This window comes from Equus caballus, chromosome 20 (genome assembly GCF_041296265.1).
Source record: "Equus caballus isolate H_3958 breed thoroughbred chromosome 20, TB-T2T, whole genome shotgun sequence".
NCBI lineage: Eukaryota > Metazoa > Chordata > Mammalia > Perissodactyla > Equidae > Equus > Equus caballus.
Window position 1 is genome coordinate 53,910,072 of NC_091703.1, and position 114,762 is coordinate 54,024,833.

Genomic DNA, 114,762 nt, shown 5'->3' on the forward strand with positions numbered 1-114,762 from the left:
GAACACCTGATTAAATGTGAATTTCAGAGAAATAATAAACAATTTTTTAGTATAAGTGTATCCCAAAGATTGCATGCTACCCATCCAGTGTAGGCATCCCCTGCCTCAGCAATTGCTGACAATTTTTTTCCTCCATACCCTGTAGTGGGTGGTATGGTGGGCCCCTAAAAAGATAGGTCCATGTCCAAAAACCTGCTACCTGTGAGTGTGAGCTTACTTGGAAAAAGGGTCTTTGCAGATGTAATTGAGTTCAGGAAGTGAGATGAGATCATTCTGGATTCTCCTCATGGGCCCTAAACCCAATAACACACATGTTTACAGCAGAGGAGAAAACACAACACACAGAGGGTGAGGTGAGGTGAAGATGGAGTCAGAGGTGGAAGTAATGTGTCCACGAGCCAAGGAAGCAAAGAACGCAGAAAGCCCCCAGAGCTGGAAAAGGCAGGAAGCCGTCTCCCTGAGGCATTTTGGAGGAAGCGAAACTCAGCTGACACCTTGACTTGGGGCTTCAGGCCTCCAAAAGTGTGAGAGAGTACATTTCCTTGTTTTAGCCACCCAGCTTGAAGTAATTTGATACAACCACCACAAGAAACTAATATTGACTCCCACAAACGGCTCCCACTTTTATGGGATTATTTTGAAACTAATCCTGGACAGCATATCACTCCATCTATCAACAGTTTACTGCGTTCATCTGTAAGAAGTAAGGACTCTTTTACTAAACAGAAGCAGACTATTAGCCTATCACGCTAACTTTTTATAATTCCTTCATTTCATTAAATATTCAGGATTCTAATTTCCCCCAACAACTCATGAAGGTTTCCTTACACTTGGTTTGATAGTATGGGGGAAGGTAAGAGTATATAACAAAGCATCAAATGCTATATTGTAATACACATATTTCATTTAAGTTGTCATGGGCCTCTTTGACTTCAAAGTATACATGTTCTAGAAACTGCAGTGACTGAAGAGCCTGTCACCATGTGAATGTGCTAAACTCTCAGCACCACAAGGGCCAGGAGAGTGGATATTGTGATTTTTATTAAACTCTTCAATCCTTGAACAGGACCTGACACACTAGCAACGAATGCACATTTGTTGAATGAATAAAAGAAAGATCTAACGCTTTATAAAGATGATGGTTTTATTGATGTGTAAGCCTCCTATATCTCTTACAATCATATGTTTGCTTCATGATTTTTATTTAGTGTGATTTCGGGTAGTTCTGATCTAGAAATAGTCTCCTTACTTTCAAAGAGAAATGTTAACTAAGACAGGTACTATGTCTACTGATGGAGTTTAATTTCCTTGGTTCTACACGACTTTTCTAAAATCTAGGAGCGATGTCCCCAAAACTTGAAGATTATTTTCCCTTGGTATCACTTCACCTGTCGCTTCCTCTCCATCCACTGCCCTGTCTCTGTTTAGTTACATCTCTTCTCTTCCCTGACACTCTACCACATTCTCCTGATGGGAAGCTGGTCTCATGTCTCCATATATGTGTTGCCAGAGTATTTTCTGATGTATTGCTTTCATCGTGTTCCTCCTGGAGCTAAAGCCCCCTTCTGGTGTTCTCAGGATCTGCTCCAATCTCTATTGTGGCTCTCAGAGGATTCCACATCCCAAGCTCCACGACCTTGAAATTCCATTGAATAGAATATTCTAGATTGCATCCTAGCAAATTGAAATTTTGCTGAAAGATTTTAACTTGGGTGAAACTAGTGCCACTCTATCTCACAGCGGATTTTTATAAAATGCCTTGAGAGTCAGGATGCTCCATTCACTAGGATTCAGGAAGGCTGACTGGGAGTGAAGGTCATTGTCCCAGGAATGCCCGGTTCTCTTCTTCTTTCTCCTCTAAACTCAGTGCACCCAAGATGCTGAACAACCAACTCACTTTTTCAAATGCAGAGAAAGAAAGATTTGTTGTGCTCTCTTTCATCAGGGTAATATTGGCATCTTTGTCATCAGGTGGGCATATGGGTAAAAGCAGGATCATTTCACTCAAATCTGCCACACCTTCTGTGTACATACCAATCTTGAAAGACAAAAATGACTGAAGTGTCAAATGTCTCCTGCCTTAGACTTTGTAGTTGAAAAATGTAAAAGAATGGAGCATCAGGAGGTGGCAAAGGAATTCACCTCCATTGGGAGCATTTTTATAGGCCAGTCATTCACTTATGACTTTTACCTAATTTTCACATTTCATTCTAGAACAAGCTCTCGAGGTAGATATATGCTAAAATTTTTGTTACATGCATGACCAAACATAAGGCAGAGAGCATGGGTGACCTGCCCGAGTCACAGACGTCAGAGACATTGATGGGATCACTGCAAGTAACCACTGAGACTCTAGCTAGGGTTTGCCAGCTCTGCTGGGTTTGTTCTGTGCACAAACTCAGTGTGGTTCACACGGCCAAACACCTGCCACTTAAGTCACCTCCACAGGGAGTCCCTGGCACAGCGTCTCAGCCACGTCCCTCTCCTTCTCATCCTGTTACAACACCCAGGCCCACATAGTGCCCAATGTTAGCAGCTCCTCCAATGATTTCCATAGAACATGGTTCACAGCCCTCTCCAGGCGCTGCCGCCCAACGCTGACCATGTTTGCATTTCTCAAGAACAAACCTAAAGTATCCCCTGAAATGCTGCAATTCTTCGCTCAGTTCCATCCAGAGCAAACTCCAAATGATTTGTTGTTTTGTTGTGTTTTTACTGTTCCAAACAAGGCTTCCTATAAGAGGTTTTTTTTTAAGATAAAAGATTTATTGACATATAATTCACATACCATAATGTTAACCTTTAAAGTGTACTATTCAGCAGTTGAATACATTCTCAAACCATCATCACTTTCCGATTTCAGAACATTTCTATCACCCTTAGAAGAAATCCTGTACCCTTGATGGTCACTCCCCATTTCCCCCTGACTCCGTCCCCAGACACGCACATAACTGCTTTCTGTTTATCTGGATTTGAATGTCTGCACATTTCTTACAATTGAAATCACACACCATGTGGCCTTTTGTGTTTGATTTCTTTCATTTAGTAAAATGTTTTCAAAGTTCATCCGTGTTGTAGCCTGCAGCAGTGCTTTATTCCTCTTTGTGTCTAAATAATATTCCATTGTATGAATAAACCACCCTTTGTTCATCCATTCATCACTTGGTGGACATTTGTACTGTTTCTACTTTTTGAATATTACAACAACACTGTTACGAACATCTGTGTACCTGTTTTAGTGTGGATGTGTTTTTGGTTCTCTTGATACCCTACCTAGTAGTGGAATTGCTGACTCACATGGTAATTCTACATTTAGCTTTTGAGTAACAGCCACAGTTCCTTACAGGGTTTTAATTTTAATCATGTGGCCCCACCACAGCAGAGAGGAGTCCCCCCAGATATGGTTGTATTGACATGACCTGGCTGCTTCAGCCCTGTATCAAATTTTTTGAAGTAACCCTAGCCATTTGGGCTCAACCTCTGCTAATCCATGTCAGGTGACCCATGCATATAACTGGGTCATAAGTTGGGTTCCAAGTCATCATTCTGGTAATTTCTGGAACTTGAGAATCACCCCTTTTGGTCCTTCCCTTAACCAGCCTTATCCTCTAGACCCTCAGACACTTCGTCCTTTGTCTCTGGCTGTGGCTGGTGTCCTGCTCCTAAAGGCCTGAGCACCTGGAGTCGTGACTCCACCGTCCTCCTGCCTTCCTAGTTCATCACGGTTTGCAGACCTCTGTCGCTGTGCCCGCACCATGGGCCTCAACCTCTTCTATAATCCCACTGGCTTGGGTCCACTGCAGGTTTCCTGTCCCTCATCCTCTGAGGTCTCTGCTGTACTGCACCTCAGTCTATACCACCCCCTGTATGTTTTGTGTTCGATTTCTCTTCATGGATATTTGAGGAAGAAGTTGGAAGAGGCTGCAGCAGGGCCACCACCTGTTTGCCATTTCAGTCGGGGCTTCTGAAAACAAGTCTATGGGGTTGCTGACATTAAGGCCAGGACTTAGTGAGATTTCTATGGAGGGTGTTTTGTATGCTCTTCAGATCCCACCATTGGGTAGTGCGTGCTGGGGGGCCCCGTTTTCCCAGCCACTGCTGCTGGCCCTCGCTCTTTTTCTCCCTCCTCACTGGATTACCAGGCATTCCAGGTAACGCAACACCATCTTGTTATCTGAGTCTATACTGCTGCTAGGACATCACCTTGTCAAACCTGTCAGAAAAAAGAATTCCAGGCAACTTCTAGGCCCGTTTCTCCTCTTTCACGCTAAGGCATGTTTGTATTTTGAGTTGAGATATCGTTGATTTATAACATGACATAAATTTCAGGTGTACATCATTATATTTCAATTTCTGTGTGGGTTACATCCTGTTCACCACCTAAAGACTGATTACCATCCGTCACCATACACATGTTGGAATCACCTCTTTCACCCTCCTCTCTCTCTCTTTCCCCTCTGGTAACCACCAACCCAGTCTCTGTCTCTACATGTTTGATTTTTGTTGTGTTTATCCTCTGTTTATGAATAAGATCATATGCTATTTGACTCTCTCCTCTGACTTATTTTGCCTAGCATAATACCCTCAAGGACCATTCATGTTGTTGCAAATGTCAAGAATAAATCTTTTTTAAGGCTGAGTAGTATTCCATTGGGTATATATATCACCTCTTATTCATTCCTTTGTCCGTTGATGGGCACATAGGTGCTTCCAAATCTTGGCTATGATGAATAAGGCCTCAATAAGCATAGGCGTGCATATATCTTTATGCATTTGTGTTTTTGTGTTTTTGGATAAATACCCAGAAGTGGAAAAGCTGGATCGTATGGTAGTTTTATTCTTAATTTTTTGAGAAATACTGTTTTCCATAGTGGATGCACTCCCACCAGCAGTACGTGAGAGTTGCCTTTTCTCCACAGCCTCTCCAACACTTGTTATTTCTTGTCTTGTTAATATAGCCATTCTGACAGGTGTAAGGTGATACCTCATTGTAGTTTTGATTTGCATTTCCCTAGTAATTAGTGATGTTGAACAACGTTTCATGAGCCCATTGGCCATCTGTACATCTTCTTTGGAGAAAGGTCTGTTCAATCTTTTACTCATTTTTTAATTGGGTTGTTAGTTTTTTTGTTGTTGAGATGTATGAGTTCTTCACGTATTTTGGATATTAAGCCCTTATCACATATATGGTTTGCAAATATCTTCTCCCAATTGTTAGGTTGTCTTTTCGTTTTGTTGATGGTTTCCTTTGCTGTGCAGAAGCTTTTTAGTTTGACGTAGTCGCATTTGTTTGTTTTTTCTGTTGTTGCCCTTGCCTAGTCAAACATGGGACTCGAAAATATGCTGCTAAGACCGATGTCAAAGAACCTAGCGCATAGGGTTTCTTCTAGAATTATTACAGTTTCAGATCTTACATTCAAGTCTTTGATCCATGTAAGTTAATTTTTCTGTGTGGTGTAGGATAATGGTTTTCTTTCACTCTTTTTGCCTGTGGTTGTCAAGTTCTAATGCTCATTTTGGGGTGTCCCTAATGGGAGAACTGTGGGATCCTGAGCTGATACAGCTAGGGCATGGTGCCAAAAGCAGGAGAAAGCAAAGAGAGGGAGCCCCAGGGCACCAGGGGTGGTCTGAGAGGAAATCCTCAGAGGGTTCAAGCCCTTCCTGGCCCTGAGACAGTTGCAAGAGCTGCTCCAGCAGCCCCATGCCCTACATTTGAGAAGCTGCTCCTACAGAGTTCAGGGGCCAAGGGTTCGCTGCTGGATTAGAAGAAAACTGACAAGTCATCCTCTTATCACAAAGAAACAAGTTAATATGTTCCTTTGCAAGGTTGGCAACTAAGAAATTAAACACAAAATTTCAGGACTTTTGCAGTCTCTCTGCCGGTCAGTGGGGCGTGGCTTTTTGATGAAACTTACTGTAAGGTTTTCATGAATTGGATGGAAGGACAGAGGCAGATGAGAAACCTCTGCAGCGAGCAGAGCAGGAGCTCATGTCAGTAGTGAGCAAGTGGAGCTCTGGAATACTTTCATATTAGGTCAAAGAGAAAACACAGAACACCTGAGTAAATGTGAATTTCAGAGAAATAATTAATAATTTTTTAGCATAAGTATATGCCAAACATTGTATGGAACAAATTTATGCTAAAAATTATTTATTGTTTCTCTAAAACTCACATTTCGCCAGGAATCCTGTATTTATCCGCTAAGTCTAGCAGCCCTATTTGTGCACTTTTGTGTCTCTGCCACACTCAGATCAGCCTTCTAGCCTGTGGGCCTTTGCACATGCTCTTTGCTCTGATTGGAGTCCTCTATCTTGAGCTACAACTCTATTTCCCCAATTATGTCATTTCTCACATTATTTTGATCCTATGTGTTTAATATCAGTTTCCCCACAGACTGTGAGCCCTACAAGTAGGGCCTTCATCTTGTTTTCAGTCAAGTCCCCAGGGTCTAGCACAGCCCCTGCACATATTAGGAGCACATTAAATAATATAATTTTTAAACTTATTGAATGGAAACTTTCTGGCAAATATAGAAGGAGAGAGAATAGTCTTACAAACTCCAATGTACCCATCTTCTGCTTCAGCAGTTGTCAATAATCTTTTTTCATCTGTTCCCTGCAGTGGGTTCTATGGTGGCCTCCAAGAAGATAGGTCCATGTCCCCATACCTGGAACCTGTGAATGTGACCTTATTTGGAAAAAGGGTCTTTGCAAATGTAATTGAGTTAAGGAAGTTGGGATGACATCATTCTGGATTCTCCTGGGGGGCCCTAAATCCAATAACCCATATCCTTATAACAGAAGACAAGAGCCAGACACAGAGGGTGAGGCGAGGTGAACATGGAGTCAGAGGTTGAAGTAATGTGTCCGTGAGTCGAGGAAGCAAAGAACACAGAAAGTCCCCAGAGCTGGGAGAGGCAGGAAGGTGCCTCCCCCGGAGCCTTTGGAGGAAGCGAAACCCAACCGACCCCTTCACTTGGGACTTTCAGCCTCCAAAAGTGTGAGAGGATGCTTCCCATAGTTTAAAGCCAGCCAGGTCGAAGTAATTTGATATAGCGATGAGGAGAAGCCAATATACCCTTCCATCTACTGCCCACAACCACGGGATTATTTTGAAACAAAGTCTAAACAGCATGTTCCTTTACCTATCAATAACTGAGTGTGTCAATCTCTACGAGGTAAGGACTCATTTTCTACACACGAGCACACTATTCTCCTATCACACTGAAGTTTTTAAAAAATTTCTTCATTTCATTAAGAGTTCAACACTGTCATTTGCCCCAAGGTCTCATGAAGCTCTCTTTACAGTTGATTGATTTGCATCTAGAACCTGGCAAGGCCCACACACTGCATTTGGTGACAGGAATAAACATATTTTGAACACGAGGGGAATGGGCACAGAAGTCAGGCAGGGGGGAGTGTGGGGGAATTGTGAGGAACTCCCAAAGCCCAGACTCGCACCCTTAGGTCACTGAGGTGGGCGTGGAGCTCTGCATGGTGCTCTCGCTGTTGGGGAGGGAGCCTGGGGACCCCGCAGAGCGCTGCCCAACACCAGGAGCTCACAGGACGATGGAAGAGGCAGTGACCTTCAGGTCTCTGAGAGGTTCATGAGCTTGGTGGGGGCCCAGAGGAGAGCCCAGCTCCCCCTGGGAAACTCCGAGGGCAGGAGCTGAGTGTGGCCAGGGCGAAGAAGCTGGCAGGGCAGGGCTGGCAGACAGGCCCAGGCAGGAAGGCAGGAGGCCCCGCCTTGCCAGGGAGTGTGATGGGGCTGGAGAGCTGTGGGAGCAGGAGGTGAGGATGCCACACTGCAGGCGATGGGAGTCACTGAAGGAGTTCAAGAAGGGGTGAGACTCAGATCTGCACTTTAGGAAACACTCTGGCTGTGAGCAGAGAACAGACTAGAGGGAGGTGAAGCCTCAGGCAGGAGCCCTGGGTCTGTCTGCTCCCTGCCCCACCCCCCACTGTGGGGACCCTCACACTCAGGCCAGGAGAACTCAGTGTGCCAAAGCCCACAGTTTCGGGGAGAGTCTTACTCATTGGCCCTGGGGATGGCTAAGCTGGAAATCACTTCTAACCCAGGCGCTAGGGCCCAGAACGATGACTTTAGACACATTCGTTTTTATATAATTCATGCAGACAGTCTGGGCCTTGGAAGCCCGGGTCTGAGGGACGTTCAGTGAACTGAGAGGGAGGCTCATGCCCGGGGCCCACAGAGCATTAAGCCGCAGAGCGATGACGTGCCAGGGCTCATGGACGGGACGGGACAGCAGTGTCCCCCAGAGCAGAGCTCGGGTCTGTTTTGTTCTTCATTCCTTCCCCTCAACCCAGAACATGAAAGAGTCCATAGTAGACATAACAGCTGCTCAAAAATGTAAGAAAAACATTTTTACAGTTAGAAGAAGAATGGCTCTCAAAGGAAAACAAAAATCTCTTCCGCCATTACCGACAAAGGTAGCTGTTTACTGTGAACACCTGAGAGTGTCAGATACGAAGTTCTGCACTTGACTCTCGGGTGGCTCTGTGACAGAGGTTGTATGACAAAGTCTGGAAAAGATCAAGGAGACCACATGATCTATGTTGTCCTTTTTTATTTCATTTTCATTCCAAAAAAGAGACAGGATAGAAAGAGATTAAAAATCTGATTTCATATTTGATCCTAAAGAAAAAGATATAACTAAATCTGTTCATAGTAACTGTTATATATCTACCATTAAAACTTGGGAATAATGTATTGGCCCCACAATAGTCAGGATCTATATTTAGATCAAGCACTTCATTGTTGGAAAACTGCTGAAGATCACTCCTGCATGTGCCGGGGGCCAGGCCTGCTTTATTTTAACTGGAAAATCTCCTTTACTTTTGCTAAACATTTCTCATCCATGGGAGGCTTCCTCGGGCTGCCAGGCTGCAGAAACTTCTTCACGGTGGGCAGGTTGCTGATTCTGGCTTTCAGGGCCTGCAATACACAAGAGCACAGCCTCAGAGTGGAGGCAAAGACCAAGCCCGTCATTAGCACAAGCCAGGGAATCTGAGACCCTCCTAGACGAGGACCACCTGAGTCTCCTCCATCGGCACCAGCAGGAGGCCGGGAACAGACATCCCATGAGACATGACGATAAGAGCAAGAAAATCCAGCTCAAGTGCATTTTCTTCCCTGTCTTCTTCCCTACACACTAATCCTGTGGATTCATGTCTCTTGGGCAACACAAGAAACAGTAATGTGTCTGCGCAACATCAGGACACATAAAGTCTCCAGTGAGGAAAGGCAAAGATACAGGAAAAGTGGGCAGGACCTGAAGACAGGAAATATAAAAGGTAAACCATGAGGCCAGTCAAAACCAATTTGCCCACCAAGGGAGAGAGAGAAATGAGGAGGGGGGCAGACTGTGCGGAGAGAAACACAATGCGTGAACGGAGGAGCAGGAGCCGAGGGGAGGACAACTGCTCACAGACTCAGGTGTGGAAGGAGAAGGACACTCCTGGGTAAAGGGAATCACAGAGCAAAGAGGACAGAATCCGTAATAGAACAGAGGCCTGGGAGAGAGGAGCTGATCCTGGGTGCCTCTCATTGTAAAAGACAAATCATCCTCTTGGGGCAGCATCCACTCAGATTGCTTTGACATAAGGAGATTCTTCTCATGCCTCAGACCAGGGCCTAGGAGCTAATTTTGGAGACGGGAGGGCAGCAAAGGCCTGGACAAGAATGGGGACCCAAGAGACCAAATATTAGATTCCAAGAGGAGAAGTGTGGGCCTTCCATCTTGAGGGCTGTGAAAGAGATCACCTTCAGCAGAGGGAAGTTGGCCAGAAGGCGGGGGTCAATCTCTTCGACGTAATAGATAAGTTCGACCAGGTGGATGTCAGCCCTGCTCAGCCTGTTGCCAACCAGGTAGTCTTGTCCGTGGCTCTTTAACACCTGGCGAATTGGAGGAATCGCATCATGAACACAGGCACAGGCAGGCTGGGCCCCCTGCTCCTCCCAGCTCTCTCCAGCCCGCTCTCCCTCCTCTGCTGCCTCACTGGGTGGATGTGGAGCTCCAGACCTTCTCCACCGGCCCTGAATCCCTGACACAGCGGGAGGAGTGGGCTCTGCTGTTCTTCCCTCACTCCGCAGTTGAAGCTCAGGTTACCATTTCTTTTTCCCCTTCCCAAGTCTCTGGGGCTCCCTACTTGCACCTTCCACCTGGGACAAGGGCTTAGCACTTCCATGCCCTGTTTCTTTCAGTCTCACAACCTATACTGTGCAGCCCTCAAACTTCAGGACATGGCTCTTCATGTGTCTTTCTCTCTTTCCACACTTTTCTTTCTCCTCCCTCCCTTGGACAAAGTCTCCACCTTCATGACATCCTTCCTCAGTCCTCAGCAGACTATTTCAGAGTCTACCTTTCTCCTCTCGTCTGCTCTCCTCATTTCCTGGTCTATCTCTCTGGGACCTGAAATAACCCCGGTTTACCTTGAACTCACCATCCCCTTACAACACTGGCTCTGACTCCTACCCGACCTGTGTCTGTCAACAACATTGGTGGAATATGTTCTAATTTGCCTGCTGAAGTGACTAGGTGTGACTGCACTGATGTCTGCATTTGCTTTAAAATGCAGCAAAAATTAAGGTACTTGCTTGGAGGAGAGAAGGATGGGGACAGATATGATTAAGCAAACATCATAATAAAAGGTTAATTTTTGAAAATAGATGATGGGCAATATGAGTTCATTGTACACGTATTTCAAGGTTTAGTAAACTTTGAGTTTTTCATAAAAAATATTGCAGAAAATATATGATGTTTATTAAAAATATTGCAGACATATGAAAATGACAGAGAAAGAACATGGCACCACCAAGTAAATATCATAACATTGTGGCAAATACCCTTTGACACTACGTATGCATATAGAAGTATGGATAAAAAATGAAGAATATAATGAAGCATCAAACGCCATGTTGTACTGTGCGTCTTTCATTTATTTCGTCACAGGGCTCTTTCATCTCAGAGGATAGATGTCTTCGAACTGCAGTGACTGAGGGGCTTGTCACCCTGTGAACGTGCTAAACTCTCAGCACCACAACGGCCAGGAGAGCGGATTTTCTGATTACTATTAAATTCCTGACTCCTTGATCAGAATCTGACACACCAGCACTGAATGCACATTTGTTGAACGAATGAAAGAATGATTTGATGCTTTATTTTTATGTAAGCCTCCTGTATCTCTTATGATCATTTTTTGGTTCCTAATTTTTATTTAGCATGATACCAGGTAGTTTTGATGTTGAAATGTTCTGCTTTACCTTCAAAGAGAAACATTAGGGAAGGGAGGTATGATGTGTCATGATGGAAATTTATTTCCTTAGTTTGCATGACTTTCCTCAAAAATCTGAGAGCCACGGTCCCCAAAATTGTCGATTATTTTCCCTTCACACCATTTCATCTGTCACTTCCTCTCCATCCCTCAGCCCCCATCTCTGCATAGATACATCTCATCCATTCATCCATTCCCTGAAACTCTACAACATTCTCCTGATGGACAGCTGGTCCCATGTCACCCTTCATAATTTGCCAGAATACTTTCTGATGTACTGTTTCATTGCGTTCCTCCTGGAGCACAAGCCCCTGTCTGGTGTTAGCAGGATCTGCTCCCGTCTCTAGGGGGCTCCCAGAGCCTTCCACAGCCCCAGCCTCATGACCACGAAATTCCAGTGAATACGAAATGCTAGATTGGGCCCTAGTAATGTAAAGTTTTGGTGAAAAATTATAACTTGGGTGAAAATGGCACAGTTCCTCCTCACAGTGGATTTTTATAAAATGCCTTGAGAGTCAAGATGCTCCACTAACTAGGATTCAGGAAAGCTGACTGGGAGTGAAGGTCCTTGTCCCAGGAATGGCCAGTTCTCTTTTCCTTTCTCCTCTAATCTCAGCGCCGCCGACACGCTAAATAGCTGACTCACTTTTTCAAATGCAGGGAAATACCGATTTGTTGTGCTCTCTTTGATCTGGGTAATCTTGGCACCTTTCTCATCAGGTGGGGTTATGGGCAAAAAGATGAACATTTCATTCAAATCTGCCATACCTTCTATGTACATATCAATCCTGAAAGATAAAAATGACCAAATTGTCAAATGCCTCCTGCCTTAGATTTTATAGTTGAAAAATGGAAAAGAATGGAGCATCAGGAGGTGGCAAAGGAATTCACCTCAATTGGCTGCATTTTTATAGGCCAGTCATTCACCTATGAGTTCTCCCTGATTTTCACATTTCATTCTACAACAACCTTGCGAGGTAGATATATGTCTAAAATTTTTGTTATATGCATGACCAAACATGAGGACCGAGAGCATCGGTGACCTGCCCCAAGTCACAAGCATGAGAGACATGAGTGGAATCACTGCAAGTAATCACTGAGACCCTAGCTAGGGTTTGCCAGCTCTGCTGGGTTTGCTCTGTGCACAAACTCAGTGTGATTCACACAGTCAAACACCTACCACCTAACTCACCTCCACAGGGAGTCCCTGGCACACCTGTCTCAGCCATGTCCTTCTCTGTCTCACTCTGTTACACTACCCAGACCCACTGAATGCCCAGTGTTTGCATCTTTCAATGATTTCCCATAGAACATGGTTCCACAGCCCTCTCCATGTACTGTTGTCCAACGCACACCATGTTTGCATTTCTCGAGACCAATCCTAAAGTATCCCCTGAAATTGTGTAATTGTTTAGACACTTCCCAACAGTGCATATGCCAGGTTTCTTGTGTGTGTTACAGACCAGGCTTCCTATAACAATGTTTTAAAAATAAAAGTTTTCTTGATCTATAATTCTGCTGCCACAATGTCATCTTTTTCAAGTGTACAATTTTGTGATTTTTTTAGTAAATTCACAGAACTTTGTACCATCAGCATGCTCTGATAACAAAATATTTTCATCCATTCAAAATGAACTTCTATGTGGGTCAGCATTCATTCTACATTCTTCCCTCCCTCTGGCCCCAGGCAACCACTCAACTACTTTCTGTTTCTATGGATAGGAATGTTCCAGACATTTTGTAATACGGAATTATACAATAAGTGCCATTCGTGTCTGGTTTTTATATGTAACCTAATGTTGTGAACCTAATGAACCTAAGTTCATCCGTGTTGCAGCCTGCATCAGAGCTTCATTCCTTCTCATGGACAGATAACATTCCACTGCATGGCTGTACCACACTCTGCTCATCCAGTCATCACTTTTATACCGTTCCCATTTTTTGAAGACTATAAACAACACTTATGAACAATTGCGTACAAGTTTTAGTGTTGATATAATTTCAGTTCTCTTGCGTACACGCCTCATAGTGGAATCGCTGAGTCATATGGTAACTCTATGTTTAACCTTTGAATAACTGCCCCAGTTCTGCACATGGTTTTAATTTTAATCATGTGGCGCCATCACAACAGAGAAGAGTCCCCCTGTTATGGTCTTATTGAAATAATCTGCTGCTTCAATCTTGTATCAAAGTGCTCGATGTAAACCTGGCATCTTGGGCTCAACATCTGCTAACCCTTGTCATATGGCCCATCCATATCCCTGGGTGAAAGTTAGGTTTGTGGTCATCATTCTGGTAAATTCTGGAAGATGAGCATCAGCTTCTTTGGGTCCTTCTCTTCCCCAGGCTAATCCTCTATACCTTCAGACACTTTGTCCCTCATCTCTAGCTGTGGGCTGGTGTCCAGCTCATAAAGGTCTGAACACCTGGAGACATGACTCCACCATTCTCTTGGCTTCCCAGGTCATCAGGTTTGCTCTGCCACTGTGCCCTCCCCGTGGGCCGCATCCTCTTCTATCATCCCACTGGCTTGAGTCCACTGTAGGTTTCCTGTCCCTCGTCCTCTAAGGTGTCAGCTGTACTGGACTTCACTCTACACCACCGAAGCCATGCTGCTGGTGGTCATGATCCCCCTGACATGGTCTTGGTCCCTCAGGGAAGAACTTGAATTATTCCTATTAATTGTGGATGAAACACAGGAAAAATACCGCACAGGGCTCTCTCCTTGGTGTCTCTCCCATAGAGGTTGTGTTTGGCGGCGATGTAGTTGAGAATGGCTCTGCACTGCACCAGCTTCATCCCATCGATTTCCACCATTGGCACCTGCTGGAACATCAAACTCCCATCTTTTGAAAGAAGAAAAGGAAAAGTAGAGAGCAATGTTTTGAGATTCACACTTTCAGGATGAAAAACTGTTTGTTGAAATGACTGAATAGATAAAAGGAAACAAAAAATTATTACCTGGGAGTATTGGAAGGAAACGGCATTTGTTTTTAGCTCCCTGTAATCCTTTTTCTTATCAATCTGCCTTTTACTTTTAACCTATTATTTCATTAATTTTTTTATTTCCCTTTGAGACACATGGTATTCTGTGTATTTTTCATGTTCGATTTCTCTTCATGGATATTTTAGGAAAAGATTGGAAGAGGCTGCTGCAGGACCACCAGTCATTTGCCATTTCAGTTGGGAAGTTCCCAAAAAAAGTCTATGGGGGACCCGGCAAGAGGCCAGGACTTAGTGAGATTTCTACGGAGGGCGTTTCCTATGCTCTTCAAATCCCACCAATGGATACTGTGTGCTGGGGAACCCTGTTTTCCCAGCCACTGCTGCCGGCCCTCGCTCTCTCTCTCCCTCCTCACGGGCTCACCTGGCATTCCAACTACATCAGCACCCTCTTGCTATATGAGCCTAGAAACTGTTGGGACATCACCTTGTCAAACCATCAGAAAGAAGAACTCCAGGCAACTGCTGGGCCTGTTTCTCCTCTTTCACTCTATTGCACATGCCTCACGGCCTTGCTGGGAGGTTGTGGGATCCTGAGCTGGTACAACTCAGTGGTGGTGCAGAAAAGCAGTAGAAAGCAAAGAGAGGGATCCACAGGCACCGGGGCTGGTCCTAGAGCAAATGCTCAGAGAGTGTAGCCTTCCTGGCCCTGAGGGAGTTACCAAAGCGGCTCACAAAACCCCACCGTGCACATTTGAACCACTTTTTTCCTTTCTGCTTATCTCCTGGTTCCCAGCACACACACAGGCAATGCCTGGGATTAAAACCTCAAGTTATAGCTTCTTCTAGATCCTCTCATCAGAGGAATTTACATACTTGGTCTTACCATTTCTTAGTTTTTCCAAGTCTTTTGAAGTTTCCATAAATTTCTCTTCGAACTGGAAAGGAGAAACAGTAAATGAGTTCTTGTTCTTTCATTCCATACCATTAAAGAAGTTTACACTTGAATGGCCCCTGTCTGGACATAATAAGCAAAAGGAAGATTTCTGACTTGGGAGGGCACACAGGGGCGTGTCTTCAGGGCGACTGGAAATTTAGATTAGAGCCATTGAGGAAAGAGCACTGGTGGCAGCAGGTAACAGCTCATTCTTGAGGTTGCAATTCACCTCCACCCTGTTTCCACCTCTGTGGATGATCCTGGTCATTGGGGAGGGGGATATCACGGAGGGAAGGGACTGGGAAGTGCCTCTACTTATGAGGTTTCAGTATCTCAGGAAAGCCTGTCCATCCAGGTGAGATCAGGACAGTACATTGTATGTCCCCAGCAAAGAGTACACCAAGGGACAATGGCTGTCTCAGATCCTGCCACCAGGAGCCTCTGCTGTCATTGACATCACTCCATCCCACGAGTCCCCACTTAATATAACATGAGTCCTGGTTGCTGCACAGCTTTAACTCTTTCAACTCAGAATTTCGTCCTCTGGAAAATACTGGACACATTTGACTAGAATTTCCAACTTAAGGAAGCAAAAAGAGTTCTCAAACTTTTTTTCTTTGTATCCATGAATCTTTGTTTCTGATATGCCTGCCTGGGTTTGAATATCATTTCTTACATGTAGTGACCTCCTGATGTTGCACACGTCACCGAATCTCCTCGTGTCCTCCTCTATATAATCAGTATAGTTATGGCACCTACGTTATAGGCTGGTGTGAAGATTAAATCTGTAAGGTATGCAAAGGCCTTTAAACAGTACCGTGTATACACTAAGTGCTCAATAAACATAAGTTGTCAGGGTTTTTATAGATGGTTTTGTTTCATCATACCATCCTTTCTTTTTAATTAACGCCACCAAACATTAGTGAACCTCTACTCCGTCCTTGACCTACATTCGGAACTTAGACCTTGTTGTAGATTCTCCTTCTCCTGAGGCAAGTCTCTCTGGTTCGAAGGGCTGCTGGCCGTAAGGCTGACCAGAGGCTCTGAGTGCTTGTGGGGTTTCAACACAAATATGAAAATCAGTAACTATATGATCATGCAGTTTACTTAATCGGCAGAATCGACCAAACCAAAAGTCAAAAGAGACCGATGTCAAGAAAATAGATCTCAGCATTGATGCGATTTGGTTCCAGTCTTGCGTCTGCCTCACGGTAGCTGTGTGATCGGGGCACAGGCACTTAGCATCTCCAGGCCTCAGTTTCCTCCTCTATCAAATGCAGGGAGAACATTTTCTTAAGCGGAACACGTTGTGTTAAAATACAGATTACAGGACCCATGCCACACACACCAAGTATAACTAGTAGTGCTGTTTCCAGTGGCTGCTATGGTTTAAAGGGTTCTTGATGGTGAAAAGCTTGGGAATATGAGGAATTCTAACTTGTCCAGTGGAAGCGTTTATTGTGGATCCACATGGCTCCACAGGGTCTGACTACAGAGATAGTGAGGTGGGGGCGCAGCAACTCCTAAAGCACCCAGTTCCAGACAAACATAAGGGATAGTGGCTGGTCATCAAGGGAGGGCGGCCGAGGTGGGATGGGGTTGGCTAGTGAGACGGTGTTTGTGAGGCTAACGGAGACGGATGGGATAGTGAAGACCAGCATTTGGGCACAGAGAACCCAGAAGCCCTGACCAAGAGCCTCTGGTAAGTCCTGCCCCACCCCCTCTTCAGTCAAGCTGATGCAGAAGAGGAAGCCTGGGATGCGCTCAGCATCTCCCCTACCTCACCCTCCTGTGGTGAACTCATCCTGCCCAGGGGCTCTCAGCACATCCCTGAACCCCAAGGCTGACCCTGGAGTACAGTGAAAATTGATTTATAGAGAGAAAACGACCTGGAAGGGCACTATTTGGATGTTTCATGTGCTCATTCTTCGTGAAATTGACAGGTCCAGGCTAAAGTCCCATGCATCTGTGAAGCCATCTAGAAAATGTAATCCCAAGGCTTTGGTAAACATGTCATTATCAGGCAGAAGGGAGGCCACTAGAAGTCCCTGTCACAGGACACCACCTCACCTGGAGCCCTCCTTTTCTGCTCCCACCTGAGGGACCAGATCTCCTGAGTCTGTCCATGACTCCTCCCCAGGAAAACCCTCCCTGAGTTGCTGCTGCCTCTATCTGGACTGAGAAGTGTGTTTCTCAGTGACACCTCTAGAGGGCAGCACTCAATAGAGTCCCAGGAAAATCTACCAGGTTTCCACAGGAACTATGGCATTTTGACACTGTCAATCCTTGGGTGTCCTCCTAGATGCTCCCTCCTCCTTTTAATCACCTCCTTACTTGTGTGCAACCTCAGTGGAACATAAGCTGTCTGAGGACATAGCCCCGTGTCTGTCTTGTTCATCCATGTATCCCCAGGACCTAGCACAGGACCTGGCACTTAAAGGCACTTGACAAATCACTGCTGAGTGAATGGTAAGTCTTTCACAGGCATTTTGGTAAAATTGCTCCTCCTCATATTTCTGGTTATGTCTTAACTTTAATTATATTTTATTCTAATCTGATATATTCTAACTTTTTACTATGTTAATTTCTATCATGCATATAAATAAACAGAAAAGTATATTGATCCTCCTTGCGCCCTTCACCCAGTAGTAATAATTTTCAACTTAAGCCAGTCTCCTGTCACCATATGCCCACTGCTCTCCCTCTCTTGTAATAATTTGAAGCAAATCCCTCATATCATATATTTCATCTTTAAATACTTCAATGTGTATCTTTAAAACATAAGAACTATTTTAAAAATAACCTCAGAACGATATCACAGCTAGAATTTAACAAAAATTCTTTAATATTATGTAACGCGCAATCACGTTCATGTTTCTAATTATTGCACAAATGGCATAAATGATATTTTACACTTTGTTTAAATCCAAATCCAAATAAGGCCACACATTGTGGTTAGTTCCTTAACTTTATTTTAATTGTTTATGCTCTTTGATGACAAGAAGTTTTAATAATGCATAAGGTCAAATATGTTCATCTCTTAATAGTGATTAATTTTTATCAATGCACAACTCTTGACAGGTCATTTAGTGAGAATAGTCTCCTAGCTCATGGGAGAAAGGACTTCGATAGTCACTTATAGATCCAACTTAAGACGACTGAACTCAGAACCAACCTCTACTCCAGCGGCAGCCAGGAGCCATAGGATCGAATCCATCCGGCCTCGTCCATCGTAGTAGTGCAGCTTGGGCTTCCCTGCCATGTTGCAGTCTCCTGGGTTCTTTAAACCTGAATGAATGAATGAATAAATGAATGAATGAAACCATAGAGGCAAAAATGCTCTTTATGATACACAGTTCAACAGCACCAACAATGTTGAAGAAGTGTCTGCCTCCTTCATGGCAGAGTTGAAAGAGTCCCTGGAATGTCTTACATGACCCGAATTCTCACCTTCAGCAGCTGAGCCCAGGAAATTGCACCAAACCACTCTGCAGTCTCCACTGGGTGAAGTCTGGCAGTCTTGGCAACGTAACAGATGAGAGTCTGTGGTAAGGAAGCATGCGTGGGTGTTGGGGAAGGAGGAAGGATTAAAGAACTAATATTTATTGAAAACTTCCTCCTAACAATCCTGACCGAGTGCTGACCCCTTTGGATACATTATATCTTTAATCACCTAGCAGCCCCGTGAAATAGTTGTCATTATCTCCATTTTTCAGCTAATGGAACCAAGGTTCAGTGGTTAAATGACACGCCCACAGTCACACTTCAGATACTTATGGATGTGAAAATCCAGCTAAGAACTAAAGGGAGGGCAGGGCTGGAACCCACACAGATGCAGGCCCTGGGAGCCTGTGAGGGCCTTGAACCAAACGGCTTCCCTGACAGCGAGGAGGCAGAGGGAGCAGAGTTAACACCACATTTGTTCCAGAGCTGGAATTAGGGCTCAGACTCGCTGAACTGTAGCTCAAAAGATCCTAATTCTTTCCACAGGAGGATGCTGTTTCCTTCCTTTTTCTTTTCTCTATTTTTTTTTTTTTTTTGCAATGTTAGATTCTACCTTTACTTGATGCATTATATAATCTAGAAAAATGATGTTACTGCATTAACTTTACAGTACATGGAATGTAACTAACATTTGTTTGATCTCTGTCATACAATGGGCAAGATCCAAAATTTACCTTCATTTATCCTACAAAAATCACCTGAGGTGCAGTCTTTATTATTCTCATGTTACAGTTTTGGGATATTCAGGTTTCTAGAGTAACTTGCACAATGTAGGTGGTGGATCCGATTCACACCCACTTCTTTGTGAAACCAGCAGAATAAGCTGTTCCCTTTATCTCTCCTCCTTTGAACCCTAAGTAAATTGGTATTCATTGATCAATGAAGGATACCCACACAACACAACAGGACTCCTGAGAGACCCACACAGCTATACATCTGAAGGCAGATGGACTACCCCTAGGGAGGTGATGGAGACAGGTGAGCACTCTCCTGACCCCCAGCAGCCCTGTGCACGCATGAGACTGCTTTCACAGCTGGAGCCCATAGTACCACTGCAGCCCTGAGTGTGAGAGTGAACCCCAGCATAACTATGGAAGCAGGTGACTGCAGCCCTGAGCCCCCATGTAATCACTTTCCTATTCAGAGGAAGAGGCCATTGTTCAGCTGCATTCCCAAGATGTGTCCCAGGCTCAGACAGACACACCTGCAAATGATCATGCCAGGCTCAGAATACACAGCTCCTGTCCTCCCTCGCTGTAGTCCTTGGGAGTCTCCCAGGCTTGGACAACATGAGGAGACCCACCTACCAAGCACAAGGATGGGTGCAACCTAGGAAGAGGCATCAGCTAATCTAGATCCCCAGATGAATGATTTCCCGGATACTGCAAACATCCATAATACAGCCGTGGTCCTGAATGTGGAAGCTCATCTTACTAGGACCATGGGAGAAGGCAGTAGCAGCCCTGAGCCCCTGCAGCTTCACTTTCCCATCCAGTGAGAGAGCCCAAAGTGCCAGTGTGGTCCCAAGGAGTGGTCCAGGCTCAGACCCAATGGGGAAGCCCTGCCCACCAGGCACAGTGGCTGGAGCCACCTTAAGAAGAGGCAGCGTGGATCTACACACCTGGTCAAATGACCTCCCAGCTGCCCCAAATGCCAATAGCACTGGGGCAGCCAAGAAGGCAGGAGCATGCCTCAGCGGGACTTTGGGAGCAGGCAATGGCAGACCAAAGCCCACGTATAATCACTTTCCCATCTGATGGGAGAGCCCACAGTGACGCTGCAGTCTCAAGAAGTGGCCCAGGCTCGGACAGACACAGTGGCCAGGGATCATGCTGGGCTCAGAATACACAGCTCCTGTCCTCACCCAGTGGCAGCAGGTGGAATCTGTGACCAGATACTACCACTATTCGAACGCACAAATAAACCCAATCAAATAGGATGAAGAGGTATCTCAATACTCCAGACCAGAAGGAAAAGCAAACACCAAGAAATCAACTCTGAAGGCACACAAACTTACAATATGAATGACACAGAATGCAAAATAGCTGTCATAAGAAAAACCCCCAAAGAGTTAGAACAAAACTCAGGAAGACAGTTCAATGAAATCAGGAATAAAATTAATGAACAGAGGGAATTCTTCACAAAAGAGATTGAAACTATAAGGAAAACCAATCAGAAATGTTGGAGATGAAAAACACAGTGAATGAGATCAAGAAAAATTGAGAGTCCTGAAACAATAGAGCTGAAATCATGAAGGAAGGCATTAGCAATTTAGAGGACAGAAATATAGAAATGCTGTACGTGGAGGAGGAGAAAGAACTAAGACCAAAAAGGAATGGAGAAATTCTGAGAAATATCTGACTCAATTGGAAAACACAACATAATGATTATAGGCATTCCAGAGGGAGAAAGGAGCAGAGAGCTTGTTCAAAGAAATAATAGCTGAGAACTTCCCAAACTGGGGAAGGAGCTGGAATTACAAGGAAAAGAAGCTCACAGAACTGCTAATTACGTCAATGTATAAAGACCTTCTCCAAGGCATATATTAGTAAAACTGGCAAAAGTCAATGACAAAGAAAAAATATTAAGGACAGCAAGGCAGAAGAAAATAACCTACAAGGGAACCCTTGTCAGGCTTTCAGGCTCTCAGCAAAAACCATGAAGGCTACGGGACAGTGGAATGATATATTCAAAACTCTGAAAGACAAAAAGCTTCAGCCAAGAATACACTATCCAGTGAAAATATCCTTCAGATATGATGGAGAAATAAAAACTTGCCCAGATAAACAAAACCTGAGGTAGTTCAGCACAACCCCCATTCCCTAGAAATGATCAAGAAGACCATCATACCTGAAAAAAAAGAGAAAGACTGACAAAGCCTTGAGAAGGAGATAAATAGGCAGAGAAAATCAGAAAATTGCAGCTCTCTATCAGAACAGGTTAGCAAACACTTAATTATAACATTCAAGATAAACAGAAGGAAAATATCAAGAATACCTATAAGTCACTTCATTTTAACCATAAACTCACAACACAAAGTGGAATAAGTTGTGACAACAATAACTGAGAAGGGGAAGAGGAAAGGGATGGAAATTGCTTAGACTAAGGAAATAAGAGGCTATCAGAAAACGACTATTTCATCTATAAAATCTTTTATACAAACCTCATGGGAACCACTAAAAGATAATCAGAACAGAGACACAAATGATAAGTAAAAAGAAAACTGAGAAAACCATCATCGAGAACCACCAAACTGAATTGGCAATCAGAAATACACAGGATAAGAAACAAGGAAAACAAGTGATAAAATGGCAGCATTATGCCCTCGTATATCAATAATCACTCTAAATATAAATGGAGTGAATTCTCCAATCAAAAGACACGCAGTGGCTGGATGGGTCAAAAAACAAGACCCAACAATATGCTGCCTCCAGGAAACACACCTCAGCTCTAAAGACAAATACAGGCTCAGAGTGAAAGGGTGAAGGATGATACTCCTATCTAATGGCAAACAGAAGAATGCAGGTTGCCATACTTATATCAGACAAAGTAGACTTCAAGAAAAAAAGGCAATGAGAGACAAAGAGGGACAGTATATAATGATAAAAGGGACACTCCACCAAAAGGACATGACACTTATAAATATATATGCATCTAACACGAGAGCCACTAAGTACATAAAGCAACTATTAAGAGACCTAAAAGGAGATATTAACAGCAACACAATAATAGTAGGGGACCTTAACACACCACTCACATCAAGGGATAGATCATACAGACAGAAAGCCAACAAGCAAACAGTGGAATTAAATGAAAAACTACACTAAATGGACTTAATAGACATATATATATAGAACACTCCATCCAAAAACAGCACAATACACATTCTACTCAAGTGCACCTGGAACATTCTCAAAGATTGACCATAAGTTGGGAAACAAGGCAAGCCTCAATAAATTTAAGAAGATTGAAATCATATCAAGCATCTTTTCTGACCGTAATGTTATGAAACTAGAAATCAACCACAAGAAAAAAGCTGGGAAAGTGACAAATAGAGAGAGATGAAACAGCGTGATACTGAACAACCAATGGATCATTGATGAAATTAAAGAGGAAATCAAAAAGCATCTGGAGAAAAATGAGAATGAAAATATACCATACCACCTCACGTGGGATGAAGCAAAAGCAGTCGTAAGAGGGAAATTCATAGCAATACAGGCCCACTTTAACAAACAAGAAAAATCTCAAATAAACAATCTTAATCTACACCTAACAGAACTAGAAAAAGAAGAACAAATAAAACCCAAAGTCAGCAGAAGGAGGGAAATAACACAAGTTGGAGCAGAAATAAGTGAACGGCAAACCAAAAAAAACAGTAGAAAGGATCAATGAAGCAAGGAGGTGCTTCTTTGAGAAGATAAACAAAACTGAAAAACCTTTAGCCAGACTCACTAAGAAAAAAAAGAAGGCTCAAATAAAATTAGAAAAGAAAGAGGAGAAGTTGCCATGGATACCATAGAAACATGAAGGATTATAAAAGAATACTATGAAAACCTATATGCCAACACACTGGACAATCTAGAAGAAATGGAGAAATTCTTAGACTCATACAACCTCTCAAAACTGAATCAAGAAGAAATAGAGAATCTGAATAGATGAATCACAATTAAAAAGACTGAAACAGTAATCAAAATCCTGCCCAAAAATAAAAGTCCAAGACCAGATGGCTTCTTGGGAGAATTCTACCAAACATTCAAAGAAGATTTAATATGCAGCCTTCTCAAACTATTCCAAACAAACTGAAGAAGATGGAACACTTACTAACACATTTTCCGAGGCCATCACCCTGATCCCAAAGCCAGACAAGGAAATCATAAAGAAAGAAAATTACAAGCCAATATCACTAATGAACATAGATGCAAAAATCCTCAACAAAATATTGGCTAACCAAGGCGCAGGATGTTGGTGTAGTGGTTAAGTTCACACACCCCATTTCAGGAGCCTGGGGGTTGCTGTTTCAGATCCCAGGCAGGGACCTACACAATGCTCATCAATGCAAGCTGTGGCAACAGCACATATACAACATAGAGGAAGACTGGCACAGTTGTTAGTTCAGCAACAATATTCCTCAAGCAAAAAGAGAAGATTGGCAATAGATGTTAGCTTAGGGCCAATCTTCCTCATCAAAAAAACAAATTTTTTGTCAAAACGAATACAGCATTACACTACAAGGATCATACACCATGATATAGGGAGATTTATACCAGGGATGCAAGGATGGTTCAACATCTGAAAATCAATCAATGTGATACACAACATTAACAAAATGAGGAACAAAAACCACATGATTGTCTCAATAGACACACAAAAGCATTTGACAACATCCAAAATCCATTTATGATAACAACTCTCAAAAAAGTGGGTAGAGAAGTGCCTCAACATAATAAAGGCCATATCTGACAAACCCACAGCCAACATCATACTCAATGGGGAAAAACTGGAAGACATACCTCTGAGAATGGGAACAGGACAAGGGTGCCCACTCTCACCACTCTTGCGCAACATAGTACTGGAGGTTTTGGCATGAACATTTAGGCAAGAACAAGAAGTAAAAGGTATCCAAATTGGCAATGACGAAGTGAAGCTCTTGCTGTTTGCAGATCACATCATTTTATATATAGAAAACCCTAAAGAATCCATCGGAAAATATTAGAAATAATCAATAACTACAGCAAAGTTGCAGAGTACAAAATAAACTTACAAAATTCAGTTGCATTTCAATACTCTAACAGCAAACTTAAAAGAAAGAGAACTCAAGATTAAAACCCCATTGACAATTGCAACAAAAGGAATAAAATATCTAGGAATAAATTTAACCAAGAAGGCAAAAGACCTATACAATGAAACCAATAAGACATTATTGAAAGAAATGGAAGATGACATAAAGAGATGGAAAGGTATTCCATGCACATGGATTGGAAGAATAAACTTAGTTAAAATGTCCATACTACCAAAAGCAATCTACAGATTCAAAGCAATCCCAGTCAGAATCCCAGTGACATTCTTCATGGAAATAGAACAAAGAATCCCAAAACTTACGTGGAACAAAAAAAAGACCCCGAATAGCCAAAGCGATCCTGAAAAAAAAGAACAAAGCTGGAAGCATCACAATCACTGACTTCACAATATACTACAAGGCTATAGTAATCAAAACAGCATGGTCCTGCTACAAAAACAGACACAGATCAATGGAACAGAATTGAAAGCCCAGAAATAAAACCACACATCTACAGACAGCTAATCTTCAACAAAGGAGCCATGAAAATACAATGGAGAAAGGAAAGTTTCTTCAATAAATAGTGAAAACTGGACAACCACATGCAAAAGAATGAAAGTAGACCATTATCTTACACCATATACAAAAATTTACCAAAAATGGATTAAAGACTTGAAGCGAAGACGTGAAACCTTAAAACTCCTAGAAGAAAATATAGGCAGTACGCTCTTTGACATCGGTCTTAGAAGGATCTTTTCAAATATTATGTCTACTTGGTCAAGGGAAACAAAAGAAAAAATAAACAAATGGGGCTTCATCAGACTAAAGAGTTTCTGCAAGGCAAAGGAAATCAGGCAAAAAAATGAAAGGCAACCCACCAAGTGGGAGAAAATATTTGCAAATCACAAATCCAACAAGGGGTTAATCTGCAAAATATATCAAGAACTCACACAACTCCACAGCAACAAAAAAACAACCCGATCAAAAAACAGGCAAAAGATATGAACAGACATTTTTCCCAAAGAAGATATACAGATGACCAACAGGCACATGAAAAGATGTTCAAGATCACTAATCATTAGGGAAATACAAATCAAAACCACAGTGAGATATCACCTTACACCTATTAGAATGGCTATAATTACCAAAAGAAAAACCAACCAGTGTTGGAGAGGATATGGAGAAGAGGGAACCCTCATACACTGCTGGTGGGAATGCAAACTGGTGCAGCCAACTATGGAAAACAGTTTGCAGATTTCTTAAAAAATTAAAAATAGAAATACCATAGGACCCAGCTATCCCACTGCTGGGCACTTATCCAAAGATCTTGAAATCAACAATCCAGAGGGACCTATGCACCCTTGTGTTCATTGCAGCATTATTTACAATAGCCAAGACGTGGAAGCAACCCAAGTGCCCATCGACTAAGGACTGGATAAAGAAGATGTGGTGTATATATATATATACAATGGAAGACTACTCAGCCACGAGACAAGACAAAATCGTCCCATTTGCAACAACATGGATGGACCCTGAAGGGATTATGTTAAGCGAAATAAGCCAGACAGAGAAAGACAAACACTATATGATTTCACTCATAGGTGGAAGACCAACAAAGAGAACAGATTAGTGCTTACCAGATGGGAAGGGGGTTGGGAGGTGGACACAAGGGGTGAAGGGGCACATTTCTATGGTGACTGACAAATAATAATGTACAACTGAAATTTCACAATGTTGTAAACTATTACAACATCAATAAAAAACCCAAAAAACACAGGATCTGTACCCAGATTGTCTGGATACAAATCCTGGCTCTACCATTTGCTGGCTGTGTGGAAAAAAAAGAAAAAACAACCTTTCCTGGTCAACAGAAAATGAGAACTAGAGAGATTCGATGAATTGCCAAAGGTCACACACGTATGTTCCCAGTTCGCACTCACTATCCAGCAAGTGTGTCTACCCTCGACAACAACCCAGGAAATAGCTTCTAATGTCCTATTTTAAAGATGAGGAAACTGGAGTTCACAGACACACAGCAGCTTCCCTGGGCTCAAACATTTGTACTGGGATTTCAGGCCACGTGATTTCAGGTTTCACTCCCTCGGGTGAGACTTAGGCTCTCTCTAGTCGTCTCTCTGAGACTCCTGTTTGGCTTTCCCATTCGGAATCCCCCACCAACTAATGGTTGAGGGGAGGGAGAGAGGGAAACATCCAATTCGTGAGTTCCTCTCTGTAGGCTGATTTTAGGGGTCTGATGAGAAGAAACATTGTTAAAAGTATGCCTTGCTTTATGTGACATCCTAAAACTTTACTGTGAGTAAATTGAGGACTAGCATAACTGCATTTAACCTTGATAAGGGAAAGGGCTTATGTTCCTCAAATGCATATGTGCATGATAATTCCAGGGGTAAACTAAAGGAGCAATGCTGGGGTGGTCCTGATTACAGCATTTCTTAGCAGAGAGAAGGGAGACTGGAGCCAAAGCCCAGCACCTTTCCTCATGAGGAACAGAGACCCCAGCATGTTGTTTCATCTCTGCACCACAATTTTCTCTTCATAAAACAGAGTTCTCTCTACTTTTGAGGGTTGTAGAGAAAGTTAAATGAGATAATGTACAGAAAAATTCATCATAGGGATCAGCAAATGCAACTTCCCTCTCGCTCTCAGGTCCTGGGAGATGAGTGAGTCTGAACACACCAGGGAGCATATGTGTCTGCTTTCTCTATCTGTCTGTCTATCTATGTACCTATCTCTTGACACATATAGTGCCAGTAGGAATAAGATTAGGCATAGAATATATATATATATATATATATATATATATATATATATATATATACACACACACACATATATACATATGCATATATGTGTAGAGTTTTTCTCAAATGTCATAAAAAGCCTGTTTGTATTTAGCTCGTGTGGAAAAACTGCTGATCTTCACAGATCACTTAACCTGGATTGCAAGAAGTTTTTGGCAAAGTTTCAGGGCTCTGGCATGTCATTAAACACAGCCTTGCGTAGCCCCAAATGTGGCAGATCCCTTGTCCTGCCCCTGGACACTGCACCCCACGTGCTTCTCTCCCCAGGCCCAACCCGCTGCCACTCACTCCCTGATCCAGGCACTCTAGACTCTGTCCTGTGCCTAGGCCCCCTGTGCATGGGTTCCAGCCATTGGAATGGGGGACCCACTGCTTGTCTCCCCAGCTGTTCTCAGCACTCGGGCGGGTCTCCCTGTCTACACTTGATGAAATGATCACGTCTCTCCAGTATCCTTTTGCTTACCTGGAAATGCACACATTCCACTGATCCTTGTCTAACACTTGTTTCTGGCTTACGTGTAGAAGTGTTTCCTTCTTTAAAGTTTCCTTCAAACTTCCTCAACCAACACTCCTTGACCAGTTTCCATAGCTAAGAAATGAGGGCTGGTCGGGACGAGATCCAAGGCTGATAAGGTCCCTGACTGAAAGGAGTTTAAGTCTTCTCAGAAAAACAGGTTTGTGGACAAGTGACAGAGCACAAAGGGCCCAGCAGGGACTTCACTTTGGGTGGTCCCAACTCAAGAATCACGAGTCTCACAGCCCAGCAAGTCAGAGCAAGGTGAGGAGGCTGCCAGGGGAGACAGCTGAGGGGCTGCTGCGTCTGCGCAGGGCGCTCCCTCCTCCCGGGCAGCATCCAGTCCCAGCTCCCTCCTCTCTCCCCACGGGGCTGCCTTCCTCCCCTGCACAGGAGGCCCAGCCTCATCCCTGTCACACTTGCTCTCCAGAGCATCTTGCCTGGTGCTTTTCCTCATCGCCATTGCTGTACCTTCTCCCATAGGTCCGAGAGCTTTCCCCGTGGGTTCTCTCATGTTCGGACTGCTCCAGGACTTTCACATCATCTCCCTGAGCCTCTCTGTCTCTCCTGTGTGAGAACTTTCTTTTTTTCCCCAAGATTAATACTTCGAGCATGGTTGACTCATGTTCTGACGTGAATGACTTGCCCCTTCTAACTAGGAGAATTCCTGTGCTTTTTAAGAACTCATTCTATGCCCTCTGATTACCTAGTTTTGCCATCGAGACCTCCTGAGTTAGAAAGTTTGAGAGGTCGTGTCATCCAGGGACTCTTAACTAGGGGTAATTTTGCCCCTCCCACCCCGGAGAATACTTGGCAATCTCTGGAGATGTTTTTGGTTGTCCAAGCCAGGAGGCGGGGTGCTACATCCGTTGGGTTGAGAGCAGAGATGCCTCTGATGTGGAGTGGGGCGATGCCTCGATGTGCACCTGAGTGCTTCTTATCCACCCTCAGTCCTTCTGCATTTTACCCAGCTCGTTTGTCACCTGCCATGTCATCCTAACTTACCCACTGACTGGATATTTAGTTGAAACTACCTTGTGGTGGATTGTGGTTAGCTCCTATAATGTGTCAGCTCCCCAGGATAAAGGTTTTTTGAAAAATACATTTTTGAACAGTAGAGTAATTCCTCTTTATTCATTTTCGCCTCTTATTCAACTCTCCGGCTTCCACCAGCACTTGGTGGAAGGAGATCCTCACATTGTGCTGTTTTTACAAGGACACAGTGAAATGAAAAGAAAAAGATAGAGTCCGGTGGTAATGAAATGATGATTTCTTTGAAACATGTGAACAAACCGTCACTGTAGATACCTTAAAGTTGTAAAGTTTGCAAATTTGAGGAAAATGTGTGTTAATACTATTCTCGAGTGCATTCCTTAAAACTAATTAAATGTACATTTCCGTAATAAATATTGTTTAATTAACAAGAAAAGGCAATGGACAGGACAGCTCCCCACAACAAAGCATTACCCAGCCCCCAATGTGAACCGTGCCAAGACTGAGATCATCTGTCCCCGCCATCATCATGGTTTGCCGTGAGTTGGTTGGACGCCAGAGAGAGAATGACGCTTGCCAGTCAGCTAATCCCAGCAGACTTAGCTATAATCTAGTTCTGCTGACATTCAGACTAAATTTGTTCCTGTTATAATCAATCTTAATTTTGAATTGTCACAGCATAGTTAGCATTACAACATCGCAGTTCACAACTGTCGTGTGTCGACTCCTTCTATGGAGAAAGGAACTTCAGCATAAACACCCACATTCTCTCTTGCACAGGTCATACTCTCAGATTGCCTAAAATGATATAATTCTTTTTTCTTCTCCTACTGTTTGTTTTTCTCATATCTGAATACTCATGCCTTAGTTTTCTAAAGTCTTCATTTTTACTTTTCTGTAAAGATGTATCCAACAGTAATTGAATAAATAACTCTTAAACTGACCCTAAGCACACCAAGAAGGCATGATGAGGGTCTAAAATTTTTCTGGTGCTGAGCCTACATTTTTGTGGTGCTTTAGATGCGAGGATGTGAGGTAAGGTATGAAGATTTATAAAGTCAGTACTTACCTTATTAAAGTCTGTCTCCCACTTGGCTCAGCAGCTCAGTGCCAGCCCCCCACAAGTTGACAAGCTGGTTTTATAATGGAATAACTCCTCCCACTGACACAGGGGGAGTTTGGTTAAGGAAAAGCCACTCCTACGGAGTTCAAGGATCAGGGGTTCCAAGCCAGATTAGAAAATTGACAAGTCATCCTCTTATCACAAAACAACCAGTTAATATATTCCCTTTCAAGGTTGGTCATTAAAGGATAAAACAAAAAATTTCAGGCTGTTCTGACTCTCTGCCAGTCAATGGAGTATGGCTTTTTGAAGAAACTTACTGTGAGGTTTTCATGAATTGGATACAAGGATGAAGACAGATGGAAAATCTCTGCATGGGCGTAGAAGGAGCAGATGTCAGCATGGAGCAGGCAGATCTGGGACACTTTTATATTGGTTCACAGAAAAAATACAGGACACCAAATTAAAGGTGAATTTCAGAGAAATAATAAACAATATTGTCGTGTAAGTGTGTCCTAAACATTGTACGCTAGCCATCCAGTGTGCCCACCCGCTGCCTCAGCACTGCCTAGAATTTTTTTCATCCAGATCCTGTGGGGGGCGGTATGGTGGCCACCTCAAAACACAGGTTCATATTTGGAGGAAGCACAGCCCACTGTCACCTTGACTTTGACGTCCAGTCTCCAAAAGTGTGATAGATTGTGTTCTGTTGCTTTAAGCCACCCAGTCTGTAGTAATTTGATACAGCGACCACGAGAAGCCAATATACTCCCACCTACTGCCCACAACCACGGGATTATTTTGAAGCAAATCCCAGACAGCATATCACGGCATCTATCAAAAACTTAGTATATTAATCTTTAAAGGGGAAGGACTCTTTCTCAAACATAATCCGACTATTCTACTGTCACACACAAGTTTCATAATTCCTTCATTTCATTAAGTGTTCAGCATTCTATTCCCCCACGTCTCATGAAGGTTTCCGTACACTGGGTTTGATAGGATCAGGCCCAAGGGAGGCCCACATAATGCATTTGGTGACAGGAATAAACGTATTTTTAAGACATGGGGGAATGGGCACAGATGTGAGGCAGGCACGAGTGTGGGGAAATTGTGAGGAACTCTCAAAGCCCAGATCGCGCCCTTAGGTCACCAAGGTGGGCATAGACATGCACATAGTGCTCTCACTGTTGGTGAGGAAGCCCTGGGGACCCTGCAGGGCCATGCCTGACAACAGGAGCTCACATGACCGTGGGGGAGGCAGTGGCCTTCAGGTCTCTTAGAGAGTTGCAGGGTGCAGCGGGAGCCTGCAGGAGAGCCCAGCTCCCAGTGAGAAGCTCCGAGGGCAGGAGCTGAGTGTGGCCAGGGGGAAGGAGCTGGCTGGGTAGGGCTGGCAGACATGCCCAGGCAGGAAGGGAGGAGGCCCCGACTCCCCCAGGAGTGTGATGCAGCTGGAGGGCAGTGGGAGGAGGAGGTGAGGAGACTGCCCTACGGGGCCTGGGAGTCACTGAAGGAGTTCAAGAAGGGGGTGAAACTCAGATCTGCACTTTAGGAAACGCTCTGGCTGTGAGCAGAGAACAGACTAGAGGGAGGTGAAGCCTCAGGCAGGAGCCCTGGGTCTGTCTGCTCCCTGCCCCACCCCCCACTGTGGGGACCCTCACACTCAGGCCAGGAGAACTCAGTGTGCCAAAGCCCACAGTTTCAGGGAGAGTCTTACTCATTGGCCCTGGGGGTGGCTAAGCTGGAAATCACTTCTAAACAAGGTGCTCGAGCCCAGAACGATGACTTTAGACACATTCATTTTTATGTAATTCATTGAGATAGTCTGGGCCTTGGAAGCCCAGGTCTGAGGGACGTTCAGTGAACTGAGAGGAAGGCTCATGCCTGGGGCCCACAGAGCATTAAGCCGCAGAGCGATGACGTGCGAGGGGCCATGGACGGGACGGGACGGCAGGGTCCCCCAGAGCAGACCTCGGGTCTGTTTTGTTCTTCATTCCTTCCCCTCAACCCAGAACATGAAAGAGTCCATAGTAGGCATAACAGCTGCTCAAAAATCCATGAAAAAACATTTTTATTATCAGAAGGAAAATGCCTCTCAAAAGCAAAGAAAATCTCTTCAGCCGCTAAGGACAAAGGTAGCTATTTACTGTGAACCACTGAGTGTGTCAGATATGAATTTCTGCACTTGACTCTTGGGTGGCTCTGTGACAAATGTTATATGATAAAGTCTGGAAAAGATCGAGGAGACCACATGATCTATACTTCCCTTTATTATTTCCTTTCTCATTCCAAGAGAGACAGGATAGAAGGAGATTGAAAATCTGATTTCATATTAGATCTTAATTACAAAGAATAAGTTGTAGTGAAATCTGCTCACAGGAGTCGTCTTAGATAATCACCACTATAACTGGGGCAGAGTTTATTAGTCCCACAACAGTCCCAGGATCTACATTTAGGTGAAGAACATCATTGCTGGAAAACTTCAGAAGATCGTTCCTGCCTGTGCTGGGGGCCAGGACTCCTTTATTTTAACTGGAAAATCTCCTTTACTTTTGCTAAACATTTCTCATCCATGGGAGGCTTCCTCGGGCTGCCAGGCTGCAGAAACTTCTTCACGGTGGGCAGGTTGCTGATTCTGGCTTTCAGGGCCTGCAATACACAAGAGCACAGCCTCAGAGTGGAGGCAAAGACCAAGCCCGTCATTAGCACAAGCCAGGGAATCTGAGACCCTCCTAGACGAGGACCACCTGAGTCTCCTCCATCGGCACCAGCAGGAGGCCGGGAACAGACATCCCATGAGACATGACGATAAGAGCAAGAAAATCCAGCTCAAGTGCATTTTCTTCCCTGTCTTCTTCCCTACACACTAATCCTGTGGATTCATGTCTCTTGGGCAACACAAGAAACAGTAATGTGTCTGCGCAACATCAGGACACATAAAGTCTCCAGTGAGGAAAGGCAAAGATACAGGAAAAGTGGGCAGGACCTGAAGACAGGAAATATAAAAGGTAAACCATGAGGCCAGTCAAAACCAATTTGCCCACCAAGGGAGAGAGAGAAATGAGGAGGGGGGCAGACTGTGCGGAGAGAAACACAATGCGTGAACGGAGGAGCAGGAGCCGAGGGGAGGACAACTGCTCACAGACTCAGGTGTGGAAGGAGAAGGACACTCCTGGGTAAAGGGAATCACAGAGCAAAGAGGACAGAATCCGTAATAGAACAGAGGCCTGGGAGAGAGGAGCTGATCCTGGGTGCCTCTCATTGTAAAAGACAAATCATCCTCTTGGGGCAGCATCCACTCAGATTGCTTTGACATAAGGAGATTCTTCTCATGCCTCAGACCAGGGCCTAGGAGCTAATTTTGGAGACGGGAGGGCAGCAAAGGCCTGGACAAGAATGGGGACCCAAGAGACCAAATATTAGATTCCAAGAGGAGAAGTGTGGGCCTTCCATCTTGAGGGCTGTGAAAGAGATCACCTTCAGCAGAGGGAAGTTGGCCAGAAGGCGGGGGTCAATCTCTTCGACGTAATAGATAAGTTCGACCAGGTGGATGTCAGCCCTGCTCAGCCTGTTGCCAACCAGGTAGTCTTGTCCGTGGCTCTTTAACACCTGGCGAATTGGAGGAATCGCATCATGAACACAGGCACAGGCAGGCTGGGCCCCCTGCTCCTCCCAGCTCTCTCCAGCCCGCTCTCCCTCCTCTGCTGCCTCACTGGGTGGATGTGGAGCTCCAGACCTTCTCCACCGGCCCTGAATCCCTGACACAGCGGGAGGAGTGGGCTCTGCTGTTCTTCCCTCACTCCGCAGTTGAAGCTCAGGTTACCATTTCTTTTTCCCCTTCCCAAGTCTCTGGGGCTCCCTACTTGCACCTTCCACCTGGGACAAGGGCTTAGCACTTCCATGCCCTGTTTCTTTCAGTCTCACAACCTATACTGTGCAGCCCTCAAACTTCAGGACATGGCTCTTCATGTGTCTTTCTCTCTTTCCACACTTTTCTTTCTCCTCCCTCCCTTGGACAAAGTCTCCACCTTCATGACATCCTTCCTCAGTCCTCAGCAGACTATTTCAGAGTCTACCTTTCTCCTCTCGTCTGCTCTCCTCATTTCCTGGTCTATCTCTCTGGGACCTGAAATAACCCCGGTTTACCTTGAACTCACCATCCCCTTACAACACTGGCTCTGACTCCTACCCGACCTGTGTCTGTCAACAACATTGGTGGAATATGTTCTAATTTGCCTGCTGAAGTGACTAGGTGTGACTGCACTGATGTCTGCATTTGCTTTAAAATGCAGCAAAAATTAAGGTACTTGCTTGGAGGAGAGAAGGATGGGGACAGATATGATTAAGCAAACATCATAATAAAAGGTTAATTTTTGAAAATAGATGATGGGCAATATGAGTTCATTGTACACGTATTTCAAGGTTTAGTAAACTTTGAGTTTTTCATAAAAAATATTGCAGAAAATATATGATGTTTATTAAAAATATTGCAGACATATGAAAATGACAGAGAAAGAACATGGCACCACCAAGTAAATATCATAACATTGTGGCAAATACCCTTTGACACTACGTATGCATATAGAAGTATGGATAAAAAATGAAGAATATAATGAAGCATCAAACGCCATGTTGTACTGTGCGTCTTTCATTTATTTCGTCACAGGGCTCTTTCATCTCAGAGGATAGATGTCTTCGAACTGCAGTGACTGAGGGGCTTGTCACCCTGTGAACGTGCTAAACTCTCAGCACCACAACGGCCAGGAGAGCGGATTTTCTGATTACTATTAAATTCCTGACTCCTTGATCAGAATCTGACACACCAGCACTGAATGCACATTTGTTGAACGAATGAAAGAATGATTTGATGCTTTATTTTTATGTAAGCCTCCTGTATCTCTTATGATCATTTTTTGGTTCCTAATTTTTATTTAGCATGATACCAGGTAGTTTTGATGTTGAAATGTTCTGCTTTACCTTCAAAGAGAAACATTAGGGAAGGGAGGTATGATGTGTCATGATGGAAATTTATTTCCTTAGTTTGCATGACTTTCCTCAAAAATCTGAGAGCCACGGTCCCCAAAATTGTCGATTATTTTCCCTTCACACCATTTCATCTGTCACTTCCTCTCCATCCCTCAGCCCCCATCTCTGCATAGATACATCTCATCCATTCATCCATTCCCTGAAACTCTACAACATTCTCCTGATGGACAGCTGGTCCCATGTCACCCTTCATAATTTGCCAGAATACTTTCTGATGTACTGTTTCATTGCGTTCCTCCTGGAGCACAAGCCCCTGTCTGGTGTTAGCAGGATCTGCTCCCGTCTCTAGGGGGCTCCCAGAGCCTTCCACAGCCCCAGCCTCATGACCACGAAATTCCAGTGAATACGAAATGCTAGATTGGGCCCTAGTAATGTAAAGTTTTGGTGAAAAATTATAACTTGGGTGAAAATGGCACAGTTCCTCCTCACAGTGGATTTTTATAAAATGCCTTGAGAGTCAAGATGCTCCACTAACTAGGATTCAGGAAAGCTGACTGGGAGTGAAGGTCCTTGTCCCAGGAATGGCCAGTTCTCTTTTCCTTTCTCCTCTAATCTCAGCGCCGCCGACACGCTAAATAGCTGACTCACTTTTTCAAATGCAGGGAAATACCGATTTGTTGTGCTCTCTTTGATCTGGGTAATCTTGGCACCTTTCTCATCAGGTGGGGTTATGGGCAAAAAGATGAACATTTCATTCAAATCTGCCATACCTTCTATGTACATATCAATCCTGAAAGATAAAAATGACCAAATTGTCAAATGCCTCCTGCCTTAGATTTTATAGTTGAAAAATGGAAAAGAATGGAGCATCAGGAGGTGGCAAAGGAATTCACCTCAATTGGCTGCATTTTTATAGGCCAGTCATTCACCTATGAGTTCTCCCTGATTTTCACATTTCATTCTACAACAACCTTGCGAGGTAGATATATGTCTAAAATTTTTGTTATATGCATGACCAAACATGAGGACCGAGAGCATCGGTGACCTGCCCCAAGTCACAAGCATGAGAGACATGAGTGGAATCACTGCAAGTAATCACTGAGACCCTAGCTAGGGTTTGCCAGCTCTGCTGGGTTTGCTCTGTGCACAAACTCAGTGTGATTCACACAGTCAAACACCTACCACCTAACTCACCTCCACAGGGAGTCCCTGGCACACCTGTCTCAGCCATGTCCTTCTCTGTCTCACTCTGTTACACTACCCAGACCCACTGAATGCCCAGTGTTTGCATCTTTCAATGATTTCCCATAGAACATGGTTCCACAGCCCTCTCCATGTACTGTTGTCCAACGCACACCATGTTTGCATTTCTCGAGACCAATCCTAAAGTATCCCCTGAAATTGTGTAATTGTTTAGACACTTCCCAACAGTGCATATGCCAGGTTTCTTGTGTGTGTTACAGACCAGGCTTCCTATAACAATGTTTTAAAAATAAAAGTTTTCTTGATCTATAATTCTGCTGCCACAATGTCATCTTTTTCAAGTGTACAATTTTGTGATTTTTTTAGTAAATTCACAGAACTTTGTACCATCAGCATGCTCTGATAACAAAATATTTTCATCCATTCAAAATGAACTTCTATGTGGGTCAGCATTCATTCTACATTCTTCCCTCCCTCTGGCCCCAGGCAACCACTCAACTACTTTCTGTTTCTATGGATAGGAATGTTCCAGACATTTTGTAATACGGAATTATACAATAAGTGCCATTCGTGTCTGGTTTTTATATGTAACCTAATGTTGTGAACCTAATGAACCTAAGTTCATCCGTGTTGCAGCCTGCATCAGAGCTTCATTCCTTCTCATGGACAGATAACATTCCACTGCATGGCTGTACCACACTCTGCTCATCCAGTCATCACTTTTATACCGTTCCCATTTTTTGAAGACTATAAACAACACTTATGAACAATTGCGTACAAGTTTTAGTGTTGATATAATTTCAGTTCTCTTGCGTACACGCCTCATAGTGGAATCGCTGAGTCATATGGTAACTCTATGTTTAACCTTTGAATAACTGCCCCAGTTCTGCACATGGTTTTAATTTTAATCATGTGGCGCCATCACAACAGAGAAGAGTCCCCCTGTTATGGTCTTATTGAAATAATCTGCTGCTTCAATCTTGTATCAAAGTGCTCGATGTAAACCTGGCATCTTGGGCTCAACATCTGCTAACCCTTGTCATATGGCCCATCCATATCCCTGGGTGAAAGTTAGGTTTGTGGTCATCATTCTGGTAAATTCTGGAAGATGAGCATCAGCTTCTTTGGGTCCTTCTCTTCCCCAGGCTAATCCTCTATACCTTCAGACACTTTGTCCCTCATCTCTAGCTGTGGGCTGGTGTCCAGCTCATAAAGGTCTGAACACCTGGAGACATGACTCCACCATTCTCTTGGCTTCCCAGGTCATCAGGTTTGCTCTGCCACTGTGCCCTCCCCGTGGGCCGCATCCTCTTCTATCATCCCACTGGCTTGAGTCCACTGTAGGTTTCCTGTCCCTCGTCCTCTAAGGTGTCAGCTGTACTGGACTTCACTCTACACCACCGAAGCCATGCTGCTGGTGGTCATGATCCCCCTGACATGGTCTTGGTCCCTCAGGGAAGAACTTGAATTATTCCTATTAATTGTGGATGAAACACAGGAAAAATACCGCACAGGGCTCTCTCCTTGGTGTCTCTCCCATAGAGGTTGTGTTTGGCGGCGATGTAGTTGAGAATGGCTCTGCACTGCACCAGCTTCATCCCATCGATTTCCACCATTGGCACCTGCTGGAACATCAAACTCCCATCTTTTGAAAGAAGAAAAGGAAAAGTAGAGAGCAATGTTTTGAGATTCACACTTTCAGGATGAAAAACTGTTTGTTGAAATGACTGAATAGATAAAAGGAAACAAAAAATTATTACCTGGGAGTATTGGAAGGAAACGGCATTTGTTTTTAGCTCCCTGTAATCCTTTTTCTTATCAATCTGCCTTTTACTTTTAACCTATTATTTCATTAATTTTTTTATTTCCCTTTGAGACACATGGTATTCTGTGTATTTTTCATGTTCGATTTCTCTTCATGGATATTTTAGGAAAAGATTGGAAGAGGCTGCTGCAGGACCACCAGTCATTTGCCATTTCAGTTGGGAAGTTCCCAAAAAAAGTCTATGGGGGACCCGGCAAGAGGCCAGGACTTAGTGAGATTTCTACGGAGGGCGTTTCCTATGCTCTTCAAATCCCACCAATGGATACTGTGTGCTGGGGAACCCTGTTTTCCCAGCCACTGCTGCCGGCCCTCGCTCTCTCTCTCCCTCCTCACGGGCTCACCTGGCATTCCAACTACATCAGCACCCTCTTGCTATATGAGCCTAGAAACTGTTGGGACATCACCTTGTCAAACCATCAGAAAGAAGAACTCCAGGCAACTGCTGGGCCTGTTTCTCCTCTTTCACTCTATTGCACATGCCTCACGGCCTTGCTGGGAGGTTGTGGGATCCTGAGCTGGTACAACTCAGTGGTGGTGCAGAAAAGCAGTAGAAAGCAAAGAGAGGGATCCACAGGCACCGGGGCTGGTCCTAGAGCAAATGCTCAGAGAGTGTAGCCTTCCTGGCCCTGAGGGAGTTACCAAAGCGGCTCACAAAACCCCACCGTGCACATTTGAACCACTTTTTTCCTTTCTGCTTATCTCCTGGTTCCCAGCACACACACAGGCAATGCCTGGGATTAAAACCTCAAGTTATAGCTTCTTCTAGATCCTCTCATCAGAGGAATTTACATACTTGGTCTTACCATTTCTTAGTTTTTCCAAGTCTTTTGAAGTTTCCATAAATTTCTCTTCGAACTGGAAAGGAGAAACAGTAAATGAGTTCTTGTTCTTTCATTCCATACCATTAAAGAAGTTTACACTTGAATGGCCCCTGTCTGGACATAATAAGCAAAAGGAAGATTTCTGACTTGGGAGGGCACACAGGGGCGTGTCTTCAGGGCGACTGGAAATTTAGATTAGAGCCATTGAGGAAAGAGCACTGGTGGCAGCAGGTAACAGCTCATTCTTGAGGTTGCAATTCACCTCCACCCTGTTTCCACCTCTGTGGATGATCCTGGTCATTGGGGAGGGGGATATCACGGAGGGAAGGGACTGGGAAGTGCCTCTACTTATGAGGTTTCAGTATCTCAGGAAAGCCTGTCCATCCAGGTGAGATCAGGACAGTACATTGTATGTCCCCAGCAAAGAGTACACCAAGGGACAATGGCTGTCTCAGATCCTGCCACCAGGAGCCTCTGCTGTCATTGACATCACTCCATCCCACGAGTCCCCACTTAATATAACATGAGTCCTGGTTGCTGCACAGCTTTAACTCTTTCAACTCAGAATTTCGTCCTCTGGAAAATACTGGACACATTTGACTAGAATTTCCAACTTAAGGAAGCAAAAAGAGTTCTCAAACTTTTTTTCTTTGTATCCATGAATCTTTGTTTCTGATATGCCTGCCTGGGTTTGAATATCATTTCTTACATGTAGTGACCTCCTGATGTTGCACACGTCACCGAATCTCCTCGTGTCCTCCTCTATATAATCAGTATAGTTATGGCACCTACGTTATAGGCTGGTGTGAAGATTAAATCTGTAAGGTATGCAAAGGCCTTTAAACAGTACCGTGTATACACTAAGTGCTCAATAAACATAAGTTGTCAGGGTTTTTATAGATGGTTTTGTTTCATCATACCATCCTTTCTTTTTAATTAACGCCACCAAACATTAGTGAACCTCTACTCCGTCCTTGACCTACATTCGGAACTTAGACCTTGTTGTAGATTCTCCTTCTCCTGAGGCAAGTCTCTCTGGTTCGAAGGGCTGCTGGCCGTAAGGCTGACCAGAGGCTCTGAGTGCTTGTGGGGTTTCAACACAAATATGAAAATCAGTAACTATATGATCATGCAGTTTACTTAATCGGCAGAATCGACCAAACCAAAAGTCAAAAGAGACCGATGTCAAGAAAATAGATCTCAGCATTGATGCGATTTGGTTCCAGTCTTGCGTCTGCCTCACGGTAGCTGTGTGATCGGGGCACAGGCACTTAGCATCTCCAGGCCTCAGTTTCCTCCTCTATCAAATGCAGGGAGAACATTTTCTTAAGCGGAACACGTTGTGTTAAAATACAGATTACAGGACCCATGCCACACACACCAAGTATAACTAGTAGTGCTGTTTCCAGTGGCTGCTATGGTTTAAAGGGTTCTTGATGGTGAAAAGCTTGGGAATATGAGGAATTCTAACTTGTCCAGTGGAAGCGTTTATTGTGGATCCACATGGCTCCACAGGGTCTGACTACAGAGATAGTGAGGTGGGGGCGCAGCAACTCCTAAAGCACCCAGTTCCAGACAAACATAAGGGATAGTGGCTGGTCATCAAGGGAGGGCGGCCGAGGTGGGATGGGGTTGGCTAGTGAGACGGTGTTTGTGAGGCTAACGGAGACGGATGGGATAGTGAAGACCAGCATTTGGGCACAGAGAACCCAGAAGCCCTGACCAAGAGCCTCTGGTAAGTCCTGCCCCACCCCCTCTTCAGTCAAGCTGATGCAGAAGAGGAAGCCTGGGATGCGCTCAGCATCTCCCCTACCTCACCCTCCTGTGGTGAACTCATCCTGCCCAGGGGCTCTCAGCACATCCCTGAACCCCAAGGCTGACCCTGGAGTACAGTGAAAATTGATTTATAGAGAGAAAACGACCTGGAAGGGCACTATTTGGATGTTTCATGTGCTCATTCTTCGTGAAATTGACAGGTCCAGGCTAAAGTCCCATGCATCTGTGAAGCCATCTAGAAAATGTAATCCCAAGGCTTTGGTAAACATGTCATTATCAGGCAGAAGGGAGGCCACTAGAAGTCCCTGTCACAGGACACCACCTCACCTGGAGCCCTCCTTTTCTGCTCCCACCTGAGGGACCAGATCTCCTGAGTCTGTCCATGACTCCTCCCCAGGAAAACCCTCCCTGAGTTGCTGCTGCCTCTATCTGGACTGAGAAGTGTGTTTCTCAGTGACACCTCTAGAGGGCAGCACTCAATAGAGTCCCAGGAAAATCTACCAGGTTTCCACAGGAACTATGGCATTTTGACACTGTCAATCCTTGGGTGTCCTCCTAGATGCTCCCTCCTCCTTTTAATCACCTCCTTACTTGTGTGCAACCTCAGTGGAACATAAGCTGTCTGAGGACATAGCCCCGTGTCTGTCTTGTTCATCCATGTATCCCCAGGACCTAGCACAGGACCTGGCACTTAAAGGCACTTGACAAATCACTGCTGAGTGAATGGTAAGTCTTTCACAGGCATTTTGGTAAAATTGCTCCTCCTCATATTTCTGGTTATGTCTTAACTTTAATTATATTTTATTCTAATCTGATATATTCTAACTTTTTACTATGTTAATTTCTATCATGCATATAAATAAACAGAAAAGTATATTGATCCTCCTTGCGCCCTTCACCCAGTAGTAATAATTTTCAACTTAAGCCAGTCTCCTGTCACCATATGCCCACTGCTCTCCCTCTCTTGTAATAATTTGAAGCAAATCCCTCATATCATATATTTCATCTTTAAATACTTCAATGTGTATCTTTAAAACATAAGAACTATTTTAAAAATAACCTCAGAACGATATCACAGCTAGAATTTAACAAAAATTCTTTAATATTATGTAACGCGCAATCACGTTCATGTTTCTAATTATTGCACAAATGGCATAAATGATATTTTACACTTTGTTTAAATCCAAATCCAAATAAGGCCACACATTGTGGTTAGTTCCTTAACTTTATTTTAATTGTTTATGCTCTTTGATGACAAGAAGTTTTAATAATGCATAAGGTCAAATATGTTCATCTCTTAATAGTGATTAATTTTTATCAATGCACAACTCTTGACAGGTCATTTAGTGAGAATAGTCTCCTAGCTCATGGGAGAAAGGACTTCGATAGTCACTTATAGATCCAACTTAAGACGACTGAACTCAGAACCAACCTCTACTCCAGCGGCAGCCAGGAGCCATAGGATCGAATCCATCCGGCCTCGTCCATCGTAGTAGTGCAGCTTGGGCTTCCCTGCCATGTTGCAGTCTCCTGGGTTCTTTAAACCTGAATGAATGAATGAATAAATGAATGAATGAAACCATAGAGGCAAAAATGCTCTTTATGATACACAGTTCAACAGCACCAACAATGTTGAAGAAGTGTCTGCCTCCTTCATGGCAGAGTTGAAAGAGTCCCTGGAATGTCTTACATGACCCGAATTCTCACCTTCAGCAGCTGAGCCCAGGAAATTGCACCAAACCACTCTGCAGTCTCCACTGGGTGAAGTCTGGCAGTCTTGGCAACGTAACAGATGAGAGTCTGTGGTAAGGAAGCATGCGTGGGTGTTGGGGAAGGAGGAAGGATTAAAGAACTAATATTTATTGAAAACTTCCTCCTAACAATCCTGACCGAGTGCTGACCCCTTTGGATACATTATATCTTTAATCACCTAGCAGCCCCGTGAAATAGTTGTCATTATCTCCATTTTTCAGCTAATGGAACCAAGGTTCAGTGGTTAAATGACACGCCCACAGTCACACTTCAGATACTTATGGATGTGAAAATCCAGCTAAGAACTAAAGGGAGGGCAGGGCTGGAACCCACACAGATGCAGGCCCTGGGAGCCTGTGAGGGCCTTGAACCAAACGGCTTCCCTGACAGCGAGGAGGCAGAGGGAGCAGAGTTAACACCACATTTGTTCCAGAGCTGGAATTAGGGCTCAGACTCGCTGAACTGTAGCTCAAAAGATCCTAATTCTTTCCACAGGAGGATGCTGTTTCCTTCCTTTTTCTTTTCTCTATTTTTTTTTTTTTTTTGCAATGTTAGATTCTACCTTTACTTGATGCATTATATAATCTAGAAAAATGATGTTACTGCATTAACTTTACAGTACATGGAATGTAACTAACATTTGTTTGATCTCTGTCATACAATGGGCAAGATCCAAAATTTACCTTCATTTATCCTACAAAAATCACCTGAGGTGCAGTCTTTATTATTCTCATGTTACAGTTTTGGGATATTCAGGTTTCTAGAGTAACTTGCACAATGTAGGTGGTGGATCCGATTCACACCCACTTCTTTGTGAAACCAGCAGAATAAGCTGTTCCCTTTATCTCTCCTCCTTTGAACCCTAAGTAAATTGGTATTCATTGATCAATGAAGGATACCCACACAACACAACAGGACTCCTGAGAGACCCACACAGCTATACATCTGAAGGCAGATGGACTACCCCTAGGGAGGTGATGGAGACAGGTGAGCACTCTCCTGACCCCCAGCAGCCCTGTGCACGCATGAGACTGCTTTCACAGCTGGAGCCCATAGTACCACTGCAGCCCTGAGTGTGAGAGTGAACCCCAGCATAACTATGGAAGCAGGTGACTGCAGCCCTGAGCCCCCATGTAATCACTTTCCTATTCAGAGGAAGAGGCCATTGTTCAGCTGCATTCCCAAGATGTGTCCCAGGCTCAGACAGACACACCTGCAAATGATCATGCCAGGCTCAGAATACACAGCTCCTGTCCTCCCTCGCTGTAGTCCTTGGGAGTCTCCCAGGCTTGGACAACATGAGGAGACCCACCTACCAAGCACAAGGATGGGTGCAACCTAGGAAGAGGCATCAGCTAATCTAGATCCCCAGATGAATGATTTCCCGGATACTGCAAACATCCATAATACAGCCGTGGTCCTGAATGTGGAAGCTCATCTTACTAGGACCATGGGAGAAGGCAGTAGCAGCCCTGAGCCCCTGCAGCTTCACTTTCCCATCCAGTGAGAGAGCCCAAAGTGCCAGTGTGGTCCCAAGGAGTGGTCCAGGCTCAGACCCAATGGGGAAGCCCTGCCCACCAGGCACAGTGGCTGGAGCCACCTTAAGAAGAGGCAGCGTGGATCTACACACCTGGTCAAATGACCTCCCAGCTGCCCCAAATGCCAATAGCACTGGGGCAGCCAAGAAGGCAGGAGCATGCCTCAGCGGGACTTTGGGAGCAGGCAATGGCAGACCAAAGCCCACGTATAATCACTTTCCCATCTGATGGGAGAGCCCACAGTGACGCTGCAGTCTCAAGAAGTGGCCCAGGCTCGGACAGACACAGTGGCCAGGGATCATGCTGGGCTCAGAATACACAGCTCCTGTCCTCACCCAGTGGCAGCAGGTGGAATCTGTGACCAGATACTACCACTATTCGAACGCACAAATAAACCCAATCAAATAGGATGAAGAGGTATCTCAATACTCCAGACCAGAAGGAAAAGCAAACACCAAGAAATCAACTCTGAAGGCACACAAACTTACAATATGAATGACACAGAATGCAAAATAGCTGTCATAAGAAAAACCCCCAAAGAGTTAGAACAAAACTCAGGAAGACAGTTCAATGAAATCAGGAATAAAATTAATGAACAGAGGGAATTCTTCACAAAAGAGATTGAAACTATAAGGAAAACCAATCAGAAATGTTGGAGATGAAAAACACAGTGAATGAGATCAAGAAAAATTGAGAGTCCTGAAACAATAGAGCTGAAATCATGAAGGAAGGCATTAGCAATTTAGAGGACAGAAATATAGAAATGCTGTACGTGGAGGAGGAGAAAGAACTAAGACCAAAAAGGAATGGAGAAATTCTGAGAAATATCTGACTCAATTGGAAAACACAACATAATGATTATAGGCATTCCAGAGGGAGAAAGGAGCAGAGAGCTTGTTCAAAGAAATAATAGCTGAGAACTTCCCAAACTGGGGAAGGAGCTGGAATTACAAGGAAAAGAAGCTCACAGAACTGCTAATTACGTCAATGTATAAAGACCTTCTCCAAGGCATATATTAGTAAAACTGGCAAAAGTCAATGACAAAGAAAAAATATTAAGGACAGCAAGGCAGAAGAAAATAACCTACAAGGGAACCCTTGTCAGGCTTTCAGGCTCTCAGCAAAAACCATGAAGGCTACGGGACAGTGGAATGATATATTCAAAACTCTGAAAGACAAAAAGCTTCAGCCAAGAATACACTATCCAGTGAAAATATCCTTCAGATATGATGGAGAAATAAAAACTTGCCCAGATAAACAAAACCTGAGGTAGTTCAGCACAACCCCCATTCCCTAGAAATGATCAAGAAGACCATCATACCTGAAAAAAAAGAGAAAGACTGACAAAGCCTTGAGAAGGAGATAAATAGGCAGAGAAAATCAGAAAATTGCAGCTCTCTATCAGAACAGGTTAGCAAACACTTAATTATAACATTCAAGATAAACAGAAGGAAAATATCAAGAATACCTATAAGTCACTTCATTTTAACCATAAACTCACAACACAAAGTGGAATAAGTTGTGACAACAATAACTGAGAAGGGGAAGAGGAAAGGGATGGAAATTGCTTAGACTAAGGAAATAAGAGGCTATCAGAAAACGACTATTTCATCTATAAAATCTTTTATACAAACCTCATGGGAACCACTAAAAGATAATCAGAACAGAGACACAAATGATAAGTAAAAAGAAAACTGAGAAAACCATCATCGAGAACCACCAAACTGAATTGGCAATCAGAAATACACAGGATAAGAAACAAGGAAAACAAGTGATAAAATGGCAGCATTATGCCCTCGTATATCAATAATCACTCTAAATATAAATGGAGTGAATTCTCCAATCAAAAGACACGCAGTGGCTGGATGGGTCAAAAAACAAGACCCAACAATATGCTGCCTCCAGGAAACACACCTCAGCTCTAAAGACAAATACAGGCTCAGAGTGAAAGGGTGAAGGATGATACTCCTATCTAATGGCAAACAGAAGAATGCAGGTTGCCATACTTATATCAGACAAAGTAGACTTCAAGAAAAAAAGGCAATGAGAGACAAAGAGGGACAGTATATAATGATAAAAGGGACACTCCACCAAAAGGACATGACACTTATAAATATATATGCATCTAACACGAGAGCCACTAAGTACATAAAGCAACTATTAAGAGACCTAAAAGGAGATATTAACAGCAACACAATAATAGTAGGGGACCTTAACACACCACTCACATCAAGGGATAGATCATACAGACAGAAAGCCAACAAGCAAACAGTGGAATTAAATGAAAAACTACACTAAATGGACTTAATAGACATATATATATAGAACACTCCATCCAAAAACAGCACAATACACATTCTACTCAAGTGCACCTGGAACATTCTCAAAGATTGACCATAAGTTGGGAAACAAGGCAAGCCTCAATAAATTTAAGAAGATTGAAATCATATCAAGCATCTTTTCTGACCGTAATGTTATGAAACTAGAAATCAACCACAAGAAAAAAGCTGGGAAAGTGACAAATAGAGAGAGATGAAACAGCGTGATACTGAACAACCAATGGATCATTGATGAAATTAAAGAGGAAATCAAAAAGCATCTGGAGAAAAATGAGAATGAAAATATACCATACCACCTCACGTGGGATGAAGCAAAAGCAGTCGTAAGAGGGAAATTCATAGCAATACAGGCCCACTTTAACAAACAAGAAAAATCTCAAATAAACAATCTTAATCTACACCTAACAGAACTAGAAAAAGAAGAACAAATAAAACCCAAAGTCAGCAGAAGGAGGGAAATAACACAAGTTGGAGCAGAAATAAGTGAACGGCAAACCAAAAAAAACAGTAGAAAGGATCAATGAAGCAAGGAGGTGCTTCTTTGAGAAGATAAACAAAACTGAAAAACCTTTAGCCAGACTCACTAAGAAAAAAAAGAAGGCTCAAATAAAATTAGAAAAGAAAGAGGAGAAGTTGCCATGGATACCATAGAAACATGAAGGATTATAAAAGAATACTATGAAAACCTATATGCCAACACACTGGACAATCTAGAAGAAATGGAGAAATTCTTAGACTCATACAACCTCTCAAAACTGAATCAAGAAGAAATAGAGAATCTGAATAGATGAATCACAATTAAAAAGACTGAAACAGTAATCAAAATCCTGCCCAAAAATAAAAGTCCAAGACCAGATGGCTTCTTGGGAGAATTCTACCAAACATTCAAAGAAGATTTAATATGCAGCCTTCTCAAACTATTCCAAACAAACTGAAGAAGATGGAACACTTACTAACACATTTTCCGAGGCCATCACCCTGATCCCAAAGCCAGACAAGGAAATCATAAAGAAAGAAAATTACAAGCCAATATCACTAATGAACATAGATGCAAAAATCCTCAACAAAATATTGGCTAACCAAGGCGCAGGATGTTGGTGTAGTGGTTAAGTTCACACACCCCATTTCAGGAGCCTGGGGGTTGCTGTTTCAGATCCCAGGCAGGGACCTACACAATGCTCATCAATGCAAGCTGTGGCAACAGCACATATACAACATAGAGGAAGACTGGCACAGTTGTTAGTTCAGCAACAATATTCCTCAAGCAAAAAGAGAAGATTGGCAATAGATGTTAGCTTAGGGCCAATCTTCCTCATCAAAAAAACAAATTTTTTGTCAAAACGAATACAGCATTACACTACAAGGATCATACACCATGATATAGGGAGATTTATACCAGGGATGCAAGGATGGTTCAACATCTGAAAATCAATCAATGTGATACACAACATTAACAAAATGAGGAACAAAAACCACATGATTGTCTCAATAGACACACAAAAGCATTTGACAACATCCAAAATCCATTTATGATAACAACTCTCAAAAAAGTGGGTAGAGAAGTGCCTCAACATAATAAAGGCCATATCTGACAAACCCACAGCCAACATCATACTCAATGGGGAAAAACTGGAAGACATACCTCTGAGAATGGGAACAGGACAAGGGTGCCCACTCTCACCACTCTTGCGCAACATAGTACTGGAGGTTTTGGCATGAACATTTAGGCAAGAACAAGAAGTAAAAGGTATCCAAATTGGCAATGACGAAGTGAAGCTCTTGCTGTTTGCAGATCACATCATTTTATATATAGAAAACCCTAAAGAATCCATCGGAAAATATTAGAAATAATCAATAACTACAGCAAAGTTGCAGAGTACAAAATAAACTTACAAAATTCAGTTGCATTTCAATACTCTAACAGCAAACTTAAAAGAAAGAGAACTCAAGATTAAAACCCCATTGACAATTGCAACAAAAGGAATAAAATATCTAGGAATAAATTTAACCAAGAAGGCAAAAGACCTATACAATGAAACCAATAAGACATTATTGAAAGAAATGGAAGATGACATAAAGAGATGGAAAGGTATTCCATGCACATGGATTGGAAGAATAAACTTAGTTAAAATGTCCATACTACCAAAAGCAATCTACAGATTCAAAGCAATCCCAGTCAGAATCCCAGTGACATTCTTCATGGAAATAGAACAAAGAATCCCAAAACTTACGTGGAACAAAAAAAAGACCCCGAATAGCCAAAGCGATCCTGAAAAAAAAGAACAAAGCTGGAAGCATCACAATCACTGACTTCACAATATACTACAAGGCTATAGTAATCAAAACAGCATGGTCCTGCTACAAAAACAGACACAGATCAATGGAACAGAATTGAAAGCCCAGAAATAAAACCACACATCTACAGACAGCTAATCTTCAACAAAGGAGCCATGAAAATACAATGGAGAAAGGAAAGTTTCTTCAATAAATAGTGAAAACTGGACAACCACATGCAAAAGAATGAAAGTAGACCATTATCTTACACCATATACAAAAATTTACCAAAAATGGATTAAAGACTTGAAGCGAAGACGTGAAACCTTAAAACTCCTAGAAGAAAATATAGGCAGTACGCTCTTTGACATCGGTCTTAGAAGGATCTTTTCAAATATTATGTCTACTTGGTCAAGGGAAACAAAAGAAAAAATAAACAAATGGGGCTTCATCAGACTAAAGAGTTTCTGCAAGGCAAAGGAAATCAGGCAAAAAAATGAAAGGCAACCCACCAAGTGGGAGAAAATATTTGCAAATCACAAATCCAACAAGGGGTTAATCTGCAAAATATATCAAGAACTCACACAACTCCACAGCAACAAAAAAACAACCCGATCAAAAAACAGGCAAAAGATATGAACAGACATTTTTCCCAAAGAAGATATACAGATGACCAACAGGCACATGAAAAGATGTTCAAGATCACTAATCATTAGGGAAATACAAATCAAAACCACAGTGAGATATCACCTTACACCTATTAGAATGGCTATAATTACCAAAAGAAAAACCAACCAGTGTTGGAGAGGATATGGAGAAGAGGGAACCCTCATACACTGCTGGTGGGAATGCAAACTGGTGCAGCCAACTATGGAAAACAGTTTGCAGATTTCTTAAAAAATTAAAAATAGAAATACCATAGGACCCAGCTATCCCACTGCTGGGCACTTATCCAAAGATCTTGAAATCAACAATCCAGAGGGACCTATGCACCCTTGTGTTCATTGCAGCATTATTTACAATAGCCAAGACGTGGAAGCAACCCAAGTGCCCATCGACTAAGGACTGGATAAAGAAGATGTGGTGTATATATATATATACAATGGAAGACTACTCAGCCACGAGACAAGACAAAATCGTCCCATTTGCAACAACATGGATGGACCCTGAAGGGATTATGTTAAGCGAAATAAGCCAGACAGAGAAAGACAAACACTATATGATTTCACTCATAGGTGGAAGACCAACAAAGAGAACAGATTAGTGCTTACCAGATGGGAAGGGGGTTGGGAGGTGGACACAAGGGGTGAAGGGGCACATTTCTATGGTGACTGACAAATAATAATGTACAACTGAAATTTCACAATGTTGTAAACTATTACAACATCAATAAAAAACCCAAAAAACACAGGATCTGTACCCAGATTGTCTGGATACAAATCCTGGCTCTACCATTTGCTGGCTGTGTGGAAAAAAAAGAAAAAACAACCTTTCCTGGTCAACAGAAAATGAGAACTAGAGAGATTCGATGAATTGCCAAAGGTCACACACGTATGTTCCCAGTTCGCACTCACTATCCAGCAAGTGTGTCTACCCTCGACAACAACCCAGGAAATAGCTTCTAATGTCCTATTTTAAAGATGAGGAAACTGGAGTTCACAGACACACAGCAGCTTCCCTGGGCTCAAACATTTGTACTGGGATTTCAGGCCACGTGATTTCAGGTTTCACTCCCTCGGGTGAGACTTAGGCTCTCTCTAGTCGTCTCTCTGAGACTCCTGTTTGGCTTTCCCATTCGGAATCCCCCACCAACTAATGGTTGAGGGGAGGGAGAGAGGGAAACATCCAATTCGTGAGTTCCTCTCTGTAGGCTGATTTTAGGGGTCTGATGAGAAGAAACATTGTTAAAAGTATGCCTTGCTTTATGTGACATCCTAAAACTTTACTGTGAGTAAATTGAGGACTAGCATAACTGCATTTAACCTTGATAAGGGAAAGGGCTTATGTTCCTCAAATGCATATGTGCATGATAATTCCAGGGGTAAACTAAAGGAGCAATGCTGGGGTGGTCCTGATTACAGCATTTCTTAGCAGAGAGAAGGGAGACTGGAGCCAAAGCCCAGCACCTTTCCTCATGAGGAACAGAGACCCCAGCATGTTGTTTCATCTCTGCACCACAATTTTCTCTTCATAAAACAGAGTTCTCTCTACTTTTGAGGGTTGTAGAGAAAGTTAAATGAGATAATGTACAGAAAAATTCATCATAGGGATCAGCAAATGCAACTTCCCTCTCGCTCTCAGGTCCTGGGAGATGAGTGAGTCTGAACACACCAGGGAGCATATGTGTCTGCTTTCTCTATCTGTCTGTCTATCTATGTACCTATCTCTTGACACATATAGTGCCAGTAGGAATAAGATTAGGCATAGAATATATATATATATATATATATATATATATATATATATATATATATATATACACACACACACATATATACATATGCATATATGTGTAGAGTTTTTCTCAAATGTCATAAAAAGCCTGTTTGTATTTAGCTCGTGTGGAAAAACTGCTGATCTTCACAGATCACTTAACCTGGATTGCAAGAAGTTTTTGGCAAAGTTTCAGGGCTCTGGCATGTCATTAAACACAGCCTTGCGTAGCCCCAAATGTGGCAGATCCCTTGTCCTGCCCCTGGACACTGCACCCCACGTGCTTCTCTCCCCAGGCCCAACCCGCTGCCACTCACTCCCTGATCCAGGCACTCTAGACTCTGTCCTGTGCCTAGGCCCCCTGTGCATGGGTTCCAGCCATTGGAATGGGGGACCCACTGCTTGTCTCCCCAGCTGTTCTCAGCACTCGGGCGGGTCTCCCTGTCTACACTTGATGAAATGATCACGTCTCTCCAGTATCCTTTTGCTTACCTGGAAATGCACACATTCCACTGATCCTTGTCTAACACTTGTTTCTGGCTTACGTGTAGAAGTGTTTCCTTCTTTAAAGTTTCCTTCAAACTTCCTCAACCAACACTCCTTGACCAGTTTCCATAGCTAAGAAATGAGGGCTGGTCGGGACGAGATCCAAGGCTGATAAGGTCCCTGACTGAAAGGAGTTTAAGTCTTCTCAGAAAAACAGGTTTGTGGACAAGTGACAGAGCACAAAGGGCCCAGCAGGGACTTCACTTTGGGTGGTCCCAACTCAAGAATCACGAGTCTCACAGCCCAGCAAGTCAGAGCAAGGTGAGGAGGCTGCCAGGGGAGACAGCTGAGGGGCTGCTGCGTCTGCGCAGGGCGCTCCCTCCTCCCGGGCAGCATCCAGTCCCAGCTCCCTCCTCTCTCCCCACGGGGCTGCCTTCCTCCCCTGCACAGGAGGCCCAGCCTCATCCCTGTCACACTTGCTCTCCAGAGCATCTTGCCTGGTGCTTTTCCTCATCGCCATTGCTGTACCTTCTCCCATAGGTCCGAGAGCTTTCCCCGTGGGTTCTCTCATGTTCGGACTGCTCCAGGACTTTCACATCATCTCCCTGAGCCTCTCTGTCTCTCCTGTGTGAGAACTTTCTTTTTTTCCCCAAGATTAATACTTCGAGCATGGTTGACTCATGTTCTGACGTGAATGACTTGCCCCTTCTAACTAGGAGAATTCCTGTGCTTTTTAAGAACTCATTCTATGCCCTCTGATTACCTAGTTTTGCCATCGAGACCTCCTGAGTTAGAAAGTTTGAGAGGTCGTGTCATCCAGGGACTCTTAACTAGGGGTAATTTTGCCCCTCCCACCCCGGAGAATACTTGGCAATCTCTGGAGATGTTTTTGGTTGTCCAAGCCAGGAGGCGGGGTGCTACATCCGTTGGGTTGAGAGCAGAGATGCCTCTGATGTGGAGTGGGGCGATGCCTCGATGTGCACCTGAGTGCTTCTTATCCACCCTCAGTCCTTCTGCATTTTACCCAGCTCGTTTGTCACCTGCCATGTCATCCTAACTTACCCACTGACTGGATATTTAGTTGAAACTACCTTGTGGTGGATTGTGGTTAGCTCCTATAATGTGTCAGCTCCCCAGGATAAAGGTTTTTTGAAAAATACATTTTTGAACAGTAGAGTAATTCCTCTTTATTCATTTTCGCCTCTTATTCAACTCTCCGGCTTCCACCAGCACTTGGTGGAAGGAGATCCTCACATTGTGCTGTTTTTACAAGGACACAGTGAAATGAAAAGAAAAAGATAGAGTCCGGTGGTAATGAAATGATGATTTCTTTGAAACATGTGAACAAACCGTCACTGTAGATACCTTAAAGTTGTAAAGTTTGCAAATTTGAGGAAAATGTGTGTTAATACTATTCTCGAGTGCATTCCTTAAAACTAATTAAATGTACATTTCCGTAATAAATATTGTTTAATTAACAAGAAAAGGCAATGGACAGGACAGCTCCCCACAACAAAGCATTACCCAGCCCCCAATGTGAACCGTGCCAAGACTGAGATCATCTGTCCCCGCCATCATCATGGTTTGCCGTGAGTTGGTTGGACGCCAGAGAGAGAATGACGCTTGCCAGTCAGCTAATCCCAGCAGACTTAGCTATAATCTAGTTCTGCTGACATTCAGACTAAATTTGTTCCTGTTATAATCAATCTTAATTTTGAATTGTCACAGCATAGTTAGCATTACAACATCGCAGTTCACAACTGTCGTGTGTCGACTCCTTCTATGGAGAAAGGAACTTCAGCATAAACACCCACATTCTCTCTTGCACAGGTCATACTCTCAGATTGCCTAAAATGATATAATTCTTTTTTCTTCTCCTACTGTTTGTTTTTCTCATATCTGAATACTCATGCCTTAGTTTTCTAAAGTCTTCATTTTTACTTTTCTGTAAAGATGTATCCAACAGTAATTGAATAAATAACTCTTAAACTGACCCTAAGCACACCAAGAAGGCATGATGAGGGTCTAAAATTTTTCTGGTGCTGAGCCTACATTTTTGTGGTGCTTTAGATGCGAGGATGTGAGGTAAGGTATGAAGATTTATAAAGTCAGTACTTACCTTATTAAAGTCTGTCTCCCACTTGGCTCAGCAGCTCAGTGCCAGCCCCCCACAAGTTGACAAGCTGGTTTTATAATGGAATAACTCCTCCCACTGACACAGGGGGAGTTTGGTTAAGGAAAAGCCACTCCTACGGAGTTCAAGGATCAGGGGTTCCAAGCCAGATTAGAAAATTGACAAGTCATCCTCTTATCACAAAACAACCAGTTAATATATTCCCTTTCAAGGTTGGTCATTAAAGGATAAAACAAAAAATTTCAGGCTGTTCTGACTCTCTGCCAGTCAATGGAGTATGGCTTTTTGAAGAAACTTACTGTGAGGTTTTCATGAATTGGATACAAGGATGAAGACAGATGGAAAATCTCTGCATGGGCGTAGAAGGAGCAGATGTCAGCATGGAGCAGGCAGATCTGGGACACTTTTATATTGGTTCACAGAAAAAATACAGGACACCAAATTAAAGGTGAATTTCAGAGAAATAATAAACAATATTGTCGTGTAAGTGTGTCCTAAACATTGTACGCTAGCCATCCAGTGTGCCCACCCGCTGCCTCAGCACTGCCTAGAATTTTTTTCATCCAGATCCTGTGGGGGGCGGTATGGTGGCCACCTCAAAACACAGGTTCATATTTGGAGGAAGCACAGCCCACTGTCACCTTGACTTTGACGTCCAGTCTCCAAAAGTGTGATAGATTGTGTTCTGTTGCTTTAAGCCACCCAGTCTGTAGTAATTTGATACAGCGACCACGAGAAGCCAATATACTCCCACCTACTGCCCACAACCACGGGATTATTTTGAAGCAAATCCCAGACAGCATATCACGGCATCTATCAAAAACTTAGTATATTAATCTTTAAAGGGGAAGGACTCTTTCTCAAACATAATCCGACTATTCTACTGTCACACACAAGTTTCATAATTCCTTCATTTCATTAAGTGTTCAGCATTCTATTCCCCCACGTCTCATGAAGGTTTCCGTACACTGGGTTTGATAGGATCAGGCCCAAGGGAGGCCCACATAATGCATTTGGTGACAGGAATAAACGTATTTTTAAGACATGGGGGAATGGGCACAGATGTGAGGCAGGCACGAGTGTGGGGAAATTGTGAGGAACTCTCAAAGCCCAGATCGCGCCCTTAGGTCACCAAGGTGGGCATAGACATGCACATAGTGCTCTCACTGTTGGTGAGGAAGCCCTGGGGACCCTGCAGGGCCATGCCTGACAACAGGAGCTCACATGACCGTGGGGGAGGCAGTGGCCTTCAGGTCTCTTAGAGAGTTGCAGGGTGCAGCGGGAGCCTGCAGGAGAGCCCAGCTCCCAGTGAGAAGCTCCGAGGGCAGGAGCTGAGTGTGGCCAGGGGGAAGGAGCTGGCTGGGTAGGGCTGGCAGACATGCCCAGGCAGGAAGGGAGGAGGCCCCGACTCCCCCAGGAGTGTGATGCAGCTGGAGGGCAGTGGGAGGAGGAGGTGAGGAGACTGCCCTACGGGGCCTGGGAGTCACTGAAGGAGTTCAAGAAGGGGGTGAAACTCAGATCTGCACTTTAGGAAACGCTCTGGCTGTGAGCAGAGAACAGACTAGAGGGAGGTGAAGCCTCAGGCAGGAGCCCTGGGTCTGTCTGCTCCCTGCCCCACCCCCCACTGTGGGGACCCTCACACTCAGGCCAGGAGAACTCAGTGTGCCAAAGCCCACAGTTTCAGGGAGAGTCTTACTCATTGGCCCTGGGGGTGGCTAAGCTGGAAATCACTTCTAAACAAGGTGCTCGAGCCCAGAACGATGACTTTAGACACATTCATTTTTATGTAATTCATTGAGATAGTCTGGGCCTTGGAAGCCCAGGTCTGAGGGACGTTCAGTGAACTGAGAGGAAGGCTCATGCCTGGGGCCCACAGAGCATTAAGCCGCAGAGCGATGACGTGCGAGGGGCCATGGACGGGACGGGACGGCAGGGTCCCCCAGAGCAGACCTCGGGTCTGTTTTGTTCTTCATTCCTTCCCCTCAACCCAGAACATGAAAGAGTCCATAGTAGGCATAACAGCTGCTCAAAAATCCATGAAAAAACATTTTTATTATCAGAAGGAAAATGCCTCTCAAAAGCAAAGAAAATCTCTTCAGCCGCTAAGGACAAAGGTAGCTATTTACTGTGAACCACTGAGTGTGTCAGATATGAATTTCTGCACTTGACTCTTGGGTGGCTCTGTGACAAATGTTATATGATAAAGTCTGGAAAAGATCGAGGAGACCACATGATCTATACTTCCCTTTATTATTTCCTTTCTCATTCCAAGAGAGACAGGATAGAAGGAGATTGAAAATCTGATTTCATATTAGATCTTAATTACAAAGAATAAGTTGTAGTGAAATCTGCTCACAGGAGTCGTCTTAGATAATCACCACTATAACTGGGGCAGAGTTTATTAGTCCCACAACAGTCCCAGGATCTACATTTAGGTGAAGAACATCATTGCTGGAAAACTTCAGAAGATCGTTCCTGCCTGTGCTGGGGGCCAGGACTCCTTTATTTTAACTGGAAAATCTCCTTCACTTTTGCTAAATTTTTCTCATCCATTGGAGGCTTCCTTGGGCTGCCAGGCTGCAGAAACTTCTTCACGGTGGGCAGGTTGCTGATTCTGGTTTTCAGGGCCTGCAATGCACAAGAGCACAGCCTCAGAGTGGAGGCAAAGACCAAGCCCGTCATTAGCACAAGCCAGGGAACCTGAGACCCTCCTAGACGAGGACCACCTGAGTCTCCTCCATCGGCACCAGCATGAGGCCGGGAACAGACATCCCATGAGACATGACGATAAGAGCAAGAAAATCCAGCTCAAGTGCATTTTCTTCCCTGTCTTCTTCCCTACACACTAATCCTGTGGATTCGTGTCTCTTGGGCAACACAAGAAACAGTAATGTGTCTGCGCAACATCAGCACACATAAAGTCTCCAGTGAGGAAAGGCAAAGATACAGGAAAAGTGGGCAGGACCTGAAGACAGGAAATATAAAAGGTAAACCATGAGGCCAGTCAAAACCAATTTGCCCACCAAGGGAGAGAGAGAAATGAGGAGGGGGGCAGACTGTGCGGAGAGAAACACAATGCGTGAACGGAGGAGCAGGAGCCGAGGGGAGGACAACTGCTCACAGACTCAGGTGTGGAAGGAGAAGGACATTCCTGGGTAAAGGGAATCACAGAGAAAAGAGGACAGAATCCGTAATAGAACAGAGGCCTGGGAGAGAGGAGCTGATCCTGGGTGCCTCTCATTGTAAAAGACAAATCATCCTCTTGGGGCAGCGTCCACTCAGATTGCTTTGACATAAGGAGATTCTTCTCATGCCTCAGACCAGGGCCTAGGAGCTAATTTTGGAGACGGGAGGGCAGCAAAGGCCTGGACAAGAATGGGGACCCAAGAGGCCAAATATTAGATTCCAAGAGGAGAAGTGTGGGCCTTCCATCTTGAGGGCTGTGAAAGAGATCACCTTCAGCAGAGGGAAGTTGGCCAGAAGGCTGGGGTCAAGCTCTTCAATAAGGTAGAGAAGTTCAACCAGATGAATGTCAGCTCTGCTCAGCCTGTTGCCAACCAGGTAGTCTTGTCCGTGGCTCTTTAACACCTGGCGAATTGGAGGAATAGCATCATGAACACAGGCAGAGGCAAGCTTGGCCCCTTGCTCCTCCCAGCTCTGTCCAGCCCGCTCTCCCTCCTCTGCTGCCTCACTGGGCAGGTGTGGAGCTCCAGACCTTCTCCACCGGCCCTGAATCCCTGACACAGAGGGAGGAGTGGGGCTCTGCTGTTCTTCCCTCACTCCTCAGCTGAAGGCCAGGTTCCCATTTTCTTTTCCCCTTCCCACATCTCTGGGGCTCCCTACTCACACCATTCACTGGGCCAAGGGCTTAGCACCTGCTGCAACATGTTTCTGTTGGCCCCACACCCTAAACTCTGCAGCCCTGAAACTTCAGGACATGGCTCTTCATCTGTGTCTCTCTCTGTCTCTCTCTCCACACTTTTCTTTCTCCTCTCTCCCTTGGGCAAAGACTCCATCTTCACAACAGCCTTCCTCAGTCCTCAACAGACTATTTCAGAGTCTGCCTTTCTCCTCTCGTCTGCTCTCCTCATGTTCTCATCTAACTCTCTGGCACCTGAAATAACCCTGGGTCACCTTGAACTCGCCATCACTTTACAACACTGGCTCTGACTCCTACCCGACCTGTGTCTGTCAACAACATTGGTGGAATATGTTCTAATTTGCCTGCTGAAGTGAATGGGGTGTGACTGCGCTGATGTCTGCACCTGCTTTCAAATGCAGCAAAAAATAGTGTGCTTGATTGGAGCAGAGAAGGATGGGGACGTATATGATTAAGCAAACATCATAATGAAAGATTAATTTTTGAATCTAGGTGATTGGTATCTGTCAATTGATAGTATAGGTCTTTCAACTTTTATGTAATTTGAATTATTCATAATAAAACATTGCAGAAAATATGTGATCTTTATTAAAAATATTGCAGACATATGGAAATCATAGAGAAAAAGAGAAAAATCATGGCTCCACCAACTGACGGCCATAACATTGTGGCAATTACCCCTTCAGACTATGTATGCATATAGAAGTATGGATAAAAAATGAAGAATATATTGGAGCATCAAACGCCATATTGTAATGTGCATCTTTCATTTATGTCATCACAGGGCTCTTTGATCTCAATGGACAGATGTCCTCAAACTGCAGTGACTGAGGAGCTTGCCGCCATGTGAACGTGCTAAACTCTCAGCACCACAAGGGCCAGGAGAGTGGATTTTCTGATTACTATTAAACTCTTCCCTCCATGAACAGGATCTGACACAGTAGCAATTGAATGCATATTTATTGAATGAATGAAAGAGTGATTTGATGCTTTATAATGATGAGTGTGTCAGTGTTAATCCTTTTATTTATATGTAAGCCTCCTGTATCTCTTACAACCATTTGTTGGTTCCTCACTTTTATTTAGCATGATTTCAGATAGTTTTGATCTTGAAATGCTCTGCTTTCCCTTCAAAGAGAAACATTAATTAAGCTGGGTACTACGTGTAATGATGGAAATTTATTTCCTCAGCTTGCATGGATTTCCTCAAACATCTAAGGAGATGCCCCCCAAATTATGGATAATTTTCCCTTAACATTACTTCATCTGTTGTTTCCTCTCTGTCCCACCACCCCATCTCTCTTTAGACACATCTCATCCATTCCCTGAAACTCTGCCACATTCTCCTGATGGGCAGCTCGTCTCAAGCTGCCCTTTATAAGTTGCCAGAATATTTTCTGATGTGTTGCATTCATCGTGTTCCTCCTGGAACATAACCCTCTGTATGATGTTCTGTGGGATCTTCTCCAGTCTCTAGTGTGGCTCCCAGAGCCTTCCACAGCCCAAGCTCCATGACCGTGAAATTCCAGGGAATAGAGATTTGTAGATTGGGTCCCAGTAAATTGAAGTATTGGTGAAAAATTATAACTTGGGTAAAACTGGCACAATTATTCCTCACAGTGGATTTTTGGAAAATGCCTTGAGAGTCAGGATGCTCCATTCACTAGTATTCAAAAAGGCTCACTGGGGGTGAGGGTCAATGCCCCAGGAATGCCCAGGCACTCCTTTTCTTACTCCTCTAATCTCAGTGCCCCCAAGATTCTGAACAGTGCACTCACTTTTTCAAACGCAGGCAAATAACGATTTGTTGTTTTGTCTTTGATCTCGGTAATCTTGGCAGCTTTTTCACTGGGTGGAGTTAAGATCAAATGAATGTACATTTCATTCAGATCTGCCACACCTTCTATGTACATGTCAATCCTGAAAGACAAAAATGACCAAAGTGTCAAATGTCTCCTGCCTTAGATTCTATAGCTGAAAAATGTAAAAGAATGGGGCATCATAGGTGGCAAATGAATTCACCTCCGTTGGGTGCTTTTTTATAGCCCAGTCACGGCTATGACTTTTACATAATTTTCACGTTTCATTCTAGAACAAGCTATCATGGTAGATATATGTCGAAAATTTTTGTTATACACATGACCAAATATAAAGTCTCAGATTATGGGTGACCTTCCCCGAGTCACAGGCATGAGAGACTTTGGTGGAATCACTGCAAGTGACCACTGAAACTCTAGCTAGGGTTTGCCAGCTCTGCTGGGTTTGTTCAGTGCACAACTCAGTGTGATTCACATAGCCAAAAACCTGCCACTTAACTCACCTCCAGAGAGAGTCCCTGTCACAACCATCTCAGTCATGTCTCTCTCCCTCTCATCCTCTTACACTACCCAGCCTCACTTATGCCCAATGTCAGCAGATCTTCCAATGACTTCCCATAGAACATGGTTCCACAGCCCTCTCCATGTACTGTTGTCCGACACTGGCCATGTTTGCATTTCTCAAGACCTCACCTAAAGTATCCCCTGAAATGATGTAATTCCTTATACACATCCCACCAGTCCATGTGCCTGGGTTTTTTTTGTTTTTTTTTTTTTGTTTTTTTTTTTTTTGCGTGTGTTCCAAACAGAGCTTCCTATAAGAGTTTGTAGAAATAAAAGATTTATTGACATATACTTCCACTACCATAACGTCATCCAATTCAAGTGTACAATTTTGTGATTTGTAGTAAACTCACAGAATTCTGTACCATCGCCACACTCTAATTCAGAATATTATCATCTCTCCCAAATGAACTCATGTGTGCCTTCACAGGCATTCTACATTCTGCCTTCCCTCCAGCCCCAGGCAACCAGTCAACTACTTTCTGTTTCTATGGATAAGAATGTTCCAGACATTTTGTGATGTGGAATTATACAATATGCACCATTTGTATCTGGCTTCTTTTGTGTAACCTAAAGTTGTCAAAGTCCATCCATGTTGCCGCCTTCATGAGAACTTCATTCCTTCCCATGGACAAATAATATTCCATTGCATGGCTGTACCACACTCTGTTCATCCATTCATCACTTGATGGACCATTTCAACTTTTTGAAAATAAGAGCAACATTGTTATGAACATTGGTGTACAAGTTTTAGTGTGGATGTATTTTTGATTCTCTTCAGTACATACCTAGTAGTGGAATTGCTGAGTCTTATATTTACTCTATGTTTAACTTTTGAATAACTGCCACACTTCCTTACAGGGTTTTAATTTTAATCACATGGTCCCATCACAACAGAGAGCAGTCTCCCTCTCCCCGATATGGTTGTATTGACATAACCTGGCTGCTTCAGCTCTGTGTCAAAATTCTTGATGTAACCCTAGCCATTTGGCCTCAACCTCTCCTAACCCTTGTCAGATGGTCAGTCCACATAACTGGGTCATAAGTTAGGTTCAAAGTCATCATTCTACTAATTTCTGGAACTTAGGAATTAGCTCCTTTGGGTCCTTCCCTAACCCAGCCTTATCCTCTAGACCCTCAGACACTTTGTCCCTTGTCTCTAGCTGTGGGCTGGTGTCCAGCTCCTAAAAGCCTGAACACCTGGAGTCATGACTCCACCATCCTCCTGGTTTCTTAGTTGATCAGAGTTTTCAGATCTCTCTCACTGTGCCCTCTCCGTGGGCCACATCCTCTTCTATAATCCCACTGGCTTGAGTCCACTGCAGGTTTCCTGTCCCTCATCCTCTGAGTACTGGACCTCAGTCTATACCACCTAGGCCACGCTGCTGGTGACCATGATCCCCCTGACACGGTCCTGCTCCCTCAGGGAAGGACCTAAATTGTTCCTATCAATTGTTGATGAAAGAGCAGGAAAAATACCGTACAGGGCTCTCTCCTTGATGTCTCTCCCATAGAGGTTGTATTTGGCGGCGATGTAGTTGAGAATGGCTCTGCACTGCACCAGCTTCATCCCATCAATTTCGACCATTGGCACCTGCTGGAACATCAAACTCCCATCTTTTGAAAGAAGAAAAGGAAAAGTAGAGTGAAATGTTCTATGGATCACACTTTCAGATGAAAACCTGTTTTTTGAAATGATGGAAGATATGAAAGGAAACAAAAAATTACTAGCCAGGAACATTGGAAGGAAATATCATTTGATTTTACCTCTCTATAATCTTTTTTCTTATCAATCTGCCTTTTACCTTTTAACTTGTTATTTCATTTATCTTTTATTTCTCCTTTGCTATATGGTAGGTCCCTGTATTTTTTGTGTTTGATTTCTCTTCATGGATATTTTAGGAAGAAGTTGGGAAGAAGCTGCTACAGGGCCAACAGCCATTTGCCATTTCAGTTGGGAAGTTGCCAAAATAAGTCTATGTTGCTGCTGGCATTAAGGCCAGTACTAAGAGAGATTTCTACGGAGGGTGTTTTGTATGCTCTTCAAATCCCACCATTGGATAGTGAATATAGGGGCACCCTGTTTTCCCAGCCACTGCTGCTGGCCTCACTCTTTCTCTCCCTCCTCACAGGGTCACCTGGCCTTCCAACTAATCTAACGCCATCTTGCTATCTGAGTCTGTAACACTGCTAGGACATCACCTTGTCAAACTCATCAGAAAGAAGAATTCCAGGCACCTACTGGGCCTGTTTCTCCTCTTTTACTCTAATACATGTGTTTAATGTCTTTGGTGATGGCGCTTTAGGATCCTGTGTTGACACAGCTCAGTCATGGTACAGAAAACCAGGAGAAAGCAAAGAGAGGGATCCACATGGCATGGGGGATGGTCCTAGAGCAAATGCTCGGAGTCGTAGCTGTTCCTCGTCCTGAGGGAGTTGCAAGCACTGCTCATGGAGCCCCTGCCCCCACCCCTCCTTCCATTTGAACCATTTCTCTCCCTCTCCTAGTCACCCAACTCCCAATGTACACACACATAGGCAATGCCTGGGGTTAAAACTTCAAATTATAACTTCTACTAGTTCCTCCCATCAGAGCAATTTAGATAGTGGTCTTACCGTTTCTTAGCTTTTCCAAGTCTTTCGAAGTTGCCAGAAATTCTTCTTCAAACTGGAAAGCAGAAACAGTAAATGAGTTCTTGTTCTTTCGTTCCATAGCATTACAGAAGTTTACACTTGAATGGCCCCTGTCTGGACATAATAAGCAAAAGGAAGATTTCTGACCTGGGAGGGCGACAGGGGAGTGTGATCAGGGTGACTGGAAATTTAGATTAGAGCCATCAAGGAAAGAGCACAGGTGGCAGGAGGTAATGGCTGGTTCTTGCAGTTTCAATTCAGTCCACCCTGTTTCCAACTCTGTGGACGATCCTGGTCATTGGGGAGGGAGATGTCACAGAGGGAAGGGACTGGGAAGTGCCTCTAGTTATGGGGTTTTAGTGTCTCAGGAAAGCCTGTCTCTCCAGGAGAGATCAGGATAGGACATTGTGTGTCCTCTAGCATAGGGTACACCACGGGGCATTGGCCATCTCAGATGCTGCCACCAGGAACCTCTGCTGTCATTGACATCACTCCATCGCACGAGGCCCCGCTTAGTAAGAAGTGAGTCCTGGTTGCTGCACAGCTTTAACTCTATAGGGTCAGAATTTCCTCTTCTGGAAAACTGGGACACACTAGGTTAAAATTCCTAATTGAAGAGAGGAAAAAGAGTTCCCAAACTAGTTTAAAAAAAAACTTTTAATGAGAAAACTTTGATTTCGGATATGACTGGCTGGATTTGAATGTCATTTCTTACATATAGTGAACTCCAGATGTTGATCATTTTACTGAATATTCTCGTGTCTCAGTATCCTCCTCTATAAAATGAGTATAGTTATGGTACCTACATTATAGTTGGTGTGAAGATTAAATCAGTAAGGTATGCAAAGGCCTTTAAACAGTACCATGTATACACCAGGTGCTCAATCAACACTAGTTGTCAGGATTTTTATAGATGGTTGTTATTTCATCATACCATGCTTTTTTTAAATTAACGCCATCTAACATTGCTGAACCTATACTCCATCCTTGACCTACATTCAGGACTTTGACCTTGGTGTAGATTCTCCTTCTCCTGAGGCAAGTCTCTCTGGTTGGACGGGCAGCCAGCAGCAAGGCCGTCAATCTGACCAGAAACTCTGAGGGCTTGTGGGATTTCAATCCAAACATGAAAATAAGTAACTATATAATCATGCAGTTTACTTAATCAGCAGAATCAATCAAACCAAAAGTCAAAAGAGCCCGATGTCAAGAAAATAGATCTCTGCGTTGATGGGGCTTGGTACCAATCCAAATTCATGCATTGATGGTTAAAAGCTTGGGAATCTGAGGAATTCTAACTTGTCCAGTGGAAGCATTTATTGTGGATCGACATGGCTAAACAGGGTTAGACCATACAGATATTGAGGTGGGGGTGCAGAGATTCCTAAAGCACCCAGTTCCAGACAAACTTAAGGGATGGTGGCTGGTCATCAAGGGAGGGCGGCCGAGGTGGGATGGGTTGGCTAGTGAGATGGTGTTTGTGAGGCTAAGGGAGATGGATGGGATGGTGAGGACCAGCCTTTGGGCACAGAGAACCCAGAAGAACTGACCAAGAGCCTTTGGTAAGTCATGCCCCAAGCCCTCCTCAGTCAAGCTGATGGAGAAGAGGAGCCTGGGATGTGCTCAGCATCTTCCCTACTTCACCCTCCTGTGCTGAACTCATCCTGCACAGGGGCTCTGAACACATCCCTGAACCCCACAGCTGAAGCTGGATACAGGGAAAACGGGTTATGGATTTATAGAGAGAAAATGACCTGGAAGGGCACTATTTGGATGTTTTGTGTACTTGTTCCTTCATGACATTGAGAGAGGAGCAGGCTAAAGTCCCATGCATCCGTGCAGCAATCGAGAAAGTGTAATCCCACGGCTTCAGTAAACATGTTGTTACGAGGCTGAAGGGAGCACAGTAGAAGTTCCTATCACAGGACGCCACCTCACATGAAACCTTTGTTTTCTGCTCCCACCTGGTGGATGAGATCCTCTGAGTCTGTCCATGATTCCTCCCCAGGAAAACCCTCCCAGAGATGCTGGTGCCCCTATCTGGACCGAAAAGTGTTCTTCTCGATGACACCTCTAGAGGCAAGCACTCAACAGAGTCCCAGGGAAACCTACCAGCTTTCCACCGGGACTATGGCATTTTGACACTGTCAATGCTTGGGTGTCCTCCTAGATGCTCCCCCCTCCTCCTCCTTTTAATCACCTCCTTACTAGTGTGCAACCTCACTAGAATGTAAGCTGCCTGAGGACAGCTCCCATATCTGTCCTGTCCATCCATGCATTCCCAGGACCTAGCAGAGGACCCGGCACTTAAGGTGCTCAACAAAATCACTGACGAGTGAGTGTATGACATCTTTCACTAGCAAGTTATTCTAATTCACTCTCCCCTATATTACCGGTCATATCTTAAATTTAATTATATTTTACTTTACTGTGAAATATTTTTATCCTTTCATTATGGAAATTTCTAGCAAGGATAAAAATGAACAAAAAAGCACAAAGGTCCTCCTTGTACCCTTCACCCAGCAGCAATAATTAACAACTCAAGCCAGACTCCTGTCACCATATGCCCACTACTCTCCCTCTTTTTTGGTAATTTGAAAAATCAGAAATATCATATATTCCATCTTTAAATAATTCAATATGTACCTCTACAACATAAAAATTATTTAAAAAATAACAACAGTACATTATCACACCTAAAACATTAACAACTCTTTAATATTATCTAGAATTCCATGATGTTCCTCTTTCTAAGTACTGAAAAAGTGTCCCAAATGACATTTTACAGTTTGTTTAAATCTGAATCCAAACAAGGCCCACACATGGTGGTTAGTTACTAAACTTTTAATTGTTTTTGTTCTTTGATGACAAGAAATTCTAATAATATATTAGGTCAAATCCATTCATCTCTTTTAATCACTGAATTTGTTTTAATGCACAACCTCTTGTCAGATCATTTAGAAAGAATAGTCTCCTAGCTCATGGGAGAAAGGACTTTGATAGTCAGTTTTAGATCGAGCTTAAGATGACTGAACTCAGAACTGACCTCAACTCCAGCGGCAGCCAGGAGCCACCGGATCGGCTCCATTCGGCCTCGTCCATTGAAGTAGTGAAGCTTGGGCTTCGCTGCCATGATGCTCTGGTTCTCTACACCAGAATCAATGAAGGAATGAATTAATGAAACAACAGAAACAAAACTGCACTTTAAGATCCGTGGTTAACAGCACCAACAATGCTGAAGAAGGGTCTGCCTCTTTCTTGGCAGAGTTGGAGAGTACCTGGAATGTCCCTTGGCTCAAATTCTCACAAGCAGCAGCCAGCCCCAGGAAACTGCACCAAACCACTCTGCAGTCTCCACTGGGTGAACTCTGGTGTCTTGGCAGCCTAACAGGTGAGAGTCTGGCGTAAGGATGCATGAGTGTGTGTCCAAGGTGGGGGCAGGATAAGAGAACTAATATTTATTGAAAACCTCCTCCTAACGATCCTGACCGAGTGCTGACCCCTTTGGCTGCATTATATCTTTAATCTCCTAAGAGAACCAGGAAATAATTGCTATTATCCCCATTTTTCAGTTAATGAGATCGAGACTCAAAGGTTCAACAACATGCCCACAGACACGCTCCAGGTAGTGACAGACATGGAAATCTACCCTGGACTAAAGGGAGGGCGGGGCTGGAACGCCCACGGATGCACGCCCTGGGAGCCTGTGAGGGCCTTGGAATAAGAGGACTCCCCTGACAGCGAGGAGGCTGAGGGAGCTGAGTTAACGCTACGTTTGTTCCAGAGCTGGAATTAGGGCTCAGACTCGCTTAGCTGTAGCTCCAAGGATCCTAATCCTTTCCACACACGCAGGATGCTGATTCCTTCCTTTTTTTTTTTTTTGGAATTCTACATTCTTCCTCTACTTGGTACATTTTGTAATCTAGAAAAAGGGATGTTACTGCATCAACCTTATAGTACATGGAGAGGAACTAACATTTGTTCAATGTCTGGCATACAATGGAGGCTCCAAAATTTATCTTCACTCCATCCTGCAAAAATCAGCTGAGGTGGAGTCTGTTATTATTCTCACTTTACAGCTGGGGAGACAAAGATTTCTGGAGTAACGTGCCCAATTAGGTGGTGTACCTGGGACTCAAACTCACTTCTATGTGAAACCAAAGTCTAGGACTCATCTTCTGTATTAGCGTTTTTCAAAATATGCATAACCATCCTTCAATGGATTGTGAAACCCACTAATTTTTAAAATGAAATAGAAGACAACATAAACTATCTCGTGCTAAATGGAGACAAAGTGAGCATCATTTCAGGAGTTTTAGCTTCAGTCATAAGTGTGTTGCATGCATGGATGTGTGCACACTCATTTGGCGATTCTGATGGTAAGAGAGAGACTGGTTGTGTCCAGTCAGCAAAAGCCCTTGTTCCATCCCAGGCTGCGTGGGTAGTCCACACAGTGGGGCCCAGAGACTGACACTCAGCGGCTACAACAGCAGACATGCCTGGTTCTCTCATGGGTCTGAGTAAAAGCACACAGGACCCGTTACAAGCAGGAGTCCCAAAGCCAGGACTTAGGGAGGCACACTTGCATTTTCTCTCCAAACGCAAGGCTCTGTTTAGAAAACATTAGGATTCTTCTCACAAAATTTTATTGTTGTGGAGTTTGGGACAAAAATACACTCTTTACCCAATTCATGTATCTCTGAAAAAGTGTGTGTGACTTCAATTTTAGATATCAAAATGTTTTCCATATCCACATCTTTATTGGGAGACTCAATAGTTTAACCTTTACAAAGTAAAAAATCCTTTGGAAACACTTAAAAGTTGTCTGTCTTGTAATTGGAGATATTGGAGCTTGCACTTTCCTATCGTGGCAAATGGAGGTGCTACAAGGAGCAGCATGAACAGGAGACTAAAGCTCACACTAGGGTGGGAAGTGTGTTTGCTGTGGCCTAAGGTTCACTGAGCCAAGTGACTCACACCATACACTCAGCTCTCTTTCCCTTTGACTGAGGATCACGTTACAAAGAGAAAGGAATTCTTATCATAGATAATATTTTATCATAACTTTCTTCCTTATAAGGAGCCTTCCTCACTTTCACTAGGAGGTCACCAAATGCCTCGTAGACTGGAGCAAAGGCTATCACAAAACCTTGCTTGGTCAGGTGACACTAGCAAAATGTCAGAGTGAGCTGTTCCCTTTTTCTCTGCCTCTTCAAACTTCAATTAAATGAACATTCATTGATCAATGGAGGATATCCACACCCCACAATGGGATCCCCGAGACCCGTGCAGCTATACATCTGATGGTGCATTGACTACCCCCTGGAGGTGGCAGAGATAGGTGAGTATTCTCCAGCCCCCCACCAGCCCTGTGCATGTATGTGGCTTCTCTCCTCGCTGGAGAACCCATAGTACTGCTGCAGCCCTTGGTGCAACTGCGGCAACAGGTGACAGCAGCTCTGACCCCCACATGATCAATTTCATGTCTCATGGGAGAGGCAAAAGTGCCACCATGGTCCCAGGGAGGGGCTCAGGCTCTGATCCTATGTGGAAGGCACACCCACCAATCATAAGTGCCAGTATGACCTAAGAAGAAGCAATGGCAGATCTGCATGCCAAGGTAAGTGATTTCCCAGCCTCTGTGAATGCCGATAGCATTGCTGTGGCCCTAAAGGTGGGAGCACACCACAGAGGGACTGTGGGAGCAGGTCGTGGCAGACCTCAGCCCATGCATGATCACTTTCCCATCAAGTGGGAGAGGCTACAGTGATGTTGCAGTCTAAAGAAGTGGCTCAGGTTCAGACAGGCACAGCTGCCAGGGGTCATGCTGGGCTCAGAATACACAGTTCCTGTCCCCTGCCCCCAGTGGTGCTGGGTGGAATATGCAAACAGATACTACCACTATTTGAAGGCACAAATACACCCCATCAAATAGTGTGAAGAGGTGTATTAATACTGCATACAAGAAGGAAAAAGACAAACACCCAGACGTCAATCCTGACAGCACACAAATTTACAATCTGACTGACAGAGAATTCAAAACAGCTATCTTAAAAAAACTCAAAGAGTTACAATAAAATTCAGAAAGTCAGTTCAATGAAATTAGAAATAAAATTAATAAGCAGAGGGAATTCTTCACAAAAATGATTGAAAGTATAAAGAAAAACCAAGCAGAAATGTTGGAGATGAAAAACACAATGAATGAGTTCAAGAAAAATTGAGAGTCCTTAAATGACACAGCTAGAATCATGGAGGATGGAATTAGCTATGTAGACGACAGAAATATACAAATGCTTCAGCTGGAGGATGAGAGGGAACTAAGACTCAAAACAAAAGAAGAAATTCTCCAAGAAATATTCTACTCATTGGGAAATGCAACATAAGGATTATAGGTATCCAAGAGTGAGAAAGGAACAGAGAGCTCATTCAAAGAAATAATAGCTGAGAACTTCCCAAACCTGGAAAAGGAACTGGAATTACAAGGAAAAGAAGCCAATAGAACTCAAATTACAACAATGTAAAAAGACATTCTCCAAGGCATGTATTAGTAAAACTGGCAAAAGTCAATGACAAAGAGAAAATATTAAGGACAGCAAGGCAGAAAAAAATAACCTACAAAGGAACCTGTATCAGGATTTCAGTGGATTTCTCCACAGAAACCTTAAAGGCTAGGTGAGAGTGGAATGATATATGCAAAATTCTCAACGACAAACAGCTTCAGCCAAGAATACACTATCCAGTGAAAATATCCTTCAGATATGGTGGAGAAATAAAACCTTACTCAGATAAACAAAACCTGAAGGAGTTCAGGACATCCCCCATCACCTAGAAATGATCAATAAGACCATCATACCTGAAAAAAAATGAAAGGTTGACAAAGCCTTGAGCAAGGAGATAAACAAGCAGAGAAAATCAGGAAATCACAGTTCTCTATCAGAACAGCTTGGCAAACACTTAATTATAACATTAAAGATAAAGAGAAGGAAAACATCAGGAATACCTATAATCACTTCATTTTAACCACAAATTCACAGCACAAAACGGAACAAGTTGTGACAACAATAACTGAGAAGGGGAAACAGAAAGCCATGGAAGCTGCTTTGGCTAAGGAAATAAGAGGCTATCAGAAAATGGACTATCTCATCTATGAAGTCTTTTATACAAACCTCATGGTAACCATTAAAAGAAAATCTGAAGAGAGACACAAATTACAAGAGAAAACTGAGAATAAAAAGCAAGAAATTGAACTGGGAGTCCTAAATACACAGAATAAGAAACAAGGGAAATACAGAACAACCAGAAAACAAGTGAAAAATGGCAGCATTAAGCCCTCATATATCAAGAATCACTCTAAATGTAAATGGAGTGAATTCTCCAATCAAATGACACACAGTAGCTGGATGGATTAAAAGAAGAGACCCAACAATATGCTGCCTGCAGGAAACACATCTCAGCTCTAAAGACAAACACTGGCTCAGAGTGAAGGGATGCAAGATGATACTCCAAGCTAAACGGAAACAAAAGAAAGCAGACGCTGCCATACTTTTATCAGAATAAGCAGACTTCAAGATAAAAATGCAATGAGGGTCACAGAGGGACCACATATAATGATAAAAGGGACACTCCACCAAGAGGACATAACTCTTATAAATATATATGCAGCTAAAATAGGAGCAACAAAGTACATAGTGCAACTATTAGGAGACATAAAGGGAGATATTAACAGCAACAAAATAATAGCAGGGGACATTAACACTCCACTTACATCAACAGAGAGATCATCTAGACAGAAAGTCAGCAAGGAAATAGTGGGATTAAACGAAAAATTTGACCCCATAGACTTAATAGATATATATAGAACACTTCATCCACAAACAGAAGAATACATATTCTTCTCAAATGCACATGGAACATTCTCAAGGTTAGACCATACATTGGGAAACAAGGAAAGGCACAATAAATTTAAGAAGATTGAAATCATATCGAGCATCTTTTCTCACCATAATGCTATGAAACTAGAAATCAACTATAAGAAAAAAGCTGGGAAAGTGACAAATACATGGAGATTAAACAACATGCTACTGAACAACCAATGAATCATTGAAGAAATTAAAGGGGAAATAAGAAAATATCTGAAGAAAATGACAATGAAAACACACCAAACCACTTCATATGGGCTGCAGCAAAAGCGATCCCAAGAGGGAAATTCATAGCAATACAGGCACACTTTAACAAAGACAAATTTCAAATAAGTAATCTTAAACCATACCTAACAGAACTAGAAAACAAGAACCAACAAAGGCCAAAGTCAGCAGAAGGAAGAAGATAGTAAAAATTAGAGCAGAAATACATGAAATAGAAACCAAAAACAAAAGTAGAAACGATCAATGAAACAAGGAGATGCTTCTTTGAGAAGATAAACAAAATTGAGAAACCCTTAGCAAGACTCACTAAGAAAAAAAGACAAGTCTCAAATAAATAAACTTTGAAATGAAAGAACAGGGGGCCAGCCCCGTGGCCAAGTGGTTAGGTTCGCGTGCTCCACTTCAGCAGCCCAGGATTTTGCCGATTCGGATGCTGGGCATGGACATGGCACTGCTCATCAAGCCATGCTGAGGTGGCGTCCCAATTGACTAGTAGGACGCACAACTCAAAATATACAACTATTTGCCAGGGGGCTTTGGGGAGAAAAAGGAAAAATAAAATCTTAAAAAAAAAAAAGAAACAAAACAAAAGAAATTACACTACATGCCACAGAAACACAACGGATTACAAAAGAATACTCTGAAAAGCTATACACCAACAAATTGGACAATCTAGAAGAAATGGATGACTTCTTAGATTCATAAAACCTCCCAAAAGGGAACCAAGAAGAATTAGAGAATCTGAATAGACCAATCACAAGTAAAGAGACCAACATGGTAAACAAAAACCTCCCAAAAAATAAAAGTCCAGGACCTGATGGCTTTTCTGGAAAATTCTAGCAATCATTCAAAGAAGATTTAATACCCAGCCTTCTCAAACTATTCCAAACAAAGTGAAGAAGATGGAACACTTACTAACACATTTTCCGAGGCCATCACCCTGACCCCAAAGCCAGACAAAGAAATCACAAAGAAGGAAAATTACAGGCCAATATTGCTGATGAACACAGATGCAAAAATCCTCAAAAGTATTCATAAAACAAGGGGCCAGCTGGTGAAGTAGCGGTTAAGTTCATGCACTCCACTTCAGGAGCTGAGGGTTGGCTGGTTTGGAAGCCAGGCACAGACCTACACACTGCTCATCAAGCTAAGCTCTCGTAGTGTGCCACATACAAAATAGAAGAAGACTGGCAGAGATGTTAGCTCAGTGACAATCATCCTCACCAAAAACATAAAAATTTGGCAAACTGAATACAGCATTACATTAAAAGGTAGACTATGATCTAATGGGATTTATATCAGGGATACAGAGATGATTCAATCTCTGTAAGTCAATCAATGTGATGCAGAATATTAGCAAAATGAGGAATAAGAATCACATGTTCATCTCAATAGATGCAGAGAAAGCATTCGACAAGATCCAACATCCATTTATGATAAAAACTCTCAATACAATGGTTCCAGGAGGAAAGTACCTCAAGATAATAAAGGCCACATATGACAAACCCACAGCCAATATCATACTCAGTGGGGAAAAACTGGAAGCCATCCCTCTGAGAACAGGAACAAGACAAGGGTGCCCACTCTCACCACTCATTCAGCATAGCACTGGAGGTTTTGGCCAGAGCAATTAGGCAAGAAAAAGAAATAAAAGGTATTCAAACCAGTAATGAAGAAGTGGAGCTCTCGCTGTTTGCAGACGACAGGATTTTACATAGAGAAAGTCCTAAAGAATCCTTAGGAAAACTATTATAAATAATTAACAACTATAGCAAAGTTGCAGGGTACAAAATCAACTTACAATAATCAGCTGCCTTTCTATACTCCAACAAAGAGGACTCAAGAATACAATCCCATTTATAATCACAACAAAAGGAATAAAATATCTAGGAATAAATTTAAACAAGGATATGTAAGACCTATACACCGAAAACTATAAAAAACTGTTGAAAGTAATCGATGATGACATAAAGAAATGGAAATATATTCCATGCACATGGATTGGAAAAATAAACTTAGTTAAAATGTCCATGCTACCTAAAGCAGTAAACAGATTAAATTCAATCCCAATCAGAATCCCAATGACACTCTTCATGGAAATAGAACAAAGAATCCTAAAACTTATATGAAACAACAGAAGACCCCAAATAGCTAGAGTAATCCTAAGAAAGAAGAACATAACCACAAGCATCAAAATCCCTGACTTCAAAATATACTACAGAGCTACAGTAATCAAAACAGCATGCTACTGGTACAAAAACACCCACAGATCAATGGAACAGAATTGAAAGCCCAGATATAAAAACACATCTACACACAGATAATCTTCAACAAAGGAGCCAAGATCACACAATGGAGAAAGGAAAGTTCCTTCAATAAATGTTGTTGGGAAAACTGGACAGCCACATGCAAAGGAATGAAAGTAGACCATTATCTTTCACCATACACAAAAATTAACTAATGGATTTAAGACTTGAAGGTAAGACACGGAACCATAAAACTCATAGAAGGAAATATATGCAGTACGCTCTTTGACACTGGCATTAGAAGGATCTTTTCAAGTACTTTTTCTACTCAGGTAAGGGAAACAAAAGAAAAAAGAAACAAATGGGACTACATTAGACCAAAAAGCTTCTGTAGGGCAAAGGAATCCAGGAAGAAATTGAAAAGACAACCCATCAATTGGGAGAAAATATTTGCAAATCGTATATCAAAAAGAGGCTAATCTTCAAAATACATAGAGAACACATACAACTCAACAACAACAAAACGAACAACCAAATCAAAAAGTGGGCAGAGGATATGAACAGACATTTTTCCAAAGAAGGTATACAGACGGCCAAGAGGCACATGACAATATGTTCAACATCACTAATTATTGGGAAATGCAAATCAAAACTATTATAAGATATCACCTTAAACCTGTTAGAATAGCTATAATCACCAAGACAAAAAATAACAAACGATGGAGTGGATGTGGAGAAATGGGAACCCTCATACACTGGTGGTGGGAATGCAAACTCGTGCAGCCACTGTGGAAAACAGTATGGAGATTTCTCAAAAAATTAAAAATAGAAATATCATAGGTCCCAGGTATGCCACTACTGGGTATTTAACCAAAGAACTTGAAATCAGCTATTCAAAGAGACTTACACACCCCAGTGTTGATCACCACATTATTCACAATAGCCAAGACTTGGAAGCAACACAGGTGCCCATCGACCGATGATTGTGTAAAGAATATGTGGTGTATATATATACAATGGAATACTACTCAGCCACGAGAAAAGACAAAATTGTCCCATTTGCAACAACATGGGGAGACCCTGAGGCTATTATGTTAAGCAAAATAAGCCAGACAGAGAAAAACAAACACCTATGATTTCAGTCATACATGGAAGACAAATAAGTAAATGGACAAAGAGAACACATTAGTGGTTACCAGATGGAAAGGGGGCTGGAGGGTGCCATAAGGGCTAAAGGGGTACATTTCTATGGTGACTGACAAATAATAATGTACAACGGAAATTTCACAGTGTTTAAACTATTATGACACCAATAGAAAACGAAAAAGTACAGGAACTGAATGCAGATTGTCTGGATTCGAATCCTGGCTCTCCAATTTGCTGGCTGCATGAAGAAAAACTTTCACTGGTCAACAGAAAATGAGGACTAGAGAGATTCGATGAATTACCAAAGGTCACACACGTATGTTCCTGATTCACACTCACTGTCCAGCAAGTGTGTCCACCCTCGACAACAACCCAGGAAATAGCTTCTAATGTCCTATTTTAAAGATGAGGAAACTGGAGTTCACAGACACACAGCAGCTTCCCTGGGCTCAAACATTCATCCTTGGATGTCAGGCCAAGTGATTTCAGGTTTCACTCCCCCGGGTGAGACTTAGGCTCTCTCTAGGCTTCTCTCTGAGACTCCTGTTTGGTTTTCCCATTTGGAATCCATCACCAACTAACAGTTGAGGGCAGGGAGAGAGGGAAACACGGAATTCGTGAGTTCCTCTCTGTCAGCTGATTTTAGGGGCCTGATAGGAAGAAACGTTGATGAAAGTGGGCCTTGCTTTACTTTGACATCCTAAAACTCTTCTGTGAGTACGCTGAGGACTAGAATAACTACATTTAACCTTAATATGGGAAAAGGCTCATGTTCCTCAAATGCATATGTCCATGATAATTCCAGGGGTAAACTAAAGGAGCCGTGCTGGGGGGGCGGGTCCTGATTACAGTGCTTCTTAGCAGAGAGAAGTGAGACTGGAGCCAAAGCCCAGCTACTTTCCTCACAAGGAACAGGGACCCTAGCAGGTTGTTTCATGTCTGCACCGCAATTTTCTCCTCATAAGATAGAGTTCTCCCTACTTTTGAGGGCTGTTGAAGAAATTAAATGAGATAATATATGGAAAAATTCATCACAGGGATCAGCAAATGCAACTTCCCTCCTGCTCCCAGGTCCTGGGAGATGAGTAAGTTGAACACACCAGGGAGCACACGTGTCTACTGTCTTCTGTCTGTCTGTGTCTCAGTCTGTCTAGTCCTCATTCTGTCTGCCTATCTATCTGTCCATCTATCCATCTATCTGTCTATCTATCTATCTATCTATCTATCTATCTATCTACCTATCTATCTGTCTATCTATGGCTAGACAGAGCTCCCGTGGGAATAAAATTACACATAGTGTACACATATATATACACACATATCTCCAGACTTCTTTTCAAATGTCATTTAAGGGCCCCTTGTATTTAGCTCGTGTGGAAAGATTGGCGATCTTCACGGATCACTTAACCTGGATTACAAGAAGTTTTCGGAGAAGGTTCTGGGCTCTGCCACGTCATTAACCACAGCCTTGCGTAACGCCAAATCCAGCAGATCCATGGTTCTGCCCCTGGACCCTGCACCCAACGTGCCTCTCTCCCCAGGCCCTCCCCACTGCCACTCGCTCCCTGGTCTGGGCACTCTGGACTCTGTCCTGTGCCCAAGTCCCCTGTGCATGGGTTCCAGCCATTGAAATGGTGGACCCACTGCTTGTCTCCCCAGCTGTTCTCAGCACTCGGGCGGGTCTCCCTGTCTATGCTTGATGAAATGATCATGTGTCTCCAGCGTCCTCCTGCTTACCTGGAAACGTGCACATTCCATGGACTTTCTCTGACACTAATTTCTGGTTTTCATGTAGACGTATTTCCTTATTTAAAAAATTTCCTTCAAACTTCCTCAACTAACACTGCTTGAGCAGTTTTGGGTGCTGAGAAACGAGGGTTGGTTGGGGACAAGATCCAGCCTGACCTGCTCCCTGACCTAAAGGTGTTTAAATCTAGTCAATAAAGCAGGTTTGTGGACAACTGACAGAGCACAAAGGGCCCAGCAGGGACTTCGCTCTGGGTGGTCCCAACCAACAGTCATGAGTCTCACAGCCAAGCAAGTCAGAGCAAGGTGAGGAGGCTGCCAGGGGACACAGCTGAGGGGCTGCTGCGTCTGTGCAGGGCGCTCCCGCCTCCTGGGCAGCATCCAGTCCCAGCTCCCTCCTCTCTCCCCAAGGGGCTGCCTTCCTCCCCTGCACAGGAGGCCCGCCTCATCCCTGTCACACTTGCTCTCCAGAGCATCTTGCCTGGTGCTTTTCCTTGTCGCCATTGCTGTACCTTCTCCCATAGGTCCTAGAGCTTTCCCCGAGAGTTCTCTCGTGTTCAGACTGCTCCGGGACTTTCACATCATCTCCCTGAACCTCTCTGTCTCTCCTGTGTGAGAACTTTCTTTTTTCTTCAAGATTAATACTTATAACAGAGCGTGGCTGACTCCTAGGTTCTGAGCTGAATGACCTGTCCCTTCTAGCTAGGAACATTCCTGTGCCTTTTAAGAACTCATTCTATGCCCTCTGATTACCTAGTTTTGCCATCGAGACTTCCATGCTGGGGAGTGTGAGAGGTCATGTCATCCAGGGACTCTTACCAGGGGGTGATTTTGCCCCTCCGGCCCCAGAGGACACTTGGCAATCTCTGGAGACATTTCTGGTTGTCAAAGCCAGGAGGGAGGGTGCTACATCCATGGGGTTGAGAGCAGAGGTGCCTCTGATGTGGAGTGGGGCGATGCCTCGATGTGCACCTGAATGCTTCTTATCCACCCTCAGTCCTTCTGCATGTTACCCAGCTCATTTGTCACCCACCATGGTATTCTAATAGACACACTGAGGGGATATTTAGTTGAAACTACCTTGTGGCAGACTGAAGTTGCTATTACATCTGTGTCACATTCCCAGGATAAACTTTTGTTGAAAAATACATTTTTGAACAATAGAGTCATTCTTCTCTATCTATTTGCTCCCCACATTCAACTCTGCAGCTGCCACCAGCACTAGGATGGAAGCTGATCTTCACAGTGTGTTTTTTAACAAGGACAGAGTAAAACAAAAAGAAAAAATGAGTTGAGTATTGATGGGACGATGATTTCTTATAAAATGTGTAAGCAAACCATCACTGTAGATATCCTAAATGTGTAAAGTTGGCAAATATGAGGAAAATGGACGTTAACATTATTCTCAAGTGCATTCCTTAAAACTAATTAAATGTAGATTTCTATAATAGACATTTTTTAACAAAACGAGAACAGACAATGGGCAGGACAGCTCCCAAAGACAAAGCATTACCCAGCCCACAATGTGAACAGTGCCAAGATTGAGGTCACCCATTCCAGCCATTTTCAGGGTTTGCCATGAGTTGGTTGGACACAAGAGAGAGAATGACACTTGCCTGTGAGCTAATCCCAGCAGAGACTGAACTAGAATCTAGTTCTGCTCACCTTCAGACCAGTTTATTCCCTAGCGTTACATTACAGCTCACAACTCTCGTGTGTCGACTCCTTCTGTAGAGAAAGTAACTTCAGCGTAAACACCCACACTCCCTCTCGCACAGGTCATATTCTCAGATGGCCTAAAATGGTATCATTCTTTTTCTCCTCCTATTATTTATTTTCTCATATCTGAATTCTCCTGCCCTAGTTTTCTAAATTTTTCATTTTTACATTTCTACAAAGATGACCCAACAGCAATTGAATAAATAACTCTTGAACTGACCCCTAAGCAATCCAAGAAGGCATGATGGGAGTCCAAAACAGATTTTTCTTGTGCTAAGGATACAGTTTAAAGTATTTTTGTGATGACCTAGATGTGAGGATGTGAGGCAGGGTATGAAGATTCATAAAATCAGCACTTACCTTCTTAAAGTCTGTCTCCCACTTGACTCAACAACTCAAGGCCAGCCCCTCAGGTGTTCACAAGGTGTTTTTATAATGGAATAACTCCTCCCTCTGGAACGGGTGGAGCCCAGTCAAGGAAAAGCCACTTCTACAGAGTTCAGGGTTAACAGTTCATGATAGATTAGAAGAAAACTGCCAAGTCATTCTCTCATCACAAACAATTGGTTAATATATTTCTTTTCAAAGTAAGAATCAAAAGATACACAAAATTTCAGCACATTTGCACTCTCTCTGCCTGTCAGTGGGGCATGGCTTTCTGAAGAAACTTACTGTGAGGTTTTCATGAATGGGATGGAAGGACAGAGGCAGATGAGAAACCTCTGCCATGAGCAGAGCAGGAGCTGATGTCAGGAAGGGGCAAGCAGAGTTCTGGAATGCTTTTATATTGGTTCACAGACAAAACAGAGAACACCTGATTAAATGTGAATTTCAGAGAAATAATTAATAATTTTTTAGTATAAGTGTATCCCAAAGATTGCATGCTACCCATCCAGTGTAGGCATCCCCTGCCTCAGCAATTGCTGACAATTTTTTTCCTCCATACCGTGTAGTGTGTGGTATGGTGGGCCCCTAAAAAGATGGGTCCATGTCCAAAAACCTGCAAACTGTGAGTGTGACCTTACTTGGAAAAAGGGTCTTTGCAGATGTAATTGAGTTCAGGAAGTGAGATGAGATCGTTCTGGATTCTCCTCATGGGCCCTAAACCCAATAACACATATGTTTATAACAGAGGAGAAAACACAACACACAGAGGATGAGGTGAGGTGAAGATGGAGTCAGAGGTGGAAGTAATGTGTCCACGAGCCAAGGAAGCAAAGAACGCAGAAAGCCCCCAGAGCTGGAAGAGGCAGGAAGGCGTCTCCCTGAGACCTTTTGGAGGAAGCGAAACCCAGCTGACACATTGACTTGGGACTTCAGGCCTCCAAAATTGTGAGAGAGTACATTCCCTTGTTTTAGCCGCCCTGCTGGAAGTAATTTGATGTAACCACCACAAGAAATTAATATCAACTCCCACCTACTGCTCCCATTGCTATGCGATTATTTTGAAACTAATCCTGGACAGCATATCACTCCATCTATCAACAGTTTACTGCGTTCATCTGTAAGAAGTAAGCACTCCTTTGCTAAACAGAAGCAGACTATTAGCCTATCACGCTAACTTTCCATAATTCCTTCATTTCATTAAATATTCCGGATTCTAATTTCCCCCAACAACTCATGAAGTTTCCTTACAGTTGGTTTGAGAGTATCAGGGAAAGTAAGAGTATATAATAAAGCATCAAATGCTATATTGTAATATGCATATTTCATTTAAGTTGTCATGGGCCTCTTTGACGTCAAAGTATACATGTTCTAGAAACTGCAGTGACTGAAGAGCCTGTCACCATGTGAATGTGCTAAACTCTCAGCACCACAAGAGCCAGGAGGGTGGATATTGTGATTTTTATTAAACTCTTCACTCCTTAAATAGGCGCTGACACACCAGCAATGAATGCACATTTGTTGAATGAATGAAAGAAAGATTTAACGCTTTATAAAGATAGTTTTATTTATGTGTAAGCCTCCTATATCTCTTACAATCATATTTTTGCTTCATGATTTTTATTTAGTGTGATTTCGGGTAGTTCTGATCTAGAAATAGTCTCCTTACTTGCAAAGAGAAATGATAACTAAGACAGGTACTATGTCTAATGATGGAGTTTAATTTCCTTAGTTTTGCAAGACTTTCCTAAAATCTAGGAGCGATGTCCCCAAAATTTGTAGATTATTTTCCCTTGGTATCTCTTCACCTGTGGCTTCCTCTCCATCCACTGCCCTGTCTCTGTTTAGATACATCTCTTCTCTTCCCTGACACTCTACCACATTCTCCTGATGGGAAGCTGGTCTCATGTCTCCCTACATGTGTTGCCAGAATATTTTCTAATGTATTGCTTTCATCGCGTTTCTCCTGGAGCTAAAGCCGCTGTCTGGTGTTCTCAGGATCTGCTCTAATCTCTAGTGTGGCTCCCAGAGCATTCCACAGCCCAAGCTCCACGACCTTGAAATTCCATTGAATAGAAAAGTCTGCACTACATCCTAATAAATTGAAATTTTGCTGAAAATTTTTAACTTGGGTCAAACTAGTGCAACTCTATCTCACAGTGGATTTTTATAAAATGCCTTGAGAGTCAGGATACTCCATTCACTAGGATTCAGGAAGGTTGGGAGTAAAGGTCATTGTCCCAGGAATACCCAGTTCTCTTCTTCTTTCTCCTCTAAACTCAGTGCACCCAAGATGCTGAACAACCAACTCACTTTTTCAAATACAAAGAAATAAAGATTTGTTGTGCTCTCTTTGGCCAGAGTAATCTTGGCATCTTTGTCATCAGGTGGGCATATGGGTAAAAGCAGGATCGTTTCACTCAAATCTGCCACACCTTCTATGTACACACCAATCTTGAAAGACAAAAATGACTGAAGTGTCAAATGCCACCTGCCTTAGATTTTATAGTTGAAAAATGTAAGAGAATGGAGCATCAGGAGGTGGCAAAGGAATTCACCTCCATTGGGAGCATTTTTATAGGCCAGTCATTCACCTATGAGTTTTCCCTGATTTTCACATTTCATTCTAAAACAAGCTCTCGAGGTAGATATATGTTAAAATTTTTGTTACATGCATGACCAAACATACAGACAGAGAGCATCGGTGACCTGCCCTGAGTCACAGACGTGAGAAACATTGATGGTATCACTGCAAGCAACCACTGAGACTCTAGCTAGGGTTTGCCAGCTCTGCTGGGTTTGTTCTGTGCACAAACTCAGTGTGGTTCACACAGCCAATGACCTGCCACCTAAGTCACCTCCACAGGGAGTCCCTGGCACAGCGTCTCAGCCACGTCCCTCTCCCTCTCAGTCTCTTAGACCACCCAGGCCCACATAGTGCCCAATGTTAGCAGCTCCTCCAATGATTTCCATAGAACATGGTTCACAGCCCTCTCCAGGTGCTGCTGCCCAATGCTGACCATGTTTGCATTTCTCAAGAACAAACCTAAAGTATCCCCTGAAATGCTGCAATTCTTCATTCAGTTCCAACCAGGGCATAAGCCAGGTGAAGTTTTTTATTATTCCAAACAGGGATTTCTATAAGATGCTTTTTAAAATAAAAGCTTTATTGACATGTAATTCACACAGCATACTGACAACCTTTAAAGTGTACTATTCTGCAGTTGAATACATTCTGAAACCATCATCACATCCTAATTTCAGAACATTTCTATCACCCCGAGAAGAAATCCAGTGCCCTTGACAGTCACTCCCCATTTCCCCCTGACTTCGTCCCCAGACACCCACGCAATTGCTTTCTGTTTATCTGGATTTGAAAGTGTACACATTTCTTACGATTGGAATCACACACCATGTGGCCTCCTGTGTTTGATTTCTTTCATTTAGTAAAATATTTTCAAAGTTCATCCATATTGTAGCATTTAGTCCCCTTCGTGGCTAAAGAGTACTCCATGGTATGCATATACCACCCTTTGTTCATCCATTCTTCACCTGATGGACGTTTGTACTGCTTCCACTTTTTGAAGGTTATGAAAAACACTGTTATGAACATTTGTGTACCAGTTTTAGCGTGGGTGTATTTTTGATTGTCTGGGTGTCTAACTGGTAGTGAAATTGCTGACTTGTATGGTAACTCTCTGTGTAACTTTTGAATAAGTGCCTCAGTTTCTTACACAATTTTAATTTTGATCATGTGGTCCCATCACAAGAGGGAGGAGATGCCCCAGATATTGTTGTATTGAATAAATCTGCTGCTTCAGTCCTCTATCAAAATGCTCAATGTAACCCTAGCATCGTGGGTTCCACCTCTGCTAACCCTCCTCGGGTGGCCTGTCCATATAATTGGGTGATACATTAGGTTCCTAGTATTCATTCTGGTAAATTCTGGAACTTGAGAATCAGCTTCTTTCGGTCCTTCCCTTCCCCAGCCTTATCGTCTAGACCCTCAGACACTTTGCCCCTCATCTCTGGCTGTGGGCTGGTGTCCAGCTCCTAAAGGTCTGAACACTTGGAGTCATGACTCCACCATCCTCCTGGCTTCTTAGTTCATCAGAGTTTGCAGACCTCTGTCATGGTGCCCTCTCCAGGGGCCGCATCCTCTTCTATAATCCCACTGGCTTGAGTCCACTGCCGGTTTCCTGTCCCTCATCCTCCGAGGTCTCTGCTGTACTGCACCTCAGTCTATACCACCGAGGCCACACTGCTGGTGGTCGTGATCCCCCTGACACAGTCTTGGTCCCTTAGTGAAGGACCTGAATTGTTCCTATTAATTGTTGATGAAAGAGCAGGAGAAATACCGTACGGGGCTCTCTCCTTGATGTCTTTCCCATAGAGGTTGTGTTTGGTGGCAATGTAGTTGAGAATGGCTCTGCTCTGCACCAGCTTCATCCCATCAATTTCGACCGTTGGCACTTGCTGGAACATCAAACTCCCATCTTTTGAAGGAAGAAAAGGAAAAGTAGAGGGAAATGTTTTATGGATCACATACTTTGAGGATGAAAAACTCTTTGTTGAAATGACTGGAGGTGTAACAACTAAAATTACTGTATAGCACTTTAACAGAAGAGCATTTATTTTTAGCTTCCTACAGTCTTTCTTTTTCTTATCAATCTCCCTTTTGATTTTTAATCCATTATTTCATTTTTGTTTTTATTTCTCATCCAGATGATGATTGATCCCTGTTTTTTTGTGTTCGATTTCTCTTCATGGATATTTTAGGAAGAAGTTGGGAGAAGCTGCAACAGGGCCACCAGCCGTTTGCCATTTCAGTTGGGAAGTTCCCAAAATAAGTGTCATGATGTTCAAGGCATTTAAGGCAGGTTTTCACAGAGATTTCTCCTGCTCTTTCATCAACAATTAATAGGAACAATTCAGGTCCTTCACTAAGGGACCAAGACTGTGTCAGGGGGATCACGACCACCAGCAGTGTAGCCTCGGTGGTATAGACTGAGGTCCCTTTCCTTGCTCTTCAAATCTGCAATACTGCTAGGACATCACCTTGTCAAACCCATCAGAGACAGCAATTCAAGGCAATGCTGGGCCTGTTTCTCCTCTTTCACTCTGTCGCATGTGTGTGACGTCCTTGCTGGGAGAACTGTGGGATCCTGAGCTGATACAGCTCAATCATGGTGCAGAAAAGCAGGAGAAAGCAAAGAAAGGGATCCACAGGGCACTGGGGATGGCCTTGTGGCAAAGCAAACTCAGAGAGGTTCAGCCTTTCCTGGGCCTGAGGGAGTTACCAAAGCTGCTCAGGGAGCCCCACCACTTACTTTGAACCACTTCTCTCCCTCTCCTTGGCCCCCAACTCCCAGCATACACACACATAGACATTGCCTGGGTTTAAAACCTCCAATTATAAATTCTACTAGATACTCTCATCAGAGGAATTTAGATACTTAGTTTTACCATTTTTTAACTTTTGAAAGTCTTCCAGAGTGTCTACAAATTTCTCTTCAAACTGGAAAACAGTAACAGTAAATGAGTTCTTCTTCTTTCATTCCAAGCATAGAATTCTTAAACTTGAATGGCCCCTGTCTGGCACATAATAAGCAGAAGGAAGATTTCTGAGCTTGGCAAGGTACACAGAGAAGAGTGATCAGGGCAATTTGGAAATTTAGGTTAGTGCCATCAATGAAAGCAAATAGGTTGCAGCAGATAGCAGCTCATTCTTGCAATTTCAGTTCACCTCCATCCTGTTTCCAGCTCAGTGGATGACTGAGTCATGATTTCAGAGGGGGGTGTCATGGAGGGAAGGAACTGGAAAGTTCATCTAGTTATGGAGTTTTAATATCTAAGTAAAGCCTATCTCTCAACATGAGATCAGGACAGGACATTGTGTGTCCTCCAGCATAGGGTACACCAGGGGGCAATGACAGCCTCAGGTGCTGCCACCTGGTGCCTCTGCTATCGTTTACATCATCCTATTCCATTTTATATATTCAAAGGGGTACTTTATGGTAAAAGTGTGGGAATTTGGGGTTTCTAACTTGTCCAGTGGAAGCGTTTATTGTGGATCCACATGGCTCCACAGGGTCAGACTATAGAGACAGTGAGGTGGGGGTGGAGCAACTCCTAAAGCACCCAGTTCCAGACAAACATAAGGAGTGGTGGCTGGTCATCAAGGGAGGGTGGCCAAGGTGGGATGGGGTTGGCTAGTGAGATAGTGTTTGTGAGGCGAATGGAGACGGATGGGATGGTGAGGACCAGCCTTTGGGCACAGAGAACGCAGAAGAACTGACCAAGAGCCTCTGGTAAGTCCTGCCCCACCCCATCTTCAGTCAAGCTGATGGAGAAGAGGAAGCCTGGGATGCACTCCACATCTCCCCTACTTCCCCCTCCTGTGCTGAACTCATCCTGCCCAGGGGCTCTGAACACATCCCTCAACCCCAAGTCTGACCCTGGACTACAATGAAAACGGGTTATTGATTTATAGAGAGAAAACTACCTGGAATAGCACTATTTCAATCTTTTGTGTACTTGTTTCTTCATGAAATTGAGAGAGGTCCAGGCTAAAGTCCCATGTATCTGTGAAGCAATCGAGAAAGTGTAATCCCATGGCTTCAGTAAACATGTTGTTATGAAGCTCAAGAGAATCCACTGGAAGCTCATGTCACAAGACATCACCTCACCTGGAACCCTCCTTTTTTGTTCCCATCTGAGGGACAAGATCTCCTGGGCTCATACATGACTCCCTCCCCAGGAAAACCCTCCAAGATTTGCTGGTGCCTCTGGTCTGGACAGAGTAGTGTGTTTCTCAGTGACACCTCCAGAGGCAGCACTCAACACAGTTCCAGGAAAACCTACCATCTTTCCACTGAGACTATGGCATTTTGACACTATAAATGCTTGCGTGTCCTCCTAGATGCTCCCCCCTCCTTTTAATAACCTCTTTACTTGTTTGCAACTTCACTAGAATATAAGCTGCCTGAGGACAGGGCCTGTGTCTATCTTGTTCATCTGGGTATCCCCAGGACCTAGTACAGGATACGGCACTTGAAGGTGCTCGACAAAATCATTGCTGAGTGAATGCATTGCATCTTTCACTGGCAGTGTCTTACAATCCCCTACTCCCCACATTTCTGGTTATGTCTTAACTTTAATTATATTTTAATATTATATATTTTTATGCTTTTATTAAGGAAATTTCTAGCATGTATAAAATAAATATAAAAGTACAAAGATCCTCCCTGTACCCTCACCCAGCTTCGATAACTATCAACTCAAGCCAGTCTCCTATCATCTGTATGCCCACTACTCTGCCCATCTCTTAAAAATTTGAAGCAGATTCCAGATATCATAGCATTTCATCCCTAAACCTGTCAATGTATATTCTCAAATATGACAATATTTAAAAATAACCACAGAGGAGATCTCGTCAAGAAAGTGGCATAAGCAGACTCTGAAGTCATCTCCTCCCATGAACACAACCAGGTTACAACTATTTTTGGAAAGCTTACCCTGGATAGAAAACTGAAAACTGGATAAAAAGAACTCCCACAACAAGGGACAGTCCTGGCTAAGGTGGAAGGGGCAGAAATTCATGCTGGAGAGAAAAAGTCACCTTCAGGAGCAGCGGAATTTCTCAGCTGGCCAGGCGGGAGTCACCCTAAGGTACGCAGGCCTCCCTGGAGAAGTGAAGTCCAGAGCGGGGCCCAATACTGTTATAAGCATCCTTCAGAGTCAGCACAACTGAGACAAGCGTCTTACTATCTGACTTTGTGGCTATTGACTGCAGTGGGGTATACCGCCAGAAAAGCTACTGGATGAAAGCCAAAAAGACTTGGGTCTTACAGGGCCCACGCACAAACTCACCCATCTCAGCAACCTAAAATCACCAGAGAGAAGGTTGACACTCCTTTGGTGAAAAGAGACTCACTTGGTGGGCTCTGGGGGCATCTTGGTGAGAAGAGGGACCTCTCTGGAGACTGAGACATTGGGGGGGGCCATTGTTCTGACCTGGTCCAGGTGTGCTGACACAGATCCCAGCAGACACCATTGAGCTTCTTCCCCTGGACTGTTAGCCCAGGGGGCTGCCACACCCACTAGAGCAGCAGATTTAATCCAGTTCAGCCAGGGCAGGCAGCCCACCACAGGGACCCACCCTGCCCAACAGCAAGCCCTCAGGCTACTTGTCAGCCAGCATTGACTGGGTGCCTTGATCATCTACAGGCAGGCGAGTGTGTCTGCCTCTGTGGGGCAGGGCCTGGGTGAGGACCAGGTGAACTGTGGGCAGCATTGGTGGAGAGGTGGGGACCTCTGCAGTGGGGCATCCGGGTATGCTCCAGGAAGCTGGGAAGTGTGCATGGCTCAGGACTGTATTGACGGTGTGTGTGGTCCTGTGGGGGGTGATGCTTATCAGTGGCAGAAGACCTATGCTTCACAAATAGCCATAAAAATGATCAGCTCCACCTTCTAAAGCCTGAAACAATTGAGTGCTCCCATGCCTAAGGCCATCCCTATTCAGCTGTACTCCTAAGAGAATTGACAACAGCCTTGTAGGCCTGAGGCCTATTGCAACTGTAAGCCCCTGAGCCTAGCAACCAGCTACACTGGGTACCTACCCAATTAACAGGAAAACTGCAACATGAGTGTGCTGTTAGACCTTGTAGCCAATGTTGCTGAGGCACCCCCCCAAACCAGATTTACAAACAAGCCAGGGAAGAAAAGACTAGACTCCCTGGATACTTGTCTTAAGAGCAACCCTGCCACAGTAGAAGGACACAAGTAGCCCACAAAGGGGTCACTCCTGGATCTTTTGGACTGGTGACAAGAGGGAAGCACACAGCTGGGCCTCAAAAAGCATCTCTTACATAAGGCCACTTCTCCAAGATCAGGAGACATAGCTGACTCACCTAATACATAGAAATAAGCACAGAGAAAGAGACATAATGAGGAGACAAAGGAATACATTCCAAGCAAGGGAACAGAACAAAACCCCAGAAAAAGAACTAAATGAAACAGAAATAAGTGACCTACCCAACAAAGCATTCAAACAAAATCTCAGAAGGATGCTCACAGAAATTAAGAGAAGATTGGATGAACACAGTGAGCTCATCAACAAAGAACTGGAAAACATAAAAAAATAACTAATCAGAAATGAAGAATACATTACTGGAAATGAAAAATTCACTACAGGGACTCAATAGCAGAGTAGAGGATACAGAAGAATGGATCAGCGAGCTAGATGAAAGTCTAGAGGAAATCATCCAAGCAGAACAAAAAAAGAAAAAAGAATTAGACAGAATGAGAGCAGTCTAAGGGAACTCTGGGACAATATCAAATGCACTAACATTGGTGTCTCAGAAGGAGAAGAGAGAGACAAGGGGGCAGAAAATTTATTTGAAGAAATAATAGATGAAAATTTTCCTAATCTAAGGAAGGAAACAGACATTCAGGTACAGGAAGCACGGAGAGCTCCTAACAAGATAAGCCCAAAGAGGCCCACACCAAGACACACTGTAATTAAAATGTCCAAAATTAAAGATAAGAGAGAATCCTAAAAGCAGCATGAGAAAGGCAACAAGTGACATACAAAGGAAAGCCCATAAGGCTATCAGTGGACCTCTCAGCCAAAACCCTACAGGCAAAAAGAGAATGGCATGACATATTTAAAGTGCTAAAAGGAAAAAAGCTACAACCAAGAATACTCTATCCATCAAGGTTGTCATTCAGAATGGAAGGAGAGATAAAGAGCTTCCCAGACAAGCAAAAATTAAAGGAGTTTATCACCAAGAAACTGGTTCTACAAGAAATGCTGAAAGGACTTATTTAAGTGGGAAAGTGATGACCACAAATAGGGATTAAAAAATTATCAAAAACAAATAACCCTCCCAAAAAAATCCAGGCAATAAAATCACTGGTAAAGGTAAAAATATAGTGAAAGTAGCAGATCAACCACCTGAGAAGATAACACAAAGGTTAAAAGACAAAAGTACTAAAATCACCTATTTCAATGATAAGAGGGTAATGGATAGACACACACAAAACAAGACATTAGATATGATTTCAAAAGCATAAAATGTGGGAGAAGGGGAGTGGAAAACTAGAGCTTTTAGAAAGAGGTCAAGCTAAAGAGTCTATCAACTCGATATAGACTGTTATATACATAGAATATTAAAAAGGATATTCATGGTAATCTCAAATCAGAAACCTATAATAAGCAAGCAAGAAAGTAAGACAAAAGAAATCAATCATATTACTAAAGATAGTCATTAAACCACAAGAGAAGAGAGCAACAGAAAGAGACAGGAACAGAGAGCAACTACTAAAACACCCAGAAAAAAAAGTAACAAAATGGCAATAAATACATATTTATCAATAGCTACTTTAAATGTCAATGGACTAAATGCTCCAATCAAATGCCATAGGGTGACCAATTGGATAAAAAAACAAGACCCATGTATATGCTGCATACAACAGACACACATCAGACCTAAAGACACTCACAAACTGAAAGTGAAAGGATGGAAAAAGATATTCCATGCAAGTGGCAAAGAAAAGAAAGTGGGGGTAGCAATACTTATATCAGATAAAATAGACTTTAAAACAAAAACTGTAACAAGACACAAAGACGGGCACTACATAAAGATAAAGGGAACAATCCAACAAGAAAATATAACTCTTGTAAATATCTATGCACCCAACATAGGAGCACCTAAATATATAAAGCAATTATTAACAGACATAAAAAGAGAAATAGACAGTAACACAATAATAGTAGAGGACTTTAACACTCCACTTACACCAATGGATAGATCATCCAAACAGAAGATCAATACAGAAACACTGGCCTTAAAGGACACATTAGACCAGATGGACTTAGTAGATATATACAGAACATTCCATCCAAAAACCACAGAATACACATTCTTTTCAAATGCCCATGGAACATTCTCCAGGATTGATCACATATTAGGCCACAAAACAAGTCTCAATAAATTTAAGAAGATCGAAATAATACCATGCATCTTTTCTGACCACAAAGGTATGAAACTACAAATCAACTACAGGAAGAAAAGCCACAAAAATGTGGAGATTAAACAAAATGCTACTGAACAATGATTGGGTCAATGAAGAAATCAAAGGAGAAATCAAAAAATTTCTGGAGACAAATGAAAATGAAAATACGACATGCCAAAATCTGTGGGATACAGGAAAAGTGGTTCTAAGAGGGAAGTTTATGGCAATTCAGGCCTACCTCAACAAAGAAGAAAAATCCCAAATACACAATCTAAAAGTTCTCCTAAAGGTACTGGAAAAAGAACAACAAACAAAGCCCAAAATCAGCAGAAGGAAGGAAATAAGAAAAACCAGAGCACAAATAAACGAAATGGAGACTAAAAAAACAATAGAAAAAGCTAATGAAACCAAGAGCTGGTTCTTTGAAAAGATAAACAAAATTGACAAACCCTTAGCTAGATTCACCAAGAAAAAAAGAGAGAAGGCTCAAATAAATAAAATCAGAAATGAAAGAGGAGAGATTACAATGGACACCTCAGAAATACAAAAGATAATAAGGGAATACTAAGAAAAGCTATATGCCAACAAATTGGATAATCTAGAAGAAATGGATAAATTCTTAGAAACAAACAACCTTCCAAAACTGGACGAAGAAGAAGCAGAAAATTTGGATAGACCGGTCACCAGTAAGGAGATTGAAACAGCAATCAAAAACCTCCCAAAAATAAAAGCCCAGGGGGGCTGGCCCCGTGGCCGAGTGGTTAAGTTCGCGCGCTCCGCTGCAGGCGGCCCAGTGTTTCGTTGGTTCGAATCCTGGGCGCGGACATGGCACTGCTTGTCAGACCACGCTGAGGCAGCGTCCCACATGCCACAACTAGAAGAACCCACAACGAAGAATACACAACTATGTACCTGGGGGCTTTGGGGAGAATAAGGAAAAAATAAAATCTTAAAAAAATAAATAAATAAATAAATAAAATAAAAGCCCAGGACTAGATGGCTTCCCTGGTGAATTCCACCAAACATTCAAAGAAGACTTAATATGTATCCTTCTCAAACTCTTCCAAAATATTGAAAAGGAGGGGAGGCTTCCTAACGCCTTCTATGAAGCCAGTATTATCCTGATACCAAAACCAGACAAGGATAACACAAGAAAAAGAAAATTACAGGCCAATATCACTGATGAACATCAATGCAAAAATCCTCAACAAAATACTAGCAAATTGAATACAACAATACTTTAAAAAGATCATGCATCATGATCAAGTGGGTTTCATTCCAGGGCTGCAGGGATGGTTCAATATCCACAAATCAATCTATGTGATACACCACATCAACAAAATGAAGAATAAAAATCACATGATCATCTCAATAGATGCAGAGAAAGCATTTGACAAGATACAGCATCCATTTATGATAAAAACTCTAAATAAAATGGGTATACAAGGAAAGTACCTCAACATAATAAAGGCCATATATGACAAACGCACAGAAAATATCATTCTCAATGGAGAAAAACTGAAAGCTATCCCTCTAAGAACAGGAACCAGACAAGGATGCCCACTGTCACCACTCTTATTTAACATAGTATTGGAAGTCCTAGCCAGAGCAATCAGGCAAGAAAAAGAAATAAAAGGGATCCATATTTGAAAAGAAGTGAAACTCTCACTCTTTGCAGACAACATGATTTTATATATAGAAAACCCTAAAGAATCCACTAAAAAACTTTCAGAAATAATAAATGAATACAGTCAAGTTGCAGGATACAAAATCAACATACAAAAATAGGTTGCTTTCCAAACCCTAACAAGGAAGTAGCAGAAAGAGAAATTAAGAATACAATCCCATTTACAATTGCAACAAAAAGAATAAAATACCTAGGAATAAACTTAACCAAAGAGCTGAAAGATCTGTACACTGAAAACTATAAAACGTTGTTGAAAGAAATCAAAGAAGACACAACAAAATGGAAAGATATTCCGTGCTCTTGGATTGGAAAATTAACATAGTTAAAATGTCCATACTTCCTAAAGCAAGCTACAGATTTATCACAATCCCTATCAAAGTTCCAACAACATTTTTCACAGAAACTGAACAAAGAATCTTAAAATTTATATGGAACAACAAAAGACCCCGAATAGCCAAAGGATTCAAAGAAAAGAACAAAGCTGGAGGTATCACACTCCCTGATTTCAAAATATTCTACAAAGCCATAGTAACCAAAACAGCATGGTACTGGCACAAAAATAGACACACAGATCAATGGAACAGAATCGAGAGCCCAGAAATATACCTACACATTTACAGACAGCTAATATTCAACAAGGGGGTCAAGAGCATATAATGGAGAAAGGAGAGTCTCTTCAATAAATGATGTTGGGAAAACTGGACAGCTACATACAAAAGAATTAAAGTAGACCATTATCTTACACCATGCACAAAAATCAACTCAAAATGAATTAAAGACTTAAATGTAAGACCCGAAACCATGAAACTTCTATTAGAAAACATAGGCAATACACTCTTTGACATCGGTCTGAGCAGCATATTTTCAAGTCCCATGTCTGACTGGGCAAGGGAAACAAAAGAAAAAATGAATGAATGGGACTACATCAGACTACAAAGCTTCTGCACAGCAAAGGAAACCATCAACAAAAGGAAAAGACAACCTAACAATTGGGAGAAGATATTTGCAAACAGTATATCAGATAAGGGGTTAATATCCAAAATATACAAAAAGCTCATACATCTCAACAACAAAAAAACAACAACCCAATTAAAAAATGGGCAAAAGATCTGAACAGAGATTTCTCCAAAGAAGATATATGGATGGCCAACAAGCTTATGAAAAGATGCTCAACATCATTAGCTATCAGGGAAATGCAAATCAAAATTACAATGAGGTGTCACCTCACTCCGATCAGAATGGCTATAATTAACAAGGCAGGAAACAAAAAGTGTTGGAGAGGATGTGGAGAGAAGGGAACACTTGTACACTGCTGGTGGGAGTGCAAACTGGTGCAGCCACTATGGAAAGGAGTATGGAGTATCCTTAGAAAATTAAGAATAGATCTACCATATGATCCAGCTATTCCACTGCTGGGTATTTATCCAAAGAAGTTGAAAACACAAAGGCATAAAGATACATGCACCCCTATGTTCATTGCGGCATTATACACAATAGCCAAGACTTGGAAGCAACCTAGGTGCCCATCAAGGGAAGAATGGGTAAAGAAGATGTGGTATATATACACAATGGAATACTACTCAGCCATAAGAAATGATGAAATCCGGCCATTTGTGACAACATGGATGAACCCTGAGGGTATTATGCTGAGTGAAATAAGTCAGAGGGAGAAAGTCAAATACCGTATGATCTCATCATAAGTAGAAGATAAAAACAATGACAAACACATAGCATTGGAAATTGGATTGGTGGTTATCACAGGTGAGGGGGGAGGGAGAGGGCAAAAGGGATGATTAGACTCACATGTGAGGGGATGGGATATAATTAGGTTTTTGGTGGTGAACATGATGTAATCTACACAGAATTCAAAATATATTATGATGTACATCTGAAAGCTATATAATGTTATACTCCAATGATATTGCAATATAATAGAAAAATAAATAAAAATTTAAAAAACCATGTCACACTTAAAATCACACCTGAAAAATTAATAATTTTTTATTATCTAATATTCAATCAGTCATCAGGTTTCTAATTGTTGTATAAGTGTCATAAATGATATTTTATAGTTTGTTGAATCCAAATCCAAATAAGTTCTATACATTGTGATTAGTTTCTTTTGTTTTCCTTAAACATTTCTTATAATTGTTTATGTGGTTTCATGGGCAGAATATTTAAAATTTCTAGTTGGTCAAGTCAGTCCCATTCTTATTTAATATGCAGATATTTTTATTGAAATATGCAAGACCATTCATAGGTCATCTAATATTCAAATCTCCCAGCTTATGGGAGAAAGGATTTTGACAGTCAATTTTAGATCCAACTTAATATGAATGAACTCAGAACCAACCTCTAGCCCAGCAGCAGCCAGGAGCCACTGGATCGACTCCATCTGCCCTCCTGTGCTGAAGTAGTGCAGCCTGGGCTTCTCTGACGAGATGCAGTCCCCTGGATTCTCTAAATCTGAATCAGTGAATGAACTTATGAATGAGACCACAGAAACGCACTGTACTTTATGATGTACATTTGCCCAGAAGGGTGAACTATATGCCTTCTTCATGGTAGGGTTGGAGGAATCCCATAAAAGTCTCCCTTGGTCCAAATTCTCACCCAATAGTGGCCATGATGGCGAAATTACACAAAACCAGTCTCAGGTTGACATTTGTCCTCATTCTGAGGACATCAAAAAAGTAGCTTGTTTCCCACACAGACGCAGGCCCTGCGAGCCTGTGAGGGCCTTGAAACCAGAGGACTTCCCTGACAGCGAGGAGGAGAAGGGAGCAGAGTCACTCCTCAGCTCTTTGGCTGTCATGCTGCACTTGTTCAAAAGCATTAACTGGGGCTTAGTCTTGCCCCGACTGTCCCTCAAACCTTCTAAATTCTCGCCACAGAAGAGGATGTTCATTCCTTTTTTCTGTTGAAATTGCATATTTTTCCACTGCAGGATGAACTTTATTTTACAATCTAAAAATATGGATGTTAGTGCATTACTTTTATAGTATATGGAAAGGAACTAACATGTTTAGTGTCTACCACATAATGGACATTTTATCATTTTTATCCTCATTTCATCTTCATAAAAATTACTTGAAGTAGATCTTGCTATTATTCTAAGTTCACAGTTTGAGATTCTGCTGTCTATAGCGGTTAAGAAACTAGCCTAACATAAGTGGTGAACCTAGCAATCAAACGGACTTTTGACACCAAATTCTTGTAGCTTCTCTATACCAGTGATAAATAAATAGCAAGCAATAGAATATTGGAACATACGAGGAAGCCATTTGGAGTAAACCTAATTTGGCCTGACCCTGTTTTTCCAAAAGGGTCTGACATGGCCATTGAGCGTGCATTGTATATCTGACTTAAGCCTTTGCTATGTCCCAAAGGCAAGAACAAATGGCCTTAAGATAAAGATGCAACTTTTCCCTTTTGGCATTTCCTTCAGGATAAGCATCTCTCCCTAGGCTAGGAACTGATTGTTGTGCTCACCCTTTGACCACTGAGCTCAAGACAACAGACCTGCTACCTGCTGTGTCCATCAAGGCAGCAGACTTACTACCTACTGTGCAAATAGCTGTGCTGTGCTGGCTAGGCAGACTAGCGACTGTGGTAAAAGGGACATACCTATCATATGTGACGTATGTTCTTTGTTCCAAGATGGTATAAGACTCTGTGTACCCCACTTCTTTGGTGCCTTTCCTTCCTCGGGGAAGGAAGGCCCTGGGCCAAGCTAGTCCTTAGATCTGGCTCACAATAAACTCACCCCAATTTTCATTTATAGGTTAGTCGTGGATTATTTTCATTGTCTTTTCTTGGATAGTTGGCAGGATTTCAGAGAAGCCCACCAGAGACCACCTGGAATCCACACTGAACCAACATTCAGTACCAACAGGGGCCCACTGAGCCCCCCTGGCTCACTGCATTCTTCAGGTGACCCTGGTGAGTTCTCCTTAAACTCAGGCCTCCTTATTTTAAGTCAATGATCCACAGTTTATATGAGCTGTTTCAAACCTTAAGACTAGATTTCATAAGGGGGTACCAGTACCCACCCTAGGTAAGAGAAACCTAGGGGAAATTCCTGGGAAAGAGTAACCTACGGGGAATTTCCTAGGCCAGAGAAGCCAAGGGGGAACTTTGGAGTAAATGAGGCAGGCTGACATTTTTAATTTGGATTTAAATTGGAAAGAATTGTGTTTATAAAGTCTGAACAAACTGCTTGATAGAGAAATGAGAGACTGAACATGTTCAGCTCTGAAGAAAAGGGGCACTTTACTCCTGGCCAAAAAGGCATTCTCAAGTGACTGAGGACCTCAGCAGGAGTGTTGGAGGATCAAATGCCTCATGATGCATAGTGGTCCCATAGGGAACTCCACTCTCATTCACATCAATTAATTACATGTTCATCCAGGGATGTGTACATAAGGATTGGTCACCAGAGCTCCGAACCCCAGCGGCAGTTTTAGACTGCCAGCAGGAGAAACCAAGGCATGTAAGAGAGCATTTATGACCTTTCTTTAGGAAGCAAGACTTGCAAGCAACACACTTATGACCCATTACACTGTCCTTAGAAGTTGTTCAGACTTTATAGCAAAACAAAATTAAAAGAAAAGTGGGAAATTGAGCTTCTAAAAAAGCCTGACCAGTTCCCAAATGGGCAGTCTCTCCTCTGAACTCCAGTTGGCATCATGCTGTGACTTGCAGTTGCTTAACAAAAGAGGGAATATTCCCATCCCAGACTCCTAAAACAGAAAGAAAGAAAGAAGAAAAATCTGGGAAAAGAAGTTTTTGCACATGCAGTCTGCTATGGAAGCACTCTTACCCAAAAATCTAAGGAAAATCTTTGTTGTGTCTGTCTATTGTTTATGTGTTTGTCTATATATATACGTTATAACTGTGAGGCATTTTACCTCCAGGTGACACAATTTCTAAAGAGATCTATTCAATTGACTTAAAGGAAGTGCTTACAAAAATTTTCCTAAATGCAACCAACCCAAATGTCTTCCAAGTTAACATAAGATGAAATAATCTTTGGTAAATGAAAGTTGTTTATCGGTTTGATAAAAATAGGCACGTCGTAAGAGCTATCAGCATTGGATATGATGCAGACATGCAGCCTTTATTCTGTTTATTGGTCAGATAAACTGTTGTTATCTCTATTACAAAACTGGTTAACAAAAATAATAATTTAAAATGGCTAATTTTGTCTAATGTCTCATGAATTCTTCTAGGTAATCTAAATAATTATTGGGAACAAGTAACTAAATAGATGAGAAAAAGATGAGTATTAGGTAAACTTTTAACAATAATTATGTGTTATGGGGTATGTACTTAAAATAACTTCAAAAATCTCTTTGGTAACTTGAAACTTTGAAGTTTTACTAGGTTTTTTAATGATAAAGTTTCATTAAATATCTAGATTTATCTCTAAATAAGAAAAATATTAGACATTATTAAATAAAAGTTTATCTACTCTTGGCTTCTTATTACAGAAAAACTAAAAAGTATTTGAGTCTGTTGGTAAACATGTCTTGTGTTTTGTTAAAAGGTTATACTATAAAGTAACATGTTTTTAGAAATTGTAAAAGGTACAACCTCCCCATAATTCATACCCTAAATGAAGTCTTTATTTTGACATTCTTTGAGAATTTTCAGAGGGCCCCTGGGACTTCTCAAAGAAATTTGTTTGGTCTTCCTATCAAGGGAGAGATACTAATTAGGCTTGTTTGATGCTAAATTGCATGGGAAGCATTGTCAAGTAAATGATGATAAATCTTAGGTTATATTGTTCAGGTAAATATTCACTATTTTGATCCTACTACCTTGCTTCCAACATCACAAGGGGAGATGACCACGATTGCATTCTGTTATTTCATTTGGTTTACAGATGAGTTTTAAATAATAAGCAAGGATGTTATCAAGCTGTATATACTGTCCACCCTCAAGAATGTTCACTATTTCTATTAACTCTGCTAACCCAGTCAAAGATTTCCTTCTATAGGCTCAAGAAGTCATCACAGAGGAGAAAAAAATATATATATATATTATATTTTTAAAAAGGCATGTGAAACTTTAATTTTTATATGTCAAAATAGTTAAAATGTTCCAGAGGGCCTTTATTTTTTTTTTTTCCTTCTTGGTCACATTGTTTCTCATTGACATGTAACATATTTCCTCTTTTTAATAAGTTTGGTTCAAACTTCCTCAACTAACACTCATTGAGCAGTTTCATGTATCAAGCAAGAAAAGCTGGTTGGGGACAAGATACAAGTCTGATTTGTTCCCTGCCCTAAATGGGTTTAAGTCTAGTCAGAAAAAAATGCTTGTAGACACCGAGATTCTGAGACTTCCCTCTGTAAGGTCTCTGCTTTGTTCTTTTTATGTTGATGATACTTCCAGGGCACTACTGACTCTCATTATGTTGCCTTCTACTTGGCCACTTCATGTTCCTTCTAAAAACTAATTCTATGCTCCATCGATGTATCTAGCTCTCCCCTCAAGACTTCCCAAGTTACAGAGACACAAGGTATATGAGAAGTCAGTTAGTCCTCCAACTGTGTAACAAATACACTGCACCCCAGAAAGAGCACGTAATTTGCCAGCCAAATCATTGATGATAAAGTCTAGAAATCCTAATTCTCCTGACACTCAGACTAGTCTTCTTATTGTTCCTTATTACTGAATTTTCACAGCCTGCAGAGATTACAGTTGTCGTGCCCCCCACTAAATTGTGGGCTCCCAGAAAGCAGAGAAGGTGTCATTGTCTGTTAGCACAGTACATTGCTTGCTATGCCACTTGCTCAATGTTCAGCACACCCTCCATAGGACATGGCATCGTTAGCTCTCAAGAGCCACACTTTTTCTTTTTTTTTCAGCATTTCACTCATAGGGCTCACCTTTTTTATAGTACAGCAGTGAAGAGTAATTAAATAATAAGCTGGGATCATGGTAATAAAGGAACCAATCCTGATTATAAAATCCAACATTTTGCTATTTAAACAGAACTATCAAAGCAGTAGAACTCTCCCACAGAGGAGAGACATCCTGACTACACGAAGAGATTGAGAAAGTGCTTTAGGAGCATAGCCAGGGGGAATATGTAACTTGGCAAATGGAAGGACTGTGCAAAATCCTCTGTCGGCCTGGGGACGTGACAGCTCAAGAGAAGGGCTGTTCTGAACTTTGCCTAAGAAATAAATCTGGATGCACTTGCCTAACTATCCTAAAAGTCCTATTCTTTTAGATTCTCTGTCAATTTGGAGACTTTTCTTCATAAGAAACCCAGATCACCTTTTTGTCCCCCAAACATTGAACCAGGAGGAGGAAGAGAAAGAGGAGAAGGGAAGGAGGAGAGGAAGCGAGTGAGGAGGAGGGGGAGGAAGAGAAAGAGAGGGAGAAGAAGAAGCAGAAAGAGACAGATAAGGAGAGGGAAAATAGCATGCTACTCAGCGCTCAACCACAAAGTAACCACATGAACAAGTGAACACGTGTGAAATCAGCTATGAAGTGTAAGTTCAGATTCTGATGGGCAAGAATTGGTTGGTTGGTTTCCCAGTAGCAGATGCTGGTTCAAGAGGCATGCAAACCACTCAGATGTATTTTCTTTTCACTGCTCAAGTGGGGGTCCTCAACTGTGTGACCCTGCCAGATTTAAATCCAGTAGGGTTTTGTGCTGACTCCCGTATGAATCACAGTAATCCGTCATCTGGAATAGAGAAAGCCTCTAGCGTAAGCTCATACCCTCCTCCTGACATGGGAAGGGTTGTGTTTTCACATTGCCCATGATAATTACTCTTACTTTTCCTATTTCATCATATTCTCTGCCTTCATTTTCTAAATTCTTGTTGTTTTCCTTTAAAGACATGTCCTTGAGGAACTAATAATGCTTGAATTGTCTCCTGAGCACACAACCAAGGCAGAATAAGAACATAAAAGAACCCGCATACAGTAACACATTTACAAATATTTTCCTAGTGAAACAGACATGAGAAAACTTATGAAAATGTATGAAGTCAACATGAACCTAACTCAAAGTTCAGGTTGGCTCTCTGCTCAGCAGCTCAATGCCAAGTCCTGGTGTGTATGTTAGATGCTGTAGTACTGTGACAATTCTTTCCCTCCAAAGGGGGTCGGGTCCAATAAGGACAGCCATGCCCACAGATCTCAAAGCTCCTCCTACTTCCACACTAGACCTGAAAGAAAATGACAAATCAATGTTTCATTTCAAGGTGATCCATAATTGCATGAACAAGAGATTTCCAGTTTATTTGGCTGCCCAGCAGATCAGTGGGGACCAGCTTCTACATACACTGCTTATGGAAGAGTTCATGAAATTGGCTGCAAAATTTATGGCAGATGGAAAAGTCTTGTGGGGAGAGAGGGACTGTGTCATAGGAAGGCAGTGTGAGAAAAGAGGGTGTGATAGCGAAAATAGGGGGATAGCAATCTAAATTTGCAAAATGGACTCTATAATGAATACTGTTGCAACCCAAATTCTATAGGCTCAAAGAATCTGGCTGAGACATCCTAGTCCTGGTTGGGAGGACCTTAGCAGCATTATGTGGGTCATTTGCAGACCCTTCTCTTCTTGACTACACTGTAGCTTTGCTCTCTAGCCCCAGGTCCTTTGCATGTGCCGTTTCTTCTGCTTGGAACAGTCTCCCCTCCCTACTCTCAGGTATCTTGCACTTCCTGGATCACGTCACTATTTTGACCTTATGTGTTTAATATCTGCTTTCCCCTTGTTGACTGTGAGCTCCTTGATGACAGGGCTGCCAAGTGCCCATGGCTGACACAGTGCCTGGCACATGGAAGGGACTTAATAAATATATATGATTTATGGGATTCTAATGGAAAATTTCTAACATATAGAAATGTAGAAAGAAGTATAATGGGCCTTGACATACCCATCTCCTTGTTTCAATAATTGTCAGTGATATTTTGAAACAAATCCCAGACTTCATTTTATTTCATCAATAAATAATTTAATGCATATCTTTTAAACTTTTGTGAAATTATTTGCATTACAGAAAAATTGAAAAGTGTACAGAGTTCCCAAATACTCTTCACCCAGTTTTCTCTAATGTTAATATCTTACATAACCACAGTGCAATGATCAAAACCAGGAATTTAACATTAATACAATACTATCGACTAAACTCCAGACCTTTCTCGAGTTTCCCCAGTTTTTCAACCAATATTCTTTTTCTAGTCTGGGATCCCACACCATTTAGTTACCATAGTCTCCTCTAGTCTGTGACAACTCCTCAGTCTTTCCTTGTCTTTCTTAATCTCGGCACTTTAGAAGATCATTGGTTAGATATCTTGTAGAATATACTTCAATTTGCATCTGCCGGATGTTTCCTCATGATTTGCTTGGAGTTATAGTTTTGTGTGTGTGTGTGCACTGAGGAAGATTAGCTCTGACCTAACATCTATGCCAATCTTCCACTATTTTATATGTGGCTCACTGCCACAGCATGGCTGATGAGTGGTGTAGGTCCATGCCCAGGATTCAAACCCGTGAATCCAGGCCACCAATGCAAAACATGCCAAACTTAACCACTAGGCTGTGGGGCCAGCCCCCTTAAATGATACATTTTTTGCAAGAATTCCACAGAAGTTATGCTGTTTCCTTCTCACTGTATCATTTCCAGACATAACATCATATCCAAAACATAGTATGTTTAATTAGTTAATGTCTTATTAATGGTGACGTTAACTTTGATCTTTTGATTAAAGTAGTGTCTGCCAGGTTTGTCACTTTCAATGTTACTATTTATCTTTTCGGAATTAATAAATATCTTGTGGGGAGATACTTAGTGACTATGCAAATATTCTAAGTAAACTTTCATTGACTAATTTCAGCACCCACTATGGATCTTGCCTGTAGCAAACGTTACCATAGTGTTTGCTTAATGGTGAGTTTCCTCATTTCCTTCTACATGTAATAATTGGGATTCTTCCTTAAGGAAGAGCTGTCCCCTCTCCCTTTATATATTTATTCATTCATGCATTCAGTGGGTTACTTATATCAGTATGTGGATATTCTATTCTAAGAGTTACAGTCTAATACTACCAATATACATTTTGTTGCTCAAATTTGGTCTTTCCAGCTTTGGCCTTTGGGAGCTACTTCAGGTTGGCTCCCATGTCTTTATGACAAGTTCTCTCTTTTTGTGAATATTTCCGTATATTTTCTGTACCAAACACGTTCCAGGCTTATCTTGAATTTCCTGTGTCCCGGTCCGGAAATCAGCCATTTCTCCAAGGACCCTTGTTTCCTTTTATTGGAAAAGGGTATTTGGAAACTAGGATCTGGTCACTGTCTGCATTCATTGCTTCTGGGATTTCAATGCTCCTGGGCCTCCTCAGCAGGAAACATATGTATATTCATGTAGATATATGTATATGTATGTATGTACATTAACCCGCACATACACACACCTCCATGTGTATATCTGTCTGCATATATATACATAATATAAAAACTAGAGTACAGCATTTTTCTTTTTAGCTTGTATATTTCTTTTTGTCTGGAGCCTACAGTACGCAGTCAAAATGCTGATTCAAAAGTTATTTAGGGTAATTCTTCCCCATCCCCTCAGCTCAGTGATAATAGTCATTTGAAATGCTGTTAGGTCGCTGGTGTTTGCATTCCATTTTGGTTTCCCCCACCTCCTGCTTGGTTTTGATTAATTACTTAATTTTTGAGCACATGAAACTTTCTCATGGTTCTAAGAATCCGAATTTTACAAAAAAATGTCCTCAGAGAGGTGGCATGCCCTCCTCATCCTCCTGCCCCATTTCCATTCCTTCTTCCTTCCACCCCTTTCTCACCCACCCTCTGTAGGTAACAATCTCATTTTCCCTGCTGGTTTTCTTTTGCGCGACTGAGCAGATACATGTATATTTTCTTGTAACCTCTTCTTTCTCCCCTAAAAGGCAACACACTACAGATGCTCTTTTGTACTTTTTTTTCACTTAATGGTAGATCCTGGAAATCACCTCTGTTTAAATTCACAAAGATCTCTCTTATATTTTTATAGCTTCATAGTACTCCATTGTATGAATGTATCGTAATTTATGCAACCATTGTCATGTGTGTGTCTGTGTGTGTGCGTGTGTGTGTGTGTGTGTATGGACATTTACATTGTTTCTAGGATTTTGAAATTGCAAACAATTCTGCAATGAAAAACATTGTATATATGCATTTTGTATCATTGAAGGTTTACATTAGTATATTTCTTTAAAATGTAAGTACTCTTTTTCTAGACAATTGTCCTATTCAATTATAACACAAAAAATTTAGGATTTCTTAGTTTAATCAAATATCTAGTATCCAAATTTCCTCAATTGTCTCATAAGGATTTCTTTTTTTTTCATTGTGAAGATTTTTATTAAATTATAATGTATTACAGTTTATGTCCTAATAATAAGATTTTAATCTTTAGGGTAACGTGATATAAAAACCTACTTGGCTATGTTACTTCTTGAGTTTCTTCTGGGTGGCTTTCGTCTTGACCGTCTGTAATCGCGTCACGGCATTGAGCCGTGATTCTTGAGAAGTTGGACATTTAAGTGATACTGAGGGAGAGTGGCTCGGTTCTGAGGTGGTTTTGCTGGTGGTACTTCTCTAGGCCCTGATGTCCCGCTATTTCCATTCCCACTTAGTTGGCTGCTGCTTCATAGAACTAAGCTACTGGGACAAGGAAGACCTACTTTGCTAACACTGTCACAACTAACTGAGCAACTGAAAAATAAATGAGAAGCAATAGCATATATTGGAGAATATGAGGAAACCATTTGGTGTAAAACTAATTCGACCTGACCTTGTTTTTCCAAAAGGTCCTGACCTTGGGCCAGATGTTATCTGCTTTTGTCACAGATTAATTGCCCCGAGGAACTCAAGGGTGGGTTTGGAAGCATTTAGTTGTTTTTCCAAATTCATTTTTCCCTTCTGTTACATTAATGAGGTGCAATCACCAACCACCCTGAACGGGACCAGGAACTGGACCAGGCCTCACCCCAAGAGCTATACCTGTGACCTTTGCCTTCTTTTTAATGCTAAAATCTCTCCAGGGGGAGCTGAGGCCTTATTACCATAACCTGCAATGTATGTGGAAGCATGTTTCCCAACTGAGCCTGTGCAAGTGAATACCCGCATCTCCATTTTGAATATTCATTCCGCGTCCGAAATAAATGTCCCTGCTTCCCTTTGTTCAGGGATGCTATGACTTTGGAAATGATTCCACATGGTCTCCTATTTGCTGCAAATATACTTCACTTTGTGAGACTAGTTACTTCTGGTGGAGAGTCTGATAACTCACCAGAAGGCGAACTTTGGTTTCGGTGACAATTTAAACATTTACAATGTGCCAAAGACAAGAATGATGCCCTTAAAGATAGGGATGTAGCTTCCCCCCATATCAGCATTTCTTTAAGGATAAGCACCTCTTCCTAGAAACTAAGGATTAATTACTGACCTGCTGTGCTCACCTTGTGACCCCTAACCTGCTGATCACCAACCTGCGGGGCCACTAAGCATCCTGTGACAGCAGTAAAAGAGATATTCCTGTCATATGTGATGTGTGCTCTTTGCTCCGCTCAGTACACCCCACTTCTTTGGTGCCTTGCCTTTCTTGGGGGAGGAAGGCCCTGGGCTAGTCCTCAGATCTGGTTCATAATAAGCTCATCTAAATTTTGATTTATAAATTGATTATGGATTATTTGTGTTGACAGTAACTAAGACTAGATTTGCCCAAAGTTGGAGGTGGAGGTGGTTTCAATGGTACAGTGGGTGTATTGCTGTTGCTGGAACCTATTTTGAAATCTATTCCACCGTTGCATGAGGTTGCCAGACCAGTCAAACCCACAGGCTTCCGGTTAGCTGATGAGGTAGCAGATTTCCCCCTGCTGTTCTGGGTCGCTGAACTCAATTTTGCTGTTAACGGACCAGAGAAGAAGTTTTAACAGCAAAAGCTGCCCATCCAGTTAGGTCACTAGTTCCTGAAGAGGAAACACTGGTACTAGAAGAATTCCAGAAATAACTCTGGATGCCTTGACTTCTGTTCTGTTAAATGCTAGAAAAGTTGTCTCTTATTTGAGTTTCGTTTCTGGTTTCTTAACCAATGGGTCTTTGACAGCTGGAGTTATACAAATAACAGTAGGGGCTGGCTTCTGTGGTGGTTTCTGAGCTTTCTGAGCCATTCTTTTCATTTGTCTGGTACATCGGGCACAATACCACACCAGGTGAGGATCATTCACTTCTTTGTCTGTCACCTGGGGCTTATGGCAATCTTAGTGGTGGAGACTGTGGCACTCCTTTCTACCAATGGATTACTGGATGCCACCGTCATGTGCCAACAAACAACCCAGGCCTATCTCATCTCCACAGCAAAATCATCAGCACTGGTCTACTCAAAGCTGGAAAGATCAGCCATAGCTAAATGCTTGCTGGTTTGGACGGTAATGGGAGAGGACTGTGTCTCTGGTTTCTCCAGTCCAGGTTTCTTTGGAAGATCAACGGCTTCAGTGATGTCAGATTTCATTTTATCAGCAGGGATACTCTCAATTTCTTTCTTTACCTTTTCCGTTGTAAAGACCTTGCCGTTATTACTGCCAGAAGGAAGACTGGATGATGTTTTGGGCTCTTGCTTACTAGAAATAGTTTTTGTGCTTGAAATTTTGCTTGACTCCAAGTCCTTTTGAGATGGACAGGATCTTGAATCAATGCCCCTAGCCAAAGATTCATCAAGAAACGCTTTTAGCTTTTCAGCAGGATCCTTACTCTTTGAATGTAAGAAGCCTAGTGCTTTCAAAGACATGGGATCAAGGGGCCAGCCCTGTGACATAGTGGGTAAGTCTGCATGCTCTGCTTTGGCTGCTCAGGGTTTGCAGGTTCAGATCCAGGGCATGGACATATGCACCACTCATCAAGCCATGCTGTGGCGGAAGGCATCCCATATACAAAATAGAAGAAGATGGGTACCAATGTTAGCTCAGAGAAAATCTTCCTCGGCAAAAAGAGGAAGATTGGCAACAGATGGTAGCTCAGGGCCAATCTTCCTCACAAAAAAAAAGATATGGGATCATGCTCCAAGTTCCCTGTAGCAGCCATTGCAAACATCACTCTGCCCACCGCCCCATCTGCTTCCAGTGGCCCCTTCCAAACCCCACCCAGCCCCAGCCAGCCCAGAGCTGAAGAACAAACCTTCATACAGATTTCTTTACAGTTGGTTTATTTGCATCGGGATCCAAGCAGGTCCACACATTGCATTTGGCGATAGGAATAAACATATTTTGAAGACGTGGTGATATCGAACCTGAAGTGAGTTTGCTCACCCATTGCGCAGCAAGCCAATCTCTGACACTGGGGGTAGTGGAAGAAAGTAGGAATTTATTATTGCACAGTGCTGAGCAAGGAGAGAGGGCGGCTAATGCTAAAATCCCAAACTCCCTGAAAAGCTAAAAGGAAGGGTTTTTATTTGGGGTTTTAGGTAGGGGAGGGGGAGCATATGGCCTTGCTGGTCAGAGCTTTCCCACCAGCCTGTCTTTGGCCTTGAGACTACTTGCAGAGAGGAGGGAGCCCCTGACGTTGCTGGTCAGCAGCTTTCCCCCCAGCCTGTCTCCTTGCAGAGAGGAGATAACGAATCCAGGCTTGTCCTTGGCTGTGTCTGTCTCCATGGAGGACGGTGGATTCTGGAGCCAGGAAGCCAGGGAGCAAGCAGGGAAAGAGTGTTTTGGTTTTAACCTCATATATGCTGGGTTTAATGTAGGGAAACTGATATCAGAGTGGGTATCAGTGGGTGAATGGATACAGATCTCAGGCAGTGGGGTGTGTGGGGGAATTGTGAGGAATTCCCAGAGCCCAGACTCGCACCCTTAGGTCACCAAGGAGTGCATGGTGCTGTGAGCGGTGCTCTCATCGTTGGTGAGGGAGCCCTGGGGACCCCGCAGGGCCATGCTCGACACTGGGAGCTCACAGGATGGTGTGGGAGGCAGTGCCCTTCATGTTTCTGAGAGGGTCACAGGGCTCGGTGGGGGCCCAGAGGAGAGCCCAGCTCCCCATGGGAAGCTCCGAGGGCCGGAGCTGAGTGCCGCCAGGGGGAAAGAGCCGGGCGGGCAGGGCTGGCACACGTGCCCAGGCAGGAAGGCAGGAGGACCCACCTAGCCCAGGAGTGTGATGGGGCTGGATGGAAGGGGGAAGGAGGACGTAAGGAGGCCACCCTGCAGGCAATGGGAGTCACTGAAGGAGTTCAAGAAGGGGGTGAGACTCAGATCTGCACTTTAGGAAACACTCTGGCTGTGAGCAGAAAACAGACTAGAGGGAGGTGAAGCCTCAGTCATGGAGACCCATTGGCAGGTCATTGGGGTGGTGGAGGTGAGAAATCAGTAGGCTCTGACATCAGACAGTGAACAAGGATGGCTGAGAGAGACGTGGGAGGCAGCTGAGAGGCTAGCGTCCCATCCGGCGGGAGGGCAAGGAGAGACAGTCAGGGGCAATTCCTGCTCACTGGTTTAGACAGCCGGGCTGCCAGTGCTGCCTCTGCTCCAGGTAGGGAATGGAGACAAGGGGGGCCTGAAGGGCAGACACAGAGTTTGTTTTCTGAGAAGCTGAGTTTGAGGGGCCTGGGGAAGACCAAGTTGGAGATGAGCCGTGGGCTGTCAGAGGCAAAAACCTGGGGCTTCTGCCCCTAGTTGGAATGAAGTAACCTGGCCAGGAAGCAGGAGAAGCGCGGCCAGGCCTGTGTGCCCAGCTCTGAGCTGGTTTCTCTCAGTTCAGATCTGAGAGAGAGGAAGCACTGAGGGGCTCCTGGAGGGAGAAGGAAAGCTCCAGTAACACAGGTCTGTCTCACTCATGAGGTGAGGCAGGTTTGTGTCAACTTCTGTTCAGGAGCCAGCCTCAGGGAGAGCAATTCACATCCTTTTTCCCTGGACCAGTCATCTCTGCCCACTTCTCCCTGAGGCAGACAAAGGGCTGGCGACTTCCTTAGGGGTGGCCGGAAGACTGGTGAATCGGCACCAGAACTCCAGGGGCAGGCTTCTAGGAGGAGCTCTCTGCCCAGACTTTTCTCTTGGGCTTGTGACCCATGTCATCTGCCTTCTGGATGTGTCCACCCGGCTGCCCCTTAAGCAACTAGAACTGACCAAATCCCAAGCAGAAATGGGGTTTTGAATCTCAGAGGTTGACACTACTGATCCACACAGTTGCCCGGACTGGCAACCTGCCGTCGTTGCTGACTCCACCCTCTGCCTACAGAGCTCCCCATTTCCTCCTCATTCCCTCACCAGTCCAGCTGCTGCTCTCTGCACCACCCCACTTCCAATGCAGGCTGCCATCATCTCTTGCACAATTTCTGCAGCATCCTGCACACCGGACTCTCTGTGTCCAGGCTTGTGCCCTGTTGTCATTCATTCCCTCCTCCATGCAGTAGCCCAAGGGGGCTCTCTTTTATTTTATTGGGGTATAATTGACATATAGCATTACATTAGTTTCAGGTGTACAACATAATGATTTGTTTGTATATATTGCAAAATGATCACCACATTAAGTCTAGCTAACGTCATCACCATAGTTGCAAATTTTCCCTCCATGATGAGAACTTTTAAGATCTAGTCTTAGCATAGTAAAGGAGTCTTTCTAAGAAGCAAATTTAATCCTGTCCCTGGCTTAAAGCCCTTCAAGGAGCCATGACTGCCTTCGCACAAAGTGTACAAAGGCCCCCAGAAGCTCCCAGTCTTGTCCAGCCTCATCTCAGCCCCCATCCTCCCTTAGCCCATACTCTCACCTCTGCAACTTCTTTCCTGCCCTCTTTGCCCTCTTGCCTTTGCACACGCTGTTCAGTCAGAACTCTCTCCTTCCACCTGCGTTTCTCCTCCCCCCTTCTCCTGGCTACCTCCTTCTCTCCTTTCAGGCCAGCTAAAGTGTCACTGTCACACAGACCAGGGCTGGGGAAGAGCTTGGCTTCATGTCAGTGTGGTAGTTTACAAGCCCAGCCTTTGGGTCCAGACTGCGTGCTTCAGTCATGGCTTAGAACTTGACGCTGTGGCTTGAGGTGAATTACTTCCTCTCCCTGTGCGTCAGTTTCCCCAGCTGTAAAATGGGCCTCTCATACCTTTATCACAAGTTTGTTGTGAGGATTAAATGTAAAGTGCTTAGGTCAGAGCCTGACGGTCAAAAAGCCCTATATGGATGTCTTCATCACTACATTTCTGCCCTATCCCAGTGCTTCCTAAATGCCAACCTTTAACCCCACTAGGTGGTAGGTTGCATGTGAGGAAATACAAAAGCAAACACAGTTTGATGATCATCAGGGGTTATTTTGGGGTTGTAGAATTAGGGAGTGTATGTGCACATGCACATTTTGTCTTTTTCACAAGTTTTGTGCATTAAGCTTATAATATGTTTGAAGTTTAAAAAAGGTAATACAATATTTTATATAGGCAATTAATAAAAAGAATCAGAATACTCAATTATTTCTACACTATGGTTACAAATATATGAGGATTTATATGTACATGGCAAAGATGGAAAGGAACACAGAAGAAAAATAATGTGCATTGGAGTTGCGAGATTGTGGGTAAATCAATTTTCTTTTAAAATGTACTGGAATTTTAGTCTAATATCATTTATTAATAAACTAATTAAAATAAGCAGGGCAGACATGAAGTGAAAGGAAACTTCCTCTATAAAACAGAAGGGGAAGGGAGGAGAGATGAAACGAGGAAAGCAGACGCGGGAACACTTGAACTGGACCCAGATTTGCATGGGCTGGCATTGCCCAGCACCATGCAAGATGGCGCAGCCTTGCATTATGTCGCACTGTATGGTACATTTAGCGCTTAGCAGAACATGCATTAGCATGGTCCAGCCTGGCATTGGCTTTACCTTGGCTTTGCAGCACCTCGAACTAGCTTAGTACCTCCTTGTACCTCATCAATTATGGTAACTATACATGAAGAATGTAGGTCTTTGAGTCCTAATCTCAAAACCCAGCTCAACCAGTTACTAACTGTGAAAACTTGGGGAGTTCCTTAGCATCTCTGAGCCTAATTATTCCTCGAGAAATGGAGATAGTAATAACTACCTCACCAAGTTATTGTGAGACTTAAATGAGATAGTATGCATAAAATAGTTGGCACATAATTACTCAGGATGGTCCTTATCATCATCATCACCATCATCAAGTATATGCAGTTTTGCGTAGACAGAAAGGAGCTATACATACAAGCAGGGCCCCAACTGCAAGAATCTCAGCCTCCAGGGCTGGAGTGATGGTGGTGGGGAGTGAGCGATGGGGTGCGGCGTGTCGGAAATGCTGGGAGAGACTTTCTGGGTGGAATTTCACAAAAGGAAGGTTGGGCCAAGACAAACATTCAGTCATCAGAAGTGCAGTGCAAAGCAAGTTCTGGGCCAAAGGGAAAATAAATAGGCAAAAAACTAGAGATGATTTGGGGTGATAACCAAAAAGACAAAGTTGTGGGGAGGTCAGTCAATAAAGCTAGAGGTTAATATGCAGCCACTGGGGCTGGGGCCTTAAAGGGACAGGCTGCTGCCACACATTGGAGGCACTGGTTCATTAAATGCATGGAGTCCCAGGTTTTCATTAGAATGTGGTTCTAGCAACCATATTCTAAAGCAGATGTTATGAATCAGAGCATATTTCCCATAGGAACTGTATTATATTTGTAGATTTTCTCCTTGATCAAGGACTCAGTATCAAATAATGCCTAGAAATGGCCAAGAAAATGTCATAAAAGCACAGATGAAGCAATTATGAGCCTTCAGAATAATCTGTTTAGTTTCAATTTGTGTAAAATGGAAACCTGCCAATATCCCTGACTCCTCCTTAAGATGTAGTTGAACGTGATTGATAGTTTGCTGGAAGAATCTAGGGAGTTGGTGGCTGACTGGAGTCATGGGCTTCCCCACCTCCCTCATTCCCACACCCCATGGCAAACCAGGTTTGCTGATTTTCTCCAATGTTTTTGAGTCCATCTCCTCATCTCCATCCTTACTTCCCCTCTGCCCTAGTTCTGGCCTCATCATCACTCACCTGAGTCTTTACAGACGCCCTTAATCATACTCCATGCCCCCTGTTTCTTTATATTAGTTAAGATGTTTTAAGCTTCAAATAACAGAAAACTCAGAAGTGTGTTTGCAGTAAGGAATATAACATCTCAACAAGAAATCTGGACGCATCTCTGGAGGTGATTAACTTGGCAACACAACAACGGTATCAAGGACTCTGCAATTGCATTGGCTGCTTCATCAGCATTGTGTCCCTGGTCACACAATGACTGCCACAGCCCTAGTATGCTCAGCTCCTTAGCTGACTCCTCCTTTTGGGTCCTTAGTCAAGGTTGCATGCCTAAGCATAAACACACAACCGTGATTGTCTTGACTAGTCAAAATTCATAGGTGGAACAGAGAAGGGGCCAGTTTCCCTGACTCCACGAGAGGATGATGCAGAGCAAAATCGATGGATGGCAGTAGGATGGGCAGCCACATGTGCCTGCTCTCCCTCGCCATCCTCACCGAGCCCCTTCTGCATGACATTTATTCCCATAATGCAAATCTGACCTCCTTACACTGCAGATTGAAGACTTCAGCAGCTCCCCTACTTCATGTTCCAGGAGCATGAACTTCAGAATACTTTTACAGATATCAATCAATCTGTTCCATGCCTTGTACTCCTCCTCCTTTTCTCTCATGCTAATACTAAGCCTCCAAGACTCACCTGGAGGAGGTAGTCTCCCCTTCCACCCAAGACTGGGCTAAATATCCCTCACTAAAGTCACATTCTAGGCTATAGCCACCCAGTGCAGAAACCACCACAATGGTTGTTTAGGGCTGACTTCCATTCTGACTGTTTGGGTGTCCATTCTGGTTAGTCCCCGCCCTTCCTAAAGCCCATTGTTAAGTATGTTTTACACCACTCTGCTCTTATAACACTCTTGCAATCTTAGTACTTAACTATATTACATTAAAGTTTCCTCTTTTTGTAATGATTCTTTCCTCTACTAAACATAAGCTCAATGAGATAATAAGTATTATCTTATTGATCTATGGAGCCCCCATACCTTCCATGACACTGACAGAAAGTGAGCTTTCAATAACTTAAAGAATGGGTATTGTTGAACCAATCATATACAAGGAGGTAAAAGAGAGGAAGGAGTCAAAGGTGATGCTGATGAGTGCAATAATTTTGATAGGAAGAAAGTTGGGTGGGAGAGCCAATTGGGTAGGAACGAAGGTTCTGTGGGGTTAAGACTTGGCCATGTGGAATTTTAGGCAATAGCAGGGCTGCCCTGACAAGATGAGAGGCTAGAGTCCACCTCTGGGACTAGGAGAAGTTATAAGGATGGTACAGTCTTCGGTGTAGAGAGGATAATGTAAATCATTAGAAAAGATCTGTTAAAATCAAGTTGAAAACCTGTATATGTAGACAAAACAGGGCTGGAGGTTTAGCTAAGTGCCACTAATTCCTAATCTCCATCATCTGGGTTGTCAGCTCCTGATATGAACTCCCATAAGAACTTGTTCTATCACCATCATCATACTTATCACATTCTATTATTATTATTACTACTACAGCTATTATTATTATTAATAATTTGACTCTCTTCTCTGTTAGACTGTAAGGGCCATGGGGTGAGGGACCTGGTCTACCTTGGTCTCCACTGTATCTCCAACCCAGCAGCCAGCACAGTAGAAGGCATTTAAGAACTACTTCTTAAGTTAATGGACAAATGAATGAAGGTTGAAATTATTTATATTAGTTAAGACTTATTCAGTAACTAATTTTTAACAGGTACCATGCTAATTGCTTTTTCATGCACCATCTCATCTGACCCTTACCAACTTCCTTTCGTGCTGGTACTATTGTCATTCTCACACTACAGACGAGAATTCTGGGGCCTAGAAAGTTTAAGCAATTTGCCCAAGGTCAGAGCTAGAAAGGATATTGGGAATTTGCACCTGCTCTCTTGAATGCATTATTCTACCTTCCAATTTTGGTAAAAAGAAGGCAAGAGATAGGCTCTAAATGGTCATCTATGAGCCCATATCTGTCCCAGTCTTGGGACAAACATTTGACTTGCCCAATATTTTTAGCACATTGAAGCCAACAATGGAAGGGGGGAAATTTCACATAGACGTCCAGATATTAAGCTCTTTATATGAGACTTCAGAAAAACTGGGGAAATTGGGCATGCTCAGACATGTCAACAGAGGGCTACCCTTCTGGTAAGGGCCCTGAGCCCTGCCCACCACCCCCTCAACCCACACACACTCCCTGAGCGTGGGCCCTTCCACCCACAGGCCCACTTCACTCACTGGCCCACATGCACCCTGTAGGCATTTGAGGTTGCAATCCTGGATCTACCAGGGAGTCCTTATAATATCATTCATTTTCCCCCTCCCTTTCCCAGAATAATCAATCTTTTCTTTTCTTTTCTTTTTCAGATCTTCTCAGTTTTTTTTTTTAAGGCCCCACCTATTAATCCACCCTCTTTTATTTTCAAATGAGTTAGAGTCCTCAGGTATGAAGACTGATTCTAAAATCCCCTCTGGAAGACATCTACTCCGTTCCTCTCTAGTCACACCTCATGTCTAACCAGCATGTTCTTACCTGCACGATGGTGGAGCAGCCTCCTAAGTTCCTGCCTGAGGTAAGCCATCTCCTCTCTTCCCTGGCAAGTCCACCAATGGGAGTCCTGCCAAGCAGTGTCTTCTCAAGTGGAGCCTATAAAAGAAGCATCTGGAGAGTTTGCAAAAGGACAGATTCCTGGGCCCCCTGAGGAGACATTCTAATTAAGTCATCTCAGGAAGGGCCCAGGAATTTGCGTTTCTATCCAGTCATTCCACTTCTGAGTATATGCCCATAAGAATTGAAAGCTGGGTCTTGAAGAGATGCTTGTACCCATGTTCATAGCTGTGCTATTCATGATAGCCAAAAGGTGGAAGCAATCAAATGTCCATCAATGGGTGAATGGACTAACAAAACATGGTCTACACATACAGTGGAATATTATTCAGACTCAAAAAGAAAAGTAATTCTGACACATGCTATGCAACATGGATGAACCTTGAGGACATTATGCTGAGTGAAATAAGTCAGTCACGAAAAAGACAAATACTGTATGATCCACTTATATTAGATACCTAGAGTAGTCAAATTCATAGAGACAGAAAGTAGAAAGGTATTTGCCAGGAGCTGGGTGGGGGTGGAATGAGGAGTTACTGTTTAATGAGTACAGAGTTTCAGTTTTGCAAGATTAAAAGAGTTCTGGAGATGGATGGTGGTGATGGTTGCACAACAAGGTGAATTGTTACTGCCCAAGGAGGGTCCTCTGCTTGCCGCAAGACATGCCAATAGTCAGGAGGCAAGGTGGTAGGAGCAAAAGGACTTTATTACAGCTTCCTAGCAAGAAGTAAGATGGCCGACTAACATACAAAAGAACCATCTTACAGAACAAAGACTACAGGCCAGTTACATAGGGCTGGTTTCCGAATGGGGACAGACATCTGGTCCCAGTTTCTGATGGTCCTTTGTTTTACTGGATGTCCATCAGAGAATGGAGTGAATGCCCTGTACCCTGATTTTTCAGTTTTCATTGATGATGGCTATCAGCATAGACTCTCTGCACAAGGTTATCACATTCCTAAGGAGTTCAAAAGAACAAAGTTATCAACTTAAAGCATCTGGGAGGGGCCATAAAACCTACAAAGCCTGCAAATCCCCAGAGACAAACCCTTACTTATCTAGGCAAACTAAAGCAAACGTTCAAAGGGTCTGGTAAGTCAGGGTTAGTTAATCAAAAGTCATTCAAAGTTACAATATGGTTTCTTTTCTACAATATGGCTTCCCTCATGTCAACCTCGTGTTGAGCTAGTATCAAATATATCTAATAACACTGAACTATACACTTGAAAATGGTTAAGATGGTAAAATTTGTATGTGTATTTTACTACAATTAAAAATAATAAATAATTTACATCCTAACAAAGTCCCTGGGCATGCTGATGCTGCTGGCCTATGAACCACACGTTGGGGTAGCCCTACATTGGAGGCCTCCACCAACCTTAAAAACATTGGTGTTGTAGCCAAACTGGCTCTCAGAGACACCAGCTTCTCTCTTTTGAATGAAGAGTGAAGTTGCATCTGAGTCATGGTGGTGCACCTTCCTAGGATGGTACCAGAAGTTGGGAGACCTTGGTTTTGCTCCTGACTTTATCTTTGGGTAATTTGGTATCTCAACTGGGCAGATCTCTTGACCTCCCTGGGACTTTGTTTTCACAACTATAAAATGAGAGGTTGGACTAGGTGATCCCTAAGTTCTCTTTGGGCTAGGCGAGTGCATAATTTGAATCTGAAAGTGATTCCAGGAGAGAGCTAGCCCATGGAATGACTATGCAGTGTGACACGGCACAAGTGGGCAGTCCAGACTTTTCCAGTCTATGGGGGAAAACAAAATCTTTTCCAGGAAAAGTTAGGTTCATTCAGGACAGTTCTGAAGGTTTGGATCAAGGTTTAGCAGGTTTGAAATCTGACAAGTAGTCATTGGAATCTTTGATTTCAATGTTTGGAAGTTTCTGGAAATGTGAGAGTCTAGTAGAGAGGGAAAGCTACAAAAGGACCAGGAAGGAGGAGTCCCTCCAACATTTTTAGAGACACTGGCCAGGGAAAAGCAAACAGTGGCCTGGTTTGATCACTTCTGCCTGTTATGTTTAAAATCCAAATTGTTTTCTCAGATTACAACAGAGAACTAAAAACTCCAGACTCATTTCAATAAACTATTCTAAAGAGAGTGTTTCTTTCAATATATTCCCCTTCTGCTACACAGTTCTACTTTGAAAACAAACCATTTCAAACTCTTCAATAATCAAATTGGCTTCTCTGTAAAAGTCAAACCCCAGACGGCTTTAGGTTGAGATGGACCGTCTGGTCTCTCCCACCAGGTCTGGGGTGCTGTGGAGAGGAGCTCTCTGTGCCTCCTTAGAAAAAAATGCTTAGAACAGCGCAGAGAGTAGAGAACACCTACCAGCATAGGGGTGAAGACTAGGAATGCAAGCCTGTGCACAAAAATATCTGTGTTAACAAAAAGAACTGGAAACAAAAGCTGAAAAACCAAAAACCAAAACCAAGGTCTTCACTGAGGAAAAGCAAGCAGATGTAATTTTTAAATCCAAGCTCCTCTCTCTTATCATTTTGAAATATTGTTTTCTTAACTGGAACTCAGACTCCCTCAGTTGCATGTGCAACACTAACAACTGGTGCTGGGACTTGCTGCTAATTTGATTTTAAAATCAAATTAAACTTTGGAAGTGACACACTTCATAAAACTGATGCTTCTTT

At 42.9% G+C, this 114,762-nt stretch overlaps 3 protein-coding genes and 1 pseudogene across 6 annotated transcripts; all 4 read right to left on the reverse strand.

Annotated features, from left to right (window-relative positions):
* Nucleotides 1-8,568: 8,568 nt before the first annotated feature.
* LOC138919661 (glutathione S-transferase A2-like) lies at nucleotides 8,569-29,948 on the reverse strand. Of its 2 annotated transcripts, XM_070245670.1 has the most exons (8): nucleotides 29,854-29,930; nucleotides 18,626-18,718; nucleotides 18,351-18,463; nucleotides 15,125-15,176; nucleotides 14,009-14,141; nucleotides 11,942-12,083; nucleotides 9,785-9,916; nucleotides 8,569-8,956 (listed from the first exon to the last, which is right to left on the reverse strand). In XM_070245670.1, exons 3-8 carry the CDS (start codon nucleotides 18,435-18,437, stop codon nucleotides 8,831-8,833), a joined length of 672 nt encoding a protein of 223 aa, XP_070101771.1. In that variant the 5' UTR covers nucleotides 18,438-18,463; nucleotides 18,626-18,718; nucleotides 29,854-29,930; the 3' UTR covers nucleotides 8,569-8,830. The 2 variants fall into 2 exon arrangements, with proteins under 2 accessions (XP_070101771.1, XP_070101770.1); XM_070245669.1 differs by lacking the exon at nucleotides 18,626-18,718 and having other exon boundaries at nucleotides 29,854-29,948.
* Nucleotides 29,949-32,249: 2,301 nt separating this feature from the next.
* Nucleotides 32,250-53,497, reverse strand: LOC138919662 (glutathione S-transferase A2-like). Of its 2 annotated transcripts, XM_070245673.1 has the most exons (8): nucleotides 53,400-53,491; nucleotides 42,166-42,258; nucleotides 41,891-42,003; nucleotides 38,665-38,716; nucleotides 37,549-37,681; nucleotides 35,482-35,623; nucleotides 33,325-33,456; nucleotides 32,250-32,496 (listed from the first exon to the last, which is right to left on the reverse strand). In XM_070245673.1, exons 3-8 carry the CDS (start codon nucleotides 41,975-41,977, stop codon nucleotides 32,371-32,373), a joined length of 672 nt encoding a protein of 223 aa, XP_070101774.1. In that variant the 5' UTR covers nucleotides 41,978-42,003; nucleotides 42,166-42,258; nucleotides 53,400-53,491; the 3' UTR covers nucleotides 32,250-32,370. The 2 variants fall into 2 exon arrangements, with proteins under 2 accessions (XP_070101774.1, XP_070101772.1); XM_070245671.1 differs by lacking the exon at nucleotides 42,166-42,258 and having other exon boundaries at nucleotides 53,400-53,497.
* Nucleotides 53,498-55,795: 2,298 nt separating this feature from the next.
* Nucleotides 55,796-82,192, reverse strand: LOC100056506 (glutathione S-transferase A2). 2 transcript variants are annotated; one of them, XM_001503079.6, is made up of 7 exons: nucleotides 77,671-77,827; nucleotides 65,356-65,456; nucleotides 62,292-62,343; nucleotides 61,160-61,292; nucleotides 59,073-59,214; nucleotides 56,871-57,002; nucleotides 55,796-56,042 (listed from the first exon to the last, which is right to left on the reverse strand). In XM_001503079.6, the coding sequence occupies exons 2-7, from the start codon at nucleotides 65,440-65,442 to the stop codon at nucleotides 55,917-55,919; spliced, it is 672 nt and encodes a 223-aa protein (XP_001503129.4). In that variant the 5' UTR covers nucleotides 65,443-65,456; nucleotides 77,671-77,827; the 3' UTR covers nucleotides 55,796-55,916. The 2 variants fall into 2 exon arrangements, with proteins under 2 accessions (XP_001503129.4, XP_070101769.1); XM_070245668.1 differs by lacking the exons at nucleotides 61,160-61,292; nucleotides 62,292-62,343; nucleotides 65,356-65,456; nucleotides 77,671-77,827 and adding an exon at nucleotides 82,058-82,192.
* A 19,693-nt stretch (nucleotides 82,193-101,885) lies between these two features.
* LOC100056553 (integrator complex subunit 12-like) lies at nucleotides 101,886-104,519 on the reverse strand (annotated as a pseudogene).
* Between the last annotated feature and the right edge of the window lie 10,243 nt (nucleotides 104,520-114,762).

Excerpts from the sequence above, each read along its gene's own strand:
- LOC138919661 (XM_070245669.1), bottom strand. The coding sequence starts at position 18,437 with ATGGCAGGGAAGCCCAAGCTGCACTACTACGATGGACGAGGCCGGATG. Across the intron at positions 15,177-18,350 it reads TGGCTGCCGCTGGAGTAGAG|TTCGAAGAGAAATTTATGGA; the intron begins GTTGGTTCTGAG and ends TCTCCTTTCCAG. Across the intron at positions 9,917-11,941 it reads ATTTCCCTGCATTTGAAAAA|GTGTTAAAGAGCCACGGACA; the intron begins GTGAGTCAGCTA and ends CCAATTCGCCAG.
- LOC138919662 (XM_070245671.1), bottom strand. The coding sequence starts at position 41,977 with ATGGCAGGGAAGCCCAAGCTGCACTACTACGATGGACGAGGCCGGATG. Across the intron at positions 35,624-37,548 it reads GACACCAAGGAGAGAGCCCT|GATTGATATGTACATAGAAG; the intron begins GTGCGGTATTTT and ends TTTATCTTTCAG. Across the intron at positions 33,457-35,481 it reads ATTTCCCTGCATTTGAAAAA|GTGTTAAAGAGCCACGGACA; the intron begins GTGAGTCAGCTA and ends CCAATTCGCCAG.
- LOC100056506 (XM_001503079.6), bottom strand. The coding sequence starts at position 65,442 with ATGGCAGCGAAGCCCAAGCTTCACTACTTCAATGGACGAGGCCGAATG. Across the intron at positions 62,344-65,355 it reads TGGCTGCCGCTGGAGTTGAG|TTTGAAGAAGAATTTCTGGC; the intron begins GTCAGTTCTGAG and ends TCTGCTTTCCAG. Across the intron at positions 56,043-56,870 it reads CCAACTTCCCTCTGCTGAAG|GCCCTGAAAACCAGAATCAG; the intron begins GTGATCTCTTTC and ends TGTGCATTGCAG.